The sequence below is a fragment of the Scyliorhinus canicula genome, chromosome 16 (assembly GCF_902713615.1).
Source record: "Scyliorhinus canicula chromosome 16, sScyCan1.1, whole genome shotgun sequence".
Lineage (NCBI taxonomy): Eukaryota > Metazoa > Chordata > Chondrichthyes > Carcharhiniformes > Scyliorhinidae > Scyliorhinus > Scyliorhinus canicula.
In genome coordinates, this window is record NC_052161.1 from 118,552,969 (window position 1) to 118,697,147 (window position 144,179).

General features: G+C 49.4%; 1 protein-coding gene across 1 annotated transcript; it reads right to left on the reverse strand.

The window, feature by feature from the left end:
- Positions 1-321: 321 nt before the first annotated feature.
- Positions 322-63,529, reverse strand: vwa1 (von Willebrand factor A domain containing 1). The gene is made up of 6 exons (XM_038821710.1): positions 63,187-63,529; positions 39,944-40,507; positions 17,676-17,954; positions 6,527-6,799; positions 4,445-4,584; positions 322-2,356 (listed from the first exon to the last, which is right to left on the reverse strand). Exons 1-6 carry the CDS (start codon positions 63,254-63,256, stop codon positions 2,279-2,281), a joined length of 1,404 nt encoding a protein of 467 aa, XP_038677638.1. The 5' UTR covers positions 63,257-63,529; the 3' UTR covers positions 322-2,278.
- Positions 63,530-144,179: the final 80,650 nt, after the last annotated feature.

A 144,179-nucleotide genomic window follows, 5' to 3' on the forward strand; every position in this document is an offset into this window, starting at 1 on the left:
ATTTTTTTCTCTGAACGTTTATACATTAACGTGTTGTTCACTCTTCTCAGGTTGGTTCCTTAATGTGTACTTCCCTATTAAAGGTGAATTTAAAAGAATGTGGACTTACTGCGAGTAATGCAGCAAGACACCATGCCTGCAGTGCAGAACCTTCTGAATGGTCTAGTAACTCAGAGCCACCCAGTGAAATCAAGGCTATTAGAATTTGTGCCAAACAGCAGAGAGACTGAGGACGAAGTGACAGGAGTTATTCAGCCTGCATTCGATGAAAAAGCCTATGCTTTTGTGGCCTATTGATAAGACAAACCTGACAACAACAGCAACGCTGAAATAGATTTATTTTGATAAAAAAATGTATTTTGCAAATAATGGATCATGTTCCTTTAAAAAAAAGAATATTCAGTTTAGAAATGAGTCACTGTTCATATGGAGCAGGGGAGGTCTTGTGGCGCTGTGGGTAGTGTCCCCACATCTGGATCAGAAACCCTGGGTTTACATCCTACTCCAGAACTTGATGGCCACGGAAAGTGTGTTCATAATGTGGTCAAACAAGTTGATTATAAGCCTGTACATCCATCCAATACGTCTGATGGCAAGTGTTAAAGGGCGGGAGAGTTTCTTGGTCAGCAATACTGCACAGGACAATGGCAAACCACTGCAGTACTTTGCCAAGCATAATTATGGACTAATTCAATGAAAGTCTATGATCCTCAACCGTACAGTATGGGCATCGAGGGAGGAGGAATATGGAGAGAAAAGATAAATAGTGGTGATGAAACTTTAATCCATAATTTGTTTTCAGCCATAATTTATTAGTGAGATGAAAATAAAATAGAGACAGTAGCCGAGCAGTCATGAGGAATCTCAAGGTTAACCATGTGACTTGAGGCTCCCTGTGACAATGTTCATGGTGTACAGAATATATTTTTCTAACTTCTGTGTTCTTTAATTAACCTGGGAAATATATTGTGCTGCTAGAGAAGTGCCAGCAGCCACGACATTCTCAGGTCGGGTCATTGCCACATTTCCTAATGCATTTTTTTATTTTAGCAGGAACATAGAGTCGCTAGGGAACAGGAGGCCATTATAAGAAACTTCAGGTTATTGAAAGAGAACAAGTAGCTTTCAAAATGCACATGAGCTGCAGCTGGTAGAATCATTATGTCAGCAGTACATGTGAATTGACATATTAATTTGATACATGAAATGGCTTACGTACATTTAATGATTGTGTGTACAAACCAAAATATATAAACTGCTAAATTTACATTGAGTTTTACGAGGATTAGGTAGTTACTGAACTATCAAAATGTTAGCATTTCCTATTTCAAAGAGTGTGCACATGGATCTAACAAAAATTCCACATAATTTGTATTTTCTTTCAGAAGTATCCATGTTCTGGCCCTACGTCTGGTAGAATACAAGATCTGTCATTTTGGCTTTTCACAGAATTTGGTATTGGTTCTTCACCAGCCATTCACGCACACTTTGGGAGTCATTTTTGCTGCTGATTGGAAAAGGAATGTGGTTGACCTTTTCCACCTCTTCAATGGACATGAGGCCACTTGCAGTTGCCACCCACACCCAAGCTCATCCTGCGTGATATTAACTGACTCACTGCAGACTTAGAGTGATCAATCCTTGGATAGTCTTTATGGCTCAGTACCCGCACTGGGCATCCCACTGAGCTCGTGAGCAGCATATTGTCCCTTTTCATACAGTAAAAACATTTTGGCTGTGCAGGAGGCCATCTTCATTTCCAAAACTTTTTTTTTGAAGAATAAGTAAAAAAGTGCTATGGATGTGAAGCTGCCTCTTAAGCTGTTTCTCAATATAACCCTGCAACAGCAAAGCTATATTATAGGCATTGGTGCTAAAAACAAAACTCGGCAAAAGTGGTGCCAAAAGTATGACGCAGCACCTGCCTCTGAGCCAGACTTTTAGCAATATCTTGTATAAAAAAATAGGGTGACATCTTATAAGTGTCACAATTACATGTGCACATCATGTAATATGCACACATTAGACTGCGCACATCAGACCTAAAATATGGGAAGTTTAAATGTACCAGGAACTTGGAATCATAGTACACTGAGTCACTGGGGATTTCCACATTTTGGTTGTTTGTATAGCACTGACACACTATGACTGTCCCCCAACTGGGCATCATTAAACTGTGCAAGTAAACTGCAGAGAGAGTCTTATTAATCTTGGCGAATGTTTCTTTTTTTTTGATGAGTCCTCCTGTCGCTTTACAGCTTCCATTAATCTTTAAGATTTATGCATCATTTTTACCAGCACTGGTGCTCCTGAATGCAGAATGATTTAGTGGAGTGTGTCTTGAGTGACAAGGAATCTGAAAGAGGAAAGCAAGCACGAGTTAGGACACCTTGTTAATATCGCAACATGTTTGTAAGAAAATGAAATTTAAGAAAGAGCAAAGGCTGTTCAGCTTCAAGTACCATCTTCTAGTATCTGATTTTATCCATTGTTGCTTATCCCTCTAATACTTTAATTTACCCATTGATACTCTTCCCTCTAATACTCTATTTACTCATTAATACACATCCCTATAATACTCTAATATACTCATTGATACTCAACCCTATAATACTCTAATTTACTCATTAATTAGCAGCACGGTAGCATGGTGGTTAGCATAAATGCTTCACAGCTCCAGGGTCCCAGGTTCGATTCCCGGCTGGGTCACTGTCTGTGCGGAGTCTGCACGTCCTCCCCGTGTGTGCGTGGGTTTCCTCTGGGTGCTCCGGTTTCCTCCCACAGTCCAAAGATGTGCGGGTTAGGTGGATTGGCCATGCTAAATTGCCCGTAGTGTCCTAAAAAGTAAGGTTAAAGGGGGGGGGGGGGGGGGGGGGGTTGTTGGGTTACGGTTATAGGGTGGATACGTGGGTTTGAGTAGGGTGATCATTGCTCGGCACAACATTGAGGGCCGAAGGGCCTGTTCTGTGCTGTACTGTTCTATGTTCTAATGCTCATCCCTAGAATCCTCTAATTTACCTGTTGATACTGATCCCTCTAATCCTCTAATTTACCCATTGATCCTCATCCCTCTGATACCCTAATTTACCCATTGATACTCATCCCTCTAATCCCTAATTTACCCAGTTACCCTCTCATCCATCAATGTTGTCTTAGTTTTTTTGTGACTCACTTATCCCAATATATCCCTCTAGTTTACCATGTCACATATCAAAGCCTTTCTCAAAACCTAACTCACCCAATGTTGCTTGTTCGTCATTTACACTAACTCACATCATAGTCTGTCCCTTCAGTACTCTATGTAATCCATCAACCTCCTCTAGTACTATTACACATCCATTAAAGCTGATCATTACTCTCTCCCATTAAAGCCCATCCCTCCAACAATTTTTCAGTTCCTTACCTCTAATTTTGATGACAGTTGTCTGCGAGTACTAACTAATCCATCAATGTTTCTGCAATATCTTCCATTACTGATGGCACCTCTATAATGTTCGAACTTGCATATCATAGATATGATCCTCTATCGCCCTAACCAATCCTGTAATACCCTAACTCACTCACCATTAATACATTTCCCTCTAATACTGTAATCCACCCTTCAGTAACCATTCCCCCTGTACTAATTTTGCCATTACATTAACCAGCTATGATTTGAATGCTCCTGCTCTGCCTTCAATTATAATTCTGTACTCAGCAAGTGTTCAAACAATAAGCTGAAGCAGTGGCTAAGCAGATGACACCTGGGCCAATTTAAACACCAGATACATCACTAATGCCACCAGGTTCTCTGAGTGAACATACTGTGATGCTATGATACTTTAATCTAATTTCTTCTATTAGCCTGCAATTAAACTTGTGTTCTCCTTGAGACAAAGCACTCAGTGCAATGGTGGTGGTTTTCCTAAGAGTTGGCTCATGATCTGAGTGTGCTGGTGTGAGCCCTCTTGAGTTAGGATTTCAAAAACCAAAGCACAAATAGCAAGGGCCGGATATCACTGCTGTGGGAGGGGGTGGGTTGTTGCAGTTGGACGATGACTGATAATGAAATGACAAGCTGCAGTTCATTCTCTTTATACAGCATACAGAATCTGCAATTAATCAACCCAAGGCCACAGTCAGGTGCATAAATAATCCAATGACTATCAACCCTTAGTGGGACAAAGGTCAGTGAATCATGCTCTGTTTGTTATTTCACTTTTGTTCGATGCTACTGCAATACATTTCAATTGCCTGTTTTCACCTCAAGCACCTCTCACCTGGTTAAATGGCTACTCCTTGCTTGGTTCAGTTACCCACCTCGTTGCTGTGGTGTGCGTACCGTCCTACACATGCCTCACCTTGCACCATTTCTGTACACTGCCTTCACACAAATACGGTTGTCAGTCCCTGGAATGAGGTCTGTTAATAGCACATTTAGGACCTGTGCCGGAATGGTTCTTACCGATGGGCTTCTTCGGTGACGCGTGCACTGCACCTTGTAGTGCAGCACTGTTCCTCTGCCAGGGTCCCACGAGGCTATTACACTGGTGGGGGTGATGTCAGTGAGCTTCATGTTGTTGACGTTGGAATTCACTGTCCAGACTAAAAGCAGAGAGGGTGAAAATGACCTATTTCTGTTAAGAGCTCAGATTAGTCATGCACAGTGATAAATAGTCCTATGTTTCCATTACACTCTTCTGCGTTTATGTTCCACAGATGGGCGTGGGAGTAGGTACTGACTAGAGAGAGGCCAGATTATGGTGCAAACTGTTCTATTATGGAGTTAGAGCCAGTCTCGTGATACTATAGCTCAGGTACAATACATGTCTGATGCCTTCTTTGACAGGCTGTGACAAAGGGTCATCTGGACTCGAAACGTTAGCTCTTTTCTCTCCCGACAGATGCTGCCAGACCTGCTGAGATTTTCCAGCATTTTCTCTTTGGTTTCAGATTCCAGCATCCACTATTTTGTTTTCATTAAAAGGGCAACCCTTACCCAAAATCACAGCAGAGTGTTGGCTTTGGTGGGAAGGACACAAAGATCCACCTTTTCTGGTTGTGGCCAAAGGTTGAGCTGACATCCCAGTTGCTTGAAATCCAAAAAAAGGGGGGGGGGAGCACCATCTTCAAATATGATTGAAAATAAACAACTAATTTATTATATAATGACTTAAATGAAGTGGAAACTTAAATGAATGAGTGACAAATGACACATTGCTCTTTGGGTTTCCCAAAGCAGTGATTCCTGTGGAGTTTTTTTGCATGAATGCCCCTTCCTTTAAATTTAATGTGCTTAATTGTATAATAATAAGACAAATATCTGAAGATAATTCTCAATGTCCTATCTGCACTGTGGCCATTCCCACAGTCTCATATCTTGAGGCCTCTACATTTGCACAGATGAACACATTGTGTCCATTCTTTCTCTTTCTCCCACATTGTTTGGGTCACTGTTAGGTCTGTGGGGTCACTCATGCTTCACAGACGGACCAGATGCTTCTTCCAGGAAGGTGTGACTATCAGATCAAGTCAATTGAGGAGTGACTGGGAGCTTGTGACAAGCTCACAGTCTCTGATGCCTCCTCTACGTGCCCACAACTTTAATGCCAACACTTTCTGAGAGTACGAAACAGAGAGGCAGACGTTGTGTTTTGCAAAGAGGTCTACATTGCTGGAGTTTGGATGACCAGGGGAATAAATTTTGTTATGGGGATGGGAATCCAATATTGGATGACTTCCCGGGTCTTGGCCCAACGTTGCGTTGGAGTCTGATGCAATTTATTTTTAATGGGCGGGCCAATTAGTGATGAGGGTGCGCACTTGCTGTCCAGTCAAATAGGGTGGGCAGGCTCCCAATTGAGGCTAATAGGAGCCGCTTCAGCAAAGACACACTGGCAGCCCCACCGTTGGTGGCGAGAGCTGCTGATGTAGGGAGGAGAGAGGTAGAAGGTGCCTCGAGCTGGAAGAGCCCTCGGAAGAGCTTCCATATATTTTTTAAATCAAAAAGACTACAGCCACTAGGCTGTTATCATAGAGGGGCAACTCCTCCACTGGGTGGTCAGTGGCCACAGTTCTAGGCTATGGTGGGTGGTAATCTCCTAGCAGGATGAAGCACTTCCTCTCCTCCCAACACCCCCCCCCCCCCCCCCCCCCCCCCCCCATCCCCCCAGAAGGCTGCCTTCATCGCAGCCATGTTTCAGCTTCAAGGTGGAGCGGTCAGCGTACTGAATGGAAAGTTTAGGTTGGAATTTCTAGAGTTGCCATAAATAGGCTCTTCAACTAGCCAAATTAGCAACCTATTTGCAGGTGCAGTCCCCCCCCCCCCCCCCCCCCCCCCAACATGTCTTAATAAAAATGGCATGGAGGTGGACCCATAGCAGAAGACTAGCACACCAGTTGGTAACACAAACTTGCGGGCCTATCCACCTTGGACTCTGCCTCCTCAGGTAAATAAACATTCTGCCGCAGTTATCAGGCCATGCTCTGATGGGTAAAGTGTCATCACTGCAACGCAGCACTTGGTTGTTGCCGTGGAACCGCTTACCGTCCTGAGTGCAAGCTTTTGCAGATAATGCTTTTGTTCTGCCAGAATGGTACAGGGCTGACACGGTGACCAGATAGGTGGTGTTGGGCTCCAAATTGTTCACGACGGTGCTGTTCTGACTGCTGTCGATGGTGAGTAAACTGGGCTCGCCCCCCGGCAGTATCCCATAAAGAACCTCATAGGAAGCAACACCCAGCAGAGTTGGGGCCCAACTGACCCGAAAGCTTCTCGGGAGCGAGTCCGTGATTAGGACTGTTTGTGGACTGATCTCATCTGGAGTCATAGGAAACAAAATAGTTTTCGGAGTTAATTTTGTACAATCTGAGGTAGGAACCAATGTCCAATAGTCTGGTGACAAGAGGCACAGTGTCTGTCCATGCATTTCAAAATTCCAAGCTCCAGAGCCACAGTGAGTGCCAATTTACTTTTAAAACCTCTTGAGACACCAGTGAAAACCTCATTTCAGACCGCCAATTGTGCAATGTATGAGAAGCACATGCAACATTACAAGTTCTTAATGTGTTGGTATATTGTTATTGCCACCGAGAAAATTAATTTAAATACTCAAGAAACAAATTATTTTTAAATATGCCCAAGAATTTATAACATACAGACTTGAAATTCTTTTAAAAATTCCAATTAAGGGTCAATTTTAACGTGGCAAATCCACCTACCCTGCATCTTTGGGTTGTGGGAGTGAGATTCTCGAAGACACTGGGAGAATGTGAAAATTCTACACGGTCAGTGACCCGAGGCCGGGATCGAACAGGGTCCTCAGTGCCCTGAGGCAGCAGTGCTAACCACTGCACCACCGTGCCGTCCAAAAATATTAAGTTTAGCTCAGTAGTCTAGACAGCTGGTTTGTGATGCAGAACAAGGCCAACAGCGTGGGTTCAATTCCCATACCAGCTGAGAATTCTGAATTCTCCCTCTGTGTACCCGAACAGGCGCCGGAATGTGGTGACGAGGGGTTTTTCACAGTAACTTCATTGCAGCGTTAATGTAAGCCTACTTGTGACAATAAACAGATTATTATTATTATTACCCCAGCTAAGATGGCGACCAGCTTCCCCAAGCTTCTAACAACAGAAACTCTGAGCAAAATTCTGGTCACTGAGCTCTAACACAGCGCAACAAAGTTTGGCTCGAGCTGAAAAATTAATTGGAAGAATTGCTGAGTTCTATTCGGTACCCCTTTGACACCGTTAGTTTTGCTGTCCACTCTCATGCCAGCGCTCTTCTCTTGGCAATATCGAGTCTGCCCTTTCGGATCACAGTGATCAGGATCAGTTCACTGGAGTCCAAGCTGACTGCGGCGATTAAGGAGAGCGTGTCGTTGCAGGGCAAAGTCGATGACCTGAAAACTAGTCAAGGCAACAAACCTATGCATTGAAAGCCGAGCCCCAAACATAGTTTATGTTGGAAATATTCAAAAGTGGTGGGCAGGGATACATTCCGCAAACCCCCGGAGCTAGACCGAGCCTTCCTATTGACTTTTATACAAGAGTCTCCACTCAACTTGTGCCCTTATTGCTAGATATGTTTAATGACTCATTATCTCATGGTTCTCTGCCCCCAACACTGACTCAAGCTACCATTTCGCTTACACTCAAAAAGACAGGGAGCCTTGAGAATGAGGCTCATATCGTCCTATGTCTCTTTTAAATGCAGATTTAAAGCTGTTAGCTAAGGTACTGGCATAACGTGTGGAGCCAAGTTTCCCTGATATAATATCTGGTGACCAAACTGGCTTTATAAAGGATGCCAGTTATCCTCAAATGTACGTCAACTACTTTCCCCAACTGCCTCGATCATCCCTGAAGCTGTTGTCTCTCTGGATGCGGGGAAGGCTTTTGACCGGGTGAGTGGGATTATTTGTTTGTAATTTTGGATAAATTTGGGTCTGGTCCAAAATTTACTTCTTCGATTTTCCTTCTTTGTACCTCCCCTACCGCGAGTGTGCACATTAACTGTCTACACTCAGAGTACTTCTCCTTATCCAGGGGAATCCGTCAAGTTTTGTCCTCTGTCCCCACTGCTCTTCGGCCTGTCGATAGAACCCCTGTCAATAGCTTTAAAGTCTCCACACTGCTAAAGGATATCGTTCGAGCTGGTGTGGAGCACTGTGTGTCCTTATATGCTGCTGACCTATTATGTATCACTAACCCTGCAGCCTGTGTTGATGGAATAGTGAATATTTCCAGCACCGTTGGCTCATTCTCTGGCTATATGTTGGATATGAACAGAGGTGAGTGTTTCCCAATTAACTCTAGTGTCAAACAAACCACCACCAGGAGCTTTGCCATTTTGTATATCTTGTGCTGGTTTTTGCTATTTGGGTGTGAACATAACACACTCTCTTGCGACTCTTCATAGAATAAATCTTTAATAATAATCTTTATTGTCACACGCAGTCTTACATTGACACGGCAATGAAGTTACTGTGAAAATCCCCTAGTCACCACATTCCGGCCCCTGTTCGGGTACACTGAGGGAGAATTCAGAATGTCCAATTCACCTAACAGCACGTCTTTCGGGGCTTGTAGGTGGAAACCGGAGCAGCCAGAGGAAACCCACGCAGACACAGGGTGAACATGCAGACTCCGCACAGACAGTGACCCAAGCCGGGAATCGAACCCAGGACCGTGGCACTGTGATGCAACAGTGCTAACCACGATGCTACCGTGCTGCCAAAATTAAAGCGGATTTACAGCCCTGGGCTAGTTTGCCTCTTAGCTGGCAGAATCCAATCCATAAAAATGAACGTTCTGACCAGATTGCAGTTTATTTTCTAATGTCTCCTTATTTTTCTACCAAAATCATTTTTGGTTACGGTTAAGAAGCTAACATCAAATCTATGTAGACAGGCACTCATAGAGTCCTTAGAGCAATACTTCGAAGAGGGAGATGGGTTGGTGGGCTAGCTCTTCCTAATCCAATCACTATTATTGTGCGGCCAATATTCAAAAGATTTTAACATGGTATCATGATCAAAGTTTAAACTATTATGGAAGCGCAATCTTGCTGCTCATCCTCTCTTCCTGCATTAATTTGTGCCCTGCTACCTTTTTCCCCTCTGAATACACATCAAACCTTGTTGTGATTTCTACTTTAAAAATATGGAAGCAATTCCATTGACATTTTAAACTTTCTACTCCTTCATTATTAGGTCCTGTTTGTAACAACCACTTATTCTTGCCCTCCGAGCTTGAATTGGCATTTGCCTTGTGGAGGAGGAAGGGGCTCAAACATTTTATTAACCTGTTTGTGGATGAGAACTTTGCCAGCTTCAGCGAGCTCGCAGCCAAATTGAATTTAACTCAGTCTAGCCATTACTGCTATTTTCAAGCCCGAGGTTTTGTTTGCTTGCCCTGTCCACCCTGTCCTCACTACCTCCAAGTACATTATTGGAAGGGATTTCATCATTGCTTCAAACCAGCAGTGGATTTATTTCAATATTTTATGATCTCACGATATCCTCTGGACGCTCCCCTCTCCATAAGATAAGAAAATAAATGTTTGGGAAGCGGAGCTTGGCTTGGCTTTATGGATGACTGGTTTGAGCAGACCCTTTTTAGGGTCAACTCCACAACCTTCTATGCTTGGTTAAGCTTAATTCAGTTTAAAGTTCTGCACAGAATTCACTTGTCAAGGCCAAATGAGCAAGTTTTTCTCCAACACAAACAACAAATGTGGCAGGTGCTCCCTCACCCCTGCAGACCATACCCACATGTTCTGGTCTTGCACAAAGCTGGCCTGTTTTTGGTCATCCCTCTTTGACAACCTTTCATATACATTGACCCACAGCCTTGTCCTTTGATCGGCCTTCTAGAGTTTCGTCTGCACTGGTCAGTTTCACGAAGATTGAGGCAGATATCACTGCATTTACTTCATTAAGAGCTCGCAGGTGAGTTTTATTAAGCTGGAAGCCCCACCAAGCCCCCCACAGCTTCATCCTAGTTGGAAGACTTCATTTTTTCCAATTAAGGGGCAATTTAGCGCGGCCAATCTACCTAGCCTGCACATCTTTTTGGGTTGTGGGGGCGAAACCCACGCAAACACGGGGAGAATGTGCAAACTCCACACGGACAGTGACCCAGAGCCGGGATCGAACCTGGGACCTCGGCGCCGTGAGGCAACAGGGCTAACCCACTGCGCCACCGTGCTGCCCATAGTTGGAAGACTTAAATGTATTTTCTATAATTGGAGAAGATTAAGTATGCAACAAGGGGATCCACTCAGAATCTTTTTGTGGATGGCAATTATGTATCTCTTTCTTTAAAGCAGTGTTCCTCAAACTTTTTTTCCGGGGACCCATTTTTACCAACTGGCCAACCTTCGGGACCCAACCCGGCCGATCTTCGCCTCCCACCATTTTTTCTTACTTTGTTTGTTGCTGACAAAAATGGAGGAAATGGTTTTGGGTCCCTTTGGCCCCAATGGTCCCTTTGGCCCCCGAACTTGAAAAAAAAGGCTGCGACCATATTTTTAAAAATGCAGCCGCACTGCGCATGTGTGCCCGATCATCGGTGTGCATGTGCATAATTTTGCGCATGCGCACTGATGATCGGGCACGCATGCGCAGTGCGGGCAAATATTTTTTTATCTGTTCCTGGCCATTTTGAAGGCCGCGTGCAGCCTGCATTATTAAAAGCTGGCTGCTGCAGCTCTTGCGCGCAGATTTGCGCGATCGGGAGCGCCCCGATGGATGGCTCCGCGACCCTCCCGACACCCGCCCGTGACCCACCCGTGAGTCGCGCCCCCGAGTTTGACAATGCCTGCTTTAAAGAGTTAATTACTGCTGACGTTAATTTTACTGTTTTTTTTGTTTAATTTTTGTTGGTTAGTCTGTTTATTGGGGAGCAGGCAGCATTATGGCCCTGTATTGTACTTTATTTACCTGCTCCTTTCCTCTTTTGGAAATCAGTACAAATAATTGACAAAAAAAACATTTTGTGCAATCAAAGCTGCAGATATCCTCATAAAATTGTGCCAAATGTCAACAATATTCACACTAATTCTGTAGCAGTATATAGACAGATGCAGGGGAATGGCACTAAGTCACATTTATCCTTTGGAGAGTCAATGCAGACACGATGGGGCAAATGGCCACCTTCTGCACGACTGCAATTCTGTGATGAATAAATTAGGATTTTATTTTATGTTATTTTGTGTAGCTCTATACATCAAGGTACACATCTGTAAATGATCCCAGATCACTGCAATTTAGGCGGTGACTACTTGCAAGCCCCATATAAATATCATCCCAGGTCATCTTTCCAGTACGCTGATTGCAATGGAATCCAGCTACTGAACAGGGATCAATTGATTGGCTAATTGGCCACATATCAGTAACTGTGGCCAGTAACACGTCCAGGCAGCGAGCAGTTGACTGTCTGCCACTCTTCTGCAGCTATGTTCACGGGCGGGTGGCCCCAGAGAGGAAACACGCAGTGGCCGCTGGCACACTTCAGGCCTTCTGCGACCAGTGGGCACTGCAAGGGCTGAGGTGCATCATCACCCCCGGGAACAACATTTTGGATAAGTTAATTACACTTCCTTTGAAGTTTTGACTTTTTGTTACAGTGCCCTACCAGGAACTGTCACTCCTCTCATTTGTGTTTAATTTATTGATTTTTGTTTTCTTAAAAAGTGTCTATCAGTAACCGACTGGCCAGTATATCTATCAGCTGGTAACAATCCCTGATTAGTCAATTATGAATGCTGACCACATTCTCCCAGATGTGTGCTGCTACCCTTTTTGATCCCCAAACTTGCACTGTGCTGCTGGCCAATGCAGCAATTACCTCTCCAAACTGATAAATTAAAAGAAGTGTGTCCTGTTGGAGGTCTTTAAAATTCTGAAGGAGTTTAATAGGCGAGACATAAGGAAGAAGAGTTCTGGAGAGTCCAAAATTAGGTGCTCTAAATATAAATTAGTCATGTATAAATCTGTGAGGGAATCCAGGAGAGACTTCTTTATTCAAGGAGTGGTGAGAATGTGGAACTCATCATGTAGCACAGTGGTTAGCACTGTTGCTTCACAGTGCCAGGGATCCAGGTTTGATTCCCAGCTTGGGTCACTGTCTGTGCGGAGTCTGCACGTTCTCCCTGTGTCTGCGTGGGTTTCCTCTGGCTGCTCCGGTTTCTTCCCACAAATCCCAAATGACGTGCTGTTAGGTGAATAGCACATTCTGAATTCTCCCTCAGTGTACCCGAACAGGCGCAGGAGTGTGGCGACTAGGGGATTTTCACAGTAACTTCATTGCAGTGTTAACGCAAGTCTACTTGTGACACTAATTAAGATTATTATCGTTACCACATGAATGCTAAATATATTTAACTGGTCGTCAGTAAAGGATCCTGAGACAATTCAAGTGGCTACCTTTATATTGCCGCGAATAGCAGAGATACGTCTCAGAGGAATCTGGATTAATACATGAAGGAAATCTTGAAAGGCTGAGAAGAAGTAAGGTGGGAGGATGCTCTGGTACAGAATGAACACTGACACAGGCCAGATGGGGCAAATGGCCTCTTTCTGAATGCAAAGTTTTATGTAAAATTGCACTGGCAACAGCTGTGGAAGCAAGTTGTACTGTGCACACAAAGCCAATATGAAAGTAGCTACGTAAATTCTCTCACGATCCGTTACAGCCTACGAGTAAAATATATTTAGCCATCCTATGTTAATGCCATTACCTGGATTGACAGTGTTACAATTGAATCAATTGTATTTTCAACCATGGGGAGCTTTCGCTGAACAAACCAAACTGTACTGATCACTAGAAACAGTGTTACACAATGTTACATGATTTGGAAAAAGAGACTTGTAAGTGACAACTTGGGAGACCAAATGACCTGCTGACCAGATGGATCTTGATCTTTTTCACCCGTTCTTGACAAACAATCAATGACTATTGTAATAGGGTTCCGCTGGACTTGCAATTGCAGATTGCTGCTTGACTGCCTAAGTTAATTTAATGCAGTGTATAAATAAACTTAGAATATCTGTCTCACTTCATCCGTACCCCATATGCAGCTCCTGTAGCATGTGTGTGCACCAAATGATCTGACACTTTGCTCAGCTGACCCCAGGCTCGCCACAGCGACATCTCAATGTACGAATGGTTGGACATTAGGGTCGCAACCCTGCTCAAGCTGAGCTGCCGTCAGAAGCTTTGCAGCTCCAATTCTGAAAGGTATTTTGGCCCTTGAACCCCTTGATAAGCTGTGAGTTTCCAGACACAGCCAGCGGTTTCTGTAAAGTGTTCAGCTAACTCCTAGTAAGGATGACAGGAAGCTCCCAGACATTGTGGGAGAAAAGATGTTGCAGAACTAAATGAGAAACAACATCTCCTGTTAATTCTTTTTTTTTGTACAAAAGCTACCAAATGCATGGTACCTTTAAACGTTTTGGCACAGTATCTTAGGAAAATAAAGATCGTTTTAAGGGATTTTTACTTGTATTGGTAAACATTAGAAAAAATATATAGTTTGAAATGGGTTTAATTTAGCGCTTCTGTGTTTGGAAGGATGAGACCTATAGTTAGATTCATTTTGGAAAAAGGTGTTTGTATGTGTGGGGATTGGTTAAATTCCACCTATGATCCTTTTTTATTTATAATCTTTATTGTCACAAGTAGGCTCATATTAACACTGCAATGAAGTTACTGTGAAAAGCCCCTGGCTGCCATATTCCGCCGCCTGTTCAGGTACACTGAGGGAGAATTCAGAATGTCCAATTCACCTAACAGCATGTCTTTCGGGACTGTGGGAGGAAACCGGAGCACCCGGAGGAAACTCACGCAGGCACAGGGAGAATGTGCAGACTCCGCACATACAATGACCCAAGCTGGGAATTGAACCTAGGATCCTGCTGCTGTGAATCAACAGTGCTACCCCTGTGCTACCATGCCGACCGTCTCTCAACTCTGCTCGGACAGGAGCTGCAAAGAGGCAAGCTTCCCAAAGAATCATTTTTACCTAGATAACCAGGGAATTGGGACAAAAAGAATGCCTTAAGGTCACTGGAGTTAAGGATCACAGTATTATTCAGAAAAAGTTAAGGAAAAGTAAACAAAGTGTTCGAAGTTAAAGAGATAATTGCAGTAACCAGATTTAATGTGGAACAGTGGACTTCAGAGGTAAATCAAAAGGCTTGATGCCATTTTACTAGAGATTGGGAATCGAGAATTAAAGCAATTGTGAACAGTTTGTACAGCAGTCAAGACAAAGCAATCCTAAAGGGGTTGGTGTAAAACCTGGGCTTTACTTAACATGTCATTGGTCTGAATTTTGGAATGTAAACTGCTGATGGAAAACATTATTGTGAGAAGATTTTAAAGCCTGTTTTTGGAGTGAAGTTTGAAAACTCTTATGTGACACTCATCTGGGGGAATTCGGAGGAGAAATCCACAGACACACTAACTTGGGTTCAGAGCGGAGTGTGTGTATTTGACCACAGACATCTTGTATGCTTGAAAATGACATTGGGCGCAATCTACCCAACTGTGGACAGAGTCCCGTAACACGCAAGATTAGTCGGATGTTTCCCGGTGCTCAGAGTGCTGAGAAGCACCTGCAATCTAACCCCAATCTGGGTATATCGGGGACTCAGCGGAGACCTCCCCAGCAAGGTTGCACTTCGCCCCGTTTTCTGCACTAAGCAGCTCACCGGAACTCCTCAGTGTAGCGAGAAATTGGGATGCCATTTTTAAATGGCGTCCTGATCTTTTGAGCCTCCGGTGTGACACCCGACACTAGCTGTCTCACTCTAATATGCAGATTTGCCAGGAAGTGATCCCACCCACAATGGGTGGGATTCACATTGCGACATCTCGTGAGATCACGTTAGACAGGGCGAATCGGGTAGATCTCTGAAGTGGAATATCTTGGAACAACACGACGGGTAGCTCCGGTCCTAAATGTGTCAATGAGACCATTGTAGTTTAAGATATACTTTGCAACCCATGTTAATCTTAAAATCTGTGTGTAATTATTAAACCAAGGGGTAGAGATAAAGGAGCATTGTATCATAATCCAATTTTTCCAAGTTTAATTAATGTTTTTTCCTCTTGTTAAAACTAATAAGCTGTCTAATAAGTCCTGTGACTCTGTTTCTTCATGTTTTTTTTTTAAAGTAAAAGCGGTCTTTTAAGCCAGGGTTCATTTCTGGAATCTTCCCGTCCAGATATAACATCAACAGGGATCGTAACATATCTTAAAGGGCAAACACGTGCTAGACCAACACAGGTTGCGCAAAGGCATGCATGTGCAGTTACATTAGTGAAAAAATAGGGTTGACCCTGGAAAAAGAAGCAAGATTTGTGCGCTCAATACCCATTTACTGGTTTTGAATATTCTGATGCTACTTATCGCCGAGAATCTTGGGATGCAGGTACTCACATTACTGAAAGCCATGACATACGTTAATACGGCCATTGGAAAATAAAAGAAACTGGGCGCTGGAGATTACTGTCAGAGGGACAGAACGGAAAAGCGGGCAAGTCCAGTTAAAGATGTATCAATTCTTGGTCAGACCACACAGGACATCCTGTGCACATTTCTGGTCTCTATTTTAGAAGACGCATTGGAAAAGGTGCGAGAAAAATTTGCAAGAAAGATACCAGAGTTGTGAGGTAATAATAGCTATCAGGACAGACTGAATAGGCTAGGGCTACTTTCCCTGGAAAAGGGGTGACCTGATGGAGCCCTTTAAAATGGGGAAGGGGGTTCGATAGGGTCTGGACACAGAAGATGTTTTCACTTGCAGGCGATTCAAAAACTAGGGCTTATAAATGTAAGATACTAATAATTCAAGAGAAACTTCTTGCCCACAGAGTGCTTAGAATGTGGAATGTGCTACCACAAGGATCAGGTGAGGCAAAAAAAGCAATAAATGCATTGAAAGGGAAGCTGAATAGTTACATAAGGGAGAAAAGAATAGAAAGGCACGCAGATAGTGTTAGGTGCAGAAGTGACGCTGGAAGCTTATGTGGATCACAAACGCTAGCTTTGATCAGGTGGGCTGAGTGGCCTTTTTCTGATGTCCTAGATAAGTGTAATTTGCCACTGCTACCACAGGGAGCTGTGCTAACCTTTCTGCTGGTGGTCGCAGGGATTAATGAAGTCAGTGCTGGTAAATGAGAAAATCCAAGTGTTTGCTTGGCCCTGCCTCTCCACTGGCATTTACATGTGGTGGACATGGAAATGGTGTGGGCGGTTTTTCCAGAATTATGGCAGGATTGCACCCCTCCACACTCAAAACAAAACACATATAGAACATAGAACAGTACAGCACAGAACAGGCCCTTCGGCCCTCGATGTTGTGCCGAGCAATGATCACCCTACTCAAACCCACGTATCCACCCTATACCCGTAACCCAACAACCCCCCCCCCCCTTAACCCTACTTTTTAGGACACTACGGGCAATTTAGCATGGCCAATCCACCTAACCCGCACATCTTTGGACTGTGGGAGGAAACCGGAGCACCCGGAGGAAACCTACGCACACACGGGGAGGACGTGCAGACTCCGCACAGACAGCGACCCAGCCGGGAACCGAACCTGGGACCCTGGAGCTGTGAAGCATTTATGCTAACCACCATGCTACCGTGCTGCCCTTTATATATAGACTGGTCCAGAGTAAGTGGAGTTGGTTAAGGAGTAAGATCCCTGCCAGAAACAGGTCCAGGCAGCAGGTGACCGAGGGGGTAATCCGACCCAACCGTCTACCCCCTACCATAGCTACATTTGCGGCTGGATGTCCCTGAAGAGGGAGCACGCGGTGTCTGCCGGCACCGTTGAAGTCTTCTGTGCCCGGTGGGCACAGCGGGGCTGGGGTGCATTACTGATTGTCTTAATCATGTTTTGGTTCAACGTCTTAACTTTTATTTGATTTTTTTTGTTTAAGGCAGTATCCCTTTAAGGGGCTGCCCTTTAATTTGTCCCTCAGCTTTAATTGGTTATTTTACTTATCCAAAATTGGAATAAGATCCCTGCTATAACTTGAATGATATCCAAATTCCAATGCTCTTATTGCCAGATTTACTGAGATCAGGTTAAAGGTTGTTTTCATTTGGCATGTTTTAATGAACTGCATTTCTGATTTCAGATGGTTCATGTTATGTCACACCCATCAGAACTCACCTTCCAGTGTAGTTACCTTTGTCACGAGGGATTTGTGATAGTTGCTGTTACTTATTGGAGTAAGTTTCACTTCATATGTGGTCTCTGGTAGCAACTCTCGCAGCACAACACTTGTCTCATCTCTGGTGACGGTTTTCCATGATTTCCTCAAAGGCTCAGTGAGCGGTGTGTACTCAATCAGATAATAGTCCGTATCACTGCTCAGCAGCTTGGGCCACAACAAACGAAAACTACTCGCTGTGATGTCCAAAGCTCGCAGTTTTTTAGTCCGGATAATCTCTGTAAAAGGGAAACGAAGCAGCTTTCAGTAAAAAATACTCAAAACAATTGTGGGTGTGTGAGAGATGGACAATGTGTGTGATGACGGAGTGTATACAGGAAGGGCCTTGGTGTGGGATATCTGAGTGTATGTGTATGAGACACAAACATAACCTGCGTACGTGTAGTGTGTGATGTACATGCAAAATACTGGAATGCAGCCCAAGATTAAAACTACAGGTTGGTAAATTTTGTTTGGAATTTACAGAAGCCAGGGAGTGAAGTTGGTCTGCTATGTGTTCAGTTTATTTTTTTCAAACTTTTTCTAAGTGTCAACCATGTGTCACTGATATTCAAGACCCTACTCCCTTTTGCTTCTGTGCAGAGGGAAATGCATTTATAATGTCACTGGGTATATATCCCTGGCAGGGCGGCAGCTCATTCATCCACCTGCCTTCAGCTGACAGACTCGAAGGTTCCAGCACCATATTTAACACCAGTCCAGCACACTCATATCACTCTCTCCAGCCCAGCTGTCATCACCAGACGGTGCAGGATGTCAGCAACCCAGAGGGAAAAGGTTAGCAGCCTCAAGCAGTCTGTTCCTTGATTCAAGTACCTTCCCCCTGAGCCCATCGCCTGCAAGGTGCCCATGCCTCACTTGGACCTCTACCCACCTCATCTGGAGTCCATGCATCCCCTTCCATTAAACAATGTGGTATCCCTTAGGCCACTTGTTTGTGAGCTTTTCATGCAGCCTTGTTGGGGTCCAGCTACCCTCCCTTTGGTCTGCCCTCGGCCTTACATTGTTCATCTTCTTCATTCACCTCCTTGCCCCTCAGTATGTCATTGTGAGCCCTCGCCCTTCCCCATCCACCTCCTCCTTGCACAGCCCTCCTTACACGTTGTCTTCATTAGGCCACACTTGCCTCACACCATGGCCTCACCTTGCATTCCACTCCCGGTTGAACTTTGGACCTTTGTTGCATTGGCTGCTTGGATTCCACAGCACAGTGCTGTCCGGATAGACACTGGTATGTACCACGAGGGGCAAGGAGATCCCAAACCTAGGTGCAGTACTGATCCAGCTCAGTGGTGCAGGAGAGTCCATGGGTCCAGCAGCACATGGTCCATGAAGACCATGGAGATGGAGGCAGGAACCGGTTTGCCCTGACAGACTGGTGAACAGTGCTGCACCATGGCAGAAAGTTGTTGCATTTACCCTGATGCCTCTGGAGAACCGGGGACCAGCTTGAGCACACCGCTCTTTAGCAAATGGTTTGACGCCGACATGATTCCTGCAGGCGTGACGCAAGATTGGAAGGTCTGATGGGATGCCAGTGAGCAGCTGTTTTAATGAGCATTCATGAGATGCAAAAAAATGGTGTTTGCGCCACCTGCCAGCGGGAAGAGCGACCTCGCCAGTAACCCGCCATTGTGAGAATTGCAACAGGATTTTACACTGGCTGGATGCGACTTTTATCAGATTCACTGCGTCCACCTGGCACCAAACCCACCGTGGGCGGAAAGGGAGAATTCTGCCCAATGTTTCAGATCATTGACCTTTCATCAGAATTGCGAGAAGTTCCACTTCCTTTTGTTTTGCTTCATTTAGGGGAGATGGTGGCGTTGTGGCAATATGACTGAGCTAGTAATCTCGGGACTCGGGTTAATACTCTGGTATTAACCAGAGTTAGCCAGTGATGGAAATGATCCTGAACATTGATTGTTGTAAAATCCCACGTGGTTCCTTGCTTCCTTTAGGGAAGGAAATCTGACATCCTTTCCTGGTCTGGCCTACATGTGACTCCAGACCTACAGCAATGCGGTTGATTCTTGACTGCCCTCTGACATCACACAATTGTCATGGTGCAGAAGGTGACCATTCGGCCAATCACATCTGCACCGGCTCTCCAAATGAGCATTATGACTTAGTGTCCTGCCCTTTCCCCTGTAACCCTGCACATTGTTGCCATTCAAAGGTAATGAGGGATGGTAATGAGGTAATGAGGTAACGATGCTGACATCTCCAACAATTTTTTTTTAATGGTCCCTTTTATCAATTATATATTATCAACGATCAAATATCAACTCCCTATCCTCCACCATCCCCTCACAGACCCTCTGCTCTTTTCTCCCCATTCCCTGCATTACTTTTCCAAGTTCTCTACTTGCTTAGAAACTGTAAATCACTCATTTCCTCCAGTTCCGATGAAAGGTTATTGACTTTATTGGGCCTGCAAGTGGATGGGTTTTGAATGAGTTAAAATCTCACCCATTCATTCTGTTTCTCCCTGTGCAGATGCTGCCTCAGCTCCTGAGTGCTTCCAGCATTTTCTGTTTATATTTACACATCATTTGTATTGGGTTGGTTCCGATGTATGATTTTCTTTTTCCGCAGTTAACTGAGTGGAGCCATCGAACAGGATCAGTTTTCTTTTTCTTTTATAAATTTAGAGGGCCCAATTCTTTGCCCCAATTAAGGGGCAGTTTAGAGTGGCCAATCCTTGCCTACCCAGGACATCGTGGGTTGTGGGGAGTGAGACCCACGCAGGCATGGGGAGAATGTGCAAACTCCACACGGACAGTGACCCGGAGCCGGGATTGAACCCGGATCCTCAGCGCTGTGTAACAGGATCAGTTTTCATGGGGCATGGGGCCTTCCTTCCCCCCCCCCCTTCTTCCCCCCCCCTCCCCCCCTCCCCCCTTCCCCCCCCCCCCCCCCCCACCAACCTGAATTTGTCAAATCAGTGACACAGGCCCAAAGAAAAACAGGAGATTTTGCTCTGCATAAACCAAAGCAAATATTTCCATTATTAGTACCGCCAATGAGCTCCTATACCATGAACAAGGCAGGGGAGTTTGTCACTGAAGAATTAATTTATTTTTTGCACCAATGCTTCTGAATGGGATCTTTGGGGGGGGGGGGGGGGGGGGGGGAGTGGTTTTGTGTACGGACATGAGAAATACAGCCCCCCTCTGTACGGTGGCCAAATGGAATTTTGATGATTCATGGTGCACACCCACAGCCAGTTTGATTGTGAAATGTGGAAAAACCGAATTGATCCTCCAGCAGATGTGCCTCACCCTCAGTCCTTGCCGTGGACTGCATTCCAATATTTCAGCGAAGTTAGGCCCAGGCTCTGTCTGCTTTCTCAGATGACCGCAAAAGGTCCAATAGCGCCATTTTGAAGAAGAGCAGGGGTGAGTTACCCCGGATGTCCTGGCCAATTTCAATCCCTCACTAAGAACAGATTATATGGGCGTTATCACATCCCTGTTTGTGGGAGCTTGCTTTACTTTTGTAACTTTTAACAGTACTTCATCAGCTGCAAAGGAGATATTGGGAGTCCTGAAGATATGAAAGGTGCTCAACAAATGAGAGTTTTTCTTCTTCCAATATTCAGGAATGCTGCTCTGACATTGGGCTGGGATCAAAACCACTCATATTTGGATCAGTTGGGATCTTACTATCCCGCCGATGTCTACACTGTTTTGTGTTGGTTGTCCGTCCTGCCCCGGGGAACGTGCCACCCGGGAGGGGGAGCGTCTTTGACGGGATTGGAATTGCCCACTGGCAGGAAGGACTGGTAAATTCAGCCCATCGTACTCTTAATCCGTAGGAAAAGAAATGGCCCGTGCAGCCCCTTGAGACGGTCTTACCATCCAGTCAAATCATAGCTGCTCTGTGTCCCAACTCCCCATGATACTCCACCTCACAACATTCCATCAATCTCAGAGTCTTGAACATTTCAAAATTGAACATTCTTATCGTGGACGTTCTTGAACTTGAACATTCCAGCACACTCACAGCCAACTGGGAGAGAGGGTTCCAGGTTTCCAATATCCTTGTATGAAATAGTATTTCCTGATTTCACTCCAAAGTGCCTCGCTTAATTCATTCACACTGGAACTTTTTCCACTAGAAAAAAATTGTTTCCCTGGCATATTCTTTCAAATCTTTAAATCATTTTAAATACGTCATTTGAACCATCCTACAGCCTTCTAAATCGAAGGGAACACAAACCAGATTTATGTCACTTTTCCTCATGGTTCGAACTTTAATCCCCAATCTGGGCCGCACTCCCTCGAAGGTGAATGCAAGGGGCTATGTCCCCAGGCTGGTGTGAAAACCGGCGCCAACGACTCCGGCTTCAACGGCCCCCGAAAGTGAGGAATTCTCCCCTTCCTAGGGGGCTAGGTTGGCGCCGGAGTGGTCCCCGCAGCTCCAGCCGGAGTGGCCGGCGTACTTCCACGCATGCGCGGGGGTTCCCTTCTCCGCACCGGCCCCTGGGCAATATGGCGGAGCCCTACAGGGACCCGGCGCGGAGTAAAGTAGGCCCCTACGGAAAGTAGGCCTCCTGTGTTTAAGAAAGAAAATCGAGGGTGGATACATCACTGATCATTGTGCTCAGACGCTAAAGGCTGAAAAAACTTGCTGATGTTGGATAGCTTCACAGAGATTACAACCCAGCCTGATCTTGACATTAAACGACACATTGGTGGGATTTTCTGACCTCGGCATCGTGTTTGGTGTTGGAGGAGGTGGCCCACTCATTGGTCGGCGGCCGCATCTTCAGGTCCCGCCGCTGTCAATGGGATTTCCTGTTGTTCACACCTTCCGTCGCCAGGGAACCCATGGCGGTGGGAGGGGGACACCATCGGCAGGACTGAAAACTCCCACCAGCGGAATCAGCTGGAAAATCCTGTTCATAGGTTACACTTCCATTTAGATTTTGTCATAATTCATACATTCTTACAACTAACCCGCAGTGCAGTTATAATAGAATACAACAATAATAATAATCTTTATTAGTGTCACAACTAGGCTTACAGTAACACTGCAATGAAGTTACTGTGACAATAGCCTAGTCGCCACATTCCGGCGCCTGTTTGGGTACACAGAGGGAGAATTCAGAATGTCCAGTTCATTTAACAGCCATCTTTCAGGACATGTGGGAAGAAATTGGAGCACCTGGAGGAAATCCACGGGGAGAACGTACAGACTCCGCACAGATAGTGACCCAAGACAGTGAATTGAACCTGGAACCCTGGAGCTGTGAAGCAACAGTGCTAACCACCGTGCTTTAATACATTTTAATATCTTGCTTCAGAACATAAGAACTAGGAGCAGGATTAGGCAATCCAGCTCCTCGAGCCCGCTCCAGCATTCAATACGATCATGGCTGATCGCATCCTGGCCTCAACTCCACTTTCCTGCCCTTTCTCCATAACCCATTAAAAATCTCTCTATCTCCTCCTTAAATTTACTCCATGTCCAGACAAACACTGCACTTTGGGGTAGTTAATTCCACAGATTCACAACACTTTGAGAGAAGTAATTTCTCCTCATCTCTGTTTCAAATCTGCTACCCCCTTATCCTGAAACTATGACCTATGTTCTAGGTTGCCCCACAAGAGTCTAAACACTGGCTTATTCTGCTATCTCACCACGGGATATCAGATACATTGATTAAAACCTGCATATAAAGTTTATGCAATGTGCATTGACTAACACAAATTAGACAGGGCAAACAATGTCTCCGGCCATAGTTAAAAGACAGAAAATTAAGCTGAAGAAAGAGATCTATCTAAAAGGTTGAGCTCAACAACTGTTAATGTGTGATTTTCTATAGCCGTCCATGGCCGTCTCAAATGATTGTGAAACCTTTGGTAACTTGGGATATGTGAGTCTTTGACATTGGGCGGGATTCTCCGACCCCCCGCCTGGTCAGAGAATCACCGGGGGTCGGAGTGATTCCCGCCCCCACCGTCCTCCGACCCCCCCAAAAGTTGGCGTGGCATGAATCGCGGCGCCCGCCTCGGAGAATGGCGGAGACCGGCGAGACTCAATGGGCCCCGGGGCTGCCCAAATTCTCCGGCCTGCGATGGGACGAAGCACTGCCCGGTTTTTGCCAGTCCCGCCGGCGTGAATTGGAGTAGGTCCCTTACCGGCGGGACCTGGCAGCATGGGCGGGGTCCGGGGTAATTTGCCCTGGGGGGTGCCGCACAGTGGCGTGGCCCGGAATCGGGGCCCACTGATCCGTGGGCGGGCCTGTGCCGTGGGGGCACTCTTTTCCTACGCGTCGGCCGTGTCAGCCTCCGCGATGGCCGACGCGTAGGTGACCCCCCCTGCGCATTCGCGGGGATGATGTCAGCAGCCGCTGACGCTCCCGCGCATGCGCGGACTCTCACCGGCCGGCGGAGTCCCTTCGGCCCTGGCTGGCGTGGCGCCAAAGGCCTTCCACGCCAGTCGGCGGGGCGCAAACCACTCCGGTGCCGGCCTAGCCCCTGAAGGTGCGGAGGAGTCCGCATCTTTGGGACGGGCCAACGCCGGAGTGCTTCACGCCACTTTGTTCCGCCGGGTACGGGAGAATCCCGCCCATCTCGTCTGTGGCCCTCACTTCCGCTTTGCAGACAAGGGGGGGCGATTCTCCGATATTGAGGCCAAGTGTTTGCGCTGTCGTGAGGGCCCGGGCACGACCTATTCTGGCCTCCTTACGCGGCGCCAAATGGGCTCTGCGCCAACCCGCGCATGCACAGTTGTGCCAAATCAATCTTGCACATGCGCAGTTGGGCCGCGTCATCCTGCGCATGCGCGGGTAACTTCTTACGCGCGCTGGCCCCGGCCCAATATGGGGTCGGTGTCCAGGGGCCGGCCACGCTAGGAAGTAGGCCCAGGGGGGTGGGGGTGGGGCGAAAGAGGCCGGACCGCCGATCGGTGAGCCTCGATCGCAGGCCAAACCCCATCGGAGACCCCCTGGTGAAGGAGCCCCCCCCCCCCCCTCCCTCCCCACCCCCCACAGGCCGCCCCCCCGAGCGTTCCCGCAGAGTTCCCGTCGGCAGGGACCAGGGGTGAACGGCCCCGGCGGGACTCTGTTGTGTCGGAGCAGCCACTCGGCCCATCTTGGCCGGAGAATCGGCGGCCCAGCCGATTCCAGCGGCCTGAGGCTGGCGCCTCGCCAAACACGCCGGCACATATGACATCGATTCTCCGCACCTCGGAGAATTGAGCGCCGGCGTCGGGGCGCGGTTTGCTCCGATTCTCTAGCCCGGAGCCGGGCTCGGAGAATTGCACCCAAGGACTGTAACCTTTATCTATCACTCAGATACAAAGTGGAGTACCTCACACTTCCACACACAGGTCTCACTGACTTAATATATCTGTGTCCTTTTGCAATGACACAACTTACTGAATCCATACCGGTTGTATTGGGAATCTGAAGGATGTGACTGTATTGGAGAGAGTGCAGCAGTGGTTTCAAAGAATGGTTCCAGGGATGAGAAACTTTAGATATGAGGACAGATTGGAAAAGTTGGGACTGTCTTCCTCAGAGGGAAGCATGCTAAGTGGAGATTTGATTTGGAGAGAAGAAGGCGAAGAGGAGATTTGATAGAGGTGTTCAAAATCACAAAGGGGACTGGGCAGAGTAGACAGGAGGGTAACTGTTCCCCCTCATAAAAGGATCAAGAAGGAGAGGGCACAGATTTTAAGGTGGTTTGCAAAAGAAACAAATGTCATGTCAGGAAAAGCTTTTACACACAACGAGAGGTCGGGGTCTGGAATGCACTACCTGGAAGTGTGGTGGAGGCAGGATCGATTGAGGTATTCAAGAGGGGAGTAGATGATTATTTGAACGGAAACAATATGCAGAGGAAAGGGGTAAAGGCAGGGGATCGGCGCTAAGTCATGATGCCGGTATGGAGAGCTGGCGCAGGCACGATGGGCTGAATGGCCTCCTTCTGAGCCGTAACAGGTGATGTGATTCTGTGACTCTAATCTGTTGCAGAAGTGAGACCTCCTGGAATTTGAGAACAGTGAAGTTGGAGGCAACTCAAAGCTAAAGGGTAACGAGTGGGTTACCTTGGAGTGAGATGCACACTGTGAGGCTACTGTTCACACTCTGTCTGCAAAGGCATTATCCCATCCTTTGGCACACGACCTGGGAAAAAGTCCAGTTCTTCAGTTTGCTGGTCATTTGCCCAAAGAAAGTAACAGCGGCAAAGTCACTCTGAAAAACCACAGAAAATAATACTGGGTCCCAATGTGAGCAGAACTCGCACAAACATATTTAACTGATTGTGGGATTCATAAGCTGACGGCTTGGCAAGCAGTAAGATTTATTACCACAGGAGAAATCTTTTTTTTTGTGTGAATATACAGTCAGGATTTCAAAGATTCTGTACATAAAACCTAGGAATGTCAGCTAGTTCAAGCTTTGAGTTAATGCCCCAGCAGCTTATGATGGGTGTGTCCAGACTGCTGTCGCAGGCCTTATTTCAAATAACGTTGCAGCTAAGTTTTGTCAAGAGAGTCAAACGGGCAGCTAGACAGACAAACATCGACATGGAGAGGCAGGGAAAGTGCGCAAGAGATAACATAGACAGACAGAAAGAGAAAGACACACACACGCACACACACCCTGGAGGAGACACAAATAAAGGAAATTGAGGCTCCAACTGGAACCAGCCAGAACTCGTGGAGACTCCTCAGCAGATAATCAGACAGATGTTGCATTCTTAACCAGTCCCCCATCCTGTGGCAGCTGGAAAATGCTTGCTGGGAGTGGGAAGCAGCAAGTCACAGTTCACTGCAATTAAGGCTGAGGGTTCCAGCTGCTACAGTGTGTGGTGCGTGTTTGCAAAATATTTATACGTCAAGTCACGTACGACAACATGCCCTGGAAACAGGACCGTCATTATGGTACTGGCCCTCACATGCCTCAAGAATGTAGTCTTCGGCTAAAGGATGAGTGTGGGTGGAAAGCCCATGTCTTTCTGTATATGCAGTTCACACGATCATATACAGATAAGGAACGCTGTTCAGCACATCGAAATCCGTCCATCCTGAAGCAGCCTACCCATCCCCCCACCTCTGCCACTGCAGCACCCCCACCATCTCTCAACTCCAGGATCTTCGTTTCTGGTCCATGTCGGGATGTGTGCAGAGGAACGTTCTGAAAGCAGCCCTGAAGGTCAACCTAAATCTGTCCACGTGTCCTACCATCGCAGTTAAAAGCGGCGATCCCAATGTTGAATAATGCAAGGAAAATGTGAAAGGAAGAAGGCAGGGTCAACGATTGTAGTCAAGTGAGGAAGGACAAGGAATGATAGTTTACCAAGGCCACAGTTACAGATGATGCCATTTGTGACTCTGCCCACGATCTAGCTGCCACACTAACCATGGGCGCAAATCCCGTAATGGCCGCTTAATCCTACGAGAGGGCCATAACGGGATTTGCGTTGGCAAGGTTTTGGCGTGTGATTTTCCCCACGCACACTCCTCCGATGACACGATCTGGTTCATGCCAAGGAAGGGTGATTAGCTTATTTTATAATAAATTTGAATGCAATTTTAGGGCTTAATGCTGCTACTACTGCCCTCTCTGCATCACCCGACCCAGCTGCCGTGACATCATGCCACCGCAAATGCACCGGCCCTTGGAAAGAGCACCCTACTTAAGCTCACTAACATGGTCCTCCATGTCCGTGGTGTGGTGGGGAGGGGGGAGGTTAATTTCATTGCCGATTGGGGCGCTCTTTAAAGATGGCACCCTGATCACCGTGGAGCCAGCCTTGCCGGCTCTATCAGGCCCCACTCCGCCAGAGTGATGGCGCAAACCACGCCCCCAGTGAGTGCCAGAAAATCTGGAGTGAAAGCTTGGCTGTGCATTGGGAGAGATGTACGCTGGTTTTCAATCTGAACCTGACACGCTGCTAGAATTCAGGAAAATTCCACCCTCTGACTTTGATTTCAGTCCTGTGGTACGGAAGAATGGAGTGCGGGAAAAAATGGGCCGGGATTCGTGGAACTTGTTCAAGGTGACCATTTTCTATTCTACGACTTTATCTTCTTTTTTATGTATGTATATTTCTACAAGGTTTACTTTTATTGTCCAGCCTTCAAAGCTAAAGAGCCTCTCTCCTACTCAGCAATGCAACATTGCTACAGCGAGTGAAATATAATTTCCGATGGCTGACATCTGCTGTTCAAAATTATTCCTGGAACAAATTCTGAAGCTTCCAGTTCTCCCCAAAATTTAAAAACCAGTAGCTGTTCCAGAAGCATTTGAAATTTAGACTTGTAGAATTGGGCAAGTGAGGTAGTGTGTGTCAAACCACAATGTATGAAGGCTTTTCAGACTGTGTGTTCTTCACACATAACTACATGATTTCATCATAGCCCCTGCATTAAGCCAAGCAATTGGAGCTTTCACAAGCTTCATCACTGCCAACATTCAGTGTGGTTGAAATGATTGAAAACAATATTATTCACTGGATCCACACAAGGGTTACACTCAATCAATTCCAAAGGGAGGGTTTTCCAGTTGAAGGTGTAAATTCGGGGGAGTAGTCAATGGCTGTTCTGGGGAGATGGGTTACGAAGGGATTTAGTGATGTAGAACAGCCTGGTTTGAAAAGCTTTTCAAGTACCTCCCGTTTAATTCACCCAGAAAAACAGAGGCCACATAGCAGACTCCGTGCCAGACAGCAACCAACAACTGGTGGTGCGCATTTTAGACTGGACAAAATTCATCTGCCACACAACCAAACAACTGTTATTGAGCCAGTGTTTAGTCAATAGTTTCTGAATCCTGCAGCCAATATGACTATCCCCCCGGCCCTGCAGCTACCTTCCCTTAACCACCTCCTCCCTCTCTTTGTTTATGCGCCGCTCCTTGACCACATCGTCCAAAGGCATAGCCCATAATATTTATGGGGAGGCGGGCAAGGGGGGAGAAGGGGTGACTGTTAACCATTGGGAAAACTAGAAATATGGGAAGGGTGGAGGACCTGCCAAATCCAATGGCAAGACTGCATTAGAATTCTAGAGCCCGGTTTCATGACAGACAGATTGAAGGGATGTCTGCTACTGAGTACAAAGTCTGGGGACCATCCACAATTGTCTTTGCCCCACTATTACCAGCTGTGCCTTCGCCATCTAGTTCCTAAGCTGTGATATTTCTTCCCCAACCCTCTCCACTTCCCTCCCTTCCTTTAAGACCATCCATAAACTACACTTCTTTGACCGAGCTTTTGGTTGGACCTCGAGCCTGGTCTGTTTTCAATATGATGGCTAATCCTCCATCTCAGCGGTTCCCAAACCCCGGGGGGGGGGGGGGGGGGGGGGGGGGGGGGGGGGGTCCACGATGACTCTCCGGTGTGTCTGTGAAATTGGCAGCTGCCACGCCACGTTTGGATGCGCAAAGTTTAAAAAGAATTAGAGAAAACAAATGGGCCAATCAGAGAAAGGCCATCCAGTGGTCCAAGAGGCCTTGCTCTAATTGGCCCATTTGATTTCTCAGATCTCGCTGTTGCTGGGCAAAAAAATGCCTGCGACCAACAGTGAAGGTCGCACAGAGGCGAGGAGGTGTGATGGAGCCTCAGAGTGAGCGGGCAGTCCAAGAGTGGGCAGTCCTTGGAGTGAGCAGGCAGTTCTCTGGAGTGAGCAGGCAGTCCTCTGGAGCGAGCAGGCAGCCCTCTGGACCGAGCAGGCAGTCCTCTGGAGCGAGCAGGCAGTTCTCTGGAGCGAGCAGGCAGCCCTCTGGACCGAGCAGGCAGTCCTCTGGAGCGAGCAGGCAGTCCTCTGGAGCGAGCAGGCAGTCCTCTGGAGCGAGCAGGCAGTCCTCTGGAGCGAGCAGGCAGTCCTCTGGAGCGAGCAGGCAGTCCTCTGGAGCGAGCAGGCAGTCCTCTGGAGCGGGCAGGCAGTCCTCTGGAGCGAGCAGGCAGTTCTCTGGAGCGAGCAGGCAGTTCTCGGAGCGAGCAGGCAGTTCTCGGAGCGAGCAGGCAGTTCTCGGAGCGAGCAGGCAGTCCTCGGAGCGAGCAGGCAGTCCTCTGAGTGAGCAGGCAGTCCTCTGAGTGAGCAGGGAGTCTTCGGAGTGAGCAGGGAGTCCTCGGAGCGAGCAGGCAGTCCTCTGAGTGAGCAGGCAGTCCTCTGAGCGAGCAGGCAGTCCTCGGAGCGAGCAGGCAGTCCTCGGAGCGAGCAGGCAGTCCTCGGAGCGAGCAGGCAGTCCTCGGAGCGAGCAGGCAGTCCTCGGAGCGAGCAGGCAGTCCTCTGAGCAGGCAGGCAGTTCTCTGAGCGAGCAGGCAGTCCTCTGAGCGAGCAGGCAGTCCTCTGAGCGAGCAGGCAGTCCTCGGAGCGAGCAGGCAGTTCTCGGAGCGAGCAGGCAGTTCTCGGAGCGAGCAGGCAGTTCTCGGAGCGAGCAGGCAGTCCTCTGAGCGAGCAGGCAGTCCTCTGAGCGAGCAGGCAGTCCTCTGAGCGAGCAGGCAGTCCTCTGAGCAGGCAGGCAGTTCTCTGAGCGAGCAGGCAGTCTTCTGAGCGGGCAGGTAGTCCTCTGAGCGAGCAGGCAGTTCTCGGAGCGAGCAGGCAGTCCTCTGAGCAGGCAGGCAGTTCTCTGAGCGAGCAGGCAGTCTTCTGAGCGAGCAGGTAGACCTCTGAGCGAGCAGGCAGTCCTCCGAGCGAGCAGGCAGTCCTCGGAGCGAGCAGGCAGTTCTCGGAGCGAGCAGGCAGTCCTCCGAGCGAGCAGGCAGTCCTCTGAGCGAGCAGGCAGTCCTCTGAGCGAGCAGGCAGTCCTCTGAGCGGGCAGGTAGTCCTCTGAGCGAGCAGGCAGTTCTCGGAGCGAGCAGGCAGTCCTCTGAGCAGGCAGGTAGTTCTCTGAGCGAGCAGGCAGTCCTCGGAGCGAGCAGGCAGTCTTCTGAGCGAGCAGGTAGACCTCTGAGCGAGCAGGCAGTCTTCTGAGCGAGCAGGTAGACCTCTGAGCGAGCAGGCAGTCTTCGGAGCGAGCAGGCAGTCTTCGGAGCGAGCAGGCAGTCTTCGGAGCGAGCAGGCAGTCTTCGGAGCGGGCAGGCAGTCTTCGGAGCGAGCAGGCAGTCCTCTGAGTGAGCAGGCAGTCTTCGGAGCGAGCAGGCTGTTCTCGGAGCAAGCAGGCAGTCCTCGGAGCGAGCAGGCAGTCCTCTGAGTGAGCAGGCAGTCTTCGGAGCGAGCAGGCAGTCCTCGGAGCGAGCAGGCAGTCCTCGGAGCGAGTAGGCAGTCCTCGGAGCGAGTAGGCAGTCCTCTGAGCGAGCAGGCAATTCTCTGAGCGAGCAGGCAGTTCTCGGAGCGAGCAGGCAGTCCTCCGAGCGAGCAGGCAGTCCTCTGAGCGAGCAGGCAGTCCTCTGAGCGAGCAGGCAGTCCTCTGAGCGAGCAGGCAGTCCTCTGAGCAGGCAGGCAGTCCTCTGAGCGAGCAGGCAGTTCTCGGAGCGAGCAGGCAGTCCTCTGAGCAGGCAGGCAGTTCTCTGAGCGAGCAGGCAGTCTTCTGAGCGAGCAGGTAGTCCTCTGAGCGAGCAGGCAGTCTTCGGAGCGAGCAGGCAGTCTTCGGAGCGAGCAGGCAGTCTTCGGAGCGAGCAGGCAGTCTTCGGAGCGGGCAGGCAGTCTTCGGAGCGAGCAGGCAGTCCTCTGAGTGATCAGGCAGTCTTCGGAGCGAGCAGGCTGTTCTCGGAGCAAGCAGGCAGTCCTCGGAGCGAGCAGGCAGTCCTCTGAGTGAGCAGGCAGTCTTCGGAGCGAGCAGGCAGTCCTCGGAGCGAGCAGGCAGTCCTCGGAGCGAGTAGGCAGTCCTCTGAGCGAGCAGGCAATTCTCTGAGCGAGCAGGCAGTCTTCTGAGCGAGCAGGTAGTCCTCTGAGCGAGCAGGCAGTTCTCTGAGCGAGCAGGCAGTCTTCGGAGCGAGCAGGCAGTCTTTGGAGCGAGCAGGCAGTCTTCGGAGCGAGCAGGCAGTCTTCGGAGCGAGCAGGCAGTTCTCCGAGCGAGCAGGCAGTCCTCGGAACAGGTGGTCCTTGGAGCGAGCAGGTAAGACTCAGAGCAGTCCGGTGGGCCACGGAGCGGGCGGATGGGACTTGGGGCAGGCAGACAGTCCTCAGAGCAAGTGTTTGAGAGGTGAGTGAGAGAGCGAGTGAGAGGGGCGAGTATGTGTGAGAGAGGAATGAGTGTGTGTGCGAGAGAGTAGGACTGAGAATTGGGCGAATGTGTGAGGGAGGGGGTGAGTGTATGTGTGAGAGGAGTGAGTGTGTGTGAGATGGGCAAGTGTGTGGGGGAGTGGGGTGAGTATGTTCAAGAGAAGGGTGAGAGTGTGTGAGAGAGAGGTGAGTGTGTGAGAGAGAGGGGTGAGTGTGTGTATGAGAGAGGGTGAGTGTGTGTGAGGGGGTAAGTGTGTATGACAGAGGGGGCTGAGTGTGTGTGAGGGGGTGAGTGTGCGTGAGAGAGGCAGTGAGTTTGTGAGAGGGGGTGAGTGTGTGTGAGAGAGGCAGTGAGTGTGAGAGAGAGGCAGTGAGTGTGTGAGAGGGGGCGAGTGTGTGCGAGAGAGGCAGTGATTGTGTGAGAGAGAGGCAGTGAGTGTGTGAGAGAGAGGCTGTGAGTGTGTGAGAGGGGGTGAGTGTGTGTGAGAGAGGCAGTGAGTGTGTGAGAGAGAGGCAGTGAGTGTGTGAGAGGGAGTGGGGTGAGTGTTTTGGAGTGGGGTGAGTGTGTTTGAGAGGCAAGTGTGTGAGTCGTGAGTATTTGAGAGGGGTGTGTGTGTGAGGGGTGGGGTTTAGTGGGGTGAGTGTGTGTGGAAGAGAGGGCCGAGTGTGTGAGTGGTGAGTATTTGAGAGGTGTGTGTGTGTGAGGGTCAGAGATGTGTTGGCGTCCGACAGAAGAATAAACTTTGCAGCTTTGCCCTCCATTAAAAATCACAAATGCAAGAATTCAGTATTTTTTTAACAAGAGAACATTTGGATTATCAGTTCGCCACTCATAAAGTGGGTACTACTTCCAGGGGTCAAGGTTCAGGGGCCATGGGAAAGTGGCTTGGCCAGGGGTGAATGTAAAGGGGCCATGTAGCTGGAACATGTATTTATGACTGTGTGTGTCTTCCTAATTCCTAATATAGACATAGATATAGCGAGAAAAGACTTGTTATGATTTTGGTGTTCGCACCTATTTTATGGTTAAAAAATGGGCGTCGATATTCTGAGAATATTTGGGGTTCCCCGATGCTCCTGGGATGTCACTAGGGGTTTGAAATGTTTCGGAAACCCTGCTCTATCTCAACGCCATACTCCCACTCACTCCCCGGGGGCGATTCTCCAAAATGGAGCCCAAGTGTTCGCGCCGTCGTGAACACCGTCGCGTTTCACGATGGCACAAAACGGGCACAGGGACGACCGATTCTGGCCCCACGGCGTTGGAGTGGTTGACGCCGCTCCAGCCTCCCTTCCCGGCGCCAAATCGCGAATGCGCAATTGGGACGCACCAAACTGCGCATGCGCGGGGGACTTCTTCAGCACACCGGCCTTGGCTCAACTTGGCGTCGGTGATCAGGGGCCAGCCGCGCAGGAAAGTAGGCCCAAGGGGGTAGGCCGGCCCACCAATTGTTGGGCACCGATCGCGGGCCAGAACCCATTGGAGGGCCCCCCCCCCCGGGGACGGAGCCTCCCCGCCCCCCACAACAGGCCGCCCCGACCCTTTGTGCAGAGTTCTCGCCGGCAGTGACCAGGGGTGAACGGCGCCGGCGGGACTCTGTTGTATCCACGCGGCCGCTCGGCCCATCTGGGCTGGAGAATCGACGGCCCCGCCGATTCCAGCGGGCCACGGCCAGCGGCGCGCTAAACACGCTGGCGCAAATGCTGCCGATTCTCCGCACCTCGGAGAATCGCGCGCCGGCGTCGGGCGTCGTGGCGCGGTTACGCCGAATCTCCGAGGTAGGGCATTTAGCACTCGCAGTGTCGAGAAACACATGGCTATTCAACACCATCTGGCCCTTCAAGCCCACTCTGCTATTCATTATGATCATGTCGAGGGGCCTGAATGGGGAATGTGAGCGATGCCACACATAGCCTTGTTTTGTATAGTGGGGAGTTCCACTCGCCGGATCATTCTTGAATATATTCAGTGACTTGGCCTCCACAGCCATCTGTGGTAAAGAATTCTATATGTTCACCACTCTCTGAGCAAAGAAATGTCTCCTCATCTCAGTCCTAATGGACCTACCCCACATCCTGAGATGTGAGCCCTTGTTCAACACCCTCCAGCGATAAACAACATACCTCTATTCGATCTGTTCTGCCCCCTCAGAATTTTATACATTTCAGTGTTACCCCGGCTCATTCTTCTAAACCGTAGCAAATACAGACCCAGTTGACCCAATCTCTCCTTATACAACAAGCTTGCCATCCCAGGAATCAGTCTGGTGAACCTTTGCTGCACTCCCTCTGTGGCAAGTATGCCCTTTCTTAGGTATGGAGGCCAAAACTGCATGCAATGCCCACGGCGTAGTCTCACCAAGGGCCTGTAGAGTTGCAGTAAGACATCCATGCTCCTATACTCAAGTCCTCTTGCAAGGAAGACCTCCATATCATAGAATCCCTACAGTGCAGAAGGAGGCCATTCGGCCCATCGACTCTACATCAACCCTCTAAAGAGCACTCCACCCAAGCCCACGTCCCCGCCTTATCCCAATAACCCCTTAACCCCACCAGCACATCCCTAGACACGATGAGGAAATTTAGCACGGCCAATCCACATAACCTGCACATCTTTGGACTGTGGGAGGAAACCGGCGCAGACACGGGGAGAACGTGCAGACTCCACACAGACAGCCACCCAAGGCTGGAATTGAACCCGGGGCCCTATCGCTGTGAGGCGGCAGTGCTAACCACTGTGCCATCCATATCATTTGGCCTCCTAACTGCTGACAGCACCTGGTTGCTGGCTTTCAGTGACTGGTGTACAGGGACACCCTGCTTACCTGTCGTCATACCTCGTCCTTTGGCTTAGAGTTGAATTTTTTGTCCCTGATAACGATCCCGAAAGTGTGTTGAAAATGTTTTCTATATTACTATTTACTGTTGGGTTTCTGTTCTCATTGCACAATAATTAAATGGAGACTATGTGGGCTTCACCCCTGCCCTGGGACCAAAGTCTTTGTGCAGTCAAATTCCTTTCATGTTATATTTACTCGTTCACCATCTTAGAAAGGTCCTTTTGTATTGTGCACTCAGAAATTGGCATAAAACCTGGTCAGATGAGTAAAAGAATTTAATTATCAGGTTTTCTGCTCTGTGTACAGGGTCAGCATTGGGGAGAGTGGTGGGGGAGGAGGAACTACATATCGAATGTCTTAACTCAGCTGAAAGCTGGATAATTATGCCACTAACAAATAACCCTTGGAATTCTTACAGTTTTAATTTACAGTCAAAATTCACTTGCCTGGACTGATCCCGGCTGAATGAACAGCATTTTCTGTCGGAATTTCATGTGAAGCGACTTGGGAAAATGGAAATCAGACACAATGATTCACAGTTAAACACCAATAACGATTAAAGGGAAAAGATATAACTTCTAGACACCTTAAAGGGGAAGATGATTTTGAAGCGTTCACAGTTATTGTAATCCAAAGGTATTTCAACTTTCTTGGTAAATTGGGTGAGCAAGACTCAAACTGAGGCTTTTCGCAGAGTTTGGAAAACTCCACAGACTTTCCAAAATGGCGGGCGGGGGGAAGGGTCAGTACGTGATTCACACATGAAGGAAATCCAAACTCAGCAAGGCCCAGTTCAATTTTAGCTGTTTGCAAGGGCTTTAACCCGCAGTGCAAAAGTCACAAATTTATGGAGTAAGGTTGTTCAAATTACAGGATCTGAAGCTTTTTGTTATGCTTTATTATCAGCGAACTGTATTTTTGAGATCCCGACAGACTGTTTAAAGGGTTTAAAGGCTGCAGATGGGGAAGAGCGGTCAAATGGCCCCCATCCCAGGACGACCCCCGACCTGAGTCCTTCTGGCCCAGCACAAGGTCCCCCTGGCCCCCAACTCCCATAAAAGATCCCCTTCGGCACCCTGGAGGCAATTGTTGGGAAGATACTCACCGTGGAGAGACACAGTGGTTAGCACTGCTGCCTCACAGCACCAGGGACCCAGCTTCGATTCCGACCTCGCATGACTGTGTGTGCAGTGTTTACACGTTCTCCCCGTGTCGGGGTAGGTTTCCTCCGGGTGCTCCGGTTTCCTCCCAAAGTCCAAAGGTGTGCAGGTTAGGTGGATTGGATATGCTAAATTGCCCCTATAAGGGGTTGCAAGATGGGAGATTGGGCTTAGGTTAGGGTGCTCTTTCAGAGGGTCAGTGCAGACTTAATGGACTGAATTGCCTCCTTCTGCACTGTAGGGATTCTATGATTCTATACATTGCCACTCCTCGGACTGCAAGCCATCAGGCCGCCGTTTCTCAGGAGTTGCACCAATTCCCGCCAGTAGGACTCTCAACTTGAAGGGGGTTGCTGGAGCATCTTAGGAGGCAGTGAATTGGGAGTCTTGCCCATAATGTACATTCAAAACAGCTCTAATGAGCAATTTGCATCTTTCCGCCAGGTCCAGGCGGGAACCACGTCGGGGAGTCTGTGTAGCTCATTAGGGAAGGCTGGGAGACAATCGGTGGGAAACCTCGACGCCCAATTCACTGGGGTATCAGGACTCCATCTGCTGGCGGGTGACCCCAGAGAATCCCTGGCCTAGAAGTTTGTTTTTGTTAGAGTTGAAGCACTTCAGATTTAAAATCTATGAATTGGAGTTTTTCTCACTATTAAGTCTGGGCATGAGAGCTATATTATATTTTTAGAGCTTTATTTTATTTCATTGCCTCATGGTTCATGAAGTCTGTCCGTGGTGGATCCTGGCTGAGTTAGCATTGCGTTGACATGAGGGTATAAAAGGTTATGGGAGGTGGATAGGGGCACGAGTTGGTATTGAGTTGGCATAGAGTTGGAAGGAACCATGGGGAGTTTGTGGGGGAGTGAGCGGTGTGAGGGCTAGAGGGTGTGAGATCTTTTAACACGACCGAGAACAAATTCCCAGATAACTGAGCTGGGCTTTCTAACCAGCCCACCTCAGCACTCAGTCACCTCTGTGGCTGCCTTCAGCCCATACCTGCCCACCCGGAACAGACATGGGAATGTGTCGGGGCACTTTTTATTGAGGTGGGTCTGCTCCAGCTACCTGCCTTGGTAACTAAAACCTGGCTCCGAGACTCGTGAACTGCCTGTGCCTCTCTCTCCAATTACAGTGTGATGCCAATTCTCCTAAAAGACCGATTGAATGCAATGACACATTTCCCTGCGCGCTGGAGAACATATTATAGCAGACGAACAGCAAAGGGACTATAAAATTATAAAATCTCGGTGCTGAAGGTTAATTACAGTACCAGTTTTAAGACTTAAGGCAGTACAGTTATGTGCAAATTACAAGTCTGTGATCGAGGAATGCAGCTGGCTGTTTAATAACAATGCGCAGCAACATTCACCATATGGATAGCAGTGGTTAAAGACTCGAGGGCAACACGAGATGGGCAATAAATGCTGGCCGAGTCAGAAATGCCCATATCCCAACAATTATTTTTTAAAGCAGACATTCGCACGGACTCAATGACAGACTCATTTAGTGGCTCAGAACCGGAGGCACTTAATCCAATAGCAGATTCCATGACCCACTAAACTCTGGGAAGATCTATCGCCAACGTAAATGTAATCATAATAATCCTCAACACAACTCACCAATGAAGTGAGGGTTTGATATATCCAGTTCCAGACAGTGGACAGGAATTTTCAGACCCTCCCCCCCACCCACCCCGTGGTATGTTTTCCAGTGACAGAGGCAACATACCATTGCATGCCGGTGGGACTGGAAGAGCTCACCAATGTCTGTGACGTTTTACGTGGCCCGTCCGTCCTGTTACCGGGAAACCGTGTGGGGTGTTGGGGGGGGGGAAAGAGTCACCTTCAGCGGCACTGGAAGATACCGCCGGTGGGAAGGGCTCGGACATTTCCCCCTCCAAGTGAGACCTGTGCTGCCAATTTGCTCAAGTTACTGACTGCCTGCTCCAAATAACACTGTTTAAAAATCCCTGTTGGATTTTTCTGTAACATTTTGAGCACGAACCGTAGTAGGACCAGTAATAAAGAATTGTTTTTAAAAAAAATAAATTTAAAGTGCCCAATTCTTTTTTTTCCCCAAATAAAAGGGCAATTTAGCGTGGCCAGTCCACCTGTCCTGCACATCTTTGGGTTGTGGGGGTGAGACCCACGCAAGCATGGGGAGAATGTGCAAACTCCCCACGGACAGTGACCGGGGCTGGGATTGAACCCGGGTCCTCGGCGCCATGAGGCTGCACTGCTAACCACTGTGCCACCCAGTAATAAAGAATTGTGATCTGCATTTTTATCCTTTGCTCCTCAAGCTAACCTCTGTCTCCTCAACATCTCACCCTAAAGGTGCCTTCCTATTACCAGTTCAATTAAGAGTTCTGGGGCGCAATTTTCCAACGGGAGGACTAAGTGCCGACACCGGAGTGAAAACCAGAGTGTTTCACTCGGCGTCGGAGGCCGCTCCTCGCCCCCTATTCTCCCGCCCCGGGGGGCTAGGAGCGGCGCCACGTCAATTACGCGCGCCAGGCCTTGGCGCCGAGTCAAAGTGGCGCTGCATAAATGACGCGGCCGGCAGCGCTTAAATGATGTCACCCACGCATGCGCAGGTTGGCCGGCGGCAACCCGCGCATGCGCGGTTGCCGTCCTCCCTGTGGACGCCCCGCAAGTCATGGAGGATTGATCTTGCGGGGCGGCGGAGGAAAAGAGTGCGTCCTTTAGAGACGCCGGCCCGTCGATCGGTATGCACCGATCGCAGGCCAGACCCTACTGAGCACCCCCCTGGTGCTCGATCCTCCCCCCCCCCCCCCCCCCCCCCCCCCCCCCCCTCCCCCCGGACAGGCCTGTTAGAAACGGCGAGCGGCGATTCTCCGAGCAGCCTGTCGTGAAACGCGGCACGTGTTTTGGGGGGGGGGGGGTGGGAGAATCGCGTGCGGGTGCCAGGGCGGCGTGGCGGGAATCGCCCAGCACTCCCGCGATTCCCTCACCCGGCGTGGGGGTCGGAGAATCGCGCTCCTGATAACATTTTGAAATTGGGATATAACATTTAAATTAGCTGATACTGCACTCAAATTATTTTAGAATGGTGAATTATGTAAAACAAATGGTACAGAGGTAGCATTCCTCCTTAGTTCTTTCCACAACTTTGCACAGAAATATTTCCCAACATGGTTATTTTTAATAAATGTGTTTATTTGAATGCTTTAGTGGGAGATGTTGTCCTGAATAGGTTGATTTGTGTACTTTTACAAAGCAGTACAATCACAGGATTGAAGATGAACTAAACGTGCACAATTCAATTAATGTTTTAAACAAGTAAAAGCTCCTTGTTACTCCTCCATATAAGAAATTGTCTGCGGTCGATCCTGCATTTCCTGCAGCGTGGATAATCCCCGTGCTCAGTTTGAGAAGCTGTTCCAGTCACGGGCTGGTACAAAAACTGCCCAAAAATACATCAATAGCCCACTGAAGAACCCAAGAAGTCTTGTTGTATGCAGTAGAAGGATCTGGTGCATTAAGGGTAAACCTTGTACTGCCTGCCACTGATGTAAGAAGGCACCTGACCTAGACCTTAGGTCAGCAGTGTAGAGCTAGGACAGAATATTCCAGCCTAGATGGAAACTTGCGACGACATGCAATGGAGCCCGCTCCATACCTATACCCGCTAGTATAAATATGTACATGGTTCAGCAATGTTAATAAAGGCTACTTGGTAACTTCCACAAGGCTGCTTTATGGTGTCTACGCCGTACTCACCACGGATAGTGACAAGACAATAAAACATTTTATGCCTGGTACGAGGTATTTCCACCTGTAACATGACCTTCAATACAAAAACCATCGTTGATAGAGAACCGTGCAAGGCATGAAGGTCATCTGCAACCACCAAAATGTGTCTAGCACTGGATTCCCGGGACCTGGTCTCCCTCTATTGTAAAACTACACACACACACACACACTGAATTGCGCACACACAGCCCTGAGAGCTGATTCTGCACCACTTGGTTACAGATAGTGAAGATATGGGGACTTGAGGAACATACCGGATGAAAACAGTTGCTTGGAAAAAATGGCTGAAAGAGTGACGTACCTAGAATTTCGTTACGCAGCTCCTCAGTGATAACATCTATATCATCTGGATCCACGTAATAGAGGCGCCTTTCTGATGGTTCACTAGCTGCAGCCTTCAGTTCAATATAATTGCCCCTGCCTGTGCTAACAATGAAAATTGTAACCCCGAGGTCCTTGAGGATCTGGGTGGGCTCCGATATATCATCTGATGAAATTCCATCTGTTAGCCACACCAGGACCTTCGGAACATCTGCTCTGGCACCAGTTTTCTGTGTGAACATGGTGTCTTTGGCATGAGTCAATGCCTTGCCGGTATTGGTGTCTCCCAGTTTCTGATCCATGCTCTGAAGAGCCCGCTGGAGATCAGTGCTCGACGTGTACTTATTGAATGGAAACTCCACCATGGGGTTGTCACTAATGTGCATGAAGCTGACCTGCACATCGCTGGGGCTTATAGTGAATGGCTCCAATAAATCAACAACAAACATTTTCAATTGGGTGAACTCGTACGGCAGGATGCTCCCAGAACTGTCCATCAAAAAGAGCAGATCTCCCTGTGCATCATCTATAGAGTGCTCAGCCCCTGAGAGAGAGGAGAAAACAATAGGTTAAATTAGGATAAAGGCATCAGTGTCCACTGAACTGAAACATGGAAAGAGGGGGGGGATTTTCTCCGTGCCCCCCACGGCATGTTTCCCAATGATGGGAAGCGGGTCACTGTTGGCCGTGGCGGGATATTTTGGTCCCACTGCTGTCAATGGGATTTCCCATTGAATCCATCCCAGCAGTCGGGAAATCCGCAGCGGGGGGGATCGCCTTCGGTGGGGCCGGAAGATCCCACTCGCAAGAACGGCGAGAAAATTCCCCCCAAAAGTCTGAAGTTTTCCATTCGTTCCCATCGATGGTGACCACACCCCCTCCCCCCCCCCCCCCCCCCCCCCCCCCCCCCCATGTGACACATTCCCCGGCAATGGAGGGTGCGGGGCGCGGGAAATCCCTGTAGACATCAGCGGGACAGGAAGATCCCGCCCGCTGGCCTGGCCTGGCCCCCTTCCGCCACCGGGAAATACGCCGTGTGGACGGTAGGCTGGAAAATCCCATCCTACCTTTGCTGCTCAAATGTTACCTGACCTGCTGGCCGTTCCAGCATTTTCACATTTTATTGTGGATTAACTTTGCTGTTTGCAAAATTCACGATTCTATAGACAAGTGGTACAAATGACTCATGTATTCAAGCATTGAGATGTGAGAGTTATCCCGTGAAGCTTTGGGTTACAAGTCAGGACATGTTATCCTGACACTCTTCGTGATCAATCATGGCTCCAATTCTGGAGTATGACAGACGATTTACCTCCAAAAGGATACTGATGCACGAGGTAGGAGTTAGAAAGTGGTTTCAGACCTTTGTGGGGGGGGGTTTATTTGTCCTTGCGATTTGTGTGTCACAGGGCAAGGCCCAAATGTATTGCCCAGCCTTGAGCACCAATAGTGCAGTTACATGGGGTTTTGACCCAGTGCCGTTAAAGGAGCAGCGATATATTTCCAAGTCAGGATGGTGTGTGGAGACCCTGCAGGTGATGGTGTTCCCATACACCTGCTGCCTGAACTCTTCAAGGCAGCAGAGGTGGTGGGTTTGGGAGATGCTGACCAAGGAGCCTTGGCAAGTTGCTGCAGTCCATCTTGTAGATTGTAACTACGGCACACAGATGGTGGAAGGAGTGGTTGTTTAAGGTGGTTGGATGGGTTGCCCACCAATCAGGCTGCTTTGTCCTAACTAAGATACAATGAACGTTCCGGTGACTAAGCTGGAGAGAATACTGAGTTGAGACATAGAACATAGAACAGTACAGCACAGAACAGGCCCTTCGGCCCTCGATGTTGTGTCGAGCAATGATCACCCTACTTAAACCCACGTAACCCGTATACCCGTAACCCAACAATCCCTCCATTAACCTTACACTACGGGCAATTTAGCATGGCCAATCCACCTAACCCGCACATCTTTGGACTGTGGGAGGAAACCGGAGCACCCGGAGGAAACCCACGCACACACGGGGAGGACGTGCAGACTCCACACAGACAATGACCCAGCCGGGAATCGAACCTGGGACCCTGGAGCTGTGAAGCATTGATGCTAACCACCATGCTACCGTGAGGCCCCAGGGGCTGAAGACATGATCCAGATTTATAAGATGATAAAAAGAGTGAGGAAGAGATGAAAGTAAACAACCTGGACAGAAATGCGGGACTGGTGGGGGTTGGGCAATGATAAGAACAAATTTCACAAGCCTCGATTAGCATTTAGATGAAACTTTTTTTCCCCAGCAGCATAATGGGTAAGGAATAAGATTCTGGGAGAGTTGATTTGTGTCCAATTAACATCTTTGAAAGAAATGGGATTAAGATCTGGAAAAGGGATTGCCACTGGGGAAAGGTTAAAAACATTGCTTCATTTTCTGTTCTCAATGGGGATGTGGGAAGAAAGCTGGCAGTTCAGTGATGCGAAAGGGATAAACAGGAGGCGTTTTAGGATGACGTATTGAAAAAACAATCAGAATAGATTCTGGGTGCAGTGGGAATGTTAGAAATGTTGTTTTGCACGAATGATCGTAGGTGTCACCTTAAGCAAATTGTGTGTTCACCTTGACTACCCAGTTATCTAGTCATGTGATAGTGAAGACCTTTTTGTTCCGAGTGATCCTTTCATCTCATGTAATCCTGCACTTGCCCCAAATGCATTTCTCCCAGATTTGCCAAAGTAGTCTCATAAACATTCGAGTGATAAGGACCAGATATAAAATATACAACTAAACAGGGTGAGGTTCTCAGTAATTTATCATGGAATTTACAGTGCAGAAGGAGGCCATTAGGCCCATCGAGTCTGCACCAGCTCTTGGAAAGAGCACCATACCCAAGGTCCACACCTCCACCCTATCCCCATAACCCAGCAACCTCACCCAACACTAAGGGCAATTTTGGACACCAAGGGCAATTTTAGCATGGCCAATCCACCTAACCTGAACATCTTTGGACTGTGGGAGGAAACTGTAGCACCCAGAGGAAACCCACGCACACACGGGGAGAACGTGCAGACTGCACACAGTCAGTGACCCAAGCCGGGAATCGAACCTGGGACCCTGGAGATGTGAAGCAATTGTGCTAACCACAATGCTACCGTGCTGCCCAACACAATATGGAAAATGCTAAGTTGTCACTTTTCCCCATTAACCCTCAAAATCAATTTTTATTTGTTAGCAATCGTTGGAGCTTACTCACAACCTTTTTCTTAGAAGACATGTATGTCCATTTGTTAGCTGTAATGAGGCACTTTCGGAGACTTTATTAGTAGAACATAAAGGAATTTATTTACAAGTCATCTACAAGATCTGCATGTTGGCAGCTAATTACAAAATACATCTGCACTAGGAGAACTCCTCCCTCTGGGGTGATTCCCCGCTCTGAGTCCCAATTGGTCACCCAGACCAGGTGACCCTTGCTCTGCAGTGTTGCCTGTAAAGGGCCAATCACCGCACTTAGTCTTCATTTCTTGTGGGTTGATTAGACAACGGAAGCATTCCCAACTGTTTTCAAATTCAAACTCGAGTAGAATGCCTTTGTTTTAATCTGAGAGGAAGCCAAGAACCTGACTGTTGACCTTGCCTTCGTTGTGTTGGGTATTGGCAGATTCAGCTGTCAATCAAATCGGTAACCTCGCATGAGAAACGTCACCAACCCCATTTTAATGGTCTGGGAAATGAAATAAACCTTGTGATGTGCTCAGTGGAAGGAAGTATTTTTCACAGTTCATCCAATATCTTTCCTGAAATGTAGGAATGAGCCCCATTGACTTAAACTGATATGGTATGCGCGAAACACAATTCTGTTAGTCCATCTATTCCCCTTTCCTCAATAACTTGTGTTTTGCGCAATTAACCATTTTTATGCGTTAAGTGTATTGTAAATAAATAATCTGAAATAGTTATGCAGATAGTGACCATGCGCAACAAGAGAGAACCTGACCATCAACCCTTGACATTCAATGGCATTACCATCGCTGAATCCCCCACTATCAACATTCTGGGGGGGTTACCATTAACTAGAAACTGAACTGGACTAGCCATATTAATACTGTGGCTGCAAGGGCAGATCAGAAGCTGGGAATTCTGCAGCATGTAGCTCACTGCCTGACTCCCCAAAGCCTGTCGACAAAGCAAAAGTCAAGATTGTGATGGAATACTCTACACTTTCCTGGATGAGTGCAGTTCCAACAATACACAAGAAAGCTTGACACTCGCTAGAACAAAGCAGCCCCACTTGATTGGCACCCGTTTCACCACATTCAACATTTACTTCCTCCAGGCACAGTGGCGGCAGTAGTCACATCGACAAGATGCACTGCAGCAACTCGCGAAGTGTTCGTCGACAACGCATTCCAAACGCGAGACCTCTACCAGGACAAGGGCAACAGATGCCATGGGAATATCACCATCTTCAAATTTTCCCTTCAAGTCACACGTGATCCTGACTTGGAACTATAACTATAATCGCTGTTCCTTCACTGTCGCTGGGTCAAAATCCTGGAACTCTCTCCCTAACAGCACTGTGAGTGGCACCGTATGGACTTCAACAGTTCCAGAAAACGGCTCACCAAACCTTCTCAAGGGCAATAAAGAATGGATAATGTATGTTTGTCTGGTCAGCAATTCCCCCAGCTCATGAATAAATTAAAAAAAAAAATAACTCTGATATCAAATAGTCAATGCAATTGAAATAGAGACCGCTATCTGACTGGCTTTACTTGCTCTAGTTTCCCTCTGCCTTAATGGGGTAAGCTGGTGCATGGGAGGTGACACTTTCCTATTAATTACCCTGTAGTTGCCATTGTTCATCCTTTTCACAGAATCTACAGTGTAGAAGGAGGCCATTTGGCCCATCGAGTCTGCACCATCAAACCATCAGGTGCGGCTTAGGGTTCAAAAGGACAAAATAGAAAGGTAGGCCGCAAGTTCTTTGAGTAAAATGTTCTACTCTTCGAAGCAAGTAATACTAGGACTGGGAAAGCAGCATCAGAACCGACGTGTTAACTCTCGCTCCACAGATGCTGCCAGACTTGGTGAACGTTTGCAGCATTTTCTGTTTATAATTCAGTTCTCTTACTATCCTGGCCAACATTTATCCCTCACCCACCATTAATAACACTGATTACCTGGCTGCTTATCTCATCGCAGTTTGTGGGACCCGACTGTTCATACATTTGCTGCCTGCTTGCTTACAACACTCACTGCCTGGTCAAAAGCACTTAATTGACTGTGAGGCACTTTGAGATGACCTGAGGTTGCGCAAGGTGCTATATAAATTCAAACTTATTTCAATCTGCATGTTTGCATACTATTAGAAGCAGAAGAGAGACTGTGACTGTTGTAATATATCTTTTAAGAGATGCCAGCATGACATTGCTAGAAGGGAAATGTAGCAGGTGATCCAGGACGCGATCTTCCTAAAAGGGACCAAAGTTCCTTAGCGAGCGCATTTGGGTGCGTGTTTCCCGGCACTTGCAGTGCCAAGAAACAAGTGGCTATTCGCCGCTACTCGTGTTGAATAAGGGGCCGAAACGGCAAACGTGCAGCTGAGGCTGCACACAGCCCTGTTTGTTTTACAACGGGGAGCTCCGTTCACCGGAACTGCCCAGTGTAGTGTGAAGTCGGGATGCCATTTGTAAACGGTGTCCCGATCTCTGAGGTCCACAAAAAAAATTACTTCCCCCCCAGCCCGAACGCAACATGGGAGTGTCCCCTGGCCCTTCCCTCACTCGCACCCCCTCCCAACACCCTGGTGCCCTGCCAATCATGCGTGTGAAAAAGATGCTATCTTGGCACCTTGGGAGTGCCAACCTGGTGCCCTGGCAATGCCCCACCAGCTGGAAGTGCCACCTGGGCACCTTGGCAGTGCCAGCATGGCACCCAGGTGTCACTGCCAGGGTGAAGGGCTGGCACTGCCAATGTGCCAAGCTGGCACTGCCAGGGTACCCAGGTGGCACCAGCAGTGCCAGGGTACCAAAAGGCATGCAGCTGGTGGCCTCTGACCCCCTTGGAGACACCCACGAGTGCAGTTATGTCTGGTCCCCGTTTGTGGGGAAGTAATTGAAACCCAAAGCCTCAGGTACCTCAGGAATCTGCACATTAGAAGAAGGCTCACTGCCTCACAGATTTGCCAGAAGGTGATCCAGCCCATTGCGGGCAAGATTCTCTGAGCAACGTCTCACGAGATTGCGTTGAATCTCGGGAGGCGCTGCGAGCCGGGTGGATCCCGGGAGCGGGGTCTTCCGGCTTTCACTGGCCACTTTGTGCCGCAGCAAGATGCTTTTCCAGTGCAGTGAAGCCAGAAGATCGTGCCCCCAGTCTCAGTACGGCACTGCTGCTGATTTCTTCAAGCTTTTTATTCTACCTTTGTATAACTGTTCATATATGCCTGGTCTAAATAAATGAACCCACAACATGTTTACATAATCCCTAATGAGTGATTGGTGCTTTTATATCAATATAACGTGGCATATGCTCAGCAGCAGCAAGATGCGTACAGGTTTGATAACGTGAACAGCCTTAGATCGTGCTACAGGGCATGAGACGACCCTTCACGCTTTAGTCAGTCGGTAATGAGTTTGCAGTGTTGAAATTGAAGCATTGGTGACTGCTCAGAAAAGCTTTGAAGGCAGTGCTAGAGATAATGCTCAAACAACCAGCTGGTAAGCAGAGGGATCCCTCATGGTGAAATTGCAATGCATAGCTTGTCATTTCAGTCAGTGGGACAGTACTGTTCGAGAGGACTAAGCCCCAGTTAGCTTTGTTGGGAAAGGTGAGTGACTGGATGTGGGCTGGATCAATGGCAAGTGATAGAGAAACAAACAAGCAAACAATAAAATACAAACAAAGCCATCATAAAAATAGATTGGTTGCGATTATCATGAATTGCTGAACATTCAATTTAATAAAACAAGGAGAAAGGTCAAAGGCATAGCCATATTGTCAAAATGCCACAAAATTCCCCAGTCTAAGTTGGGATGCCGCTGACATACTATCCAAATTCAACATTTTTCTTCAACAGCAGGAGCTCCGATTCCTTCAACCAGATAAGCTTGAACCAGACAAGCAAACCATAAAGATTAGCCAAGCAATTGGGAATGAAGGTCTATACAGGGTGAACATATCAGGATTGACAGCAGAGGAGCTGAAGGTCCCCCCCCCAGAAATGTGGCTGCATTGGAAGATTGGTTGAGAATCAGGTTAAACTTCTATATTCATCGAGGAGAGTCCATGTCATTTCAACGATGGCCTGCAGCATGCATGGATCATTTCATCAGTAGATGCAGAGAAAATGGAACGCCCTGTGATTTTTCAAATGCAGAGCTAGCAGACAGAACTGTGGAGTTGGTGATCACATCCATTCCCATGGAAGCGTTCCAGAGCGATCTGTTAGAAAAGCCCAAAACATATGAAGAACCACTCAAGGATGGACGCAAGTATGAAAAGATGCTCGAAGGTTGACGAAGCTTACAGATCCCAAGTACAACCCAGATTGTTGACGTACTCACCAGCGCATCCAAACCTGGCAAGACATGTGGAAGGCATGGCCAAATGCAGACAGCAAGGAAATGCCCAGCTTTACATCTATTCTGCAAACTATGTGGCCGAAAAGGTCATTGGCGGCAGCAGTGAACTAGAGGAAAAGCTGATGCAGCTTCAAAGAGCTGTGCACTGATCCAAACAGACCATACACAACGGATGGTAAAGCATTACGGATGACTATCCGGGTATCCCATCAGAAATATGTGCATGAAACTGACAGACCAGAAAATTATGTTGATGTGCACGATGAGATGAAGAGCAGTGACCACAGGTTTTACACTGTCAATATTGCAGAAAACATAGACACCATCACACCATCCGACACCATCACACCATCCAGAGTGTGATTCAAATGACCTGTCCGAAGAATGTTGGTAACTATTTATTATTGGTCAAGACTGACACGGGGCAAGTGCCAACATGCTACCCTTGCAAATTCTAAAAGCGAATATCAACAGACATGGAATGGTGCGGTGAAACCCACTATTGCACAGCTTCTGGCATACAACGGTTCACTCATTTCGTGTACAAGACCAATATAGTCCTGAAATGCAAGTCCAATCAATCTTCTGGGGATTACAGATATTATGCATTGTGGAGAGTAAAGGCCTAGCGATTGCAGGTCTACCAGCGTACCACGACTTTGCACATGGAATTAGTACATCATGAGGCAGATCTACATCTGAAACAACCTTTATCTCTTTGAAATATCCAGAATATTTCAACAAACTGTCAGTTTTAAGGAAGCTATAAAGTTAGGCTTGTGGGGGAATGCAAATCCGTCAACTGATCTGGTGCGCTCATGCCTGCAACTACAAGAATAAATGGTGAAAGATTCCCCATTGCAGAAACTGTAAAACCATCACAGAAGGGCAGCCCGATTCAATTCAGCATGCCCACAAACACGCAAGACCATTTTGGCCTTACTAGGATGAGATAGGCATCTTCCGGACAGTCATTTTTAAAGGCAGGCAGGTCACCATGCCAGAATCTTATGACTTGATATTCTTCAACAACGTTATCACTCACAAATGGACATGGATCGAATGGAAAAAAACTCAAAGCAAGACAGTCTTTTGGCCGAGTATGCGAGGCTTGTGAAGAGCATCTGCCAAGTCAGCACAAAGAGCCATTGATTCCTCATGACGCTCCTACCCATTTGACCTCTTTCATGTCCATGGTACGGACTACATCATCATCATTGAATACTTTACCAAGTACCCGATTATTCAATTGTCGCGCACACTCTAATTGCTATTTTCAGTTTATATAGAGATATCATTGTGGATAACGGTCCACAATTTATTGGTAAGCCATTAAAGAATATGTGTGAGAAGTTGACTATCGATCACCCTACTTCTTCTCCTCATTACCCGAGCTCTAAAGGCCTAGCCGAATGAATGATTTGAATGGTGCAATCTCTAATTCTCAAATGTAGACAACCAAGACAATATTGAAATGTTACATCTCAGAATATCTTTGTGTAAGTATTCCATCACTGCTGAGCTTATATTTGGCAGACCAGTGCATACCAAATTACCTACTCATACCCATTCTACTCTCTCAGAAATGAGAGAGCATCTTTTAAAGCTACAAGAGAATATGGGCAACATGCACAATAGAAAATGCAGATACAGCATTGTCACGTTTAGTTAGGCCAATAAGTTTGCAACCAGGATCTCACAGAAGATGCATGGCAACAAAGTGAGGTGACAAGGATGTGATTGAAACCAGGTTCATATGAAGTTATTACACACAAAGACGCAATGGTGAATCGTAACTGAGGACAAATCAGATCCATTCCAGCTCCTCAGTCACTATGCAGTCCCATTGCATCAAGGACAAGATCCCAAATGCAACTCGGAATAATATCCAAGAATAGTAACCCCACCAATCACCGTGAGCAATTAAAGAAACCTCCAGACGAGGTTACCATTACAAAATCTGGATGTACCACCAGTCCAAAGATGGGCAGGTTAGGTAGATTGGCCATGCTAAATTTCTCCTTAGTGTCTAAAGGTTAGGTGAGGTTACGGGATAGAGCATGGGCCTAGGTATGGTGCTCTTTCAGAGGGTCGTGCAGACTTGGTGGGCCGAATGGCCTCCTTCTGTAGGGTCTCTATGATTCTATTCTCTGATTACTCCTGTGCTTTACTGATTCAGATTTCTTACTTTTATGCATTTATATAATATTAACTGAACATGAACATGTATTGAACTGGCCTAGTCACATTAATACTGTAGCTACCAGGACAGGTCAAAGGCTAAGAATTCTACGCGTGTTACTCACCTCCTGACCCCCCCCCCCCCCCCCCCCCCCCCCCCCCAAAACCTGTCCACCATCTACAAGGCACAAGTCAGGAGTGCAGTGGAATATTCTCCATTTGCCTGGATGACTGCAGCTCCAATGCACAAGAAGCTCGGCACCATACAGGACAAAGCAGCCCGTTTTGATTGTTCCCCCTTCCACAAACATTCAAACCCTCTGCCACCGATGAACAATGGCAGCTGTGTACACCATCTACAAGATGCACTGCAGTAACTCACCAAGATTCCTTAGACAGCACCTTCCAAACCCACAACCACTACTATCTAGAAGGACAAGAGCAGCAGATACCTGGGAACCCCACCACCTGGAGGTTCCCCTCCCAGTCACTCACCATCCTGACTTGGAGATATATTGCCATTCCTTCACTATTGCTGGGGAAAAATCCTGGAACTCCCTCCCTGACATCACTGTCTACCTATACCTCAGGGGCTGCAGCGGTTCAAGAAGACAGCCCACCACCACTTTGTGAAGGGCAACTAGGGATGGGCAATAAATGCTGGATGAACCAGCTACGCCACATGAAAAAATAATTCTAGCCTGGCACCACACTGCGCAGCTGCATCATCATATTATTGATTGGTTCAAGTTTTGCAGACTGGCTCAAAGAAATGCAAACCTCGCAGCTGTGATTTAATGAAATCAAAATGAAATGTGGAACAATGAGTAAATGTGGTAGCCAGCATTCCAAGTGGGGACACGCAAACTAGATTCGATGGTAACACGAGCTGATAGCGAGGCTGACTAACAGCGACACAAAAGATTTATATTTGGCCCCAAGCAGTACGTAAATACACAAGAAGTGATTCTATTGTACTTGATGCACAATAATACATGATTCATTCAATCTGAGACAGTCTCACTACTTACACAGACGATCAAAGACAGGCACTCCCAATACATGCAATCTACTTCGCACCACCTCGATGAGGAAGTCTGAAAAGGAGGACACACTGAGCCCAACAGGTGGAGTCAAAGGAAAAAAGGTTCAATGCAACAGAACACGGGTACAGAGCAGTTATTCTATTACAGTGAGCCCAGCTCACTGTTCACGGCCCTCTGGGTTCATGCAGGGTGTAGAAGGGGCACCCCGCCGCTGGGGGCGGGGAGGTTGGGGGGGGGGGGTGTATTTCCCCCAGCCGCATTCGCGTCCCATGACCTGCTTAACCCCAGGTTATGACATTTCTCCACCCCGCCCAGAGTCCGTGGCGGCGCCACCGCACACACTACTGCGCTGAGATGGGGAGGCAGGAGCGGATGCCGGAGTCTCTTAACGGTGACAGATGGAGGAGGGTGCAACAATGAGTAGCGGAGTGGGGTACGCCTCTTCCATCCAGACTGGTGGGGAATTTCGGGCAACTGTGGTGTCGGCAGGGCAGGCCCTGTACCGGGGGAGTCGGGTCGTTCTCTGAATCAGAGGAGTCCGACGTTGGGGAGAACAGCATGGCTGCCAGGTGGCACAGCGACGAGGAGACGTCGTAGGGGTCCGACAGGGCCCGCAGGGCTGTCAGAGGAGCGGTCTACAGGCGCCAGGCTATAAGGTGGTCCACGTGGCGACTCACTTGTGGGCACCCCACTTGCAGGTGATACGAGTCCCACCGCAGGACAGAGCCCTTGAGCCAATGGTCACCCTGAGCATAGTTACGTACGTAAATCTCACCCCCGGGACAAAAACACGAACTGGATGCTTTGAATGTGGAACCGTGGTCTGAAGATCCTGTGCCTTTAGCACCCTCACCCCTATGTGGGGCAACAGCAACCCTAATCTGGTCCGTGGATGCCGGGCCATCAGAAGCTTGGCGGGGGCAATGCCTGTAATGGGGAGAGGGTGGGCCAACCTGGTATCCAATGAGCCAGTGCCCCGTTTCCTCAAACCCTGCTTCAGGGTCTGTACAGTCCGCTTGGCCTACCCGTCCGACGCCGGATCTTAGGGGGCTGTCCTGACATGACGGACTCCGTTGGAACACAAGGATGCCCAAAAATCTTGGCTCACGAATAAAGGCCCTTTATTGGACACGAGGACCTCCAGAATCCATGGGTGGAGAAGGAGAGGTGGAGTTTCTCGATTGTCATTGCCGTGATGATAGTCGGCATTCGGTGGACTTCCACCCACTTGGAGTGCACGTTGATTAGCAGAAGAAACATCGAGCCCAGAGACCGGCTATTTTGATATGGGCACAGGCCCAAGGACGGCCAGGCTATTCCCACAGGTGAAGGCCGTAAGGCGGGGAGCCTTTGATGTTCTTGGCAAACGTCACACTGGCGGGCTACCGTCTCGATGTTTGTGTCCATACCAGGTGCATCTCCGAGCTAACATCTTCATCTGTGAGACCCCGGGATGGGTTCATGGATGTCACTTAAAACTAGCAACCAAGGGCAGCACGGTGGCGCAGTGGTTAGCACTGCTGCCTCATGGCGCCGAGGTCCCGGATTCCATCCCGTCCCTGGGTCACTGTCCGTGTGGAGTTTGTACATTTTCCCAGTGTCTGCGTGGGTCTCACCCTATGTGCAGGTAGGTAGATTGGCCATGCTAAATTGCCCCTTAATTGGACAAAAAGAATTGGATACTCTAAATTTATAAAAAAAAAGCTAACGACCGACCTTTCACAGGGATCATCACCTGGGATCTCCAGAGTAAGGTCCCATCTTCAACACTTAACTTGGTGGTGAAGGCATTCAGCTTCCCAGATAACTGATCTGCAGTGACTCCAATGCCTCCAATGAGGACGACGTTTCACAGCTTCGCCAAGAAGGGTAACCTTAGCGTCCATTCGCGAATATGTGAGGCTGTGACAGGAAGAGTATCCATAAAATTTAATACTGCCAACAATCCGTCGACACAGCGGGGAGGCACCGACTCCGAGGACAACGGCAGGCCACTCAGTGCACCGGCGTGGGAAATCTGGGTGACCAAACGTGTATTCAGAAGCCGCTAGTAGCAACGGCAACATTAGATTTAGAACATAGAACAGAGAACAGTACAGCACAGAACAGGCCCTTCGGCCCTCGATGTTGTGCCGAGCATTGTCCGAAACCAAGATCAAGCTATCCCACTCCCTGCCATTCTGGTGTGCTCCATGTGCCTATCCAATAACTGCTTGAAAGTTCCTAAAGTGTCCGACTCCACTATCACAGCAGGCAGTCCATTCCACACCCTAACCACTCTGAGTAAAGAACCTACCACGGATATCCCTCCTATATCTCCCACCCTGAATCTTATAGTTATGCCCCCTTGTAACAGCTACATCCACCCGAGGAAATAGTCTCTGAACATCCACTCTATCTATCCCCCTCATCATCTTATAAACCTCTATTAGGTCGCCTCTCATCCTCCTCCGCTCCAAAGAGAAAAGCCCTAGCTCCCTCAACCTTTCCTCATCAGACCTATCCTGCAAACCAGGCAGCATCCTGGCAAATCTCCTTTGCACCCTTTTCAATGCTTCCACATCCTTCCTATAGTGAGGTGACCAGAACTGCACACAATACTCCAAATGTGGTCTCACCAAGGTCATGTACAGTTGCAGCATAACCCCGCGGCTCTTAAACTCAAGCCCCCTGTTAATAAACGCTAACACACGATAAGCCTTCTTCACGGCTCTATCCACTTGAGTGGCAACCTTCAGAGATCTGTGGACATGAACCCCAAGATCTCTCTGTTCCTCCACATTCCTCAGAACCCTGCCGTTGACCCTGTAATCCGCATTCAAATTTTTTTCTACCAAAATGAATCACCTAGCACTTACCAGGGTTAAACTCCATCTGCCATTTTGCATCTGCATCCTATCAATGTCTCTTTGCAGCCTACAACAGCCCTCCACCTCATCCACTACTCCACCAATCTTGGTATCATCAGCAAATTTACTGACCCACCCTTCAGCCCCCTCATCCAAGTCATTGATAAAAATCACAAATAGCAGAGGACCCAGAGGATTTGAGCCAAGGTTATGGGCGGAATGGCCTCACCTTCTTTAAAATGGCCCAGCAGAGGTTTGTGGTCGGTGATTATGAAATGCCGTCCGTACACATATTGATGGGATTTCATGACGCCGCAGATCACCGGCAAGTCATCTTTCTCGATGTGGACATAGCGGTGCTCAGCGGCTGACAGGATCCTGGAAGCAAAGGCAATAGGGCACGCTATCCGGCATTTGATGCGCCAATGCTGCTCCGATCCCATATGGGGAGGCATCACAGGTGACAATCAATAGTTTTTGAGGGTCATAGGGCATCAGCAAGCCCAAGGTTGTCAGGCGCCTCTTTATTCGCGGACGACAGCTTCCTGCTCGGGGCCCCAATGTCGTTCGGAGTTTTTCCTCAAAAGAGAATGTAAAGGGGCCAGAATAACATATTTTCCATAATAATTAATGAGGCTTAAGAACAACCTCCGAGTCGTGGTGTTGGTGGGAGCCGGAGCCATTTGGATGGTCTTCACCTTTCCCACCAGCTCTGTCCAGTTGACAGGTACCCCAGGTAGACCACTTCACGTCCATTAAAAACGCATTTCTCTTGACGCAGTCAAAAAATTGGAGAACCTGCGGAACACAGCCTCCAGAGTTTTCAGATGTTCCTCTTCCGAGATGCCGGTGACCAAAACATCATCCGGATAAACGACTGCTCACCGCAATCTACTTACACACTTTCCACGGTGCACTGAAAAATGACACCTGCAGAAGACACCCCAAAAGGCAAATGTGTGAATTCAAATAGACCCCGTTGGGTGTTGATGGTGGTATAACGCGTCGAGGCTTCATCCAACGGCAGCTGCAGAAACACGTTGCTCATGTCTAATTTTGTGAATGTAACGCCACCGGTCAGTTTGGCGTAAAGATCTTCTTTCCGTGGAAGCAGATATTTTTCCAGGCGGTAAGCGGTATTCACGGTTAATTTATAATCCTCACAAATGCGGACTGAGCCGTCTGGCTTGAGGACAGCAACAGCCGGAATGGCCCAATCACCCAAAGGAACAGGCCGGATTATCTCCAAAAATGTGCAGGTTAGGTGGATTGGCCATGCTAAATTGCCCTTAGTGTCCAAAATTTCCTTTAGTGTTGGGTGGGGTTACTGGGTTATGGGGATAGGGTGGAGGTGTGGGCTTGGGTGGGGTGCTCTTTCCAAGAGCCGGCGCAGACCCGATGGGCCGAATGGCCTCCTTCTGCACTGTAAATTCTATGATTCTATCTCCAATGCTTCCAGACGATCCAACTCCAAATTAACTTTGTCAAATAAGGTGTACGGAACAGAGTGGGCCCATAAAAATCGAGGCTGGGTCAGAGGGGTCAATGTGAATCCTTGCAACTGTCCCTCTAATGGCGTAGAGTCCTGGGCAGAATACTTTGGGAAACTTCACCGAAACAGCACATAAATGGCCCAAGCCGACCTATAGAATTCGGCTCCAGTCTAAGTGTAAATGACGGAGCCAATCGCAGCTCAACAAACTAGGCCCATCCCCATTAACCACTATTAATGGTAATTGGGCCACCTGGTGACTGTACACTATGGGAACTTAGTCGTTTCAGCAATGTGTAGTTGTTCTCCAGTATAGGAAGCGAGATGAACTGTAGTCTTAGATAGATCCCGACTCGTGCTACCTTCGAATATCTTCAAAAGTTTTAAAGACTACCACCGACACCGCTGCTCCAGTGTCTAGCTCCATTTGCAACGGATGGCCATTTACCTGGATGGGAACAATGATGGGGGCTACTCGAGACATTGTCAAAAGGGAGCTCTTCCACCTCCTCCGGATCTCCTAAATGGTTAGCCCGGACCCCGGCCCTGGGTGAACGCCGGCCACAGACTGATCGTTGGGGTCAACCCACCCAGTCTGTCGTCAGGCCCCTCAGCAAGAGCAAACACAAGCAGAGCACCGAGATCCAACACTCGTGACGAGGGCAGACTGTGGCCCCTGTGAGATGTGGGGAAGTATGCAGCCACATTTCCAGGGGCTGGCACTGATCTGCCCTGGAGTGGTCTGCACGCCCTGATCCAGGTACCAGGTTTTACTCCTCATCGCTAGTATGTTGTGGTCAAGTCAAAGGAAAAAGGTTTAATGCAACAAAACAAGAGTATAGAGCAATTATTCCATGACAGGAATCCAGCTCACAGTTCATGGCCCTCTGGTTTTATACAGGATGTAGAAGGGGCCCCTGCCTCTCAGTGGGGGAGTGAGTATTTCTCCCAGTCTATAAGCGTCCCATGATCTGCTTAACCTCAGGTTATGACAGTCTCCTTTGTCGTGGCACGGTGGTACAGTGGTTGGCATATCTGCCTCACAGGTTCGATTCCAACCTTGGGTAACTATGGAAGTTTGCACATTCTCCACATGCCTGTATGGGTTTCCTCTGGATGCTCCAGTTTCTTCCTACTGTGCAGTCCCATTGCATCAATGACAAGGCCTCAAGTGCAACCAGAAAGAACCTCCAAGAATGACAACCCCACAGATCACTGTGAGCAATTAATGAAACCTTCAGGCAAGGTTACCATTACCAGATCTGGATGTACCAGCAGTCCAAAGATGTGCGGGTTAGGTGGATTGGCCATGATAAATTGCCCTTTAAGTGTCCAAAGGTCAGGTGGGGCTACAGGGATAGGGCAGGAGATTGGGCCTAGGGAGGGTGCTCTTTTGAAGGGTTAGTGCAGACATGATGGGCCAAATGGCCTCCTTCTGCACTGTAGGAATTCTATGTATCCCTGGTCACCCCACAATTACTGGGTTACTGTCACTTTAAAAGGTTGGGATCTAAAACTAAATAATTGCCTCTGCAACTTTTAGCCAAATTAAAGAGTCATACAGGACAATGTGTATAATGAGTAACAGCGCTCAGTGCACCCAGTCAGAGAGTCAATTACAGCACATAATGGATTGCAGCTGTTACTAACTATTTATTTGTAAAAGCTAAACATTATTGTGAACTTAATGATGTAGTTGAATACACAGAATTGCCTTTGGAAAGTGCTCTACAAGAATTTGGGGCATTTTCTTTCCTCTCTCAAAGATGAATGTTGTGTGAATGTCAATGCAGGAAATGGGGTACGTTCTATTTTAGATATTTCATGTCCGCATCAAGCACTGGCAGGGTAGGTACAGCCCTAATCAAGATGCAGATTAAAGCTCCAACTACACTGCTTGACACACGCTCACCGCTCAGATATAGCACAGGTTATTGAGTGAAGGATCCTTTACACTTTTCCATTAGATGCTCGTCCGTCAGGTACAGCACAAGATAGAAACAGAGTGGCGCTCTTTCTACACTGTCCCAATAATATGCTTCAGCTCAACACACCAATGTACCTATGTGACTGATGTTCCTAAAGTGTCAATTGCTCACCAATTGTATTATTTACAGCAAAGTTTTGAAAATGTATTTCCTGTACACTTAAATTTGATTTCATAATTTGGTCACTTCCCCTTCTATGATTTACCTCAGTAAAGAACAGAGATGAGGAAGCCCGTTCAGCCCACCTTGGCTCATTCAGCCAGAAAGATCCTAAACTCACCACATTGCAGCATTCAATTGTTTCTTCACAAGATTCAGGAGTTTGGTTTCTCCTCACCACTACTTTTCCTGAATGTCAGCCCCATGTGTTGATCGATTTTTGTATAAAGAAAAATTTCTTGGCCTTTTCCCTTAATTCACATTTTCCTAATAATAATCTTTTTCTAAGTGCTAAGTTTACTTAGAACAAAGCAGCCCACTTGATTGCTCCCCCTTCCACAAACATTCAAACCCGCCACCACCGACGAACAGTGTGCACCATCTACGAGATGCACAGCAGTAACTCACCAAGGTTCCTTAGACAACATCTTCCAAACCCATTACCACTACTATCTAGAAGGACAAGAGCAGCAGATACCTGGGAACCCCGCCAGCTGGAGGTTCCCGTCCAAGTCACTCAGCATCCTGACTTGGAAATATATCGCTGTTCCTTCACTGTCACTGGGGCAACATCCTGGAACTCCCTCCCTAACAGCATAGTGGATGTACCTACACCTCAAGGACTGCAGAGGTTCAAGAAGGCAACTCACCACCACTTTCTGAAGGACAACTAGCTATGGGCAATAAATGCAGCCTAACCAGCGACACCTACATCCCATAAATATTTTTTTTAAGGCTAAGAATCCTAGATCTCTTTCAGCTTCTTCGTCAGCTATTGCAACACCGTTTAGAGAATAAATCAGTTTATTTAGCTTTTCTTCCTTTACAATGCAGTATTTCACATTTGTCAGCACTAAATTTCATTTACTCCACCTAAATTACATCGGCCATTTTTCTCCCTAATCTATTTATCCAACTCTTCCGATAATTTCCAAGCAGCTTAAATTCACCGCATCTCTTCCTTTAGCATGATCCATAGACTTGGCCACTTTGTATTCAGTTTCCGAATCCAGGTCACTTGTTTAAATTTGGAAATGGAATGGGCTCAACACAAATCCCTAGCTGCCCTGACATAATTCCTTTCACAGACACTCATTCTTCCCAACCCTTTGGTCAATGATTTACCCATTTTCAGATTTTAGTCTGGATCACTAACACTTAGCTCGCAGCCACTTTGTGCGATTTCGTCAAATACCTTTTAGAAGTCAACATGGGACTTCCCTGTATTTACCCCGTGTCATCACTTCATTGAGGCAGTGGCCATGTATTTCACTCATTCTTTTATGGGACCAGCTGGACTTATCGCCCATCCCTAGTTCGGGCGAAGGGGGGTGGCAGTTTTGAGTCAACCACATTGCTGTGGACCTAGAGTCAGGGGCTGGTTTAGCACACTGGGCTAAATCGCTGGCTTTTAAAGCAGGCCAGCAGCACGGTTCAATTCTCGTACCAGCCTCCCCGAAAAGGCGCCGGAATGTGGCGACGAGGGGCTTTTCACAGTAACTTCATTGAAGCCTACTCGTGACAATAAGCGATTTTCATTTCATTTCTGCATTTGCCGGCCCTTCTGTTTCAAAAATGTATATTTTAATCCATTTTATCATTTGGTCACTTCCCATTTTATCAAGTTGAAGGAAGGATACTTACCACTTGCATTCATATTCGGTTTCAAATATTTACATATATTTAGGTTTTCGACAATAAATCACATTAAAATAACATCTTCAACGTAGAAAAACCCTTCAAAGCACTTTATTGCCTGTCCTCTTGTATTATAATATGGGAAAATATATTTATTTTTACTGATTTGCTCAGCCTCTGTAATATTTATCCAGCTTTCTTTTTGTATTTCTGATCAATCTTTTACTTTTTGAGGGATTTCTTAAATATTCATTCCAAACCTCTTTTCCTATCTCCGTGCCGGGATTATTTGCCCTGTTTATTTTTTTTCCTAATTTGTTTTTTCAAAGGTTTAGGGTCATATTTATTTAGACTGAGCTTGTTGATTTCAGAAAAGTAACTAACTTTCATGCTATCAGCATCATACCCTCCATGGAGTTCCATTTGGCCCCCACTGAAGTGTTGCTCAGCAAGCTATGCAGAATTTGTATATTAGTTGTTTCCTCATTGCTTCTAATTGAACCCTTTTATGGTCATACACAGCTCCACAACTAATGTATTTTTGACTTCATGTCGAACTTGATTGTTCTGTACTCGCTATTCTGCCAGAGGGAAAATACTTCGGCAAACTTAAGATATTGCAGTTGATGGGAATCTGGAATAACAGAAAATGCTGGAAATAGCCAACAGGTCACGCAGCGTCTTTGGAGATAAAACAAAAGTTGGCGTTTTTGTTTGCGGTCTGCGATCCTTCAACAGAAAGGTCACAGACCTGAAATGCTCAGATAAAAGCAAGATATTGCAGATACTGGAAAGCTGAAATAAAAAGAGGAATCGCAGGGAAACCTCAAGTCAGTCTGGCAGCGTCTGTGGTGAGAGAAGCAGAGCTAATGTTTCGAATCAAATATGATTCTCATAGAACATATAGTGCATTCGGCCCATCGAGTCTGCACCAACCCATTTAAGCCCTCACTTCCACCCTATCCCCGTAACCCAATAACCCCTCCTAACCTTTGTTTTGCAACACCATAGAGGCTCATTAATTCGGTGCAAACCTGCGTGGGTTTCCTCCGGGTGCTCCGGTTTCCTCCCACAGTCCAAAGATGTGCGGGTGAGGTGGATTGGCCATGATAAATTGCCCGTAGTGTCCAAAATTGCCCTTAGTGTTGGGTGGGGTTACTGGGTTATGGGGATAGGGTGGAGGTGTTGACCTTGGGTAGGGTGCTCTTTCCAAGAGCCGGTGCAGACTCGATGGGCCGAATGGCACTGTACATTGTGTAAATCTAGAAGGACAAAAGCAGCAGATACCGGGAACCCCGCCACCTAGAATTTCCCCTACAAGACACTTGCCACCCTGACTTGGAAATATAGTTCACCGTGGCTGGGAGAAAATCCTGGAATTCCCTCCCTAACAGCACTGGGAGTGTACCTACACCACAGTCTGCAGCGTTTCAAGAAGGCAGCACATCACCACCTTCACAAGGGCAATTAGGGTTGGGCACGAAATTCTGGTCTCGCCAGCGACGCCCACGTCCCGAGTAAAAATTAATTACAACAGACTAACAGTCACTCTATTAGGGACCACACAAACTTCCAGTAGTCAGACAACTGGATACATTCCCGTTTTCTGCAGCACACCAACATGCCCTGCCTGGGGAGGGAACTGCCTTTTATTTCTCAATAGCTCCCAGCAGCATCCAGCCGGCCAGATACAGAACAAGCACCGTGGCGAGGAAAGGTCAATGAAATATCAGCCGGGCAGAGAAGCAGCCGGTTAACCGCAGTAAAGCAAAGCCCCCAAAGAGCAGAGGGTCTCCCTGGTCTCCACACCCGGGGGTGGGCTGCTTTCTCCACACTGACCTGCGGCACATTTCCCACTGCACTCAGAACTGGCAGCACAGAAACCCCTCTGAACCAGAGGAAGGGCACAGAATGGGCAAAGAGAGAAGCCCGTGTGCCCACTCCAGCTGGGGGAGGAAAACACAGTCACAGCAGGCAAGTTAGCACATTCAAATTAAATACTCCCCAAAGCGGTGCGGCCACTCTTTTGAAATTGGAAGATTTTAAAGTCCCAATTTCTCACTCCAGTTTTTCTACTTTTGTCAGCGGCAGGTCTGTATAACCCAGCAGAATATTCCCCAAATGCGGAGAGAGAGGGAGAGCCCAGTATTGGCCCGCTCAGCCGGGCCCAGTACTCCCGAAGCCTCTACTATAACCTTTAGACTCTGCAATACCCACCCTTAAAATCAATGTCCACAGTCCAGCTTACTCTGTGCTGCTGGAGGATACTGTCTCCCGGTGGGAAGCGACAGTCTCAGATTCCACATTGAAATGCACATTCCGCTTTGTGAACAGGATTTAAACACAGGGGGGTGGGGGCTTGGGGGGGGGGGGGGGGAGAGTGGGAGGTGGTCCCACACACTCTGCCAGTGGGGGGGGGGGCCCACGCACACTGCCAGTGGGGGGAGGGGGTCCCACGCACACTGCCAGTGGGGGGAGGGGTCCCACGCACTCTGCCAGTGAGGGGGGGGGTCCCACGCACACTGCCAGTGGGGGGAGGGGGTCCCACGCACACTGCCAGTGGGGGGAGGGGTCCCACACACACTGCCAGTGGGGGGAGGGGTCCCACACACACTGCCAGTGGGGGGAGGGGTCCCACACACACTGCCAGTGGGGGGAGGGGTCCCACACACACTGCCAGTGGGGGGAGGGGTCCCACACACACTGCCAGTGGGGGGAGGGGTCCCACACACCCTGCCAGTGGGGGGAGGGGTCCCACACACCCTGCCAGTGGGGGGAGGGGTCCCACACACCCTGTCAGTGAGGGGAGGGGTCCCACACACCCTGCCAGTGGGGGGAGGGGTCCCACACACACTGCCAGTGGGGGGAGGGGTCCCACACACTGCCAGTGGGGGGACGGGTCCCACACACACTGCCAGTGGGGGGAGGGGTCCCACACACACTGCCAGTGGGGGGAGGGGTCCCACACACACTGCCAGTGGGGGGAGGGGTCCCACACACTCTGCCAGTGGGGGGTGTCCCACACACTCTGCCAGTGGGGGGGGGGGTGCACACACACTCTGCCAGTGGGGGGGGGGCACACACTCTGCCAGTGGGGGGGTCCCACACACACTGCCAGTGGGAGGGTCCCACACACACTGCCAGTGGGGGGGTCCCACACACACTGCCAGTGGGGGGGGGTCCCACACACACTGCCAGTGGGGGGGGTCCCACACACACTGCCAGTGGGGGGTCCCACACACACTGCCAGTGGGGGGTCCCACACACACTGCCAGTGGGGGGGTCCCACACACACTGCCAGTGGGGGGGTCCCACACACACTGCCAGTGGGGGGGTCCCACACACTCTGCCAGTGGGGGGGGGGTCCAACACACTCTGCCAGTGGGGGGGGGGGGGGGGGTCCAACACACTGCCAGTGGGGGGGGGGGGGGTCCACCTTCTCTACCACTCTTGAAAGTTCGGATCCCGTGCAGCTTCTCACTGGGGATTTTTGTCTTCAGACTTTGAAATGTCTCATTTCTTAATCTCATTTTAACCTTCCTCCCCACACATCCCCCAACTCCCCTCACATCCCACAGCCCCCCCACCCAACCTCGCCACCCAACCCCCCCCACATCCCCCAACCCCTCCCACATCCCCAACCTCCCCCTCACATCCCCCAATCCCCCCTCGCATCCCCCAATCCCCCCCACTCACATCCCCCAATCCCCCCTCACATCCCCCTCCAAATCCCCCCACCCCCAACCAAATCCCCCACCCCTCCAAATCCCCCCACCCTCAACCCCCTCCAAATCCCCCCACCCCCCTCCAAATCCCCCCACCCCCCTCCAAATCCCCCCACCCCCCTCCAAATCCCCCCACCCTCCTCCAAATCCCCCCACCCTCAACCCCCTCCAAATCCCCCACCCCCAAACCCCACCTCCAACCCCCTCCAAATCCCCCCACCCCCAACCCCCTCCAAATCCCCCCACCCCCAATCCCCTCCAAATCCCCCCACCCCCAATCCCCTCCAAATCCCCCCACCCCCAATCCCCTCCAAATCCCCCCACCCCCAACCCCCTCCAAATCCCCCCACCCCACCCCTCTCCAAATCCCCCCACCCCCAACCCCCTCCAAATCCCCCCACCCCCAATCCCCTCCAAATCCCCCCACCCCCAACCCCCTCCAAATCCCCCAACCCCTCCAAATCGCCCATCCCTAATCTCCCACCTCAATATCCCCCACCCCAAATCTTCCACTTCTCCCTCCCCAACGCCCACTGCCCAGCCCCCGCTCCCCACCCAGGGGTCCTGCTCCACCTTACCTGCTGTCCTGTGTAAGATCCAGACGGCTAGCAGCAGGGACTGCAGACTGATAGCTCTGAGTGCGGGCATGGCTGCTGCTGCTCCCCAATCTGGGAGAACCCTCTGTGTGTGTAATTCCCCCTTTCCTCTTGCTCACATTCTGACCAGCGGCACCGAACTGGAAAAGTGGCCGAGGAAAAGGGAAGTCCTCCCGGGCACCTCTCAAGCTGCCCCTCCTTTGGTCCGCATCCCTCTGCACAATCTCCTCCACCGAGGGTTTGGGGCAGAAAGTTTCAGCGCCTAAGCCACATGGAAGCTCCTGTGATGCAGGCTCCCACTGAATATTTAACGTTGAACTTGGAGACACCGCGTCACTAGCTAGCTGGCAAAGCGCCTGAGTGAAGAGAGAGAGCGCAAAATGTTTGAACTAAACCCAAAGTTTAACCACCTTATCATCTAATTCCGATCTGAAGTATGTAAGCAAATGGTTCCTGAAGCTCAACACCCTGGTCACACCTTCACTAATAAACGATAACACCCAGTTCCTGGATTCAGTTTACAGCGTGGAGCGAAGCCATTCGGCCCTCATGTTGTTGCCTATCATTTGAATGCAGGTTCTGCTCAGTTCCACTGGTTAACAGTTCCACTGGTTAACACAGCCAAGTGCAGATCATTGGGGCGTGTAAACACCACTCCTACCAAGTGTAACCTATGGGTTGTAGGCATCAACCTCCAAGGCCAGCACTTGTTGCCCACTCCTACTTGCCCTTAAACTGAATGGCTTGCTAAGCTATTGCAGAGGGCAGTTTAACTATATTACTCCAGAGTCACATGTAGGCCAGATGATGGCAGATTTCCTTCCCCAAAGAGCATCAGTGAACCAGATGGGCGGCACGTTGGCACGGTGGTTGGCGTTGCTGCCTCACAGCTCCAGGGACCCGGGTTCAAGTCCGGCCTCGGGTGACTGTGGAGTTTGCACTATCTCCCCATGACTGTTTCTTCCCACAGTCCAAAGATATGTAGGTTAGGTGAATTAAGCATGCTAAATTGCTCCTTTAGAGTGTTACTGGCTTACGCGGTAGGGTGGAGTTTTGGGCTTATGCAGGGTGCTCTTTCCAAGGGCCGGTGCAGACTCGATGGGCCAAATGGCCTCCTTCTGCACTGTATGATTCTATGATTGATTTGCACTCTATGAGATGGGTTTTAATAAAGATGGACCATGCGTTCATGCTAACCACTGTAAGTGCAAAAGAGTGAATGAAGAATGTGCCAATCAGGGGAGAGGGAAGAGCTAAGGATTTTCCTGTGTGTTAAATGCAAAGGTTACGTTTGCTGGGTTATGGGGACAGTGGGTGTAAAAAGGCATTGAAATGTCTGATCAGCCATAATTGTATTAAATGGCAGAGCAGGCTTGATGGCTGAATGGTCCTGGGCAAGAGAAACATGGTTGGGTCTTTAATTGGCATCGTACCCATTTGACATGTAGACCAAGTGCAGACTATCCAGTATACACGTTCCATGATGGATCACACTGTCTGCCATATTAATAAAGGCAGATCAAGATTTGTCATGGCCCTTGCCTGATATGGCCATTGGGTCGTTTGCCCATGGAAATAAAGGGACCAGTGCCAGCTTTAGTCTCTCTTTACAGAGTTGCGATATCCCAGTTACAGCATTCAGGAAAACAGATTGTATATCAGCTAACCTTAGATTCTTAAAGGGACAGTTGGTGGCAGCATTTGAAAAATAATACCAATCTAAGTTCTTCTGCTTCCAATGCTGAAGACTCCTTGATTAGCCCAATCCACCTGACCTCCTGATCATCCTCTCCCCTCCCAGGACCCACCTGAGGGTGGCTGCCAGTGAGGAACTGGTCTGAAATTGGGTGCCAATTCAACAGCAACCTCCGCCCCCTGCAATTAACCAGTATTCATCCGCCCCCTGCAATTAACCAGTATTCATCCTCCATTTTTTAAAAACATCAATAAATTTAGAGTACCCAATTCATTTTTTCCAATTAAGGGGCAATTTTGTGTGGCCAATCCACCTTCCCTGCACATCTTTGGGTTGTGAGGGCGAAACCCACGCAAACACGGGGAGAATGTGCAAACTCCACACGGACAGCGACCCAGAGCCGGGATCGAACCTGGGACTTTGGCGCCATGAGGCAGCAGTGTTAACCCACTGTGCCACCGTGCTGCCCTATTCATCCTCCATTTGATGCTCTTATTGAAATGGGTTCCAAGGCTCAGGATTAGGTATTGCTCGGGTCTGCCTCTTCGGAAGCAGGAGTCATTCCCTCGAGTTCGGCTTGAATCGATTCCTAGACCTGTAGCTTGGATGCTACTTGTTTAAGTAGAAGAATGAGACAGCATGTTGATCCTTGAGGGACATTTGAGGGTCACCCCATGCATGGAATAGAACAGTGAGATAGTGTTCTTGTTTCATGTGGGAGTTTCTCTCTGGTAATTTTTCCACATAAAGGATTTGAACAATAGTTGTACTTTGTGATTTAAAGCCAAGTTGTATTCAGACAATGAAAAGAAAAGACACCAACATGGAAGGGGGGATAAATACTGAAAAGGGTGGACAAAGGCAAAACAATAAGTAAATTTATTATTCAGTGTGGTTATTAGTAAACACTTCACAGCTTTAGTGAAGCTTTTAGTTTAAAAACACATGGTTGACCTTGTGTATATTTGTCTCCTTTTTACTTCCTTCTGTCGGGGGAGAGGTCCCTAACAACACTGACTTGAGTGCCTGGTTCTAGGTGGGATAGAAGGCTGATGAGGAAAGGGTTCTTGAACTTGAAACATAGGACATAATGCTGATCATAGAGTATAGAAGAGGCCCTTCAGACCAGTGAGCCTGCACCAACAAAACTAGACTAAACCTACACTAATCCCACTTCCCAGCACGTTACCTCATAGCCTTGAATGTTGTGACATTTCAAGTGCTCATCCACGTAATTTTTAACGGTTGTAAGGCTCCCGTCTCTACTACCCTCCCAGGCAGTGACAGGACCCGACTGGGTTTTAGTGGGTAAATCTGTGTATCCATCCGCACATAGCTTGTCTGTAGTTCAAAAAGAAAGCGTGTACTGGGTCCCATTAGCGGAGAACCAGAGCACAAATTCTAAAGAGAGTGTGTGACCGCCATGCAAGGTACTTGAGGAATCCCGAAGTTCCGGGTGCAGTGAGGAAACTACGGCTTCTGAGAGGATACAGAAAGGGAATAACAAAGATTGTTCCAGGGGGAAAAAGAAATCATGAGGATTGTTTGAGGAAGTTATTTCCTTTGGAGACAAGGAATCTTCAAGGACTTCATTATATAAATCATTTACAACTTGGGAAAAAAAAGTCAAGTCATTCCACAGAGGCACAATCAGGCAAAGATGGAAAGCGAGCCAAAGACTGAGGTGTTAGAAAGGGTATAGAAACATGTGAACAATCAGTAACAGAGTTGGCAGCATCTTTAGTGAGAGGAAACAGAGTCCGTATGACTCTTTATCAGAGCTAAAGAGAGGGAAAAATGTGTTGTTAACCCTGTGAAAAAAAAAAGGTACTGCAGGGAATCTGGGGCCAGAGTGGCCTCAGCTCCAAGGAGTATAAGCCACACATTTGTGATATCTTGCGCCTATCACTGTTGTAATAAACTATCCCGCACCAAACTATGTGGAAAGGCAAAAACAAAAACTCAAGAGAAAGTCCAGGCCAATTTGGGGAAACAAAATGAGGAAAATTGCCTTTCGGACCCAGTTAGGCAATTGAAACTAGGAGCTGTCCCATTTATACTGGCAGAGCTTTGTCAGGTAGGGTGGCACGGTATGAGTGAGCGTAAGGCTGCTGGAGGAGCTGGGCTAGCTCCAACTCAATCACTTTCACCCGCCTCTGGTCATTTCACCAAGAATGTGCCAAACCTTTGCTTCAGTGGCCACTCCCTGCTGAGTGACAGAAGAGTTTAATGAAAGGACTCCTTTATTTAACTTCACATATTGATTTCTCTTTCATGCAAATTAGAATATTTCATGTCTTGTAGTTATTTGGACACTTTGCAGTTCATTTCCTGATTGTGGGGCAGTAATACTGAATGCACAGGATAACAAATGCAATCAGAATCAGGCTAGCCACCAGGTTATGAGCTATTAAATATCCTGATGGCATGTATACAATCATAGAATCACAGAATCATAGAATTTACAGTGCAGAAGGAGGCCATTTGGCCCATCGAGTCTGCACCAGCCCTTGGAAAGAGCACCCTACTTAAGACCACACCTTCACCCTATCTCCGTAATCCAATAATCCCATCTAACCTTTTCAGACACTAAGGGCAATTTAGCATGGCCAATCCGCCTAACCTGCACATCTTTGGACTGTGGGAGGAAACCGGAGCAGCTGGAGGAAACCCACACAGACATGGGGAGAACGTGCAGACTCTGCACAGACAGTGACCCAAGCTGGGAATCGAACCTGGGACCCTGGAGCTGTGAAGCAACAGTGCTAACCACTGTGCTGCTGTGCCACCCATAACCACTGTGCTACCGTGTTGCTGGTCACTTGAAGAGATGTCGGAGAGCATGTGCCGCAGGAGGCTCCGCCTCAACAAGGAGCTGGTGCAGTACCTGTGCCATGTCATTGTGGACTTGGCACCACGGGGAAGGGGAGGATGCCTGCTCCCGGTGGCCATCAAGGGTACCACAGCCCTGAACTTTTACTCCTCAGAATCATTCCAGGGTTTGAGCGGGGACTTGTGTGGCATATCCCAACCAATAGCCCACAAGTGCATCTGTGAAATCAAGGATCCCTGTTTGCCCGGGCAGCTGACTATATAAACTTTGACTTGGACCAAGCCCATCAAGATGCCCGGACAGCAGGATTCACGTAATGCACCAGGTCCAAGGGATAATAGATGGCATGCATGCCGGCTTGTGCACGCCAGGCGGTCTGGGAATGCCCTTCATTAATAGGAAGATGTTCCACCCCCTGAACATTCAACACGTGTGCAACCATCACCTCAAGATCATGCACATGTGTGCACACTTTCCTGGGAGTGTAAGTGACAGCTCCATCCTGGGGCAGTTGGAGATCTCCAGCATCTTTGAGGGACAACCCAGTATGGCCAGTTGGCTCTTGGGGGATAAGGTACCCGCTTAGCCTCCCCATCATGCACTTTGACCCCTTGTGCTAGAGTTTAGATAAACTCTCTGTTTTCACTGTGCGTAATGGTATAATTCCCTCCACCCTCGCCACTATAGGCTTTACTATAGAACATAGAACAGTACAGCACAGAACAGGCCCTTCGGCCCTCGATGTTGTGCCGAGCAATGATCACCCTACTCAAACCCACGTATCCACCCTCTACCCGTAACCCAACAACCCCCCCCCCCCCCGCTAACCTTACTTTTTAGGACACTACGGGCAATTTAGCATGGCCAATCCACCTAACCCGCACACCTTTGGACTGTGGGAGGAAACCGGAGAACCCGGAGGAAACCCACGCACACACGGGGAGGACGTGCAAACTCCGCACAGACAGTGACCCAGCCGGGAACCGAACCTGGGACCCTGGAGCTGTGAAGCATTTATGCTAACCATCATGCTACCGTGCTGCCCAGTATAGCTTCCATGTGGTTTTGAGACTGTGAGTTGGTCATCCTTGGCCTAGCCGCGGTGAGATGACGCCAAGTGCCTGTAGCGTGCTCCCCCACCAAAGGACACACAAGAGTTAGGTCAGCTGTCAATCTACGGCCATTACCTTTACTACAATTATGAATGGGACACGAGTGAAAAAAGCATTTTCCATTCAACAGCCTTGTTTAATGAAATCTGTTTCCTGTGTCCTATATTCATGGGCAGACATAAGTTGAAGTATTTATTACTGACTGCATAGAGGAGGAAGCCAGGTCGAAATCCAAAGTATTTATAGCTGGATCTGCCACATCCGCCTGCTTCATTCAGAGATCAGCCACCTGCACTATAAACTAAACTAAGCTGAATTGGAGCTCAGCAGAAAGGAACCTTTAGACTTTATTTTTCTGCTGCTCCCATCGTCTCTGTCCTACACCTGTGAGTTTAAAGATGTCACTGACTTTACGCTCAATCACACAATCAAAGCAAAATTTACCAAGAGGGGCTCAAGAAAACTTCCATTTTGTTGCATTCAATGTGGATCTGGAACTGGCCAAAGACCTAATCAATGTAGTGCCCCTTGGGTCAACCTCATTGAGTCATTGCAGCTCAGAATGAGGCCATTCAGCCCATCACATCCACGTTGGCCCTCTGTAGAGCGATCCAATCAGTTCCATTCTCCCTCTCTGTTCTCGTAACCTTGCAAATGCTTTTTCCTCACATTCTTATCCAACTTCCATTTGAAATTACTCATCATCTCCACTCCCTCCTATATTTGTATTCAGTGCTGCTGTAGTAATGAGGGACGTTCCTTACTGTTCCTTTCAATGATTCGGAGTACTGTATATAATAAGTTGAGTGTTTTAGCTGCTGGTCTGGTTTCTTGCTGAGCGATGTAGGCATGTTAGAATTTCTAGCGATTGACCCGCAGCAGGAACTCCCTGTTCTACACACAACGCCAAGAAACCTTCAACACCCACCTCAACTGCAGGAACAGTAACTTCAATTGAATGCCTCACCTACAGGATGGCACCCCGAGTACTCATAAGGCTCAAACCCCCCCCCGGTGTGGGTTTGAACAAGTAACTTTCTGACCCAGCTGAACCACGGCAATACACAAAGGGATATAGGCGAATAATGAAACACATGAAGTCCACGCACACAAAGGTAACATTTCAGATCAATCCCTTCTTTTTATTCATTTGTGATGCCATATTGCTGATGCTCAGACAAAGGCCGAAATCTGAAGAGAAACAATGTGCAGGGGTACAGGGAAAAGGCAGGCGAATGGCACAAAGTCATGATGCTCATTTGGTAAGCCGGTGCAGACATAATGGCCTCTTTCTGTGCCATAACAATTCTGTGATTTTCCAGCCCTTCCCGCCGCCGGGGGTCTTCCAGTCCCTGCCAATGGCGACCCCACCTCCCTCCTTAGAACATAGAACATAGAAAAATACAGCACAGAACAGGCCATTCGGCCCACGATGTTGTGCCAAACGTTTGTCCTAGATGAAAAACAAATTAATCTACACCCCATCATTCTACCCTAATCCATGTACCTATCCAATAGCCGCTTGAAGGTCCCTAATGTTTCTGACTCAACTTCTTCCACAGGCAGTGCATTCCATGCCGCAGTGCATTCCATGCCCCCACTACTCTCTGGGTAAAGAACCTACCTCTGACATCCCCCCTATATCTTCCACCATTCACCTTAAATTTATGTCCCCTTGTAATGGTTTGTTCCACCTGAGGAAAAAGTCTCTGACCGTCTACTCTATCTATTCCCCTAATTATCTTATAAATCTCTATCAAGTCGCCCCTCATCCTTCTCCATTCTAATGAGAAAAGGCCAAGCACCCTCAACCTTTCCTCGTAAGACCTACTCTCCATTCCAAGCAACATCCTGGTAAATCTCCTTTGCACCTTTTCCAAAGCTTCCACATCCTTCCTAAAATGAGGCGACCAGAAATTCACACAGTACTCTAAATATGGCCTTACCAAGGTTTTGTACAGCTGCATCATCACCTCACGGCTCTTAAAATCAATCCCTTTGCTAATGAACGCTAGCACACCATAGGCCTTCTTCACAGCTCTATCCACTTGAGTGGCAACTTTCAAAGATATATGAACATAGACCCCAAGATCTCTCTGCTCCTCCACATTGCCAAGAACCCTACCGTTAACCCTGTATTCCGCATTCATGGTCGGAATTCTCCAACCCCCCCGCAGGGTCGGGGAATCGCCCGGGGCCGGCGTAAATCCCACCCCCGCCGTGGCCGTAATTATCCATCACCCGGGAATCGGCGGGTGTGGGAAACGCGCCCCGCCGATCAGCATGCCCCCCGCGCCGATCGGCGGGCCCCCTGCGGCGATTCTCCGGCCCATGATGGGCCGAAGTCCCGCCGCTGTCAGGCCTCTCCCGCCGGCGTGGTTTAAACTACCTCTGTGCCAGCGGGATTGGCGGCGCGAGCAGGCCGCCAGGGTCCTGGGGGGGAGGGTGGGGGGGCACGGGTCGATCGGACCCCTGGGGTGCCCCCACGATGGCCTGGCCCGCAATCAGGTTCCACCGATCGGCGGGCGGGCCTGTGCCATGGGGGCACTCATTTTCTTCTGCCACCACCACGGCCTCCACCATGGCGGAGCAGAAGAGACCCCCGCCACCGCGCATGCGCCGGTGGTGACGTCAGCGGCTGCTGACGCTCCGGCGCATGCGTCGACTCACGCCGACCGGCGAAGGCCTTTCGGCCAGCCCCGACGCCGATCGGCGTAGCGCCAAAGGCCATTGCCGCCAGTTTTGGCACCAGTCGGCGGAGCGGGAGCCATTCCGGCACGGGCCTAGCCCCTAAAGGTGGGGAGAATTCCGCACCTTTGGGGAGGCCCGACGCCGGAGTGGTTGGCGCCACTCCGCTACGCCGGAACCCCGCGCCCCGCCGGTAGGGGAGAATTTCGCCCCATATTTGTCCTTCCAAAATCGACAACCTCACACTTTTCAGAGTTAAACTCCATCTGCCACTTCTCAGCCCAGCTCTGCATCCTATGTCTCTTTGCAGCCGGCAACAGCCCTCCTCACTATCCACAACGCCACCAAACTTCGTATCGTCTGCAAATTTACTGACCCACCCTTCAACTCCCTCATCCAAGTCATCATGTGTGGCATTACCACTGTGCTACATAGGATAGATTTCAAACAGATATAGCAACTCAAAACTGGGTATCTTTGAGGTGCTGTGGGCCATCAGCAGGAGCAAAATTATATACAACCATAATCTAACCTCTTGGCCCAGCATATCTCCCACTCTATCATTACCATCAAACTGGAGGATCAGCCCTGGTTCAATGAAGAGTGCAGGAGGGCATGCTAGGAGCAACACCATGCAGACTTAAAAGTGAAGTGTCAACCTGTTGAAACTACGCACAGAACTATTTGCATGCCACATTGCAGCAGCAGCACGTGACAGACAGAGCTAAGCAATTTCTCAACCGATAGATCAGATCCAAGCTCTGCAGTCCTGCTCATCTCAGTGATGAACCATAGTGGACAATTAAACAAGTAACTGGAGGAGGAGGCTCTACAAATATCTCCATCGTCCATGATGAGGGACCGCAGCACATGATTGCAAAAGACAACACTGAAACATTTTCAACAATGTTTAGCCAGAAGTACTGAGTGGATGATCCACCTCAGCCTCCTCCTGATGTCCCCAGTATCACAGATGCCAGTCTTCAGCCATTTCGATTCACTTAACGTGATATCAAGAAATCACTGAAGGCACTGGATGTTGCAGAGACTTTGGGTCATGACAACTTTCCAGCAATAGTACTGAGCTATCTGCACCCTTAGCCAAGCTGTCCCAGTAATTACAACACAGGAGAACTGCCCAGGTATATCTTATCCACAAAAGCAGGATGAATCCAACCCGGCCAATCACTGCCCCAGTTGTCAAGTCCCGATCATCAGGGTAACATAAGAAATAGGAGCAGGAATAGGCCATCTGGCCCTTCGAGCCTGCTGCACCATTTAATGAGATCATGCTTTTGCGGACTCAGTTCCACTTTCCGGCCCGAACACCATAACCCTTTATTCCTTTATTCTTCAAAAAACTATCTGTCTTTATCTTGAAAACATTTAATGAAGGATCCTCAACTGCTTCACTGGGCAAGGAATTCCATAGATTCACAACCCTGTGGGTGAAGAAGTTCCTCCTAAACTCAATCCTAAATATACTTCTCCTTATTTTGAGGCTATGCCCCTAGTTCTGCTTTCACCCGCCAGTGGAAACAACCTGCCCACACCTATTCTATCTATTCCCTTCATAATTTTATATGTTTCTATAAGATTCCCCCCCCCCCCCCCCCCCCCCCCCCCCTCCCGCATCCTTCTAAATTCCAACAAGTACATTCCCAGTCTACTCGACCTCTCCTCGTAATCCAACCCCGTCAGCTCTGGGATTAACCTAGAGAATCTCCTCTGCACACCCTCCAGCGCCAGTACGTCCTTTCTCAGGTAAGGAAACCAAAACTGAACACAATACTCCAGGTGTGGCCTCACTAACATCTTATACAATTGCAGCATAACCTCCCTAGTCTTAAACTCCATCCCTCTAGCAATGAAGGACAAAACTCCATTCGTCTTCTTAATCACCTGTTGCACCTGTAAACCAACTTTTTGCAACTCATGCACTAGCACACCCAGGTCCCTCTGCGCAGCAGCATGTGTTAATATTTTATCATGTAAATAATAATGCCTTTTGCTGTTATTCCTACCAAATGGATAACCTCACATTTGTCAACATTATATTCCATCTGCCAGACCCTAGCTCATTCACTTAACCTATTCAATTCCCTCTGCAGACTTCCAGTACCCTCTGCACTTTTTGCTTTATCACTCTTCTTAATGTTGGCTGCAAACTTGGACACATTGCACTTGGTCCCCAACTCCAAATCATCTATGTAAATTGTGAACAATTGTAGGCCCAATACTGATCCCTGAGGGACACCACTAGCTACTGATTGCCAACCAGAGAAACACCCATTAATCCCCACTCTTTGCTTTCTATTAATTAACCAATCCTCTATCCATGCTACTACTTTACCCTTAACGCCATGCATCGTTATCTTATGCAGCAACCTTTTGTGTCGCAACTTGTCAACAGCTTTCTGGAAATCCAGATATATCACATCCATTGGCTCCCCGTTATCTACCACACAGGTAATGTCCTCAAATAATTCCACTAAATTAGTTAGGCACGACCTGCCCTTTATGAACCCATGCTGTGTATGTCCACTGAGACAATTTCCATCCAGATGCCTCGCTATTTCTTCCTTGATAGATTCCAGCATCTTCTCTACTACCAAAGTTAAGCTATAAAAGCTATAACTGGGCTATAATTACCCGCTTTCTGCCTACCTAACTTTTTACACAGTGGTGTCACGATTGCTAATTTCCAATCCAATGATGGAAGGGGTCATCGATTAAATGACACTTACTCAGCCATAACGTTTTCACTGTTGCTCAGTTTGGGGTTCAGCCAGGACCACATAACTCTGGACAAAACAGCTGAACTCAAGAAATGAGGTGAGAGTGACTGCCCTTGATGGTTATTGTAGCATTTGACTGAGTATGGCATCAAGGAAACTGGAAATCAGGAAAAAACACTTCAATGGTCAGATACCCAACAAAAAAGTAAGATGTCTCTGGTTGTGGGAGGTCAATCATCTCTGCCCCAGGGCATCACTGCAGGATAATGGTAGTGTTTTGGGCTCTACCATCTTCAGCTTCTTTATCAGTGATCTTCCCTCCATCACATGGTCAGAAGTGGTAATGTTTGTGGGTAATTGCACCATGCATGATTCCTCAGAAACTGAAGTGGTCCATGCCCCTAGCAATAAGACCTGGACATCATTTAGGCATGGGCAGATGTGTAGCAAGTAACATTTGTGCCACACAAGTGCCAGGCAATGACCACCTCCAATAAGATAGAATCCAACTGTCTCCCCTTGACATTCAGTGACATTGTTACAGCTGAATCCCCCACTGTCAAAATCCTTGGGATTACCCTGAACCAACCTTTTAGAAATACCGTGACTACAAGAGCAAGCCAGATTGGGAATTATGTGGACAGCAATTCATCACCTGAGTCTCCAAAGCCTGTCCACCATCTATAAGGCACAAATCAGGAATGTGATGTAATACTCTACTTGCCTGGATGAGTGCTGCTTCAACAGCGCTCCAGAAGCTTGACCACCCAGGACAAAGCAGCCTGCTTGATTGGCACCCGCTTCAACATCCATTCCTTCCATCACCGACATACAGTGGCAGAAATGTGCACCATCTCCAAGATGCACTGCAGCAACTCACCATGGCTCCTTCAACAGTAACTTCCAATTCACCACATCTAGCACCTTCCATGAGGGCTGGAGAAGCATGGCAACACCACCACCTGCAAGCTCCCCTCCACGATGTTCTCTAACCTGACTTAGAACCATATTACCATTCTTTCACTGTCGCTGGGTCTAAATCTGGGAACCCCCCTCCCTAACAGCCCCTTAATTGGAAAAAAAGAATTGAGCACTCTAAATTGTTTTTTTTTTAAAAACTGTTTAAACCTTTGTCCTCGCGTTTCCTGGATTACTACACTTGAGGATGGGCTGATTGACAAGTGCTTCCTTGGGATATTTTAATATTCATCATCAGCCTTTCAATCCTGCTTCTGGCTGCGCCAGCTCCTGACGTGAATAACGTTTTATTTCTGGCCTTAATTCGGGCTTTGACTTTCAGTCCACGGGGAATAGGGCAGAAATCATCTGACTTGTTTTCCATTAGGGAAAAGGAAACTTTCCACTGAAGTCTCTTGGCAGGAATTCAGGGCAAGCAAATGAAACCAATGCTCAATCTAGCTTGCTGTCCCACCTAATCCCTGGCATGTTACCTCCAAAACTGAAGAAATTTTGTTATCTGCAGTGCAAAAATGAGAGAATGCTTTGGCTGGATCAGCAGTCGCACAGTGGAATCGGTATTCTTTCTAATCCCGTCCCAGCATCCACGAGTACATCCCGCTGTGTCTGTTTGTTTGTGTAAATTGCTGTTACACTGCTGGTGTGCCCGTGCTGCGGGATTCGCCCCCTCCCCCACCTCGTGGCAGAAGTGGCCCGCCGTTGGCTGGCAGCGGGATCTTCCGGTCCCGCCACTGTCCAACGGGGTTTCCCATTGTTCGCATCCTATTCGTCGTCGGTGGGATTGGAAGCTCCGAACGGCCGGATAATCCCGTGTGCGTTCTATGTTTGAATTTGATCTGAATTTTCATCCCAGGGCCCCTTACCAGCTGGTTAAGTAGGGTGAGCAGGCCCCTGAATCTGGAGGATCACCCATGACTAAGAGTTGGGAAGTCCCACTCTCAGAGGTAGGAGCTGCTGAAGTAGGTGGGTATGCCAAGGGTGCTCCTATTCCCGGTTGCCGGCCATGAATTAGATAAGAGGCCAAGGAGGGATAGGGCCTTTGGAAATCAGAGGGGAAGTCTCCCACCACAATAATGGGCTGCGTGCCCCATTTTTGGAGTGGCACCTTTTAAATAGATGGCAGCCTCCAGTTCTGAGGCCTAGCCATTCTGCTGGTGGGAGGCTGCCCACAGTTTAATGGACGGCCTCCTGACATGGTGGGGACTGTAAACCCGGGCGGGGTCCTTAATGAAGCCCTCAGGGAGCCTGCACTTCTTCCAAAATCCCAGTTGGGAAGAGGAAAACTGGCATGTCACTCGGGGGCATAAAACCGTGGCCTCACCTGCCCCCTGTCCTGCCTCCTCAGCCAAATAAATATTCAACTCCCCTCTGTGCGCATATCTGTCTCATCTTGCATGTATGTGTACACATGTCTCCTTCATGTATGCACTTCAAAGCCAGTCTCTAAACAGGCGTTTGTACATGTACCTCTGTGTGTGTGTCTGTGTTTAAGGAAAACAAGTTTTCTCATGTTTATCTGCTGACATCTTGTCACTATCTGGGGTGTTGTACTGAACAAAGAGCAGTAGTAGGCCATTCAGCCCCTCAAACCTGCTCAGCCATATAATAAGATCATAGTGTTGTGTTATGCTTCTTCATGTAGCATAAGCTGCTTCCTTGATGTATGCTCTGACAAAGGAAGGTTCAGACTTGGAGATAGGTTTAACACATTTATTGCAGAGTTAACAATTCTCCTTCTTGAGTTCGACTCTCCTGCTAATCTTACTATAGTAACTCGATCTAACTAACCAGTCTGCTCTAATTCATGGGGAGGGTGTGATGCTTCCGATCTGCCCCGTCTCTCTGAGTCTCGCCTATGGAAAGAGCAAGAGCATGTGCCCTGTCCTTTTATAAGGGTAGCTCCCTTGTGGTAGTGTCACCTCTGGGTGTGTCTTGACTGCCCATTGGTCGTGTCCTATCTTACTGACCTATTGGTTGAATGTCTGTGTGTCATGATGTCTCTGGTGCTCCCTCTAGTGTTTACCTAGTTGTAGTGTACCTACATTAACCCCTTGTGTATTTACAGTGATGCATATCACCACACATAGTAATGTCAAATCTGCACTCCGCCCATCCCTGATAATCCATCACCTCCTTGTTCACAGGGAATCTATCCATCTTTGCCTTAAAAACTATCGAAGGCTCTGCTTTCACCACCTTTTCAGGAAGAGAATTGCAGAGACTCACGACCGTCTTGAGAAAACATTTCACCTAATCTCCGTTTCAAATGGACAACCCGTGATTTTTAAAACCGTGACCCCCACTTAGTTTTAGATTACCCCCCACCACAAGTGGAAACATCCTCTCCACATCCACCCTGTCAAGACCCCTGTGTGTTCCGCTAAAATGCTCCAATTTTCGGAGGGTCGAATTAATTACTATATTGACTTACGATTATTTAAGCAAACGGCTAACAATTTGCTGAGAGGAGCAGATCGTGACAGATAAGTACAAATGGTGAGCCTATTTTTTAAAAAAAGGAATGATTAAGGACATGAAAAGGTGGTCAGGCTAAAAAATGCGACAGATCATATTTATACTGTCTCCCTCTATATCCTTTCCTGGTATCTAACCCCATCATTTATACTGTCAGTTTCAATATCCTTTCTTTCTAACTTACCACATCATTTGATTACCCTTTTGAGTCCATGGTGCCTTAATTAAAATTGCTGATTCGCCACAGCTCTGGCTACTGGGTACCATTTTAGTCAATTATACACATTTTAGCCAAATGCATAGTTTTATTGGCAGCCGCTTTACATACACCACAGTTAAATCTGCCTCACATGCGTATATTTACATAAGAATGGCGCAATTTTGGAAAGCGTAGATTTGCAAGGGGATCTTGGTGTCTGTAAAACTTTCTTAAACGTGACACAGCAAATTAATAAGCAACAAAAACAGAAAATGCAGGACAACACAACAAATCGGACAGCTTCTGTGGAGAAAGAACGGAGCGAACGTTTCGAGCCTGGATGGCTCTTTGTCAAAGAGTCCATCTGCCAGATTTGACAAAGTCATCCAGACTCGAGACATTAGCTCCCTTCTTTCTCCGCAGATGCTGTCAGACCTGCTGAGATCATCATAGAATCCCTATAGAGCAGAAGGAGACTATTCGGCCCATCGAGTTTGCACCAACCCTCTGAAAGAGCACTCCACCCAAGCCCACCTCCCCGCCATATCCCAATAACCCCTTCACCTCACCTACACATCCCTGGATACGAGGTGGCAATTTATCATGACTGAACCACCTAACCTGCACATCTTTGGACTGTGGGAAGAAACCGGTGCACCCGGAGGAAACCCATGTGGGCACGGGGAGAAAGTGCAAACTCTACACAGACCGTCACCCAAGGCAATGAAATGAGAGCAGGGGGGCATTTTTAGGGTGCATAACGTGACTTTTAATACGTGAAATGGTGCTAACATAGGTGGTTCATATCTACTCACTTTGTGACTATAACCTCAGCCTTCCTAATCCTACATCTCTGTCTAGTTATTTCCCCAGGATCCACAGCTGAGGATGAGATTGCCTGCTAACCGCTATGCCCTGTTGCCTGAGATGTCCAAAGATGTGTGGGTTAGGTGGATTGGCCATGCTAAATTGCCCGTAGTGTCCTAAAAAGTAAGGTTAAGGGGGGGGTTGTTGGGTTACGGGTATAGGGTGGATACGTGGGTTTGAGTAGGGTGATTATTGCTCGGCACAACATCGAGGGCCGAAGGGCCTGTTCTGTGCTGTACTGTTCTATGTTCTATGTTCTATGACCTTGGCGGACGTCCCCTGGAGGGATGGGACCTTTAGGGCCCGGGCCTGCTTTCGAGCAGCCTGGGTGTTGTAGTGCTATCATGCTTGGTGTGCAGGGCTGCAGGTGTGTTGGCCACAGGAAGGGAGGAGTAAGCTGGGCTGGATACTCCCATGGTCTCCTGGGTGGATGGCTCCAGCTGTGCACCAGATGGTCTTCTTGCCTTCAGATGCCATGGGGCCCTTGGTCTCCTCCATGAGATAGAGGGGCAGCTGGAGTGAGATTCTGAAGCCCCGCCATCCTCTGGCGCTGACATTCGTGGATTCCCACTAGTGCCTGGACCTTGCAGGTGAAGCTCTGCACCATGGAGCTGAACCATTGAGCGGACATCATCCGTGGAGTGCACTCCGGCACAAACGTCTCCACTGTAGTCGCCATTCTCGCAGTGTTGGCCTGGTTGCCCCGCAGTGCGGCACCATCTCCTCGAACAGAAGATGACGGGACTCCTCCAGTTGGCCTAGCAGTCTGAGGAAGGATGTTGACATCCTTTCCTGATATTCATGATTTTGCCTTTGCAGTACCAGCAGCTGGGTGCTGACCAAACATCAGCAGAGTCCTGGGCTCCAGCATCTCTCCGCACCCCAGATCCCTGGGACGTCCCTACCTTAGCCTGCTGTGGACCATCAGATATGAGGTGCTCATCGGTGAGAGACCCAGAAGCCTGTTAGTTATTCCCACCGAGGTGCGACTCTCTGCGCTGGTGGAGAGCGCAGGTGACAGTTGTGATGCCTCTTCAATGCTGTTCTCCAAGATATTTCCCTAGGAGCTGCTTGGGTCCGATATGTCCAGAGGGCGAGAGGATGGTCCAGGCTGGTCAACTGATAGGGAAGCGGCATTAGTGCAGAGCAGGAACATAAGGTTTGCAGAATCTGAACTCACATGAGATGGCGCCATGGTTGGATGTGTTGAGGGTTCTCATTTTTCTCTTGCCCCCACCTTGCCCTCAGCACAGGTGCGGTCCTGATCCTCCAGCCAGCTCAAGTGGTCTTTCCTCAAATGGAGGGAGGGTCTTCACTTGGGAATCACTCAAGTGGGTGGTGGTGGGGGTGTCGGTGTGGGAGTGAGTAAAGGTGGCATCATGTAAGGGCACGAGTTTGGGGGCATTGATAACGGCACCTCTGCTGTTCCTAACAGCATGGTACTCCGCCAGCCCCTTGGTGGTGGTGGACCTGAGAGTCTGGGGGCAATGTAGGAGACATGTGGGAGCAGAGGGAGCATCGGTTTGGTCTCCGATCTGCAATAATCATCAGTTTGCCCGGGGAGGCTGGATGGAGGGTTTCGGAGATGGCAAAGAGCAGGGATCGAGAGGATGGGAGATCTGTTCATAGAGGGGAAGTTTCCCAGCCTGAGGGAGTTGGAGGAGAAATTTGAATTGACGGGAGAGAATGAGTTTAGGTACAAGCAGGCGCAGGACTTCCTACGCAGGCAGGTCTCAACCTTCCCGCTCCTACCACCAAGGGGGATACAGGATCGGGTAGTTTCCAGAGTGTGGGTGGGAGAGGGGAGGGTTTCGGACATCTATAAAGAACTCATGGGGAAAGAGGAAATGCAGACCGAAAAGCTGAAACACAAATGGGAAGAGGAGTTAGGAGGAGAGAATAGGGATGGTCTATGGGTGGATGCGTTGAGCAGAGTCAACGTGTCCACAACATGTGCCAGGCTCAGCCTGATGCAGTTTAAGATCGTTCACTGGTCCCACATGACAGTGGCCCGGATGAGCAGGTTCTTTGGGGTGGCAGACAGGTGCGCAAGATGTGCGGGAGGATCAGCGAACCATGCCCATATGTTCTGGGCATGCCCGAAGTTCAGGGGATTCTGGCAGGGGTTTGCGGAGGTCATGTCCAAGGTGTTAAAAACAAGGGTGGCACCGAGTCTAGAAGTGGCGATTTTCGGAGTGTCGGAGGATCCGGGAGTCCAGGACAAGAAAGAAGCAGACGTTCTGGCCTTTGCTTCCCTGGTAGCCCGGAGACGGATACTATTAGCTTGGAGGGACTCAAAGCCCCCGAAGTCAGAGACCTGGCTATCGGACATGACTAGCTTTCTCTGTTTGGAGAAAATCAAGTTTTCCTAGAGAGGGTCACTGTTAGGGTTCGCCCGGAGGTGGCAGCCGTTCGTTGATTTCTTTAGAGAAAATTAACTGTCAGCAGAAGGAGGGGGGTTTAACGTAGTTTAGTGTGTAAGAAAGGTGGGACCTGTGAGGGAGGAAGACGGCCTTTGCACTATGTTTATATTTGTATGTTCAATCTTTGTTCTGTTATTGTTACAAAATGACAAATGCCTCAATAAAATATCTTGTAAAAAAAAAACTTGGGCATCGCTCAGGCTGGCTGTGCTCGCTCACGCCGATCATGCTCGAACTTGTCCTGCAATGAGACAGGTGGGGAGAGTATAGGCAAGACTCATGCCAGGTCAGATGGTAAGGATATTTGACCTAAGGGGTAGGTGAGTGAAAGCAGCAATGTGAGGAGGAGAGGATACACTGAGGAGATACGGTGAGGGTGGGACTTTGGGACCTGCGAGGTGGATGGGACTCCAATTACCGTGGAATTGTGATGGGTATGTTAATGGTGTGAGTGAACACATGCTGCTTACCTTGGCTGCGTGAATGTCATTCACCTTCTTCCAGCACTGGATCCCCGTCCTCTTGTGCAGTGAGCTGGCACGCACTAACGCTGTCACCGCCTTCCACGCGGGGTGGGCGACCACGTTGGCTGCCCGTCTGCCCATGGAAGGCGAGGGTACAGGATTTCAGGCCTCTGCTCCACTCCATCTAGAATATTGGTCAGGGCTCCCTCAGAGAATTGTGGAGCTGTCTTACCCCCCCCACCCACCCCCCCAATTGGACTTGGAACGAGTGCTGGGGAGGCGTTTAAACATGCGCCCCCTGGTGGCTGAAGATACCGCGATTTATCTCCCTGATGATGCTGACGGGATTTTCTCTGATTTTTCTGCTGAAATGTATATTTTGAAAAAATAATCAGAAACCTCTGCCCATTATCTGGTCATTATCACATTGTTCTTTGCGGAACTTGCTATATGTAAATTGGCTGCCACGCTGCCTATATTGAAACAGTGACCACAGTTCACATGTACTTCATTGACTATAAAACACTTTGAGACAACTGGTGGTCATGAAAGGCACTAAAGAAATGTATTAAAGTCTTTGGGTCGAGATTGTCTGGCCCTGTCATGGTGGGACTCGCTGCCGTGGTAGAATCGGAGGGCACGGAGAATCCGGGTGGTTTGTCGGGGCTGTAAAATCCCTCTTTGAACAAAGCCGGACAGATCCTAAAAAGCCAGATCCTGGATCAGGGTGAGATTGTGTACAGACTGGGACACAGATCCTGGATCAGGGTGGGATTGTGTACAGCCTGGGACACAGATCCTGGATCAGGGTGAGATTGTGCACAGCCAGGGACACAGATCCTGGATCAGGGTGGGATTGTGTATAGCCTGGGACACAGATCCTGGATCAGGGTGAGATTGTGTACAGCCTGGGACACAGATCCTGGATCAGGGTGGGATTGTGTACAGCCTGGGACACAGATCCTGGATCAGGGTGAGATTGTGTACAGCCTGGGACACAGATCCTGGATCAGGGTGGGATTGTGTACAGCCTGGGACACAGATCCTGGATCAGGGTGTGATTGTGTACTGCCTGGGACACAGATCCTGGATCAGGGTGAGATTGTGTACTGCCTGGGACACAGATCCTGGATCAGGGTGAGATTGTGTACAGACTGGGACACAGATCCTGGATCAGGGTGGGATTGTGTACAGCCTGGGACACAGATCCTGGATCAGGGTGGGATTGTGTACAGCCTGGGACACAGATCCTGGATCAGGGTGAGATTGTGTACAGCCAGGGACACAGATCCTGGATCAGGGCGAGATTGTGTACAGTCTGGGACACAGATCCTGGATCAGGGTGAGATTGTGTACAGCCTGGGACACAGATCCTGGATCAGGGTGAGATTGTGTACAGCCTGGGACACAGATCCTGAATCAGGGTGAGATTGTGTACAGCCTGGGACACAGATCCTGGATCAGGGTGAGATTGTGTACAGCCAGGGACACAGATCCTGGATCAGGGCGAGATTGTGTACAGTCTGGGACACAGATCCTGGATCAGGGTGAGATTGTGTACAGCCTGGGACACAGATCCTGGATCAGGGTGAGATTGTGTACAGCCTGGGACACAGATCCTGGATCAGGGTGAGATTGTGTACAGCCTGAGACACAGATCCTGGATCAGGGTGGGATTGTGTACAGCCTGGGACACAGATCCTGGATCAGGGTGGGATTGTGTACAGCCTGGGACACAGATCCTGGATCAGGGTGGGATTGTGTACAGCCTGGGACACAGATCCTGGATCACGGTGAGAATGTGTATAGCCTGGGACACAGATCCTGTATCAGGGTGAGATTGTGTACAGCCTGGGACACAGATCCTGGATCAGGGTGGGATTGTGTACAGCCTGGGACACAGATCCTGGATCAGGGTGGGATTGTGTACAGTCTGGGACACAGATCCTGGATCAGGGTGAGATTGTGTACAGCCTGGGACACAGATCCTGGATCAGGGTGGGATTGTATACAGCCTGGGACACAGATCCTGGATCAGGGTGAGATTGTGTACAGCCTGGGACACAGATCCTGGATCAGGGTGGGATTGTGTACAGCCGGGGACACAGATCCTGGATCAGGGTGTGATTGTGTACAGCCTGGGACACAGATCCTGGATCAGGGTGAGATTGTGTACAGCCTGGGACACAGATCCTGGATCAGGGTGGGATTGTGTACTGCCTGGGACACAGATCCTGGATCAGGGTGAGATTGTGTACAGCCAGGGACACAGATCCTGGATCAGGGCGAGATTGTGTACAGCCTGGGACACAGATCCTGGATCAGGGTGAGATTGTGTACAGCCTGGGACACAGATCCTGGATCAGGGTGAGATTGTGTACAGCCTGGGACACAGATCCTGGATCAGGGTGGGATTGTGTACAGCCTGGGACACAGATCCTGGATCAGGGTGAGATTGTGTACAGCCTGGGACACAGATCCTGGATCACGGTGAGATTGTGTACAGCCTGGGACACAGATCCTGGATCAGGGTGAGATTGTGTACAGCTTCTGTTTCCCCCTGTAGAGTTGGGTATGTTGGACTCGACTCTCAACTGTCTTTGGAGCGGATGGAGGGTAATTGAATGGATAGTGGGGCTGAGGTGCTTAAGGAGCGATCAAGGAAGCAGGATATGTTTGTCCTGGCAAAAGGCCAGATTGGGGCAGGCCTTTAGTGATGTTCTCAATAAAGAAAAGACTTCTAAACATCAGGATATAATATTCTCGTTTGTAGTTGCTGTGTGACAGTAATGATGGGAGCTGCCTACAGAAGCAGCAGCCCAGTCTGCACAAAATAATGAGATTAATATGGGAGCTGTGAAGTTGAAAGTGAAATAATGTGATCCGACCCAGCTGGCAGGGTTAGTGAAATTGGAATCCAAGGTAGTTTTACCCACTGTGCAGTACCTGTGAGGGGAGTGGTGATGTAGTAGTTATATCACTTGGCAAACGGCCCAGGTTAATGCTCGAGGGACACAGGTTGAAATATGGTGGAATTTAATTTCAATTGCCAAATGTGGAATTGAAAGCTAATCTCAGTAATGGTGACTGTGAAACCATTGTTGATTGCTCTAAAAAGCCAATCTGTTTCAGTCATCCTTTCAGGAAGTAAACCTGCCGCCATTATCTGGTCTGACCTACATGTGACTCCAGATCCACAGCAATGTGGTTGAATCTGAACTGCCCTCTGAAAGGGCAAACCACTCAGTTCAAGGCCAATTAGGGATGGGCAACAAATGCTGGCTTTGCCAGTGACCCACATCCCAGGAAAGAATAAAGGAAAAAAAAAATCCATTACGTCCTTAAACTACCCGAGTTAAAATCATTCTATTTCTTTACTAACAGCAGGAAACAAGCACCCTAATGCATACGGGGAGATGAGGAAGGGGATTGGAACATGAAGATCCAGCTAAATATAACATCAGGACCTCGTTATTGCTTTTTTCTCCTCAGTTTCCAGCCCAGCGACCAGCAACAAACGATAGGCTGCTCTGCTCTGGGAGGGAATACCAGTGTCAGGAGATTGCAGATGGAGCTCCTTCAGGGGCCATCCCTGGTGATGGTGGGGCTTTAGGCCAAGCAGATGGGGTCAGCCATGATCGCACATGAACAAGTTGTCGATCGTGGTTTAGGTTGGAGGGAGGAAGAGAGGCCATCATGGTGGTATAGAATCATTTGAATCCCTACAGTGCAGAAAGAGGCCATTGAGCCCATCGAGTCTACACCAACCCTCTGAAATGGCACCCTATCCAGGCCCACTCCTCTGCCCTATTCCTGTAACCTCGTAACCTCACCTAACCGTTAAGGGCCAATTTAAAATGTCAATCTAGACAGCCACCCAAGCTTTGATATTGAACCCGGGTCCCTAGCGCGGTGAGGCAGCAATGCCATCCAGCGATTATGCTTTTGGGGGGGGGGGGGGGGGGGGGGGGGGGGGATGGGTTGGTTACAAGAGAGACCACTGGGGCATGGGGGAGGTGTGGGACTCTCTGCAGTTACCTGAAAGGAGAGAAACCATTCGGCTGCTGCAAAGTGGGGGCTGGTAATCATGGTGGGAGGTGGGGGCGAGCAAGGAGGCCACAATTGGCCGGGGGAATGCCAAAGGCTTCCATGAGGGGTCCTTGGGATGGACACCTGATCCACTTGGCCCCCAAGGAGTGCTGTAAAAAGGCACTTTCCTTTGAGGATTCACCAGCTCTCGCTTCCGCTTTGCCACAAGATTTCCCAACCCTTCAGAAATGCGTGTGACATCTATCAAATTTAAACCAGGCTTCGAAATGCGCTGATTTAGAACCTGATTTAAATATGTCAGTTAAGTTTCCTGCCCCTCCATGGGGTTCAGGATCAGTTTCATTCATGCTGAAAGATATTGATGTTGTCGAGACAGGAGCTTTGCAGCGCAGGACTGATTAAATCCGAGAAATCAAAGAAAAATGCTTGGCTCATGAGATTAGATAGCCATCTGTACTTTAAAAAAACTTATTTCACTTTATAATAAACAAATGGAGACCTGCCTTTTTTTGAATTAACATAATCAGAAGAAGAAAAGAAATATTTACATTCTGATAGCATCGTTCATGACAGCGTGATGCCCCAACAGGGCTTTCGAGCCAGTGATGTATTTTTGAAGGTGTGGCCATTTGTTAATGTGGAATGTGTCAGCCAATTAGCACACAGCAAGGCCTGACGACCAGCAACGCAATGATGACCAGATAATCTGTTTTTGTGTTGGCATTGAAGAGATAAATATTGGCTGAAAAACTCAGACATAAATAAAGTGATCCATACCAGCCTGATTTAATCAACCATCAACATCTTATGCAAAGCGGTCTGAAATTGTGTTGGCTCCAGTGACACTCCCTGGAATCAATCCAATGTAAACATTTAACCACATTGAACTCACGTCTAATCTAAATTTCAATTGAAAAGGTGCCAGAGCCACAAACCTAATTGGAAAGCAGCAAGTTCTTCGTTTCTTTGGCCATCCCTGGGAGCTTTGATTTTGGAGTTGGAACCCTCGTAACACAGGCCAACCTATGAGACTTGCAAACCTGATACACAGCTTCAAACCGTTGGCACGGGTCTCTGGGAGGCTGACAGTGCAAAGAACATCTGAAAAGCAGCCATAAACAAGGCCATTGCTAGAAAGTGGTGGCATTCCTCTTTAGAAGATTGTTCTCTTCTATTTCTCTTAGTAATAAGAGTTCCTGTCGACAGTCAGCAGGGGGTGCCTATCAGGACCAGTATTGTTGGAATCAATGCAAATGGAAGATGACCCAGTCTGGTGCTTTACCTACTGGACTAGGGCGGCATGGGGGCAGAGTGGTTAACACGGTTGTTTCACAGCGCCCGGGTCCTGGGTTAGATTCCCGGCTTGGGTCACTGTCTGTGTGGAGTATGCACGTTCTCCCCGCGTCTGCGTGGGTTTCCTCTGCGTGCTCCGGTTTCCTCCCACAGTCCAAACATGTGCAGGTTAGATGGATTGGCCATGCTAAATTGCCCTTAATGTCGAAAATAGTTAGGTGGGGTTAGTGGGTTACGGGGATAGGGTGGAAGTGTGGGATTGGGTAGGTGCCCTTTCGAAGGGCCGGTGCAGATCCGATGGGCCGAATGGCCTCCTTCTGCACTGTAAATTCTATGATTCTATGATTTTATGACAATGGATTGGATTGGATTTGTTTATTGTCACGTGTACCGAGGTACAGTGAAAAGTATTTTTCTGCAAGCAGCTCAACAGGTCATTCAGTACATGGAAGAAAAGGGAATTAAACAAAATTCAAGAAAATACATGAGAATACATAATAAGGCAACACAATATATACAATGTAACTACATAAGCATTGGCATCGGGTGAAGCATACAGGGTGTAGTGTTAATTAGGTCAGTCAATAAGATGGTCATTTAGGAGTCTGGTGACAGTGGGGAAGAAGCTGTTTTTGAGTCTGTTCGTGCGTGTTCTCAGACTTCTGTATCTCCTGCCCGATGGAAGAAGTTGGAAAAGTGAGTAAGCTGGGTGGGAGGGATCCTTGATTATGCTGCCCGCTTTCCCCCGGCAGTGGGAGGTGTAGATGGAGTCCATGGATGGGAGGCAGGTTTGTGTGATGGACTGGGCGGTATTCACGACTCTCTGAAGTTCCTTGTGGTCCTGGGCCGAGCAGTTGCCATACCAGGCTGTGATGCAGCCCGATAGGATGCTTTCTATAGTGCATCTGTAAAAGTTGGTAAGGGTTAATGTGGACATGCCGAATTTCCTTAGTTTCCTGAGGAAGTATAGGCGCTGTTGTGCTTTCTTGGTGATAGCGTCGATGTGAGTGGACCAGGACAGATTTTTGGTGATGTGCACCCCTAGGAATTTGAAACTGCTCACCATCTCTACCTCGGCTCCGTTGATGCTGACAGGGGTGTGTAAAGTACTTTGCTTCCTGAAGTCGATGACCAGCTCTTTAGTTTTGCTGGCATTGAGGGAGAGATTATTGTCGTTACACCACTCCACTAGGTTCTCTATCTCCCTCCTGTATTCGGACTCGTCGTTATTCGAGATCCAGCCCACTATGGTTGTATCGTCAGCAAACTTGTAGATGGAGTTGGAACCAAGTTTTGCCACGCAGACGTGTGTGTACAGGGAGTAAAGTAGGGGGCTAAGTACGCAGCCTTGCGGGGCACCGGTATTGAGGACTATTGTGGAGGAGGTGTTGGTGTTCATTCTTACTGACTGTGGTCTGTTGGTCAGAAAGTCAAGGATCCAGTTGCAGAGTGGAGAGCCAAGTCCTAGGTTTTGGAGCTTTGATATGAGCTTGGCTGGGATTATGGTGTTGAAGGCGGAGCTGTAGTCAATAAATAGGAGTCTGATGTCGGAGTCCTTGTTTTCAAGATGCTCTAGGGATGAGTGTAGGGCCAGGGAAATGGCGTCTGATGTGGACCGGTTGCGACGGTATGCGAATTGAAGTGGGTCAAGGCGTTCCGGGAGTATGGAGGTGATGCACTTCATGATCAGCCTCTCGAAGCACTTCATTACAACTGACGGCAGGCCACCGGGCGGTAGTCATTGAGAGAGGGCAGTGAGAGGGGTACGGTGTTGGGGAATGTCGGGGAGACAGTGGAAAGAAGTTACCAGTTGATTTTGGCCCACAGGTATGGATAGCATGAACAGTAGCCTCAAATATGATCGGTCTGCATGAAAACAGCTGGTTAGCAACAAAATAGCTGGAGATTGACTGTAATGACCAGGGGCTGGATGCTCCGTTTCTGCGGCTAAGTGCCGGCTCGAACGGAGAATCCACGGAAAGTTCACGTGAAAAGAATTGGCACGAACCTCTCACCAAGTCCGGTACCAGTAAGGGGCCAGCACCGGCACCGACCAAAACTCTCGCCTCCCAAGCCGAAAACAGTTGGCGAATGGCCGAGTCGCGGGCAGTGCATGCACACGACTGATGACCTGCAGCGGTCACGCCGTACAACATGGCGCCAGCCGTGTGCAGACCCGACCCGCCATCCGTGACCCCACAGCCCACCCCCTGGCCACTCCCCACCAGTTCCCCCAGCCCTCGCAGAAGCCTCCCCCTGGCCAGCGGCACGGATCCCAGCCGAGCGTGGCAGCGCTGGGCACTGTCCGCATCCACCACGCCGGCTTCACGATTTGTCTGAGCACGCGTGTCCCACACTGTTGGGAACTCGGCCCATCGGGGGTGGAGCATCGCAAGTGGGCCGGCCAATGAGGTGCCAATGGCATTGCGACTGTGCGCAGCGCGCGTCATGATGATGCCGGTTTGGAGGGAGCAGAGAATCGCAAATCGGCGTCAAATCAGCGGCGGCTCCGATTCCGCTGTCGGAATCGACTCTCCGCCCGATCGACGATTACAATTTTGGCGCCTGGCAACGGAAAATCCTACTTTTAGTTATGGCAAGCTTTAAGATTTCTGACCAGTTGGTTGAGGTTTCTGAATGGCAGTAAAAACAATGAGTTTCCTCATTCTCACCCATAGCAGGAAGCTGGTTTATCAGAACTTGTGTTTTTGTTTAAGGCGATTTCAGGGTTTTATAATCTTTGAAAGTCTGGAAGTGAACCGAGAGTCATAATTCAACCACTATATCACATGGGATACTGTGATTTTGAGTCATAATTGCACAAAGACATAATTAATGACCGCATTTGCCCCTTCAGGTCGCACCTAGCCACAGTATAAATGCCTAAACACTGATGCATACATGCCATGGTGTGTCTTACACACAAACATCAGCTGAAAGCACCAAGATAAGAGAAGTTAGGGTTAGAAAGTCACTTGGAGAGTCACTGTTACGTCATTTAATCAAATTAAATAGTCAAAAATAGGCAGTTTTGGTGTTGTTCAATGTCTCTTTCTTTCTCCTTTATCCCATATGCCATTATTTTTCCTTTATTATAGTATTCCTGGAATGTCTTTTTTCTGGCTTTTCATTTAGTTTGCTTCCCGTTCTCTTCTGTCTTAGTTCCATATTTGTGTGCATAAAGTTGCTTCCATTTTAATTCACATTTTCTTGTTACTTCCCCTTTTCCCTCCTTATAGTTTGTTATAAACCACTTGTTATTACTTATTTAACTATTACGCTCTGCATACTCTCTTCTTTTCACTTTTGCCCATTGTTTTGCTATTTGCTTTTTAAGTTCTTGTTTTTCAATTCCTCATTTTCTCCAAAGCCTCTGTGTTTTATCCTTGATTGCTGCCATGAAGGACAGAATTTGATGGATTGGAGCTGGGTGTAGCTCAGTGGCTGGAAAACCAGTGGGGAACCTGTGGGGCATCTGGCCTTCCCTGGATTTCAGGACCACTGGGCTGGAGATCCCGCTCTCCAAGAGCTGTCAACAGCCAAAGAAAGACCAGCACCTCTCCATCACTGGGAGCGCTGGCCGCTGCCAGTATTGCACCAGGGAGAGGCCCAGGATCACTGAGGACCTAGGCCGCACGGTGAGTGAGGACGAGATGGTGGTTGCGGTAAGGGGGCAAAGTTGGGGTTGTGACTTTAATAGTCACTCACCACCCGATGTCGGGTGCCTCGTTCGGTCACTAAGTACCTTTGAAAGAGAGACGTCCCCTTGCAGGCCACACGCAAACCCGGCAACCTCCTGGAGGAATGGGAAAACTATGCCACTTCCACGTCATCCCTAGAATCCCAACAGCACAGAAGGAGGCTATTCAGCCCATCAAGTTTGCACGGACCCTCTGAAAGTGCACCGGTCCCAAGGCCTAATTTTAACTGCCTCACCCTGGCCGGGATTCTCCCCTACCTGCCGGGGCGGGGGGACCCGGCGTACCGGAGTGGCGGGAACCACTCCGGCGTCGGGCCTCCCCAAAGGTGCGGAATTCTCTGCACCTTTAGGGGCTAGGCCCGTGCCGGAGTAGTTGGCGCCCCGCTGGCCGGTGCCACGGCTGCCCGAAAGGCCTTCGCCGGTCGCCGTGAGTCCGCGCATGCGCCGGAGCGTCAGCGGCCGCTTACGTCACCCCGGCTCATGCGCGGTGGAAGGGGCCTCTTCCGCCTCCGCCATGGTGGAGACCGTGGCGGCAGCAGAAGAAAAAGAGTGTCCCCACGGCACTGGCCCGCCCGCCGATCAGTGAGCCCCGATCGCGGTTCAGGCGACCGTGGGGGCACCCCCCGGGGTCAGATCACCCCACGCCCCCCCCGGACCCCGGGGCCCGCTCGCGCCGCCTGCTCCCGCCAGCACCACAGGTGGTTTAAACCATGTCGGCGTGAGAGGCCAGAGAATCGCCACGGGGGGCCCACAGACCGGTGCGGGGGTCCGCCGACCGGCGTGGCGTGATTCCCGCCCCCGCCGATTCCCGGGTGGCGGAGATTTCCGGCCACGGCGGGGGCGGGATTTACGCCGGCCCCGGGCGATTCTCCGACCCCCCCGAGGTCTCCGTAACCTCATAGCCTCACCTAACCTGCACATCTTTTTGGAAACTAAGGAGCAACTTGTCGTGTTGGCTTGTGTAGGCTTGAGAGATGAACAGACACTTCCAGCACAGAGAGAGTGTAATCTCTGCACTAAATGGAGCAGCTTGCATGCCTGCGCATCAAGCAAGGAGGCTTTTGAGGCAGCAACAATCTCGAACGGGAGAATGACTGTGTGGGCACGATGTGTCACCTCAAGGCGGCAGGAGCCACTGGTGGCGATGGCATTGCCATTGTAGTCCAGCAATTTACAAGCAGATGGCAGGAAGCAGGCTGTATGCAGAGCTTGCGGAAATCAGATGACGCGATGAGATTGGCAGAAGCGCCAGTGTCCAGGCGGAACCTGACAGAGGACCGGTTGACCGTAAGGGTGGCACACCACTCATCATCCTGGCCGACGCTGTGGACGTGGACAGGTTCAGTGCCATGGTTGGGGGACATCTGTTGGTAGTAATGACGCCGATTTGGAACGGGACCTGTGGGTCATTGCAGGCATAGTTGGAATCAAGGTGTAGATGGCAGGCTGGATAGCCATGACGTCTCTGTGGGGCTGAGTGGACCTTTGAAAAGCAGCAGGCATGGAAGATCTCGACATTGCAGCGTAGTGGCCTCGTTTGCCACACTGCAGGCAGCGTCGGGACTTTGCGGGACATTGCCGCTTTAAGTGGGCGGAGCCGCAGTTGCCGCACGCCGGAGCGTCGGGACGTTCGTCGGCCACCGCGCATGCGCAGGGTGGTCCAACGTAGCGCGCACCTGCGCGAAGAGGTCCGTGACGTCATCATTCAGGTCCAGAGCCTGAAGAGATTTGATCATCTGGACCCGTTCAGCCCTCGTAGGGGGCTAGCCGCGCCGTTTCAGCAGCCTGGATGCATGAGTAACGCGTGGAGGCATGCTCATGAAGCACACAGGTCTCAATGGCCACGGAGAGAGTGAGCTGCTTTACTTTTAGTAGCTGCTGGCGCAGGGGCTCAGATTGAACACCAAAATCAATCTGGTCACGGAGCATGGAGTCGGAGGTGGACCCGTAGTTGCAGGACTGCGCAAGGACGTGGAGGTGGGTGATAAATGACTGGAAAGGCTCGTCCTTACCCTCGACCGCGCAGTGGCTGTCGAACTTCAGAATTATGGGGCACAATTCTCCGACCCTCCGCAGGGTCGGGGAATCGCCCGGGGCCGGCGTATATCCAGCCCCCGCCATGGCTGGAATTCTCCGCCATCCGGGAATCGGCGGGAGCGGGAATCACGCCACGCCGGTTGGCGTGCCCCCGCGCCGATTGGAGTGCCCCCCGCGGCGATTCTCCGGCCCGCGATGGGCCGAAGTCCCGCCGCTGACTGGCCTCTCCCGCCGGCTGGAATTGGAGCACCTCTGGTGCCGGCGGGATTGGTGGCGCGAGAGGGCCCCCGGGGGTCCTGGGGGGGGGGGGGGGGGGGGGGCGGGGCGATCAGACCCCGGGGGTGCCCCCACAGTGGCCTGGCCCACCGATCGGGGCCCACCGATCGGCGGGCGGGCCTGTGCCGTGGGGGCACTCTTTTTCATCCGCCACTGGAAGAGACCCCCTCCACCGCGCATGCGCCTGTGGTGACATGAGCGGCTGCTGACGCACCGGCGCATACACGGACTGGCGAAGGCCTTTCGGCCAGCCCCAACGCCGGGCGGCGGGCACCAAAGGCCGTAGGCGCCGGTTTTGGCAGCAGGCGTGGCGGAAACCACTCTGGTGCGGGCCTAACCCCTAAAGGTGCGGAGAATTCCACACCTCTGGGGAGGCCCAACGCCGGAGTGGTTGGCGCCACTCCGCTACGCCGGGTCCCCCCGCCCCGCCGGGTAGGGGAGAATCCCGGCCATCGTCTTGAACTTCGATTTGTCCTCCCCCTCATCGAAGGTGAGCGAGTTGTAAACGTGCAGAGCATGGTCACCGGCTGTGGAGAGGAAGAGAGCAATCTTACGTGCGTCCGAGGCAGCTTCCAAGTCCCTGGCTTCGAGGTACAGCTGGAAGCACTGTTTGAAACGTTTCCAGTTGGAGCCCAGGTTCCCTGCAATGCGGAGAGGCGGCGGCGGGCGAACGGAGTCCATTCTGTAGGATGGTTGGAGACTGGTGGAAGGCAGATCATTGAAGGGTGGGTCTCAGAAGTGCGAGCATTCCTCAACCCCTGATATCATGTCGTGTTGGCTTGTGTAGGCTTGAGAGATGAACAGACACTTCCAACACAGATGAAGGTTCAACTCAATTTTATTAACTACTTCTAACTAACTAACACACGATGGCTGTGGGTCTAAATAATGCTAACTTGAACTAGAGACCTAAGCCTTGTCCGAACCAGTTGATTCTCTCAGCATGTGTTGTGAGTCCGTGCTGGGCAGAATAAATTCCTGTTACACTCAGAGGCAGCCCCCAGAATGAGCGGGAACCGTGGTGCCCTCTGCCTTTATAGTGTGTGTATTCTAACTGGTGATTGGCTGCGATGTTTGTACATGTTGATTGGTCCCTGTGTGTGTCCATCAGTGTGTGTCTGCACCATGATATATTGGTATATATTATGATACAACTTATCATGGCCAATTCATGCAGCAGGGAAGCACAGTGGTTAGCACAGTTGCTCACAGCTGCAGGGTCCCAGGTTCGATACCCGGCTTGGGTCACTGTCTGTGCGGAGTCGGCACGTTCTCGCCGTGTCTGCGTGGGTTTCCTCCGGGTGCTCTGGTTTCTTCCCACAGTCCAAAGATGCGCAGGTTAGGTGGATTGGCCATGCTAAATTGCCCTTAGTGCCCAAAAAGATTAGGTGGGGTTACTGGGTTATGGGGAGGCGTGGGCTTAGGTAGGGTGCTCTTTCCACGGGTCGGTGCAGCCTCTATGGGCCGAATGGCCTCCTTCTTCACTGTAAATTCTATGATCTAACGTGCACACCTTTGGACTGTGGGAGGAAACTTGAGGACCCGGAGGATACCGACGCTGATAAGGGGAGAATGTGCAAACTCCACACAGTCACCCAAGGCTGAAATTGAACCTTGTTCCCTGCTGCTGCGAGGCAGCAGTGCTAACCATTGTGGCACCCACTAATCCCTGCCCCACTATTAATTTCGGGGAGGCAGTGGCAGAATGGTGTTGTCACTAAACTGGTAATTTAGAGACCCACGGTAATGCTCTGGGGTCATGGGTTCAAATCCCACCACGGCAGATGGTGAAAATCTGAATTCAAAACAATCTGGAATGTTGACCATGAAGCCATTGTTACAAAATCCCATCTGGTTCAACGCCCTTCAGGGAAGGAAATCTGCTGTCCTTACCTGGTCTGGCCTACATGTGACACTTAGACCTACACAGCGATGCGGTTGACTTTTAAATGCCCCCCATTGAAATGGTCCAGCAAGCCACTCAGTTCAAGGGCAATTATGGATGGGCAACAAAAGTTGGCCCAGCAGGGACGCCCACATTTCAAGAACAAATAAAAAGATTCTGGCGGGTTGAGCGATAATTGGGGTCAATTGGCTCAATAACGAGATTAATTGACAACCCGCTATGAATGGGCGAGTTTCCCACATGGGCCTGGTCCCGTTTCACCTTAACCACCGGTGCTTTTCCCATCACCAGGCGACTGACGTACAGCCTCTTTTGCAATTATGTGGGCCTTGCCGCCACCTTTCCTGCCTGGTTTCTCGTTTCGGCCTTTCCCAGGAAATTCTTGGTTTCACTTAAATGATTGTTGACCAATTTCTCCATGTTTCTGTAATCGTCCATGTCTATTGTGCACTTCCTGGCTACGGTGCACTTCAAATTTCATGCACAAATCCTTTTGCTTCTCCATCTCTTTAGAATAGATCATTTCACCCCTTTGTTATGGCTTTTCTCGCTCAAATGATTCCGAGGAAATCCTCTGCGTCTCATATGGGTGACACGGTAGCACAGTGGTTAGCACTGTTGCTTCACAGCTTCCAGGGTCCCAGGTTCGATTCCCCGCTGGGTCACTGTCTGTGCGGAGTCTGCACGTTCCCCCCGTGTCTGCATGGATTTCCTCCGGATGTTCCTGTTTCCTCCCACAGTCCAAAAAATGTGCAGGTTAGGTGGATTGGCCATGTTAAATTGCACTAAGTGTCCAAAAAAAGGTTGGATGGGTTACGGGATAGAGTGAAGGTGTGGGCTTAGGTAGGGTGCTCTTTCCAATGGCCGGTGCAGACTCGATGGGCCGAATGACTTCCTTCTGCACTATAAATTCTATGAAATTCTATGATTTCACCCTTTCTCGCACCTATCCTGGAAAATAACCCCATAATCCCTGACTGAATTTCCTCCATAATACGTAACCTGTTTCAAAGTGGCAGGTGGACGTTGGCCGTGTTGGATGTGAGTAGCAGAAGCAGAAGAAGCCAACAGTGATGCTCGCTTAGAAAGCAATTGGTTAGCAGTAACGTGGGCACACAGGAAACTGCCCCATATAAAGAAAAAGTATTGTCATGAACCCCCCAAAACACAATAAAAAATGGCAAATGTGTTCCAAAGGTTCAACATGATATCTGGTGATCAGTTCTGCTATAATTCCATCCTGCAGCCCCCCCCCCTTTGTGAGGTTTAGGTTTAAATATTACACAGTGACTATTGACAATCCTTTTTGGATTTATTCACCTGCTTCTTTGATGTAGAAACTGCTACAATCAAAACATATATAAATAACAACTGCAGCCTGCTACCACTTTGGTCAGCTGTCACATCATATTGGCTCAGCTTTTGTGTTAGTAATGATGGCAAAACTGTCATTGTCACTGTCATTACTTGTATGAGTGTGAGCAATTTCTGGAATCCACACATTCGCAGTTAAACGTGGAAATCCAAAAGCGATTCTAGCGCTCCATATGATGACCTGTTCAAGTCCGCCCCAGATGGCAACCAATTAGAAATAATTCAACTTGCAAGGCCCTTCATGGAATCAGTCCAGAAATCCCTAAAAAGGTTATACCTTGAATGCAGGTTTGAATTGTATTCGAATTTCATAATTACAGACGAACGATGTCTCCAGTCCAACATGATAAAAAACATTCTACAAATGTTTAAAACAATTTTTGAAAAGTTTGTTCATGATATTTCAGTTTCTACCTACAATTATACCGAAGCGAGGGATAATCAGTGCTTTTAACTTCCTGATTTGCTGTTGGTGAGAATTCAGCAATGTAATTGGGTGGTTACTTGCTTGAGGACATCCTTGTTGCTGGATGCTAGATTACCTTGACTTGGCGCCAGATTCAAATTGATGTTGAGAAAGGTGAAATCCTTCAATATTTCTGGGAAGTTTTCTTTGGGCACTGTCGGGTCGCTGCTGACTGCAAAATCATAATGGGATTTCAGTGCAGGGCTGGGATGACCTCTTGTTATCCTTGTGTATCAATATTGTTAAATGATTCCTTATTGGTTCATGAGATGAGATGTGGCTTTGATTGCTAGGCCAGCATTTATTCCCCATCCCTAAATTTCCTTGAGAAGGTGATAGGGGGCCACCGACATGAACTGCAGTCCCTGCGATGTAGGTACACCCATCGTGCTGTTAGGGAGGGATTCTGACTCAGCGACAGTGAAGGAACGACAATATATTTCCAAGTCAGGATAGTAAGTGATTTGGTGGGGAACCTCCAGGTGGTGGTGTTCCCAACCACCTGCTGCCCTTCCACGTGGTTTTCAAGGTGCTGTCTAAGGAGCCTTGGTGAGTTCCTGCAGTGCATTTTGTAGATGGCACAGCTGCCAATGTGCAGTGGTGGTGGAAGGAATGAATGTTTGTGAAAGGGGCGCGAATCAAGCACCCCTTGCTTTGTCCTGGATGGTATTAAGCTTTTGGATGTTATTGGAGCTGCACTCATCCAGGCAAGTGGAGAGTATTCCATCACACTCCTGACTTGTGCTTTGCAGATAGTGGGCAGGCTGTGGGGTGTCAGGAGGTGAGTTACTCACCACAGGATCTCCAACTCTTGTAGCAACAGTATTTATATGGCAAGCCCAGTTTAGTTTCTGGTCAATAGTGACCCCCAAGATGGCAGGGATTCAGCGATAGTAATATCATTGCATGTCATGGAGATATGGTTATATTCACGCCTGTTGGAGATGGTCATTGCCTGGAGTTGTGTAAGAAGTCTTACAACACCAGGTTAAAGTCCAACCGGTTTGTTTCAAACACGAGCTTTCGGAGCGCAGCTCCTTCCTCGGAGACGCCGGCATCTCCACATCATGGCAGTTGTGTGGCATGAATGTTACTTGTCATTTATCAGCCCAAACCTGGATATTGTCCAGGACTTGTTGCATATGGACATGCACTGCTTCAATATCTGAGAAATGAGGAATAGTGCTTAACATTGTGCAATCATCTGTGAACATTCCTATTTATGATGGAAGGAAGGTTGTTGATGAAGCAGCTGAAGAGGGTTGGGCCTAGGACACTACCCTGAGGAACTCCTGCAGCAATGTCCCGGGATTGAGATGATTGACCTCCAACAACTTCCCTTGTGCTAGGTAAGACTCCAAATGATGGTGGGTTTGCCCCCGACACTACTGATTCCAGTTTTGCTCGGAGTGATACTGCACTCCTCAAATGCTGCATTGATATCAAAGGCAGTCACTGTCATCTCACCTGAGTTTAGTTCTTTTGTCCATGTTTAGACCAAGGCTGGAATGAGATCAGGGGCTGAGTGGCCTTGGCAGAGCTCAAACTGAGCATCAGTGAGCAGGTTATTACCAAGTAAATGTCGCTTGATAGCACTGTTGACAACTCTTTCCATCACTTTAATTGAAGCTACTGAAGCTTACAGTTTGTAAGCATTATGTTTAAATTATTTTCTCCTGATCAGAGAAATGGAAAAAGATAAAACCTAAAAGATTGGATCGACTGGGCTTGTACTCACTACTCATTAGCAGAATGAGAGGGGATCTCATAGAAACATATAATCCTGATGGGACTGGACAGGCTAAATGCGGGAAGAATGTTCCCGATGTTGGGGACATCCAGAACTAGGGGTCAGAGCCTAAGAATAAGGGGTTAGCCATTCAGGACTGAGATAAGGAAGAACTTCTTTCAGAGAGTTGCGAACTTGTGGAATTCTCTACCACAGAAAGCTGTTAGGGTCAGTTTGTTGAATATATTCAAGAGGGAGCTGGACGTGGCCCTCGCAGCTAAAGATATCAAGGGGTATGGAGAGAAAGCGGGAGTGGGATACTGAATTTGCCCGATCAGCCATGATCATATTGAATGGTGTTGCAGGCTAGAAGGGCCATATGGCCTACTCCTACACCTATTTTCTAGGAGCGTGATTCTCTGGCCTTGTTGCTCTCTTGCTCAAGCGTAACGAGGCTGGTGAATAGAGGGAGAGGCCAAAAACGAGATCCGCACCAGGCGGCAAACAGTTTGCAACGCAACCGGCCCCCTCCCGTAGGCGAAATCAGGGTCTCGTCGTAGCATGGAGAGAAACCAATTATCACCGCTTAAGCCCCATTTCCATACAATCAACGAGAGTGAAACCATATTCAACGGCCTCCTGTCATTCAGCGGCCTCCTCAGCAAGTGCTCACGCTGGCGCCGATTAGTACTCCTTTTGAAAAACGTGAACCTGGCGGCCGTTCTGAGGGGAGCCGAGGAGGGGAGTAGCCATCTTTGTTCGCAGAGAAAGAGACCGGATGTGCTGATTTCAGAACCCCAGTGCTTGGCAGGGTTGGGGGATCCCTCCGCAGGGTTGGGTCGCCATGGGAGGGTGGGGGGTGGGGGGGGGGGGGGGGGGGAAGTGCAAGGGAGGTCAACTGGGGTCAACCACCATACCAACCCTGAATTGTGTTTACCCGTTCCGGGGGAAGACGTGTCTCTGCCTGTCTGCCCCACCGATCACCCATACCGCCCCCCCCACTGACTGCTGGGGCCTTTGGCTGCGCGGCTGAAGGTTATTGCTGATTGGGAATTGGTAATTGTGGTTAAGTGAGCACTTCACAGATGCCAAGTGGATTCCTGTGAGTGGGCCATGTAGCATGTGGGAGTCATCGCCTAGCATCCCAATCACAACCCGATGCCTGGACACTGTACTTGAACACTGCGGGAGGCAACACCATACAAGCATCAGCCAACATCCGAACACCCAGGGGATGGGACACAGCTCCTGGGACATGTCCACGGCCGGCGGATGGGTGAGCGCCTCAAATAGGGGAGATTCCTGGAGAGATGGGAAAAGGGTCCAGGGTTCAGCCCACATTGCAGAATGTAAGTAAGGCAATCAGTACTCACATTTGACAGGTCCTCCGCGTAGAGCCCAGTTGTTCCTCACCTCTGCAGCATCCACAGCCTCCGCGTTTGTGACCGCCCTATCCTCGGCCATACCCAGTGGCGTGCAGAGGGGGGGGCCGACGGTGCGCTGGCCCCGGGCATCGATTGGATGGGGGCAGCAGCGTGAAGAGAACGGAGCCCCTACCGCGGTCGACCAGAGCGCGCCTGCGCACCGCGGGTGGCCAGAGCGCGCCTGCGCACCGCGGTCGGCCAGAGCGCGCCTGCGCACCGCGGGCGGCCAGAGCGCGCCTGTGCACCGCGGTCGGCCAGAGCGCGCATACGCACCGCGGTCGGCCGGAGCGCGCCTGCGCACCGCGGTCGGCCGGAGCGCGCCTGCGCACCGCGGTCGGCCGGAGCGCGCCTGCGCACCGCGGTCGGCCGGCCTGCGCCGGAGTGAACAAAAAGGGCCCGAATTCTTCTCCCGAATGGATGGCAATCAATGCCACCATGGGTGAGTTTTATTTATTCTTTATCTTTATCTTTTGATCCATTTTTAAACTCTTCTCTGCACCCTCTCTATAGTTGTCAACTTTACTAAACTGTCGTGCCCAGAATTTGACATTTGGGCCAGGGGCACCCATTTGGGACAGAACCAGTATTTTATGAAGATTCATCATGGCCTCTTAACTTTTGCCCTCTTACCCTTTATACTTAAAGCCCAGGGTCCTATAAATGGGAGATTCTCAGAGACAGGGGCAGCACGGTAGCATGGTGGTTAGCATAAATGCTTCACAGCTCCAGGGTCCCAGGTTCGGTTCCCGGCTGGGTCACTGTCTGTGCGGAGTCTGCACGTCCTCCCCGTGTGTGCGTGGGTTTCCTCCGGGTGCTCCGGTTTCCTCCCACAGTCCAAAGATGTGCGGGTTAGGTGGATTGGCCATGCTAAATTGCCCGTAGTGTCCTAAAAAAGTAAGGTTGGCGGGGGGGGGGGGTTGTTGGGTTACGGGTATAGGGTGGATACGTGGGTTTGAGTAGGGTGATCATTGCTCGGCACAACATCGAGGGCTGAAGGGCCTGTTCTGTGCTGTACTGGTCTATGTTCTATGTTCTACTTGACTGCAAGCTGCTGGAGCTCGGATCTTGAACAGAGCTTTATATCTGGATTTGGAGACCCTTTATGCACTGGCATAGTGCACAAACAGGCCCCACATGAGCAGGGTTTTGTGAAGAAGAAGTGATCTGGAAATGTGTCGACTGTGAAAATTATATTTGTGGAAATTGGGTGAAGTAATGCCGGTGTTTGATGAGACTTGGTGCTAAAGCTTTAGAGAAATGAAGATGGAATTTGAAGATGATTTGAAGAAGTTCAACGTTTTGAAGGATATTGTGGCTGAAATGAATGCGATACGTGCTGAATGGGCTGATTGAGAAATGTGTGAGATATGTCTTTGTATCTGCTATGTGTAATTTATCGGTCATATTATTGCAATTTTCCTGTTAATTCATGTTTAATTTACGTTGATTTTGGTGTGATTGCTAATATAAAAGTGAAGTCTTGTATATTGGTCTTAGTTGGGTTGTTTGTAGTTTGTTTCCACAAGGGTCATAACAGTATTTCCATGATGTTGCTGCTCGTATCCTTCTCCATGGGGGTTGCAGAGGAGGGAGGCACAACTTTCGAGACATAACATCTCACCCATTGCTGCAAAGCAAAATGACTGAAGAAGAGAACAATATCCCTAGAATCCCAGCGCTAAGGGGAAATTGACTAACTCTTACAGCGCAATTTAACCTCAGGCAGCCGTCCTATACCTTAGAGATGACCTAGAGGCAGCTTGGGGCCTGTCGTGAAGGTGAGTGAGTGCCTTTAAATTTGCTTATCTTTCACCGGGAGCAGGGTTTGAGGGAATATCAGGTAAGCTCTTCGTTTCTTTTTCTTCTTCTTGTTTTTTTTTAAATCTAGAGGTGATGTCAGGGAAGGCAGTACAATGCTCCTCCTGCAGAATGTTTGAGGTGAGGGACGCCGTCAGTGTCCCTGCTGATTTCATCTGTGGGAAGTGCACCCAACTCCAGCTCCTCAAAAACCGTGTTAGAGACCTGGAGCTTGAGCTGGATGAACTTCGGATCATTCGGGAGGCCGAGGGGGTCATAGATAGGAGCTTCAGGGAAGTAGTTACACCAAAGACTGGAGATAGATGGGTAACTGTAAGAGGGACTGGGAAGAAGCAGTCAGTGCAGGGACCCCCTGCGGTCGTTCCCCTGAGTAACAAGTATACCGTTTTGGATACTTGTGGGGGGGACGACTTACCAGGGGTAAGCCATGGGGTACGGGCCTCTGGCACGGAGTCTGTCTCTGTTGCTCAGAAGGGAAGGGGGGAAAGGAGTAGAACATTAGTAATTGGGGACTCAATAGTCAGGGACACAGATAGGAGATTTTGTGGGAGCGAGAGAGACTCACGTTTGGTATGTTGCCTCCCAGGTGCAAGGGTACGTGATGTCTCGGATCGTGTTTTCCGGGTCCTTAAGGGGGAGGGGGAGCAGCCCCAAGTCGTAGTCCACATTGGCACTAACGACATAGGTAGGAAAGGGGACAAGGATGTCAGGCAGGCCTTTAGGGAGCTAGGATGGAAGCGCAGAGCGAGAACAAACGGAGTTGTTATGTCTGGGTTGTTGCCCGTGCCACGTGATAGTGAGATGAGGAATAGGGAGAGAGAGCAATTAAACACGTGGCTACAGGGATGGTGCAGGCGGGAGGGATTCAGATTTCTGGATAACTGGGGCTCTTTCTGGGGAAGGTGGGACCTCTATAGACAGGATGGTCTACGTCTGAACCTGAGGGGCACCAATATCCTGGGGGGGAGATTTGTTAGTGCTCTTTGGGGGGGGTTTAAACTAATTCAGCAGGGGCATGGGAACCTGGATTGTAGTTTTGGGGTACGGGAGATTGAGAGTATAGAGGTCAGGAGCACAGATTTGACTTTGCAGGAGGGTGCCAGTGTTCAGGTAGGTGGTTTGAAGTGTGTCTACTTCAATGCCAGGAGGATACGAAATAAGGTAGGGGAACTGGCAGCATGGGTTGGTACCTGGGACTTTGATGTTGTGGCCATTTCAGAGACATTGATAGAGCAGGGACAGGAATGGTTGTTGCAGGTTCCGGGGTTTAGGTGTTTTAGTAAGCTCAGAGAAGGGGGCAAAAGAGGGGGAGGTGTGGCGCTGCTTGTCAAGGAGAGTATTACAGTGGCGGAAAGGATGCTAGATGGGGACTCTTCTTCCGAGGTAATATGGGCTGAGGTTAGAAACAGGAAAGGAGAGGTCACCCTGTTGGGAGTTTTCTATAGGCCACCTAATAGTTCTAGGGATGTAGAGGAAAGGATGGCGAAGATGATTCTGGAAAAGAGCGAAAGTAACACGGTAGTTGTTATGGGAGACTTTAACTTTCCAAATATTGACTGGAAAATATATAGTTCGAGTACACTAGATGGGTCGTTCTTTGTACAATGTGTGCAGGAGGGTTTCCTGACACAATATGTTGACAGGCCAACAAGAGGCGAGGCCACATTGGATTTGGTTTTGGGTAATGAACCAGGCCAGGTGTTAGATCTGGAGGTAGGTGAGCACTTTGGAAACAGTGACCACAATTCGGTGACCTTTACGTTAGTGATGGAAAGGGATAAGTATACCCCGCAGGGCAAGAGTTATAGCTGGGGGAAGGGCAATTATGATGCCATTAGACATGACTTAGGATGTGTAGGTTGGAGAAGTAGGCTGCAAGGGTTGGGCACACTGGATATGTGGAGCTTGTTCAAGGAACAGCTATTGCATGTTCTTGATAAGTACGTACCAGTCAGGCAGGGAGGAAGGGGTCGAGCGAGGGAACCGTGGTTTACCAAAGAAGTGGAATCTCTTGTTAAGAGGAAGAAGGAGGCCTATGTGAAGATGAGGCATGAAGTTTCAGTTGGGGCGCTTGATAGTTACAAGGAAGCGAGGAAGGATCTAAAGAGAGAGCTAAGACGAGCAAGGAGAGGACATGAGAAGTCTTTGGCAGGTAGGATCAAGGAAAACCCAAAAGCTTTCTATAGATATGTCAGGAATAAAAGAATGACTAGGGTAAGAGTAGGGCCAGTCAAGGACAGTGGTGGGAAGTTGTGTGTGGAGGCTGAGGAGATAAGCAAGATACCAAATGAATACTTTTCGTCAGTATTCACTCAGGAAAAAGATAATATTGTGGAGGAGAATTTTGAGACCCAGGCTATTAGAATAGATGGCATTGAGGTGCGTAGGGAAGAAGTGTTGGCAATTCTGGACAAGGTGAAAATAGATAAGTCCCCGGGGCCTGATGGGATTTATCCTAGGATTCTCTGGGAAGCCAGGGAAGAGATTGTTGAGCCTTTGGCTTTGATTTTAAGGTCATCATTGGCTACAGGAATAGTGCCAGAGGACTGGAGGATAGCAAATGTGGTCCCTTTGTTCAAGAAGGGGAGTAGAGATAACCCCGGTAACTATAGGCCGGTGAGCCTAATGTCTGTGGTGGATAAAGTCTTGGAGAGGATTATAAAAGATACAATTTATAATCATCTAGATAGGAATAATATGATTAGGGATAGTCAGCATGGTTTTGTGAAGGGTAGGTCATGCCTCACAAACCTTATCGAGTTCTTTGAGAAGGTGACTGAACAGGTAGACGAGGGTAGAGCAGTTGATGTGGTGTATATGGATTTCAGTAAAGCGTTTGATAAGGTTCCCCACGGTCGGCTATTGCAGAAAATACGGAGGCTGGGGATTGAGGGTGATTTAGAGATGTGGATCAGAAATTGGCTAGTTGAAAGAAGACAGAGAGTGGTAGTTGATGGGAAATGTTCAGAATGGAGTTCAGTTACGAGTGGCGTACCACAAGGATCTGTTCTGGGGCCGTTGCTGTTTGTCATTTTTATAAATGACCTAGAGGAGGGCGCAGAAGGATGGGTGAGTAAACTTGCAGACGACACTAAAGTCGGTGGAGTTGTAGACAGTGCGGAAGGATGTTGCAGGTTACAGAGGGACATAGATACGCTGCAGAGCTGGGCTGAGAGGTGGCAAATGGAGTTTAATGTGGAGAAGTGTGAGGTGATTCACTTTGGAAAGAATAACAGGAATGCGGAATATTTGGCTAATGGTAAAATTCTTGGTAGTGTGGATGAGCAGAGGGATCTCGGTGTCCATGTACATAGATCCCTGAAAGTTGCCACCCAGGTTGATAGGGTTGTGAAGAAGGCCTATGGTGTGTTGGCCTTTATTGGTAGAGGGATTGAGTTCCGGAGCCATGAGGTCATGTTGCAGTTATACAAAACTCTAGTATGGCCGCATTTGGAGTATTGCGCACAGTTCTGGTCGCCTCATTATAGGAAGGACGTGGAAGCTTTGGAACGGGTGCAGAGGAGATTTACCAGGATGTTGCCTGGTATGGAGGGAAAATCTTATGAGGAAAGGCTGATGGACTTGAGGTTGTTTTCGTTAGAGAGAAGAAGGTTAAGAGGTGACTTAATAGAGGCATACAAAATGATCAGAGGGTTAGATAGGGTGGACAGCGAGAGCCTTCTCCCGCGGATGGAGGTGGCTAGCACGAGGGGACATAGCCTTAAATTGAGGGGTAATAGATATAGGACAGAGGTCAGAGGTGGGTTTTTTACGCAAAGAGTGGTGAGGCCGTGGAATGCCCTACCTGCAACAGTAGTGAACTCGCCAACATTGAGGGCATTAAAAAGTTTATTGGATAAGCATATGGATGATAAGGGCATAGTGTAGGTTAGATGGCCTTTAGTTTTTTTCCATGTCGGTGCAACATCGAGGGCCGAAGGGCCTGTACTGCGCTGTATCGTTCTATGTTCTAAAGATAAAGAGGTCAGTGAATAGCTCTAGAACGGGTGCAACTACGTTTTCTATAGGTTTTTTGGTGATATTTAATGAAATATTTACGTGGGGCTTTGGGGCATACAATCAAGATTTGCCCCGGGCATCACCAGACCTCTGCACGCCACTGGCCATACCAGTCACCTCCAGGGCCCGCTCCAGGATCATCAGGGGAATAGGACATCCCTCCCGGCCTTCACCGCGTCCAGGAGCCTCCCTTGGCCAGCATCCCTGAATCTTGAGACTGGTTTCCTCGGCGCCATTGTTGCAAGCTGGCTGGGATTATCTAAGCAAGTGCAGCTTAAGTGCTGCTCGAACTTGTTAGTGGGGATGTGGTTTACATGGATTTCATTGAAGCCTTTGACAAGGTGCCTCATGGCAGACTGGTACAAAAGGTGAAGTCACACGGGATCAGAGGTGAGGTGGTAAGATGGATCCAGAACTGACTTGGTCACAGGAGGCAAAGGATAGCAGTAGAGGATGTTTTTCTGAATGGAAGGCTGTGACTAGTGGTGTTCCACAGGGATTGGTGCTGGGTCCTCTGTTGTTTAGTATATATAAACGATTTGGAGGAAAATGTAGCTGGTCTGGTTAGTAAGTTCTCGGATGTCACCAAAGTTGGTGGAGTGACAGTGTTGAGGATTGTCAGAGTATACAGCAGGATATAGATAGGTTGGAGACTTGGGCAGAGAAATGGCAAATGGAGTTTAATCCAGACAAATGTGAGGTAATGCATTTTGGTAGGTCTAACATAGAGGGGAAATATACCGTAAATGGCAAAACTCAGGAATATAGAAAGTCAAAGAGATCTGGGCATGCAGGCCCACAGATCTTTGAAAGTGGGAACATAAGTGGACAAGGTAGTTAAGAAAGCATACGGAATGCTTGCCTTCATTGGACGGGACATTGAGTATAAAAACTGGCAAGTCATGCTAAAGTTGTATAGAACCTTGGTAAGGCCGCACTTGGAATATTGTGCCCAATTCTCATTGCCACACTACCAGAAGGATGTGGAGGCTTTGGAGAGAGTGCAGAGGAGGTTTACCAGGATGTTGCCTGGTCTGGAGGGTGTTAGCTAAACGGAGAGGCTAAATAGACTCGGACTATTTTCATTAGAATGGCGGAGGTTGAGGGGTGACCTGTTAGAGGTCTACAAGATTATGAGGGGCATGGATAGAGTGGATGGGCACTTTCCCAGAGTAGAGGGGTCAGTCACCAGAGGGCATAGGTTTAAAGTCCGTGGGGAAAAGTTTAGAGGAAATGTGCGAGGCAGGTATTTTACACAGAGAGTGGCGAGTGCCTGGAACGGGTTGCCAGGGGAGGTTGTGGAAGCAGATACAGTAACAGCGTTCAAAAGGCATCTTGACAAATACATGGATAGGATGGGTCTAGAGCAGGGGTGGGCAAACTACGGCCCGCGGGCCGCATGCGGCCCGCCAAAGGTCTTTATGCGGCCCACCAAGATCAAGTCATCAAAAAAAAAAATTTTTTTTTTTCAATAATTATTTTTTTTTTAAATAAGGTTAATGGGGGGGGGGGGGGGGGCTGTTGGGTTACTGGTATAGGGTGGATACGTTGACTTGAGTAGGGTGAGCATTGCTCAGCACAACATCGAGGGCCGAAGGGCCTGTTCTGTGCTGTACTGTTCTGTGTTCTATATGAGGCGCCCAGAATCATAACCGGGTGAAGCGCCATTTTTGAAAAGTAGAGAAAAAGAGGGCGAAAGGCAGGATGCCGCCGGGGGAAGCGCTGAGGTATATGCCGCACGCTAATTGGTTACAACCGGGACTATTAATTAATATACTATGCGGCCCTATAAAATTGTGAATTTCTGAATGTGGCCCTTGCACGGAAAAGTTTGCCCACCCCTGGTCTAGAGGGATATGGCACGAGAAAGTGCTGAGGGTTTTGGCCAAGGGTGGTATCATGACCAGTACAGGCTTGGAGGGCCTGTTCCTGTGCTGTATTGTTCTTGTTCTTTGTTCACTTCTCCCCATCTACCCTGTAAAGGCTCCTCATGACATTGAACACCTTTGTCAAATACCTTCTCAACCTTCCCTTCCCTAAGGGGTACAAGCCGCGACTTTTCCAACCTATCCATGCAACCAAAGTCCCGCAGCCCTGGAACCATTCTCTTCACGTCCTTCCTGAGGTGCGCCGCCCAGAATTTGACACAACACTCCAGTTGAGGCGGAACCAGTGTTTGATGTAGGCTCCCCATCATTTCTTTGCTTTTGTATTCTGTAGGTGGCAGTTTCGAGCCCTTTCTGCTGGGAGGATTGCCCAGTCCTGCCGTAAGCGACACCTCCACGGCAGGTTCTTCGGTAGCATGGCCGGCAAATATTGACTTTGACGGGACTGGAAGGTCCCACCGGCAGCCAACAACGAGCCACCACCGCAGGGTGGGGGGGTAGATGGAGCTGGCAAACTCTTGCCTACACCTAATTTATAAAGCCTGGGTTCCTGTCTGCCTTATTAACAGAGTTCTCAACCTGCCTTGCCACCTTCAATGATTTCTGTGCACACACCCTCCTGCCCAGTTGCTCTTCCCCTGCATGTACGCCCTTTATGAGTTGTATTCTTTATTTTGTATTGCCTCCCCTCCTTCTCCCTGTTAAAATGTGTCTCTTCACACTTCTCTGCCAAAATGGACATTTGTTTGTCTGATCCTCCTGGTTCCCAGCGAATAGAGGACCTCTCTCCATAGAACCATAGAAACGTTATGGCGCAAAAAGAGGCCATTCAGCCCATCGATTCTGCACCAGCTGCCCACTCATACCATTTGTTTTCCACTGCAAGTGTTTACCCAATTCCCTTTTGAAGGCTACAATTAAATATGTATTTGCTGCCCTGTCAGGCAATGCGTTCCAAATCCAAACCATATTTTGCATAAATAAGCTCTGGTTGGAGATGCAGCTACAAAGTTGGAGATTCAATTCGCAGGCATGCCCATTCCCGGTGCGTGGTTGTTCAAACACGGAATTATCTCTATTCTGCCAGATATCTAACTGCCTGATATCTTCTTTGCTCTGATTAACTGAAAACAATTTAACGTGACCAAGACCGATACCCGTGAATTAGAAGAAAGGATGATCTTCCATTTCGCCAACCCGTTGTCGTGTCCACAAGACCTTCCAAAGTGCTATGCAACCAGTAGGTTACCGTTGAAGTGTAGTGGCTGTTGAAATGAGGCAAATGGAGCTGCTAATTCGCAGACAGCAAGGCCCTACAGGCAACTGATGAACGGCTAGCTTTCTGTGATGTTGGTCAATGGAGCTAATTTGGCCAATGGAGGGGGTAGACCCTCTGTTCTTTACATTGGGCCATGGGATCTTTATGCTCACAATCTGAGAATGAATATCTCCAAATATGCAACGTTCCCTCAAAACGGAACTGCAGTGTCAGCCCAGATTGTATTCCCAAATTTGGAATGGTGAGAGTTGCCAATAGTCAACCCAGAAAGGGCTCAGAGCTGGGTTGTTCAATGGAAATGATCAAACGGAGATTAATGTGTCTGAGTAGGTGCCAAACCCCAATTTAAATGTCAACTACAAGTTAATGCCAGGAAAACATCGCCCAACGCCCTGCCTGAGATCAAAGAAGGATTGTTTTAAATAGCCTTTGAAAGAGCGGCCTCAGAACTTGCACTCGCCATGGTTGGTGGGTGGGGAGTAGGAAGTGATGTTGCCATTTGATTCCGATCGGGATTGGTTCATGAGGCACTTGCCTATTTGAGGTGGGAGCTCTGGCTCCCAGATCTATGATCTGTGGAAAAACAGACCATCTGCATAAGTTGTGGTAAGTGGGTTTTATTTTCCTACCCCAAGTGTCCCATCTTTGAATGTAAATAAGGTGATATTGACAAGAAAATGGTCCACTTTGCTTTTTGGTGTGCACCATGCTGAACTGCGGCGACACAAGAACTATACATTTAAAAGATTGGTCTTGATCTGCCATGTTGACATATTAAAGTTGGAATGTTAAGGTGACAGACACTGTCAGGTAAGAATCGAGATGTTGAAGAGCGAATTAGACTGTCGTTTAAAGAGGAAGAACGTGCAGGCTTATGGGGAGAAGGCAGGAGAATGACACTAAGTGAATTGCTGTTTCAGAGAGCCAGCACAGACACACAATGGGTCGAATGGCCTCCTTCTGCACTGCAACAATTCTGTGATTCTGTGAATGAAGACTAGAAAGGATTTTCCTGTCAGTATTTCAATTATTGTACAGGCACAGGTTGTGACGGGAGTTAGTTTTATTCTGGGCACTAATGTGCCCTCAATGTCAATGGATTGTTTGGTTGTTTATTAACTTGGCGTTTCTACCTGTTGCACTTTATAGTGCTGTCACATTCAGTCCTGCAGGAAACACACAGGTTGAGATGCTTCAGTGAACAAGAATGTTGGAAGTTGTAAACACAGGGCCCTGGTGTATGACCTTAGTACAACTGTTGCTGCACCTCTCCATTATACCTTCTACCATTGTTTTCAGAGGTGACTTACAAAATGGTCATGTGCCGGAATCGGGTCTGACTGTGGCTGTATATTATGCAGTCTGTAGGGTGAGAAGGGCCCTCTGCAGATCTGTGAGAAACTGTCTCCTAATAAGATCAAAATGCTCATGTGCAGATCTACAGTACAGATAAATGGATTCATATTTCACTTAAACTGAAGTGTGAAGTAAGGTTTAAGTGTACTTACACGGGCTTGTCAATTCATAATGAACCAGGAAGTATATCCAGACATGGAGGCTACAGTAAGCGGAAAGATGTCACCACCAAAGAACCATGTTCCATCTCTCCAGTGCAATGATTCACAATATTCTGGATGCTGTGGGCTGTGTTCAGTAATGAACGAACAGTATGCAGGAAAATGCAGAGCGGCCCTGGATACGGTGCGTTGGATGACCGGGTTGGATAGGTGAAGTGGGGTAGATTGGTGAGAGGAGGTGGAATTTGGGGTTTCTGTTCACAAGAAGACGGTGTAGGGTACCCCTTTGTACCCTTTGAATAAGGACTCAGGAAAGCTGTGGACCGTTGTGCTATGTAACACTCAATGGCCTTGAATGCTATGGTATTTCAGGTGCACATCTAAACACTTCTTAAATGTTGTGAGAGTTCCTGCCTCCACCATCTTTTCAGGCAGCATGGGCGGGATTCTTCCGTAATCGGCGGGGCGGGCAGGTCAGGCAGGACGGAGTGGCATGAATCTCTGCACCTTCAGGGGCTAGGCCCACCCCGGAGTGGTTTGCGCCCCGCCAGCCAGCGGGAAAGGGGCTTGGCGCCACGCCAACCGGTGCCGAAGGGCCTCCGCCGGCCGGCGTGAGTTGGCGCATGCGTGGGAGTGCCAATGTCTGCTGGCGTCATCCCTGCGCATGCGCAGAGGGCTTTGTTTCCGCACCGGGAATGGCGGACCGGTACAGCCTCCGGTGCGGAAGGATAGAGTGCCCCCATGGCACAGGCCCGCCCGCGGATCGGTGGGGCCCGATCGCGGGCCAGGCCACCGTGGGGGCACCTACCGGGGCCAGATTCCCCCCAAGAATCCGGGAGGCCACCCGTGCTGCCAGGTCCCGCCGGTAAGGACCTACTCCAATCTACTCCAAAGCGGGCGGTGAAACTCACGCTGGGCGGATTTTTGGGGGGCCGGAGAATTTCGCGGACGGTGGGGGCGTGATTCACGCCGACCCCTGGCGATTCTCCGACCCGGCCGGGGATCGGAGAATCCCGCCCCATATTCCAGATTCCCACCACCCTCTGTGTGAAAAGGTTTTTCCTCACATCCCCTCTAAACCTACAGCCCCTTACCTTAAATCTATGCCCCCTGGATATTTACCCTGCTGCAAAGGGGAAAGGTTCCTTCCTATCCACCCAATCTATGCCCCTCATCATTTTATACACCTCAATCAGGTGCGCCCTCAGCCTTCTCTGCTCCAAGAAGAACAACCTCCAGTCAATCCAGTCCCTCTTCATAGCTGAAAGACTCAAGCCCAGGCACCATGCTTCACCCATTCCAGTGCAATCACTTCCTTCCTATAGTGTGGTGACCAGAACTGTGCACACTACTCCAGCTGTGGCCTAACTAGTGTTTTATACAGTTCCATCACAACCTCCCTGTGTTTTGGTATGTTATATGTCATCTGTAGATACAAGTTATTGTTGAGATGCCACCAAAGAGTCCAAAATTAAAGTCTGAAATCTTGTAATGGGATAAGGTGGGTCTGTAAATATGGTGGAGTCAGCTTGGGGCTGGGCATACCGTTTCCTGAATTGTGCAGTGCAGCAAAGGATGGCTGGCATAGCAAGGGTTAAGGTGGGACCAGGTAATCGGTACCCACATTATGATGCAGAGAGTAACATGATAGTGGACTGAGTATGACGTTAGCTCCTGGTCTGGGCTATACTTTGTACATTTGTATATATTTATGTGTCACCAGTGTTCAACTTAATGTTCAACCTTACAAATCTCTCAACCGCTATCTGAGACCTACGAACAACCCTTGCAACATACTGCGCATGATTGGGCAGGAGTGGGAAGTGTAGCAGCTAAACAGGCAGAAATGAAAATAACACTGGGGCCTTAATTGCATCATTCATCGATATTTACCTATCTGTATGAGGCTTCTGTCTAATTCTAATGGGAGCCTTAAGAATAAAGTTCAGCAAGAAGTCTTACAACACAAGGTTAAAGTTCAACAGGTTTGTTTCAAACACTAGCTTTCGGAGCACTGCTCATTCCTCAGGTGAATGAAGAGGTATGTTCCAGAAACATATATATAGACAAAGTCAAAGATGCCAGACAATCACTAAAAGATTTGTTTCTTAGGGGTCTTAGGTTTGCAGGATTGAAGGAGCTGGAAGCGAAGTATGGGCTGGAGCAGGGGGAAATGTTCAGATACATGCAGGTTCGAGATTTTGCCAGAAAGGAGATACAGAGCTTCCCGGAGGAGCCGGCCTCCACATTGCTGGAGGAGGTGCTGACGACAGGGGGACTGGAGAAGGGGGTAGTGTCGGTGGTTTACAGAGCTATTTTGGAAGAGGAGAAGGCACCACTGGAAGGAAACAAAGCAAAGTTGGAGGAAGAGTTGGGAGAGGATATGGAGGAGGGATTCTGGTGTGAGGTGCTCCGGAGAGTGAATGCCTCCACCTCATGCGTGAGGTTAGGGCTGATACAGCCGAAGGTGGTGTACAGAGTACACCTCACGAGGGCGAGGATGAGCTGATTCTTTGAAGGAGTTGAAGATGTGTGTGAACGTTGCGGGGGACGACCCGCTAATCACATTCATATATTTTGGTCCTGTCCAAAGCTGGAGGATTACTGGAAGGAGGTTTTTAGGGTAATTTCTAAAGTGGTGCACGTGAAACTGGACCCGGGCCCCCGGGAGGCCATATTCGGGGTGTCGGACCAGCCAGGGTTGGAAATGGATGCGGAGGCAGATGTAGCCTTCGCCTTGTTGATTGCTCGAAGGCTAATCCTGTTGGGATGGAGATCAACCTCTCCACCCCGTGCCCTGGCGTGGCGGGGGGGGGGGGGGGGGGGGGGGGGGGAGGGGCGGGGGGGGGGGGGGGGGGGGGGGGCTGTGGGAATTCTTGATTCTTGAGAAGGTTAAGTTTGAACTGAGGGGAAGGATGGAGGGGTTCTACAATTCATGGGCATTATTCATTATGCACATTCAAGAACTGGATAACATCGAACATTAGTTGGGGCATTTGGGGGGAGGGGGGCGGTGTGTGTTGATGGTGACTATGGGTGATTCCCGATTCCTTTTTGCCTTTGTTTATGTGAACATGCGCGCTAATATTTGGGGTCTGGTGGGAGGATGGGATCGTTGTTATTGATATGGGGATTAACATATTTGTTACTGATTATTGTTTATTGTTGGTGGGTGTAAATTTGGGAGAAAATGTGAAAAAGGAGGAGAATAAAAATATTTTAAAAAAAGATGCCAGACAATGTTTAGAATGCGAGCATTTGCAGGTAATTAAGTCTTTACAGATCCAGAGATAGGGGTAATCCCAGGTTAAAGAGGTGTGAATTATATCAAGCAAGGACAGTTGGTAGGATTTTGCAAACCCAGGCCAGATGTTGGGGATGAATGTAATGCGACATGAATCCCAGGTCCTGGTTGAGGCCATACTCATGTGTGCGGAACTTGGCTATAAGTTTCTGCTCGGCGATTTTGCGTTGTCGCGTGTCCTGAAGGCCGCCTTGGAGAACGCTTACCCGGAGATCAGAGACTGAATGCCCGTGACTGCTGAAAAGTTCCCCGACTGGAAGGGAACATTCCTGCCTGCCGATTGTCCCGCGATGTCCGTTCATCTGTTGTCGCAGCGCCTGCATGGTCTCGCCAATGTACCACGCTTGGAACGTCCTTTCCTGCAGCGTATGAGATAGACAATGTTGGCTGAGTCGCACGAGTATGTACCGTGTACCTGGTGGGTGGTGTTCTCACGTGTAATGGTGGTACCCATGTCGATGATCTGGTGCGTCTTGCAGAGATTGCCATGGAAGGGTTGTGTGGTGTCGTGGTCACTGTTCTGAAGGCTGGGTAGTTTGCTACAAACAATGGTTTGTTTGAGGTTGCTCGGTTGTTTGAAGGCAAGTAGTGGGGGTGTGGGGATGACCTTGGCAAGATGTTCATCTTCATTGATTAAGTGTTGAAGGCTGCGAAGAAGATGTTGCAGCTTTTCCGCTCCGGGGAAGTACTGGACGACAAAGGGTACTCTCTCGATTGTGGCCCGTGTTTCTCTTCTGAGGAGGTCGGTGCAGTTTTTGGCTGTGGCGCGTTGGAACTGTCGATCGATGAGTCGAGCGCCGTATCCTATTCGTACGAGGGCATCTTTCAGTGTCTGTAGATGTCTGTTACACTCCTCCTCATCTGAGCAGTACCTGTGTATACAGAGGGCTTGTCTGTAGTGGATGGGTTCTTTAATGTGTTTAGGGTGGAAGCTGGAGAAGTGGAGCATCGTGAGGTTATCCGTGGGCTTGCGGTAAAGCGAAGTGCTGAGGTGACCGTCCTTGATGGAGATGAGTGTGTCCAAGAATGCAACCGATTTTGGACTAGTGATTTCGACTAGTTCAAAGCGAGTCATTTGAAACAAACCTGTTGGACTTTAACCCGTAAGACTTCTTACTGTGCCCACCCCAGTCCAACGCCGGCATCTCCACAAAAAGTTCAGTGATTGGGATGAGGTTCGAACACTCTTGTAGCTGCAGTCAGCATGTTTGACTGGAACCTGGATATCAAGCAATGAAGTTGAAGTGGGTGAGTCCGATGCATGCACAGTGACTGAGCTCGGAGTCAGCTTCCTGGCTCGTAATTCTTTACGAACAATGGAAACGTCAGGTTTCCAAGGAATGTGCAGTGAGCTGTGAAGAACTCGGGCATTCACAATGAACGGCCAGGTCACGGGGGAGGGTATGGGAGAGAGATTTTGGCTGGTACCAAGTTCACCCTTGACTGTTCCCTCACTGATCACAAATGATTTCCTTATTGTTTTGAATAAAGAACCACTGATATTTGAACTTCTACAAGGTCACTGATAGAAATCGCAATTATCAGGAGGTGTGCCCGTGAACACTTCAATGAACAGCTGCAGTTGGAATCAACCACCATCAACTTGTAGCAGATCAGAAAGATGCATTTAAACACAGGGGCAGTGATTTAAAGTCCAAATACTTCAGTGAAGCGTAAAGACGAGAAAGCAGTGCACCCTCCAACAAGAGGCTGTAAAGTTCAAGATAGATTGCAAGTCAGGAAGAATGGCCTTGTGGCCAGGCAACACAACTGGCAAGAACCACTGCAAACACACGTCAAACCTCTGATTTACTCGCGCAAAGGTTACCAATGTGTCGGGATGGATCGCTACTGTCCATTAGAAAAGACTTGCGGTTAAATGGGGGCCATTCTTGAAACAACCAAGGATAAAATAGAAAGAAACAGTTGTCAGTGGACTTCAGTGCTAAATATGTACAACTAATACAGATTTGTTTGTTTAAAAAAATAATTTTTATTCAAATTTTCACCAAAAAAAAACAGTAACAGAAAATTCAAAGGACAAAAAGAACAAACACCCCCCCCCCCCCCCCCCCATATATACAAAAGAGAAACAGTAAATAAACGGCCGTCGTTAGCGAAGATTCAACCCAAAACAAAAACAGCGAAAGAGACCCCCCCTCCAGGTTGCTGCTGCTGACCTTTACCGTTCTGCCAGGAGATCGAGGAATGGTTGCCATCTCCTGAAAAACCCTTGCACTGACCCCCTTAGGGCAAATTTCACCCCTCTCCAATTTGATGAACCCCGCCATATCGTTGACCCAGGCCTCCACGCTTGGGGGCCTCGCATCCTTCCACTGAAGAAGAATCCTCCGCCGAGCTACTAGGGACACAAAGGCCAGAACACCAGCCTCTTTCGCCTCCTGCACTCCCGGCTCCACTGCAACCCCAAATATTGCGAGTCCCCAGCCTGGATTGACCCTGGATCCTACCACCCTCGATACCGTCCTTGCTACCCCCTTCCAAAATTCCCCCAGCGCTGGGCATGCCCAGAACATATGGACATGGTTTGCCGGGCCCCCAGAGTACCTAACACACCTGTCCCCACTCCCAAAAAACCGGCTCATCCTTGTCCCGGTCATATGAGCCCTATGCAGCACCTTAAACTGTATGAGGCTAAGCCTCGCACAAGAAGAGTAGAAGTTCACCCTTTCCAGGGCATCCGTCCACGTCCCCTCCTCAATCTGCTCACCCAGCTCCTCCTCCCATTTACCTTTCAGCTCCTCCACCGAGGCCTCGTCTACCTCCTGCATCACCTGGTACGCTTCCGAGATCCTCCCCTCTCCAACCTACACCCCCGAGAGCACCCTGTCCTGGACCCCACGTGGCGGCAGCAGAGGGAACCCCGCCACCTGCCGCTTGACAAACGCCCTTACTTGCATGTACCTAAAGGTGTTCCCCGGGGGGAGCCGAAACTTCCCTTCCTACTCACCCAGGCTCGCGAACTTCCCATCTATGAACAGGTCCCCCAGCCTCCTGACACCTGCCCTGTGCCAACTCAGGAACCCGCCATCAATTCTCCCCGGAACAAACCGGTGGTTCCCCCGTATCGGGGACCCCATTGAGGCCCCCACCTCCCCCCTGTGCCGCCTCCATTGCCCCCAAATCTTGAGGGTAGCTGCCACCACCGGGCACGTGGTATACCTCATTGGAGGGAGCGGCAGCGGCGCCGTTACCAGCGCTTCCAGGCTCGTGCCCACACAGGATGCCATCTCCATCCTCTTCCATGCTGCCCCCACCCCGTCCATTACCCACTTATGCACCATCGCTGCGTTGGCAGCCCAATAATACCCAGAGGTTGGGCAGCGGCAGCCCCCCCCCAATCCCTGCCTTGCTCCACCCTCGGGGTCCCGTGCGCCCACACAAATCCCGTAATGCTCCCATTAACCCGCCTGAAAAAGGCCTTCGGGATAAGGATGGGGAGGCACTGGAACAGGAACAGAAACCTCGGGAGCACCGTCATCTTGACTGACTGCACCCTACCCGCCAGAGACAGCAGCAGCATGTCCCACCTCTTAAACTCCTCCTCCATTTGCTCCACCAACCTAGTGAGGTTTAGCTTATGCAAGGCCCCCCCAGCTCCTGGCCGTCTGAACCCCCAAGTACCTGAAGCTCCTCTCCGCCCTTTTCAGCGGGAGCCTCCCAATCCCCCCCTCCTGGTCTCCCGGGTGGACCACAAACAGCTTGCTTTTCCCAAAGTTAAGCTTATACCCTGAGAAATCCCCAAATTCTTGGAGAATCCCCATCACCATCGGCATTCCCTCCACCGGGTCCGCCACATAAAACAAAAGGTCGTCCGCGTAGAGCGACACTCAGTGCTCCTCCCCACCCCGGACCAGCCCCCTCCAATCCCCCAACTCCCTCAGCGCCATAGCCAGGGGTTCAATTGCCAGCGCAAAAAGTAGGGGGGACAGGGGACACCCCTGCCTCGTCCCTCGGTATAGTCGAAAATACTCCGACCTCCTCTTATTCGTGGTCACACTCGCCATCGGGGCCTCATACAACAGCCTCACCCAACTGACAAACCCCTCCCCAACCCCAAACCTTTCCAGCACCTCCCACAAGTACCCCCACTCGACCCTATCAAAGGCCTTCTCTGCATCTAGCGCCATCTCCACCTCCCCTTCCACCGCCGGCATCATTATAACGTTCAAGAGCCTCCGTATATTAGTGTTCAGCTGCCTCCCCTTCACAAACCCCGTTTGATCCTCGTGAATAACCTGCGGCACACAGTCCTCAATCCTCGTGGCTAAGATCTTTGCCAACAACTTGGCGTCCACATTCAAGAGTGAAATCGGCCTGTATGACTCACTGCAGGGGATCCTTGTCTTGCTTAAGAATCAAGGAGATCAGCACCCGAGACATCATCGGGGGCAAAGCCCCCCACCTCCCTCGCCTCATTAAAGGTACTAACCAACAGGGGGCCCAGCAGGTCTGCATACGTCTTGTAAAATTCAACCGGGAACCCATCCGGCCCCAGTGCCTTCCCCGACTGCATGTTCCCTATCCCTTTGACCAGCTCCTCGAGCTCAATAGGTGCCCCAGCCCCTCCACCTGTCCCTCCTCCACCCTCGGGAATCTCAGCCGGTCCAAAAAGCGCCCCATCCCCCTCTCCTCCGCCGGAGGTTCGGACCGATATAGTCTCTCATAAAAGTCCCTGAAGACCCCATTAATGTCTACCCACCTCCGCACCACATTTCCTCCCTGATCCTTAACTCCCCCAATCTCCCTAGCCGCATCCCGCTTACGGAGCTGGTGTGCCAGCATCCTACTCGCCTTCTCCCCATACTCGTACACCGCACCCTGAGCCTATCTCCTTGGAGCCTCCGCCTTCCTGGTGGTCAACAAGTCGAACTCAGCCCGAAGGCTGCGCCGCTCCCTCAGCAATCCCTCCTCCGGGGCCTCCGCGTACCTCCTGTCCACCCTCACCATCTCCCCCACCAATCTCTCCCTTTCTCTCTGCTCCCCTCTCTCCCTGTGGGCCCGAATGGAGATCAACTCTCCCCGAACCACCGCCTTCAACGCCTCCCAGACCGTCCCCACTCGGACCTCCCCATTATCGTAGGCCTCCAGGAACAGAACTCTCATGAATTTGGGGGGGGGGGGGGGGAGAATGATGAGGAGCCCAAAGCCACAGGTGGGAATCATCATAGAGTTTCCTGGTTTGTAACTCATTCCGGTTCGCTCACCTAAGTCTCTGGCCATAAGGGGCTGTTTAGCACAGTGCTAAATTGCTGGCTTTGAAAGCAGGCCAAGCAGGCCAGCAGCACGGTTCGATTCCCGTAACAGCCTCCCCGAACAGGCGCCGGAATGTGGCGACTAGGGGCTTTTCACAGTAACTTCATGTGAAGCCTACTTGTGACAATAAGCGATTTTCATTTCATTTCCCTGTGGGCCCGAATGGAGATCAACTCTCCACGAACCACCACCTTCAGCGCCTCCCAGACCGTCCCCACTCGGACCTCCCCATTATCGTTGGTCTCTAGATACCTCTCAACACATCCTCGAACCCGCCCCCTCACCGCCTCGTCCGCCAGCAGCCCCACCTCCAAGCGCCACAACGGCCGCTGGTCCCTCTCCTCCCCCAGCTCGAGGTCCACCCAATGCGGGGCATGGTCCGAAATGGCTATCGCCGAGTACTCAGCGTCTACTACCCCCGCAATCAGCGCCCTACTTAAAATGAAAAAATCGATCCGGGAGTCGGCCTTATGCACACGGGAGAAGTATGAAAATTCCCTGGCCCTCGGCCTCGCAAACCTCCAAGGATCCACCCCTCCCATCTGGTCCATAAACCCCCTCAGCACCTTAGCCGCCGCAGGCCTCCTACCCGTCCTGGAACTGGATCGATCCAGTGGCGGATCCAGCACCGTGTTGCAATCCCCCCCCCATTACCAGGCCCCCCCGCCTCCAAACCTGGAATCTGGCCCAACATGCGGCGCATGAAACCCGCATCATCCCAATTCGGGGCGTATACATTAACCAGCACCACCCGCTCCCCTTGCAGCTTGCCGCTCACCATTACGTACCTCCCGCCGCTGTCTGCCACCACACTCGATGCCTCAAACGACACCCTCTTCCCCACCAGGATTGCACCCAGCCCCGAATGAAACACTTGGCCCACCCACCCCTTCCTCAACCTGACCTGATCCGCCACCTTCAGGTGCGTCTCCTGAAGCATAGCCACGTCCGCCTTCAGCCCCCTCAGGTGCGCGAACACGCGGGACCGTTTAATCGGCCCATTCAGTCCCCTCACATTCCAGGTGATCAGCCGGATCAGAGGGCCACCTGCCTCCCTCCCCCTTCGACTAGCCATCACCCTTCCGTAATCCGCCACGTGCCCGCGCCCCCTGCTCAGCCCGTTCCCCACAGCGACAGACCCCCATCCCGACCCCCTCTACACGCTCCAGCTTCTTCTTGGCCATTCCAGCAGCAACCCGGTATCCCCCCCTTCTTCCCCCCCCCCCCCCCCCCCCAAAACCCCCCCCCCTCACCCCCCCCCCCCCCCAGCTAGGGCCCCCCCTAGCAGCGTAACTCCAGTCATTGTACTTCCGTAAGTCAGCCGACTCCTGCTGACCCCAGCTGCTCCCGCCACCCCAATTACCCTCCCCAGTGACACACACCCATTCCCCCAATGCCAACCCCGCCCCCTGCTTCTCCAGCGCGGGAGAAAAGCCCGCGCCCCCATTCCAAGCCCAGCCCCCCCGACCCAAAGCGCGGGAAGACAGGCACATGACCCAACAGGGCCGCGAACCCCACCCAAACCCGTAACCAGCGAAATAATAAAAATCCCAACATGATGTGATAAAACACCCAAGTAAACAGATAACAGTCCCAAAAAGCAGACAAGAAAAAACAGAACAGCAAAAAAAATCGTCCAATAGAACCAAAAAGAAAAAAGCGAAAGGATATCAAGGAGGACAAAGCCTCCGGGCTGTGTACAATATTCCCCAGCCCCCAGTCTTCAGTTCAAGTCCAGCTTCTCTGCCTGGACAAAAGTCCAGGCCTCCTCCGGGGAGTCAAAGTAAAGTTGGCGGTCTTTATAGGTGACCCACATGCGCGCCGGCTGCAACAGGCCAAACCTGACCCCCTTCTTGTGGAGCACTGCCTTTGACCGGTTAAACCCAGCCCTTCTCTTCGCCACCTCCGCACTCCAGTCCTGGTAGATCCTGATCTCCGTATTCTCCCACTTGCTACTCCTCTCCCTCTTCGCCCAACGAAGCACACACTCACGGTCGACCAAGCGCTGAAAGCGGACCAGCACCGCCCTGGGCGGCTCGTTCGGCCTGGGCTTCCGCAGCATCACCCGATGGGCACCCTCCAGCTCCAGGGGTACCCGGAACGACCCCGCGTCCATCAGCGAGTTCAGCATCAGGACCACGTAGGCCCCCAAATCCGAACCTTCCAGCCCCTCCGGGAGGCCCAAAATCCGCAGATTCTTCCAGTGGGAGCGATTCTCCATCTCCTCCATCCTTGCCAACCATTTCTTGTGAAGCTCCTCGTGCAATTCCACCTTACCAGGCCCAGGAGTTCATCCTCGTTCTCCGAAGCCTTCTGCTGTAACTCCCGAATCTCCGCAGCCTGAGCCGTCTGAGTCGCCCCGAGCCTGTCCAGCGATGCCCTCAACGGCTCCAGGATCTCAGCCTTTAGTTCCTGGAAGGAGCGCAGCAGCAGCTCCTGCTGCTCCCTCGCCCACTGCTGCCATGCTGCTGGTTCCCCGCCCGCCGCCATCTTGTCCTTTCTGCCTCGCACCTTCTTCTGCTGCAAAGTTGATTTTCTGGTCGCTCCACTTCTAGTCCAGCCCATCCACCGACCGCCAAGCACAGAGGCTGCGTTCCCACCCGGGGAAAAGTCAAAACAGCGCCGTTGCGGGCCCTTAAAAGAGCCCGAAAGTCCAAAAATAGCGGGAGCCACCGAACGTGCGGCTTAGCACTGCATCGCCGCAACCGGAAGTCCCCTAATACAGATTTGTAACCAACAAGGCTAATGTCAAGTTAAAATTGGTAGGCACTGTCATGATAATCAACCATGCAACCAATAAACACTCAGAATAGGACACTGCCAATCGGCAGTCAGGACACTCAGAGGTGGCATCACCACAAGGGGACATGACATAAACACTGTAAAAGGGATGAGGCACTCACACCCTGCCTCTTTCCACAGACAGACATCTAGAGAGTTAGACAGGGTTGATCAGCAGCATCACACCCCAGCACGTGGCTTAGAGCAAGCTGCTACAGTTAGACTGAGTTACTACAGTTGGATTAGCAGAGAGTTGAACTCATTTGAGAACTGTGTTAATAGTTCAATAAACACGTTAAACTCATTTCAGAGTCTGGAGCATCCTTTAGTTAAGACTGCATCAAGTAGCAGCCCGTGTTATCTGAAGCAGCAGAACATAACAGGCACAACAGCTGAATACACAAGTCCAAGGAAGTTGTGCTCGAATTGTATATGTTATGGTCAGAAGAGTCCATTTCTGGTCGCTGCGATGCACGTGTAATAACCTGCGCGGGACACATGGGGCGGGGTCCCCGTGTGGCCCAAAGCGTATGAGCTCCCCCACTAATTATGAGGCTGATAACTATGTTGTATAAAAGTCCAAAAATAGCGGGAGCCACCGAACGTGCGGCTTAGCACTGCATTGCCGCTACCGGAAGTCCCCTAATACAGATTTGTAACGGACAAGGCTAATGTCAAGTTAAAATTGGTAGGCACTGTCATGATAATCAAACATACAACCAACGGCGCGTACCCCCTCCCATGCATATCTGATATGGTCAATCATATTGCGCAGTACCGGGTCTTCTCAACGATAGACCTCAGCCTACCACCAGCTCCCCATTCGTAAATTGGACCGTCCATACACTGCTTTAGAGACGGACGGTCGTCTCTATCACTTCCTCAGGGTTCCCTTCGACCTCACTAACGGGGTCTCGGTCTTCCAAAGGGAGATGGACCCAATGGCCGAACGGTACGGTTTGCGGGCCACCTTCCCATACCTAGACAGCGTCACCATCTGCGGCCATGATCAGCAGGACCATGACGCCAATCTTGCCAAATTCCTCCACACCACCACTCTCCTCAACCTCACCTACAACAAGGAGAAGTGCGTGTTCAGCACAACCCGCTTAGCCATCCTCGGCTATGTGGTCCAGAGCAGAGTTCTGGGGCCCGATCCTGACCGCATGCGCCCCCTCATGGAGCTTCCCCTCCCCCACTGCCCCAAGGCCCTCAAACGCTGCCTGGGGTTCTGTGGTGAATTATAAACCTAGTAATTCACACTGTGTTCTATTATATGTATTGTGTCCTTGTGGGCTCTGTAGACGAGCTGTTGCACGGCTCTGCCCATAGGGGGAGATGAGGAGTTTGTACTGGGCCCCACCCTTGGCTCCGCCCATAGCTCTGGCCATGGCTCCTCCCATTAACCAGAAGTATAAAGCTCTGCAATCGTGAGCCTGCTGCCAGTTCATCTCGTCGCAGGCAGGCTCTGTTGTAAGATTATTAAAACCACTGTTCACTACCAATCACGTGTCTTGTGAATTGATGGTCACATCAGGCTCTTTTCCTACTACGCCCAGTGGGTCCCAAACAATGCGGACAAGGCCCGCCCACGCATTCAGTCCATCCACTTTCCCCTTACGGCCGAGGCACAACAGGCCTTCGCCCGTATCAGAGCTGATATAGTCAAGGCCGGGATGCACGCAATAGACGAGACACTGCCCTTCCAAGTAGAAAGCGACGCATCAGATGTCGCGCTTGCCACCACCCTCAATCAGGCAGGCAGACCCGTGGCATTCTTTTCCCGCACCCTTCATGCCTCAGAAATTCGGCCCTACTCCGTCGAGGAAGTACGGACAGTCACCAGGGACTGCCAGGTCTGTGCGGAGTGCAAGCCGCACTTCTACCGGCCGGACTGTGCGCCTGGTGAAGGCCTCCCGCCCCTTTGAACGCCGCAGCGTGGATTTCAAAGGGCCCCTCCCATCCACCGACTGAAACACGTATATTCTCAGTGTGGTTGATGAGTACTCCAGATTCCCCTTCGTCATCCCATGCCCCGATATGACGTCTGCCACCGTCATCAAAGCCCTCAACACAATCTTTGCTCTGTTCGGTTTCCCCGCCTATATCCACAGTGACAGGGGATCCTCATTCATGAGCGATGAGCTGCGTCAGTTCCTGCTCAGCAGGGGTATCGTTTCCAGCAAGAAGACCAGCTATAATCCCCTGGGAAACGGGCAGGTAGAGAGGGAGAACGGGACGGTTTGGAGGGCCGTCCATCTGGCCCTACGGTCCAGGAACCTCCCAGCCCCTCGCTGGCAGGAGGTCCTCCCTGATGCACTACACTCCATCCGGTCACTACTGTACACCACTATGAATAACACACCCCATGAACGTCTTTTTGCCTTCCCCAGGAAGTCCACATCCGGGGTGTCGCTCCCCACTTGGCTCGCAGCTCCAGGACCGGTCCTGCACAGTAGGCACGTCCGACTCCACAAGGCGGACCCGTTGCACTAGGATGCACTTGCTCCATGCCAACCCCCAGTATGTGGCGTACTCCGACGGCCACCAATATAACCAATATACTGTCTCCCTCAGGGACCTGGCGCCAGCAGGTTCCACCCATACATACTTCTCCGGCACAGCGCCACCCTCCCCTCCCCCGGCGCTCCCAACATTAACCCCACCAGGACCATACCTCCTTCCCCTGTCCACGCCAGAGGATGAAGAGGATTTCGGCCAACATCAGGCCAGTATCGACATTGCCAGCATTGACATCGCCGCCACAGCTACGTCGCTCCCAGCGGAATGTCAAGGCACCAGACTGGTTGAATCTCGAACTGGCACCGGACTTTCAAAGGACATTTTTTTTCTTTTCCCTGATAAAACACTGTACATAAATTCACTACTGTATATAGTTCTCCACCACCCCCGCCAGACTCATTTTTAACAGGGGGTGAATGTGGTAAACCACTGTTACACCTGTATTATGATGTAAGGTAGGACCTGTACTACAGGTTGATCGGTAGCCCCTGCTTATAAATATGCGTGTACTCTATACAGCAGCCATTTCGCGAGCTGCTGTGGGAGGCCACACATCTTACTGCTATAAAGCCACAGTTGTATCCAACCTTAGTCTTTGTACAATTGATCGTGCTTCATTGTGACAATAAAGATTATTATTATATTACATAAATGCAGTTAGGAAGCAATTGGATATTGCAATGGATGCCTAAAAGATGGTTCCGGATAGTTGAACATAACGTCTTCCTCATCTGTGATCTTCGAAGGAAAACATTTGCCAAACTTTTTGTTCACAAACGCACACCTTCCTGAAACTATTCGGCTGAACTGATCACTACCTCAATCACGGGTCTGCTAATTACATGTGGAACACTTTGTCCTGACTGGCTTCGATCATTCTGCATAGTAAAAGGCCTTGCTAAAATCTTGTTGGCAAAGTAGATTTATTCAAGTTTATGGTTCCCACCTTGATGCCACACCTACTGAGGCTCTGCCAGGGCGCTCACGTTAGGTGGGAGGAAAGAAGGATAGGGTGAAAATTAAGATTGATGCTGGCGTCGTGGAGCACACTCCGATGTGAGGGACATCACCTCCCTCCAATAAATACGCCAACAATGGGTGTGACAAGCATGCTCAATCTGTATGAGGGAAAAGAACAAGTAGCTTTAATTTCCCATATACAGTCGGCCCAGTCGCTGAAGTAAACCTATGAATAAATCAGGATGGAGAAAACAATACAGCTTTCTTGGCATTAGGATACAGCAAGAGGGCCTATCCTGATACCAGCTGAGGAACAGGGTTTGAGGGAAAAGCTGAGGTCAAGTGACCGCATGAAATGGAGTCATGGCGGAATAAACAGTGAGCTAACCTTCAGCAAGAGAACGGCGTCTGCTTGATTCACGATGCCCTTTGGCATGTGACTGAAAGTGCAATAAGATTTTCAATTTTATCCAAACATGGAAAATATTTTTGAAACGATCGCGGCAGTAGCAGAGGCAAGTAGCAGAGGCTGAAAGGATTCAGCAGCTGCTTGTGGGAGTCATACTTGGCATGATTCAGCTATTAACATGATAAATTCATTGGCACAGATTACTGGAGCACAGGCTGTATTTTGCCGTTTATTCATCTCCTTCACTTTGTCTAGTATTTCCTTCGTACTAGCAGAGACCCGAGGCAGCCTTCCTGATATTTAATGTGATCCTGCTGCTGCCAAAATGTCAGAACGGTTTGTCCACTGTTGCAATGCAACAAATTTACTAAAGTAATGCATTAAGTAACTCAAGATGGAAGTATGACAACTAACAACTTGAATTTGTGTAGACCCTTCACAGGATTGATTATCATCCAAAATTTGACACCCAGCCACATCATGGAGTATTAGGCTAGGCATCCAAATGTTTTGTCAAAGAGGTAGGTTTAGAAGAATGTCTTAAAGCAGGAGAGAGATAGTGAATTTCAAGGAGGGATTCCCAGAGCTTAGGATCCAGGCACCTGAAAGCACTGCACCCATAATGCATTAACATTGGCGAGAGGTCAGAGTTCGAGGGTCACAGAGATCCGGAGGGTTATAGGGTTGGAGGATATTACAGAGATAAGGCGGACAAGGACATGGAGAGATTTGAAAACAAGGATGGGAATTTTAAAATGGAGGTACTGACGGACTGGAAGCAACTGTAGGTCATTGAGAACAGGGGTGATAAGTCTGGTCTGAATTTAGGTGGGGGACAACAGAGTTTTGGATATGCTCAAGTTTCTGTTACGTTAAAGGTGGCTGGAATCCTGCCGATGAGATACCCATAGATGTGAACCTCCCAGATCTAATATTTATAATAAAATTTACTTCACACCTGACAGCTCTCATAAAACTAATATATACATATAATAACACTTTACAGTGCTACTCATAATGATATACAGCAACTTGTACCTGTATTACAATTTAGATAATCTCACAGATTTTCAGCCTGAAGATCTGAAGTTCTTCCAGTATGCGTTTGTACAGTGTAAGTGTGGAGAATGTCCCATGAGTTGTTTCAGAACCCAGATTCTAGTCTCTGCTCTAAGTCTCCTGAGGTGCCTGTTTAGCAGAATCTCTATCTGCCCTAAACATGCCCCCATATTAGAGGGGCTGTAGTTGAGGGAAGGGAACTCCAAGATTGAAAGTTTCCTTGGCCCTGCTCTGGGTTACCCAGATGGCAAAAGGAATACTGGTCTCCCTGTGCAATCATTTATTCCTTATTCCATCTGCTGTACCCTACCTTAATTCAGACCAGACTCTGCTCACCCATCACCCCCATTTTCACTGGTCTACATTGGCCTCCTGTCTGACAACACCTCCATTTTAAAACTTTCATCCTTGTTTTCAAATTCCTCCTTGTCCTTGTCCCCCCTATCTCTGTAATATCGTCGAACCCTATTACCCTCCTAGATCTCTGTGGCCTCCATCTTTTGATTTGATTTATTATTGTCACATGTATTAGTATACAGTGAAAAGTATTGTTTCTTGCATGCTGTACAAACAATGCAAACCGTACAAAGGGAAGGAAGGAGAGACTGCAGAATATAATGTTACAGTTGTCATAATATACACACAAGTATATGATGGTGCACAGACAGACATTGATTGACACACAGGATGACCAATGAACACACAGAACACAGCAGCCAATCACCAGACAGGACACGGCCACTATAAAGCCAGAGGGCACTAGATTTTCCCGCTCTCTTTGGATCCAGCCTCTGAGACAGTCAGAGCCTGTGAGCAATAACTAGAACATCCACCATGTGGTAGCAAGATAGTCTGGTCAGGTTAGCCTCAGGTCTCCAGTCAACTCAGCATAGTGTCAACCCACAGTTCAAGTATGTTTAATAGTTGAGAGGTCAATAAAATAGAGTTGCATTTCTCCAAGTGTTGGAAGCCTGTCTCTCTCACTGCTATGGTAAACGCAGTCTTCGCAGACCCAGCATACCCAACACATCAACAGTTATAGCAAGGTGTAGAGAAAACATCAACTTAATACGAGGTAGGTCCATTCAAAAGTCTGATCTTTAGCCTCTCACCAATTTTAATGTCCTTCATTCGTTTATGACGTGTAATAATTTCCTCTCCATGTTAGACTTTTGATAGTTTTCCCTCTTTATTCCTGTTATATATCCAATCATTTACCTGAGCACGGCAACACAGTGGTCATCACTGTTGTTTCACTGCGCCAGGGTCCTAGGTTCAATTCCCGGCTTGAGTCACTGTCGGTGCGGAGTCTCCACCTTCTCCCTGTTCTCCCTCTGTCTGCGTGGGTTTCCTCCAGGTGCTCCGGTTTCATCCCAAAAGACGTGCTGTTAGGTGAATTGCGCATTCTGAATTCTCCCTCAGTGTACCTGAACGGGCGCAAGAATGTGGCGACTAGGGGCTTTTTGCAGTAACTTCATTGCAGTGTTAATGTAAGCCTACTTGTGTTGATAACGATTATTATTCTTACACTTTCATCATTAAAATAAAAACAGACAATGCTGAAAAACTCAACAAGTCTGGCAGCATCTGTAGGGAGAGAGAACACAGTTAATGTTTCAAGTCCGTTTGACTCTTCATCAGAACTAAAGAGAAGGGAAATGTGTTAAATATTAAATTGTAGCTGGGAGAAATTGCTAAACAAGATGTAAAACTCCAAGAACAAGAGACAGATGGCCCGGTGGGGGAGGGGGTGGGAAGGGAGGATTTTTGCATTGAAACAATAAATGCGTGGGATATTACGAATAAAGGTTTAAGAAACACTTTCATCTGCTACCCCTTGCCACACCATTAATTATTATCTCCGCAATGCAGTTTACTCACTTGCTGTATGTTTAACCATTTACCTTGTGGAGGACCTTTATCATTTACCCTGAACTCTCCTTCTGCAGTCTTTGGGACTCATTTATTGCATGTTATCCTCACTGTTACTTACCAGGTGTCGGTCATAATTACTCTCGAGCCGTTGTTAGCTCAATAATCTTTCCCTGTGCTATCCTTATGATCATTCACCAGCTGTTACTCTGGTCATACTTTTAACCATTTGTTTCATGCTGCCTCTGTAATCAGTTATCCCAAGGTAGTCATATATTCCAATTACCTGGTGTCACTCAGATCACCATCTCTATCATGTGGCTCCTAAAATGATGAGCTGCTTTTATCACAATTATCATTTGCCTTCTGCTGCTCTGTAATCCTTTGCTTTGTGTTTCCCTGACAATATATCTCTGTGAAGCCCCTTGAGGTGTTTTTCTCATTAAATGTGCTAAATGTACACACATTGTTGTAATATTCTAGCTATTAGTCCCTGACACGCCAGCTACATGCTAAGGCTCACACGCCGTGATGTTGCGTGATCCAACGTATATTTAACATTATATGTTCTAGTTTACATTTCTCTGTGATTCTTTGTACTTCCATGTTGAAAACATTGTCCCCCACGGGCACCTGTAAATGTCGGGTTAGCAGCAAGTCGAAGCTTAAGGTTGCAGCACTTCTGGTGTGAGGCGGTCGCCTCCCGTTTTGAGGGCCTGAAGCCTTGTTTGTGCTGTATACAGGCTCTGGTATTTGGGTTGCACTGTGATGTGGTTTTGCCTGCGCGCCGACGAGAAGGCGCCGATGAAACAGCAGCCTGACTGATGCCCTGGTTATGAATAAACAGGCGCACCTCCATCCATGAAAAATAAATGCAGCCAGCCAAAGTGAGAAAGATCTGCGAATGGATTTCAGTGCGGCATCTTGCTCTGGCCATCTCATTTATCTGCCTTATTCACTGCATGAGTGCCTGTTGTCAATGGCGGTTAGACACGGTGTGTCTGATTTTTACCCTCAACCTTCCTCCAGATTTCACTGCTTCGTGCAATCTTGTACATATGAATGTTTCCAGAATGTTCTGTCCTATCATGCTGCTTTGCTGCAGTGTGAGAGACGTGTTGCCCAGAAGGGGCGAGCCCACAAATATGCTGCCCCACAGTCTATTTAACCATTGGAAGGATAGGTCCCCTGGACTGGAAGCTGTTCAGCCAGTGAAGGACAAACCAGTTACTGTTACTTATATCAGTTAATAGTTTAAATCCCCAAAAATGGCTTAGGGCCGGATTCTCAGGGTGCACCCACCCGGTGACTGGAAATTCCCGTCCGAGGACAGTGGACCTTTCCATGGCCTGCGTCCCGCCCGTGGCGATCTTGGCGCGGAAGAATCCAGCCCTAAGTGTCATTTTGGGTGGGTTTGGCGGGGAGTTTTCCCACGCTTAGTCAATTTTTGGGATTTGGGGAGTTTCTCCCTGGTCTAGCCCACACTTAGACTGCGATTCTCCAAAAAGGGAACAAAAGTCCCCGAGCGAGTGTGTTTCGCTGCGTGTATGCCGCCCAGGCCACATTAAGCCCCGTGTTGCGTAGTGGGGAGCTCCGCTCGCTGGAACTCCCCATTGTGGCGAGAGATCGGGATTCCATTTTTAAATGGTGTCCCGGCCGCCGAGGCCCCCCAAACAATCTCCGACTTCCACCCCCCCCCCCCGCCCAGCACCCACACCAAGCGACCCCAGCAGATCGCATGCACAAACATGCCAGCCTGGCACCTTGGCAGTGCCCATGCCAGCTGGTAGTACCATCTGGGACCCTTGGCAGTGCCAGGCTGGCACCCAGGTGGCACTGCCAGAGTACCCAGGTGGCATCAGCAATGCCAGAGTGCCACCCTGCACAAAGGGCATGCAGCTGGGGACCTCCAATTCCCTGGGAGACCCCCACACGTGCTGTTCCGTCTGGTCCCCGTCTGTGGCCCTTGTCCGAGTTCCCTGAGGTGAAGGGGTTGAATTCTAAAGCCTCAGATACCTGGGGAATCTGCACATTAGAGTGAGGCTTACTCCCCCTCTTTAATTTCCAGAGCTAAAAAGTGATCCCGCCCATTATGGGTGGGATTCACATCGCAACGTTTTGCGAGATCGTGTTGAAACTCGCGAGGTGTTGTGAGCCGGGTAGATCCCGTGAGCGGGGTGTCCCGGCTTTAACGGCCACGCTGCACCGCGGTGAGCTGCTTTTTCGGCGCAGTGTGGCTGTTGGATCGCGCCCTTAGAATTTTTTCAACACCGGGGAGCTGAATTTGCCGGCGAGACCGGCTCCTCCAAGGTGGGGCCGCCATTTTGAAAGGGTGCCCCGATCTCTAAGTAGGGCCCCCCACATCCCCACCCATGTACAATGCCACCCCCGCCCCCGCCCCCCCCCCCCCCCCCCCCCCCACAGTCATGGGCAGTACCCCCACCAAATGAGCACACCCAGCCATGGAGTGGCTGAGGATCCCCCTCTTTGCCCCTTTCAGGACTCCCTCTTTCGCCCTCCCACCTTCATAATGGCCCTTCGTACCCCTCCTTCACCTCCCATGCTAAATAGCCCCCACCCCTCAACCTCGAGACAGGAAGTGCCCATGGCAAAGCCAACCTGGCACCCTGGCAATGCCAGCCTGGTACTTCCAGGATGCCAAGTTGGCACTGTCAGGCTGCTCGGGTGTCGGTGCCAGAAACTGTCCTGTCCCCAGCCACCCAGGGGCTCCAATGGCCTGGGTGACCCCCGGAGTGGCCATCACACTTGGTCTCCGCTTGTGTAGACCAGTACTAATCGGTACCCGGCTGGGGCCTTGGCGGACGAATGCATCTTCAAATAGGCCGTGCTTATTTAACTGAGCCTAGTGGTGGGTGTGATTCCAATTGTGCCGGGCGCCACGGGTTGGTGATCCAGTTTTGCGCCCATATCCAGCCCCTATTAATTGCTGTAATGGTGACACTTTTCCTCCTGTCATCTCTTGCTGCATGAGTTACTCTTTCACTGCGTCATTATGCATGGCACATACTTACAAAAGAACCAAATGCTTGATAAGTGCCCACAGCTTCCACTCTGAGCAGTACCTCAATACAGACAGCCTGCATTTAAGGCGGCACCATAGACAGAGCAGCTCCTATTCCGGGCAGTTCCCCACTCCCTAAAATGTTCTGCCCAGCTGAGGCTGCTCTCTCACACCGGGTAGGCCCAATTAGAGGCAGCCCCTTGCGACACGCTGTGCCGAAGTCTTCACTCAGCAACTGTTGGCTGGAAACCTTGTCCCCCGGCTAACAGAGCACACAGTGCCAGTCCCCCTCGCCGTCCCCCCCCCCCCCCCCATCCCCCATCCGCCCTGCCCCTGTTCCTCCGCCATCTCCTAAATCCTGGGACCCTTCCGCTGATATCATCAGAGAGCTACAAAGATCTGGATCTTTCAGGTCATAAAGCTGCTTGGAAAATCGACACCGTGACTGTCAGCAAACATTCCTAGCTGCAGGGAACACAGATTAGAACACTGATTTTCCTTGGACCATTGGCAGTGAGCCCAGGTTGGAAACTCTGCCATTTCCCCCGCAGTTGGCCCTGAAGTTAACTTGCTATCGTTCAGCCCTTCTCAATACTGAGTAAGGTCACATAACCCCACCCAGCACACAGTGCCGAGAGCCACTCTCATGTTTCTTCCTGGGGAGCCTCCGGACGGGGCTTAGTGACTCTATAAGATATACTTGTTGACCCTCTCAGCCTGCGAGCTAGCCTTGCCCTCTTTCTGGACCAGTTTTGTTAGCTCTTTGACTGTGAGAAGTAAATATGGTGCCAGGTTGATTAATGGGCAGGTGTGGCCCTGTTCAGTTGGTGATGGCCTTGGGTCTTTGAGGAAATAGGGCCATATGGTGATCGTGTAAAGCTGCTGTTGCATCCAATGAGAGAGTAACTGGGAGATGGGTCTGATGACATGTTTGAGAGAATATCTCTTCATCGCAAATGTTACATCCCCCTGGGGTAGTGCGCGGTCAATTCCAGCCCCACTTGACCCAGAGTCGCAACTCAGTTGAAATTAATAAATATTTCTTACAAAACATTTAGCTGTCAATAATTGCAGTCACCAGGTTTGTAAATTTAAACACAATTACGTTTATTAATACCAATAACTATAATTAAATATGCAACAAATACAACAGGTTAGCTATTATTTAATTCCTATCCCCCTTTAACTCACCCATACACACATACAGACGGCAGACAAACTAACATGGAGAGGAAAAGAGGGTTATAAAAATAATAAGTAAAAAGGATAAATGTCTTTGTTTCAGGGGGCTGTCTTGTAGCACAACTTCCTTTAATTTCAGCTTTCAGTTCAAGGTTTCACTGTAGATTCATGTGGATTCTGTGTACAGCTATGCTGCTTTACTGGACAAAACATGAGGGAGAGAGAGAGCAGGTCTTTCCTCTGAGCGTTCCGTACTCCAACTGCTTCCCCAGCTCTCTGAAAATCATCCCACTCAGGCAGGACCCAATCACTACCTATTAATGGGCAGGATACAGCTTTGTGGCCAATTCATTGGCCACCAGCCAACCAATTAAGCCGAGCCCCACCGTTCGCCCGGGTGCCGAAAGCTAGCACAGTGTTCTCTTTTGTAACTTCCCCTGCTCGACTTCAAGAAAGATGTCCATTGAGTATCCAAGCATCAAAATGATAACAGCAAAATTAAAGAACAGGAATCAACAGGAGGGACCCTTACAGTATATTCTGGGCCCTCCAGCATGCTGCATGATAGGAGTTCATAGGTTACCTCAGGCATAATCCTGGCCTATTACTGCAGCTCTTCCCAAATGTTCAGACTGTCATGCTTGGAAGTTGTAACTGATGCCCATGGTCTTAATGACCGTAAGCCCTCATGAGGGAGCAATGCTCTGCTCTGGTTTCCTCAACACTTTGAAGCTTGTGAAGGATTCTTGTATTTGGATAAATTCCTCCCACGCAGGATGCACTGTTGCACGTTCACCCCCAGTTATTGAAGGTTTCTCATGGGTTGCCTCAAGGATAGAGAGGATGCCTTTTGCTGCCACATCCACTCCCTTCTGTTGGAAGACCCTGGAAGATACCAACCTCTTGCACATTTAGTATATATCTGATATGGGCTTGCACAGTATGAGTTTGCTACTTTCCTGTCACCCCCATTTTGCGGCATTTGAGGCCATCTGTTTAGGTGCCTCCCATCCTTCCCCTGTCTACTGAGTGAACCCACACCATGTGCCACCTTCCTATCCGAGCCCTGATTCCTGATTTCCCTTCCTCACTCTCTCTGTGTTCATTCTTTCTATGAGACTTACCTCTTGTTCCTTTATACCCTCCCACGAAACACATGATCACTTAACTTTCCTCCTGGACTTTTTTACATGTTTCCATTTTTTAAAACTCAATTGTAACCGGAACAAATGTTTTCCCTTCCTACCTCTGGGACTGTCATATCTGGGGTTTTGCCAGAGTTCCATTCTTACCCACTTTGTGGTGAATGTAATAGATGTATATATGTTAATTCACACTGTCCTTGTAAGCGCAGTAGCGCTGCCCTACCACTAGGGGGAGTAGCGCTGGGAGCACTCAAGAAACTTGTACTGGGCTCCATCCTTGGTTCTGCCCACGACTCCTCCCCTTAGTGCAGCTGTATAAATACCCGTGTCCAGAGTCAGCCTGGGTCACTACGAGTTCATCGACAGGTAACAGGCTGGCTCTGAAGTAAGTCGATTAAAGCCTAGATTCACATCGGAAACGCTTGTCTGGTGAATTGATGGTTCCATCACCCTTGTCTTCCCCTTCTATATGCTACCCCTTGGTAATACTTTCTAAAAATTAATTCATGGGATAAAGTGTCACTGGCTGGGCCAGAATCTGTTGCCCATCCTTAATTGCCCTTGACAACGTGAACCACTACAGTCCATGTGGTGTGGTGTATGTACACCCAGAGTACTGTTAGGGAAGGAGTTCCAAGATATAGACCCAGTGACATGGAAGGGACGGCGATATATTTCCAAGTCAGAATTTTTTGTGATGTTCCTTGATGGATAAATATTGGCCAGGCCACCAGTGAATTACCCAACAGCTCTTCAAAATAGGCCCTAATGTCCACCTGAGGACGGAAAGGGCCTTAATTTAAAATCTCACCTGACGGTGCAGCACTCCCTCAATACTGGAGAGTCAGCCTTGATTTTTGTGCTTTTAAAAAATTTGTTCATGGGATGTGGCCGTCGTGGCCGGGCCATCATTTATTGCCCATTCCTGAGGGTATTGACGAGTCAATCACATTGCTGTGGATCTGGAGTCACATGTAGGCCAGACCAGGTAACACCCCCCCCCCCATGCCGGGTGGGAGAAATGCCGGGCCGCCGCGCGAGTCCTGCCACGCCGCCCAGCACCCGCATGTGTTTCTCCCACCGCCCCTCCCCCCAAACCAGCGCGGAGAGAATCACGGCTGGTCGCTCGGAGAATTGCCGCTCACCGTTTGCAAAAGGCGAGCGGCGATTCTCCGGCCCGGATGGGCCGAGCGGCCGTCCCAACACGATAGGTTCCCGCCGGCACATCCACACTTGGTCGCTGCCGGCGGGAACTGCGCAGGAACGCTGTGGGGGGGGGGAACTGCCTGTGGGGGGGGGGGGGTTCCTGCACCGGGGGGGCCTCCGATGGGGTCTGGCCCGCGATCGGTGCCCACCGATCGGCGGGCTGGCCTCTCTAAGGGAGGACCTCCTTTCCTCCGCCGCCCCGCAAGATCCATCTGCCATCTTCTTGCGGGGCGGACTCGGGGAGGACAGCAACCGCGCATGCGCGGGTGACATCATTTACGCGGCGCCGCTTGTTACGCGGCGTCAAGGCCCAGCGCGCGTAAATGACGCTCCTAGCCCCCCGGGGGCGGGAGAATAGGGGCTGGGAGCGGACTCCGACGCCGGAGTGAAACACTCCAGTTTTCACTCCGGCGTCGGCACTTAGACTCCCGCTGGGAGAATTGCTCCCAATATTATCCTGGGTCTCAAGTCCTGGAGTGGGGTCCTGAGCTGAAAAGCTGCTGACTTTAGAGGTGAAAGTGCTACCAACTGAGCAACAGCTGACACGCCAAACTTTGTGCTATAAACTGACAACACATTTAAAAGTGACATGTCATTTTTGATCCAACCACGTTTGCATTATTGCTCAACTGGTGTTTCTTTTTGCAGCATCTTTAGACTGTGAACCTTAACAGGGTATGCCAGGGGTACGCCATGTTAGGGCAAAGGTCCCCCTAGCCTCTTTTGGTCACTATATAACAAAGCTTTGCTATAGAACATAGAACATAGAACAGTACAGCACAGAACAGGCCCTTCGGCCCTCGATGTTGTGCCGAGCAATGATCACCCTACTTAAACCCACGTAACCCGTATCCCAACAATCCCCCCATTAACCTTACACTACGGGCAATTTAGCATGGCCAATCCACCTAACCCGCACATCTTTGGACTGTGGGAGGAAACCGGAGCACCCGGAGGAAACCCACGCACACACGGGGAGGACGTGCAGACTCCACACAGACAGTGACCCAGCCGGGAATCGAACCTGGGACCACTGGAGCTGTGAAGCATTGATGCTAACCACCATGCTACCGTGAGGCCCCTATATTTAGACAAAACCAGCAAATTAGAACTTGCAAATATGAAATAAGCACATAGGTATTTTTTTGGGGGGAGAGGGGGAATTCACAGCTGCGAACACTGCTGATATTGCCTTGTGTATTGAGGCTAACTCACAAATCACTATGTTAATTTGTGACAAGCAGAGATTTCCAATTTACTCTGAATGTCAGGCAAAATTAAAGTAAATATTGAGACAGTGTATTTGGGAGGTGCTCAAGGCGAGAGGGCGGGAAGAATCTACATACAAAGGGTTGTTCTGCAGCCAAACAAATCGCAGAGGAAGCTCCCGTGAAGAGTTTATACAGCATATGTAAAAATAACAACACAGGAAGTGAAATCACTTGGCCTTGAAGGGTTTGTCCAAACTGGTTGCGACAAAGAACAGATACAGGAAAGTGATCCCAGACACAACAAGATAACTTTAGTGAAGGCAATTGCCCGGGACAAGGGAAAGATTGCTCTCATCTGGGTGAATACAATGTCAGATAAACAGGAATTGGAATTGTTTGTTGAACACTGCCTTTGAAGTCAGATAGGATGAAGCTGAAAATCTTTCTGTTGGCCTGGCCACTGTTTCGGGATGTTTCTATAAAACGACAAATCCCAATAGAAACAGGAACCTTTACATACTTTGCCCAATCTAGATGTTCGCAATGGTTGTGGCTCACCTCATCCGCAAATAAATAACAGACCAAGCTGTGGGCTTACTCTCCACATGTAGCTGAATGCAAGTTTCCATTCCAGACCACACCTACGATCCACTGTCCACACAGGCATCCTCTGGAGTAGAGATTGTGAGCTTTCTGTACTTTCATGGTTCTGTTTGTTGTTACAATAGCCATCAAAGAATATCTGACACCCATCTATTGTTCTTTCTATGCATTCATGGGATGTAGGCATCGCTGGCTGGGTCAGCATTAATTGCCCATTGAACTGAATGGGCTTGCTGGCTGTGCCATTTCAGAGGGCCGTTAAGGGTCAATCACATTGTTGTGGGTCTGAAGTCGCATGTAGGCCAGACCAGGTAAGGACAGCAGATTTCCTTCCGCAGAGGACATTATTGAACCAGATGAGCTTTTACGACAATTGATTCAGGGTCATCATTGGATTTTTAAAATTCCATGGGCGGGATTCTCCGACCCCACTGCCGGGTCGGAGAAGCGCCGGGGGGGGGCGGCGTGAATCTCGCCCACCGCTCCAACGCCAGCTGCCGAACTCTCCGGCGCCGGTTTTCGGGCGAGGGCAAGGATCACGCTGCGCCGGTCGGGGGCTGTTGGCAGCGGGCCCCCCTGGCAATTCTCTGGGCCCCGATGGGCCAAGCGGCCAACTGTTCTCGGCCAGCCACGCCGGCGTGAAATGGACATGGTCCATCCCGGCGGGACCTGGCTTGGAGGGTGGCTTGCCAAGTCCTCGGGGGGGGGCGCGGGGTGATCTGGCCCCCGGGGGGGCCCCCCACGGTGGCCTGGCCCGCGGGTCGCACCGATCTGCGGGAAGGCCTGTGCCGTGGGGGCACTCTTTCCCTCCGTGCCGGCCTCTGTAAGGATCCGCCGTGGTCGGCGTGGAGAAGAAACTCCCTGTGTATGCACAGGAAACACACCGGCGGTTCTGCGCATGCACCAGAACATGGCGGCGGTTCTGCGCAAGCGCCAAATTGCGCAAGCCCATGGCGTCCCTTCGGCACCGGTTGGCGCGGCGCCAATCCCGCCGGCGCCGAGGATTCCGCAACTTCCGGGCGGCCCGACGCCGGAGTGGTTCGCGTTGCTCTTGGTGCCGGCGTTGGGCCATCCCGCCAATTGTGGGAGAATCCCGGCCCATATTTTTATGGCAATCAAATTTCACCCTCGTGGTGGGACTTGAACCTGGGTCCCTGGAACATAGAACATAGAACATAGAACAGTACAGCACAGAACAGGCCCTTCGGCCCTCAATGTTGTGCCGAGCCATGATCACCCTACTCAAACCCACGTATCCACCCTATACCCGTAACCCAACAACCCCCCCTTAACCTTACTTTTATTAGGACACTACGGGCAATTTAGCATGGCCAATCCACCTAACCCGCACATCTTTGGACTGTGGGAGGAAACCGGAGCACCCGGAGGAAACCCACGCACACACGGGAGGACGTGCAGACTCCACACAGACAGTGACCCAGCCGGGAATCGAACCTGGGACCCTGGAGCTGTGAAGCATTTATGCTAACCACCATGCTACCCTGCTGCCCCCGAACATGATTCTGTGTCTCTGGATTACTAGTCCAGCGACAATACCACTACCACCTGCCCTATGGGAATCACTATAACTGAAGAAAGAACTGCATTGCACCTCATCACTTTTCTCTCAATTGACATACTAAAGTCGTAACAGTTAATTATTTTGGAATGCTTACACTGCTTTCATGCCGAGATACACAGCAGGCTCTTTGCACGTAGAAATATTTCCCCAGGCAGCAGTGTTAAGGGAGGAGTGCTGGCCATGGACTCGGAGAACTCTCAGCTTTTCTTTTGTACGAGTCCTTCCTATTTACTTTCTTTGCTCCCACTTTATTATTTTTGGTAAGTGAACCCACAATTGGAAAGTGCCTTTAAGCAGAAGACTGCTTGCCAGGACAGTGTGCCCCTAGGTTTTGTATTTTGGAGAGGGAAAAACAGACTCGTCGGCGCCAAGTCAATCTTAGGAACTGGTTTTGGAGGAAGTTGGTTCGACTGGCTAACTGGCAACTGGTGGGTTGGCCAAGGATTGCGTTCTGCCTGACAACAGTCGGTGATTGATTTCTGTGTGATGCTTTTTGAGAGAACTGGGCAGAAGTGATTAGACCTTGGAAGGAGAAGGAACACTCTCTCTCTTGCTGAAATGATGTGTAGATGCCGGCATTGGACCGGGGTGAGCACAGTAAGAAGTCTTACAGCACCAGGTTAAAGTCCAACAGGTTTGGTTCGAATCACTAACTTTCAGAGCACTGCTCCTTCCTCACCTGAGGAAGGAGCAGTGTTCCGAAAGCTAGTGTTTGAAACTAACATGTTGGACTTTAACCTGGTGTTGTAAGACTTCTCTTGCTGAAAGCAGTGAGTGCCTGGCACATCTTTGCTGTAAACTTGAAATGATCCTGAATCTACAGAGAAAATAAACAACCTTGCCAGAGAAGCCTCTAGAACCTCGATGGAAGAGGAGCTGTATTTTCTCCCTCTCTTAGCTGCCGGTTGCCTGCTATCTCTGTGAGTCTGTAGTGAAAATAGTTAAAAGTTGAAGGAAAAAAAAAAGTACCCAACTAAAAGCCCAGCCTTGAGAAAGAAACGAACGGCAAGACACCCATCTGAACCACAAATCCTATCCTTTTATTTTATTAATATTTATTTTACCTCTAAACCACCCTTTTCCCTCTGTGTTGTTTGCCTGTGTGTGTGTGTAGAAAGTGGGGTAGTTAGAAAGGGGAGGGTTGGAAAAGGGGTCCTGGATAGTCAGTTACACTTTCTATCATTTTAATTATAATCACTGTTAATAATAAAAAGTTACTTGTGTTTAAATTTTACAAACCTGGCGATTGTAGTCAACTTAACTCAATCAAAGTCACAGGTATTAAACATAAAATCTAATTTCATTTGTGTTGCGACACCGGGTGGGGCTGGAATTGACCATGCTCTACCCCAGCGGGGTCGTAACACTTGCAAGCAAATACTGTGCAATGCCATATAACCGAACCACTAGAAAAAGCAGTTTAATGTATGATCTGAAGGTCAGTTCCTCAAATAACGCACAGTGACCTCAGTGCAGCACTGCAGCGTTAACCCCGATTATGTGCAGAAATCTTCCTTCAAACCGCAACGCTCTGACACATAGATGAGCGGGCAACTATAACAATTGGTGAGGCTGCCTGCTTGATGAAGTTGTGCGTCCTCAGCCTCTGATTTTCCTATCTATCCATTGCCGTGGGTGGGAAAGTCGCACAATTTGCTGGTGTGCGGCCCTTGTGTTTGCTGGTGTCCCGGGGAAAAGTTTGGAGTGCTGGTTCTACATTATTCCTTCACCTATGAAGTCGAATAGAGCACAATAGCATGTACTCTCATTCTCTTTCCTCAACCCAGCAGGGTGGAAGCGGCAGCGCGTTTGTGGCTTCTGAGTTTTCCTCCTAACTTCCAACACAGGGAGGCGGCATGGTGGCACAGTGGTTAGCGCTGCTGCCTCACAGCGTCAGGGACCCAGGACGATTGCGACCTTGGGTGACTGTCTGTGTGGAGTTTGCACGTTCTCCCCGTGTCTGTATGGGTTTCCTCCCACAGGTGCTCCGCTTTCCTCCCACAGTCCAAAGGCGTGCAGGTTCGGTGGATTGGCCGAGGTGAATTGCCCCTTAGCGTCTAAAGGTTAATTGGGGATGCGGGGATAGGGCGGGGGGAGTGGGCGTAGGTAGAGTGCTCTTTCAGAGCGTCTGTCCAGATTCAATTGGCCAAATAGCCTCCTTCTGGACTGTAGATATGCTATGATTCCATGAGACAGCAAGAAGATAAGAAATAAACTATAAAAGAATCTAAAGTACTGTCAATTGTTGTGGTTTAGTGGGTTTTCCCAAAAAACATTAACATAGGAGTATGCTTACAAGTGATATAGCACCATAATGCAGAACATTGGGACGATAGTTAGTAGAGAAATAGGCATGTTATGATCAGAGTGCCTTTTACTTACCGTCAATAACTTAAAGTTCAGTGGCCTCTCACATCAACCCAAACCAGCTTTCATATCGTGTGGGCACTGCAGAGTTGAAGAGTTATTCTGAATTGACCAGCTTGGTTTACAGGAAAGAAAGCAAGACTTGTTCTTACAGATTAGTGGGCAGCAGGGTAGCATGGTGGTTAGCATAAATGCTTCACAGCTCCAGGGTCCCAGGTTCGATTCCCGGCTGGGTCACTGTCTGTGTGGAGTCTGCACGTCCTCCCCCTGTGTGCGTGGGTTTCCTCCGGGTGCTCCGGTTTCCTCCCACAGTCCAAAGATGTGCGGGTTAGGTGGATTGGCCGTGCTAAATTGCCCGTAGTGTCCTAAAAGTGGGGTTTGAGTGGGGTGATCATTGCTCGGCACAACATTGAGGGCCGAAAGGCCTGTTCTGTGCTGTACTGTTCTATGTTCTATGTAGAGCGCCATAATATCCCAAAGCGCTCTCTGACCAATTGCGTGCTTTTAAAGTTCAGTCACTGTTGTAAGGTAGGCTAGCAGGGAACCAATTTGTGCACAGCAAGTCCCCACAAACACCAATAAGATGATGACCAGCTGATATGCTTTTGTGATGTTGGTTGAGGAATAAAGATTGACCAAGGCACAGGGGCTAGTTCCCCTGTCCTTCTTCAAAACCGGACCTTTTAACCGTGGGCAGACGGAGCTCCTCCGAAAGAAGAGGTTTTAGTTATATCGCATTAAACTGACGCTCCCATGCCAATATGAAGGCAGCTGCAGCAGAGGCTAATTTATATTGTTTATTACTGAGATATTACACAGTAAAATATATTGAAGTCAGTTTAATGTGAGCAGTTTGTGTCCCTGCTCGAGTTTAATCGAAGCCCCATCTGTCTGTTCTGGTGGATCAATGGGTTGTTAAAAATTCATTGGCACTGTTTGAAGAAACTCTCACAGTGTCCAGCTGATATTCTTCACCCCCAACCAACAGCACAAAAAGCTCAATTAACCGGTGATTCACCGCATTGCTGTTTGTAGGAACTTACTGCACACAAATGGCTGCCGTGATGCATATCCAAATGATTCATTATGTATGACGTGCTTCGAGTCATTTTTAACAACTAATAAGACGGTTATTCAACGGAAGTATTTTTCTTTCTCAACTGTGTGTCGTCATGTCTTTCATAGGATCATTACAGTGCAGAATGGAGGCCATTCAGCCCATCGGGTCTTCACCGGCCCTCCAATCCTACCTAGGCCCCCGCCCTATCTCTGTAACCCTGTAACCGTACTTAACCTCTGCACACTAAGGGGCAATTTAACATGCACATCTTTGGACTGTGGGAGGAAGCCGGAAACTGAGCACCCAGGGGAAGCCCACGCAGACACAGGGAAGAACATGCTGACAGTCACCCAAGGCCGGAATTGAACCCGGCGCTGTGAGGCAGCAGAGCTAACCACTGTGCTACTGCGCCGTCCTTTGTTGGGGCTACAATGTCTGTTGAACTTTCTCAGTCTCTGGATCTCGGTGGGATATGTCAAGCATATATGTCAAGAACATGCGACATAGGAAAATAAAATGATTTTTTAATAAATGTCTCATTTGCTCTTTTAGAGCTGAAGCTCACACTTTAAATGACACGACTGAAGTAAAATCTTTTCAATGTGCCCTCACCCCATGACTGGTGCACCTGGAGGTAACATCAGCCCCTTCCTGAAAGCTGGAGGAAGTTTGTGTGGTTAAAGCACCCCACATAATTGGCAGTAAAAGGGAAATAACAGGTATTGCGAACTGGTCCCCACCAGGTTCAGCTCTGCTTTGCGTCTGTGCGATCAATACTTTCTATATGGCACCTTTTACCCATCAGCCTCTCCACAGTGTTTGAATTGGTTTACAACTCTATTCTCTCTTTGAAGTCTCCCCTCCCATTGAGTCCTTGTGCAATGCCATTTCAACCTGTCAGTGTGTCAGCCACATCTCAGTGGTAGTGTTCCCACCTGCGTCATGGGTTCAAGACGCACTCCAGAGACAAGCACAAAACCTAAGTTGCTATACCAGTGTTGCAATGTTGGAGCTGCCATCTTATAGGATGAGATATTAAACTGAGACCCTATCTGTCCTGTCAGGTGTAATGGCACAGAAGTGTACGGAGGTTTTCCCTTATATTCTGGCTAATATTTATCCCTCACCCAACATCAATTGCTGTTTTGGGGATCTTGATGTGTGCAAATTGACTGCTGCCTTTCCAACATTACAACAGCAATGAATTTAGAAAAGTACCATACTGGCGTAAAGCACTTTATGGCCAGAATTTGTGACATCATCTGTAGGTATGAGATTTGCTTCCAGATTCTGGCCAATGATGCCCAACTTCACTTCATCTCCGCCTCCCAGCAGCCCCTCGACTGAATGACATCTAACCTGTCACGAATTTCCCTAACCTGTCACGAATTTCCCTGCCGCAACATCAGGAAAACCAAACCCATTGTTTTCAGGAAGTCCACTCTCTTGCTATTGACTTCTTTCCTCTGGCCTGCGCTGTGTCAGACTTGACTAGACTGTTTGCGCCCTTGGCAATCTAATTGTCATGCGCTGAGTTTCAGGCGACACGTCCTCTCCGTCACAATGACAAGACATATACATACACTCTGATGACAACTACCAGCACAAGACATGTCCATAGACATATCGGAAGGGTGTGATTGCCCAAGGGAGGGTGAAGAAGAGATTCACCCTCACCTTCATGTTGCCTGGGCTGGAGAGTTTCAGCTATGAAGAGAGGCTGGTTAGGCTGGGGTTGTTCTCCCAAGAGCAGAAAAGGCTGAGAGGGGATATGATCGAGGTGTACAAAATTATTGGGACACAGATAGAAAGGAACTTTTCCCCTTAGTGGAGGGGACTATAACAAGGTAAGGAGCAGGAGATTTAGAGGGGATTTGAGGAAAACCCTTTTTCACCGAGAGGGAGGTGGGAATCTGGAACTTGCTGCCTGAAAGGGTGACCGAGGTGGGAGGCCTCAAAACATTTAAGAAGCATTTAGATGAGCACTTGAAATGCCATAGCGTACAAGACTATGGACCAAGTGCTGGAAAATGGGATTAGAATAGCTAGGTGCTTGATGGCCAGCACGGACAGGATGGGCCGAAGGGCTTCTTACTGTGCTGCAAAACTATGACATGCACACAAATGCAGACACAGCGATATTTGCAGACAGCTGTTTCCTACG

Bases quoted from the DNA above. Each gene is read 5' to 3' on its own strand.
- vwa1 (XM_038821710.1), bottom strand. From the start codon at position 63,256: ATGCCCGCACTCAGAGCTATCAGTCTGCAGTCCCTGCTGCTAGCCGTC. The intron at 40,508-63,186 runs GTAAGGTGGAGC...CCTCTCTCTCAG, and splicing joins GATCTTACACAGGACAGCAG to GGGCTGAGCACTCTATAGAT. The intron at 4,585-6,526 runs GTAAGCGGTTCC...CTCTGCTTTTAG, and splicing joins AAAAGCTTGCACTCAGGACG to TCTGGACAGTGAATTCCAAC.